Source organism: Zonotrichia leucophrys, chromosome 4, assembly GCF_028769735.1.
Source record: "Zonotrichia leucophrys gambelii isolate GWCS_2022_RI chromosome 4, RI_Zleu_2.0, whole genome shotgun sequence".
Taxonomy (NCBI): domain Eukaryota; kingdom Metazoa; phylum Chordata; class Aves; order Passeriformes; family Passerellidae; genus Zonotrichia; species Zonotrichia leucophrys.
In genome coordinates, this window is record NC_088173.1 from 55,032,499 (window position 1) to 55,160,847 (window position 128,349).

Consider the following 128,349-nt stretch of genomic DNA (forward strand, 5'->3'; position numbering starts at 1 on the left):
TCATTTTTCTGTCTTAGAGCAACCTGGGGATGTGCAGTGCTCACTCTCACAGCTTTCAGCAGAGCCCAGGCCAGGGCTCAGCATCATGTCAGTGATGTGGTCACATTGTAAAAAATGCTTGGTCTCAGGTTATTCTGTCTGTTTTCTACAGCAGCTGGAGAGAGGGGTAACATACAACACTTGGAGTTTACCTGCATAAACCACAGAAGCAATGAGTTACTTCTAGCTTCAATTAGCCGAGCATCTTCCCATTTTATACAAATGAAACAATAATGTTGTGGGGCCTTTCATCTCCATGAGCTTTCATGGTTTTCATTGTGAAACAGTTCTTGGGAAAACATGAAGCTTGAAAGTGGTTAATGAGGTTGCCCTGGTGCCATTAATTTAACAGAGAAGCACAGAGGATGACTGTCCATAGTTGCCACAGAAAAGATGCAAGATACTACCCAGCCTCTTTCATCTTCTGAGAAAACACCCTAAAATAGCTCTAAAATATGAAATGTGGAGAAAAATTAGGAGCAACTTGGTTATTCACACCTCTTCATCTGCAGTGCAATGTAACACCCAGAGAATTAACATTATATTTCTTCATTTTTACATAGTTATATTACTATCTCCATTGACTCTGCTGAATCCTCAGAGTACAAAGGATTGACAAATATTTAAGTATCCATTGTTTTTATAATGAAAACTACAGAATTATAGCTGTGTTTGTGAACAAACACAAGCCCAGGCTGCAGATCTATGTGATCAGCCATGATGTTAAACTTTTAGCACAATCCCTGGGACAATTTTAGTCTGTGCCAAAAAAACCCCTAATCTCCCAAATTGCATCTGAGGCAATGAACATTATCAACACAGAGCCTGGATTTGGCTTCCTGATACCAAGGGAATTCAACCATGAAGATGTGAGCAGTGTCACAACCCTTAACCATGGGGCCTGTTTTATTTATTGCTACAGATATAATCTAAGTGTGTCAAAGAAGAGGAACTGTATTTTCTGATACAGCTAAAGAAACCAAGAAGACTGATACTACCACATTCTTGCGCATGGCAGCTACAATTACACACCATTCCATAAAAATTTAGTCATGTAAAAATACTCTTTAATGTATCTTAATGCTATGCTGATGTTTTATTATTTTCATTGTTAAAATCTCATAATTATATCATTGTTTTTGATAAAAATATATGCTAGATGTTGCTTTAAGAGCTAAAAAAATTTGTCTTCTGACTTGCATCATCAATAGAATCTTGTCTAGTATGTTCATCATACTCATCAAAAATTGAAATGTGTTACATTTAAAAATGTTTGTAATTAGCAAATTCTTGCCCAAGCAGCATCCTACCTCAATGGAAATAAGAAGTCTGTGTAGATGTTCCAAAGGAGAACAAATCAGAGGATTCTGATATTCACATCACTTGTCATTTGGTATGGTGTAAAAGCTGCAGGTTTTTCCAATACCAAAGTGGAGAGGAAACAAAACTAAAGTTATAAATCAGCCAAGATTTAATAGCACTATAGAGAAATCAAAGCAGTTACAAGACACTATGTGTTTTACATGAATGTTAAAATTAATGTACGTTGCTTTTTAAAATAAAGAGTAACATCCAAGCATGCATTTCTATCTCCTTTGAAAAGATAAGTGTTCCATCTGCCAGTAGTCTCTGCCTACAAGGCTGGGTTTATCTTATTGTATATTTTCCATATCTAATGATCAACAGTGATCTCTGCCATGTGGAACTGCTTTGGCATTTGATAATTTTTATCTTATTTTCATTTAGCACTTTAACATATGATTCATAAAAAGCAAAATTAGGTTGCCAAAGTCTGTGTCTCAACCATCATTTTAGTTATGTCTGCTTTCCTGTTTTCTAATAGTACATATATATCATTGGAATTTAATACCAGTAATTGCCTGAGCATTTCCCTCTTCTTACCCTTCAACTCTTATGATGGTGAGAATTATGCTGCATTCTTCATTGCAGAAGGTGAGAGAAATCTGGCAGTAAGTTTCTGCAGTTATAATGCTGTTCAAACTGGAAGCACCAATGCGTGATGTGGATATGTGATAACATTTCTGAGAAGAAATATGATCAGAAAAATCATTATACAAGCTGTGGTTTCATTTAACCTTTTTAGTCCATGAACATGTTTGAAGTTTTCTTAGAGCAAATTTAATAATTTCAAACATCCTCAGACTTTCTGGCCACCACTGTCCTTTGCTGGCATGTGGATCTCTGAAACTTGAATAGCTGGAAGTAACTTACACAGTCTGTTCATGCTACCTTTGCTACTTACACTTTAATCCAGTATAAAGCAAATAAACTTTCATCTTCTAAGCGCTTAAGCTAATTACATTTAGACAGAATCTCAAGTACTGGAATCAGTTCTATATACAGCCATTAAAAAGACAAACATCATAAAATCCAGATGCAAGAAACATGGCAACTTAGTCTAACAAATTTTCTTTGGCGTGAAATATAAACAAAACTGTATCAGCCACTGTGGCCCTTTAGATCTTCAACTGTTAATCAGTGTTTTCAAATAAAAACTTCTTTTACTATGATGGTTATACACATGTACATTATTACTAAAATGTACTTTGATTCAAATACCAGTGGATGTTAGCCTAACTTGTAGAATCTTTGAAAGTATTTTTGAAGAATAGTAATCATGAGTTGTAGAATAAATTTCATTTTAATTTGATACTGTCTATTATTTTTCCCATTTAAAGATTTTCTGTAGTTTCATTTCTATGCCACAAATATTGGGGAATTACTGTTTTTTCAAAACCTACTACTAGAGTTCATAATTTTAAAGTCCTTTTCAAATCTATCCAAGTTTCAACACAAGTTAACCCTCCAAGCTTTGCAGTGTTTGATTGTTCTCTCACATTGCTAGCGTAAAACTGTTCCATCTTCAGTGCTCTGATGCCCAAGTTCACACCCAGTTCATATTGTTGCTCATCACCTTAAGTTCACAAGGCTGTTTTACATAAAAGTAAGCCCCAATTATTCTATGAAATTTATAAGATCTATAGTGTACCACTTGAGATAACTTGGGAGTTTTATGCCTTATTAATTAATAGAAACTTATTTACCACTGGGTTAATTTCATAGAAGGTACACTGTGAATGAGTGTGAAGTCCAGCTCCTTTTATGTTACAAAAGTAATTAAAAAAATTATCATCTGGCAACATCCTGAAGGCAGCCTATGAGCTGGTCTGCTTTGGAGTCATGAATCCTCAGTGCCTCTGAAGCAAAGGTGACAACTACAGCTCATCAGGGACCTCCTGTCATGTAATTTTCATCAATGCCAATCAAAATGAAAACTTCTCAGTGGGATATTTGCGCCAGTTCTAATGAAGGTGCGATTCTTGTCCACAATAAGGAGGAGAGTAACCCACATTAGTCAGTATCAGGGATATGAGAGAAAACAGTTCAGGATTTATATCTAGTAACTTTATTTTTTTTAAGCAGCTCCTATAAAAAGGCTGAGAAGATGCACCTCAAAAGAAGCAGATGGAGCCATTCATGTGGGATTCAGGAGCCTCAGGCAGGCACAGTTACAGCAGGACATGCTGAAACTGATCCTCCTCCTTTTTGGCTGGAAATTACTGCCCCAGAGCTCTGCTGGAGGAAAGAATCATGTTCCTTTTACTTCAGAAAGAGTTAAATTAAACTGTGAGTGTAGGTGTTTTGGTGTAGTTTGGCGCAGGCTAAGTGTGTTTTTGTTACTCTTCCCCCATCTTGCTGCTGGCAAAGAGAGATGAGATAACGCACAGTAGGTGTGGCTTGAGCTGGAGGAACCACCTCCACTGCCTCAGATTCCTGTCCTCTGCCTCTCACACAGTCCGTGATGAAGGCTTCTCCTAACACAGGTTTAGATCCTAACTACTGTTTGTCTCATTTTCTTCTGCTGTGAGATAGGAAATGTTGTTCCTTACGTCCCAGAAGCTGACAGTGAAAGGCTTGAAGAGCAGAAAGGTGAGATATTCCAGGATTCAATCCTTCCCATGGCTGCTGCACTGCAAAATGCTTAAAATTTGACTAAAAGCTGCCTAAGAAAAACTTCTAAGCATATTCCATTATTTGGGTACCAAACAGCAAACCAAATGACAAACCTAACTTGACCAATCCTCTTGGCTCAATAAATTTCTGAAGCTCATTAAAATAACTTTCAGTGTGACACATTTGTTTACACCTTTAAAAAAGGACTGATCAGGATTTGTCATTGTTGCTGTTGTTATGTTCCTGCTGGCATACCCTGAAACATGATCATTTCAAGGACAAAACGCTTTAAAAAGAGAACAATAATTCTTGTGCTTTGAAAGGAGCCAGTACTACACAGGTCACACTCCAACTTCTTCACAGGGGACTGCCAAATCTTTTTTAGTGCTTAGAGGCACTCCTTCCTTCACCTAAATAAGCAATAAACCAGCAATACAATGTTTATAACTCAGTTCTAACAACTCATGTTATTCCTTTTCCCCAGGAATGCTACAGCCCCTGAGCTTCCTCACAACCTTCCTGTGACATCAACTTCAGGCATTTTGCACAGGGAAATACTAAATATGCTTTATTTACACATTGCCTTGTTAGCACATCTCACACATTAGTATACATTAAATCAAAATATTTTAATTTTTGACTCTCCTTACGCTCTAATTAATACACTGTGCCTCCACAGAGGTTATACTTACAGGGAAGCTGTCCATATCATCCACATCAGAGCAAGCATGATTCATAAGGTTCTTCAGAAATATCACCTATATGTGTCTGAGGAAATTCCAATTTCAGTGGATTTGAGTAAGGATAATGCCTTACCTATATCAGAAATTAACTACATATATTTAAATTAATTACAATATTTAAACATTTATGTAGTTGCATTGGTGCAAACCTTTGCTAAAATCAGCTTATTTATCATAAATAATTAAGAGAACAGGTCTGATATTTCTCAGGTCAATGCAGACTGTTGCACAGTGAGGGTTAGAATTAGATGAAGTATGTAGGCCAGTCTCAGAGCAAGTTTTAATAACTGATGACACCATAGATCTCCAAATGCATGGGTAGTGGGTAGCACTGGATTACTTTCCACCAAAAGCCAGCATCAGTTGGATGAATAGTTTCCATGGTGTTCTCTTCCTGTGCAGATTATTTCTCACAGCCATTGGATTTCTAATTTACATATACATCTTAAAGCTAAATAAAAGTCATTTTTTGTTTCACACAGTGCTCATAAACTTACAGCTTGATTTCCCCCATGGGGAAAAGTGGTCTACAGGGAAAGATAAGGCCAGTGACCAGTGTGCAATCATTGTAGAATTAAGAATCTGATTTAATCTAAGTGTTTGATCATGTCTAAAGTACAATGAGCCAGTCAATGTTTTTATATAAAATGCTGTTGGAGCAGTATACAGACACTTAGAAGGTCTCTCCTAGCCATATATTTTATTTTGGGATCAATTTGATCTTAGCATACATTTACCATAATGCTTCAGTAGGGTTAAAATTCAGAGGCCTTTTTCTCCTCTGAAGTTGGATCCCTGATGCAGCAAGGTCACATCTCCTTTCTGGCTGCTGTGCAAGAGGGTCTGTCTGACACAGGGCATTCAAGGACATTTATAATGGATGTTCAGCCAGTGAAGGAGTACCAGGCTTGAGTTACTCAAGCTACAATTCCCATCAGGCAGCTGAAGGATTCCTAGGGCAGCATGCCAAGGCTGGGCACTTGGGCTTGTGTCTGTAAAAATGCCTCCGCTTTCATTTTCTTGGCTTTACTGACATTGCATTCCAAAGGAAGACCTATTTCTTCAGATGCCCACCCTAATAAATGTGTTACTTGAAAATACACTTTCCAATAAAAAGCTAAAGAGCAAAATCCTTAATATACTGTTGAGCCAGCCATGTGCTTTGCTTCTTTAACCAGAATGACAGGAAAAGTAACTGTCAGCATTTTCTTAGACACTCACACATTCAGCTTTTCCAAATGACATGGATATCCCATTGCAATATTTGAACTCTGTTAAGAACAGCAGTTTCTTCTAAGGATGGGGGTGAACTTTGGTAACTACTTTTCCTTTTCTTTGTTTTTTCCCCCAAAATACATAGTTTTAGTGAGGGTCCAGTGGGCCGTTAAGGACTGTCTTTATTTTGGCTTTCCTTTTGACTGAACCCTTTATAAGAGATGTTGTGTGGTTTCCCTTTAGAAGAAGAGGAGTTTTGTGAGTAGTTAAGGGCAAAAAATTGAATTTGTTAGTGGTGCATTCCACACTTTTATGATTAAGCCAATAGCACATGTCTATGTAACTGGTACATAACATGATACTAAATCAGCCTGCATAACTAAATTGCAACATACCATTGATTTTAGTCACTAATAAAACACATACATGTGTTTCAAGTGGTTTTAATTATCTGTTTATTATTAAAGCATGTTTGCTTTGCTGTGCTTCTATAAAGTTTTCATGTAAAAAATAATTTTTCTTCCAAATTTAAGCTCGACTGTAATACTTGATACATTTTTGGACCAGGCAAACAGTGTTAAATGGCCATTTACCAAACCATTGTTGTTTAACTTTGACCTCCTAAAGGTGGCACAGAAATCATGTCTGGGACTTGGTGTTCAGGGAAAGATAATTAAAGGTCTGATGGGTTGCATTGATAGGACTTTGTCATTAGCTGCACAGAAATAAAACACTTGAGCTGAGGGCAGAACAATCTGTAAACCTGACTAGCAAACTCACAGCTCTCTGCTCACAGTCAGATCCCTTCTCTCTCTGATCTGATAACTCCTGCCTCTGTTATTCCCTGTCTTCCACTCTTCATTTTGTTTCTATCCCTTCCCTGACAGCAGAACTCTAACTCACTCTCACTGCTCTTTCCTCTCTTCCTGATCTTGCACAGCACAGTGTGACTTGGGGATTTGGAAGCTTTCCTGTGTCGTAGATGTGTTTTCTCTCCCAGTTTTGCCATTTTCCTAAGTAACGCTGTTCAGAGCAAATCTGCTTAATTACAGCATTTTTTTCCACATCTCTGACTTACTCTTTAAGCTCCCCATCTTTCTGTATCCACTCATCTCTCCACTCAGGTGGCATCTCACTAAAATCTATGGAGAGGAAATCAGCAAAGGCTTCTGCTTTGTCTTGCTTTCACTTCTCCACAACTTTCCTTTACCTTTGAGGCAGAGATGCTGTAGCACTTCTCAGAGTTCTGCTTTCCACAGCAATCCCATCTTCCACAGCAATCCCATCTTCCACAGCAATCCCATTATCTTCCACTTCAGTTAAAGGAAAATGGAAAACAGAGACATCCATGTTACATTTTTTTATAGCTGTTCATCTCACTCTTCCATTTTATCCTTTACTCTTCTTGTGGCTTTTGGCACTTTCCCCTTTCAGTACAACCTCACTACACTTTATCCCAGTCACCTCCCTGCCCTTGTCTCTCTTGCCAGTGCCCTATTTACCTCCTGCTTTACAGGTTCACTGAATGAAAAATTGAGCTTCTCCCCTCTGGTTCCATCCAGGGCCAAATTCTAACAAAACATTGATTGACAAGGTCTTTTTAAACTTTTAGATTATGTATCCTTATCCTGCTTAGTATCTCTCCCTCAGTTTCCATTATTGGCTCACAGATATTAACAGAAATATAATGGTGCTCTCTGCAGCTTATACTCACTAATTCTGAAACAAGGATCTACATTCCTCTTCCAGCTTTGTTTGTTATGTTTGGGAGGAGCTATTGACAAACATTGACAGGATGTGGTTTCTTTACAGTCAGAATCCTTGCGCCTTGATCTCTGGGGATGATTAGGCAAATGCTAGATTACTGCCCTGCAGAGACCTTTATCACTACTTTTGATAAAATAATTTTATATTGCCTAGTTTCCCTGAACTCATTTGTCTGCATCTGTTCCTTTGTCTTATCCTTAGATGATTTTTGAGGCAGGACTGTGGGGTTTATCCAAACTTCACAGAACTCTTCCCACAGTGGAGTTTCAGTCCATGACTAAGGCACCAGTTGATTTTGTTAGTAACAGCCATACTTTAAAGGCTTAACTGAATTTCAGCTGTACCTAAAAGCACATAATTGTCAATAAACCAGCTCTTATTTTTATTGGAATTGTTTAAATTTAAGGCCTTTTTCAGTAATTTAGTCTTCTTTGTAATTAGCAATAGTGAGAAACATATGGTTACTCTTTTTGATCTGAGCAACTAACCATATTTTGAGATCTCATAGGTTACTCCCAGGGGACTGAGAAATTGATGGGGTAAGTATTCTTTGATGTTTATTTTTCTTTATTTCTGAAAAGGTTTATTTCTGAGAAATAAATTACATTTTTCTTGAAAATATCAGGATTTAAGCTGCTAGAAATTACGCATCTCCAAGTCAGTACCCAAGCAATAACACACTCTGTGGACTTTTCCTAAGGCATAAATGAGCATTAATTCTTTTTATGTATTCAGTTATTACTGAGCTTTCCCCCACTTCTGAATTTGAAGTCTCTTCTACATACACGTATTTCCATGCATGTTCCAAGCTAAGCAAAACTGCTTCACTATTTTATTTGGATTTCTGTTTTGAATCTGGAAACTCCTGCTTGCCTACATGGAGGGCTTGAATGACCTCTTACAAATATTATAAATAAGCAGCAAGTTCATCTCTATGAAAATAATGCATCAATTAAACTGAGGTTTCTTTCAATAATTACATGCAGATGCTTTTACGATGGATTTTTGCTTCATGGTCCGCAAAATCCCAACATATAATAAAACTGGGTTTGTATTTTGGCTTTGTAAATATCTGGAAAAACTGTTTCACTCAAAAACATAAAGGATTTTTCACAGATGACTGGAAATGCAATATTTACTTTGAGATATTGAGATATCTTCATTTTAAAGCTGTAAGAGAAATATTTTTTATGTAGTAAGAGAAGCAAAAGTAGTAGAAGTCTTTTGCTAGAACTCACTGAGCTCCATTTCAGAACCTGTTAGAAACCCAGCCAGAACCTTTGCATGTAGCTTTAGGCTTTGCTGCTTGTGTGCATTTGGAAGAATCATTTGTGGCTACATGGTTATGTCATGTGATTCTGTGGCGCTGTGAATAAAAGGCACGTCACAGAATTTATTATAAACTGTAAATAATGTAGTACAGCCCTTGCCAAACCATGTGTAAGAGCTCTGTTAGTTTTACTCACATATCCCATAATAGTAGTTTGCTGTCACTTTTTTATTAGCACATTTTAACTAAAAGCTATCTTGTAAAGTCTAATATATTGTGATATGCTAAAGAATGCATAATGTATTTCTGTCAGGAAGAATCCTTTTTAATTGCCTTAGTTATTCCTTTGTACTTTCAATTCTAAATTTGTTTGGATAATCTTCTGTACATACCCTGCATGCAATTACTGTCTCCCAGTAGCTGTGGGGTAAAAAAGCTGATTTGGTATTTGTATCAATATTTTGTGTAATTTCCTTGGGTCTTAGTTCACGTTAAAACACCATTTGCTTCATTAGTAATCCTACTGTAGCATTGTAATTTTGGCCTTTTTATTCATCTACAAGTTTTACACCTCTGCTAGATCTGACAAACAAGGGTCAGTTCTACCAATGCTGCATTCCTCTGGGTACAGGAACATACTGTGTTCCTGTATGTTAGGAACATAGGAACTGGCCTCACAGACCCAACAGACAGCAGTGTGCCCTGCCCTGCCTCAGGGACGGGCTCCTCCAAGCCTGCTCTAGTCAGAGAGCTGGTTTGTGTCAGTGCCACATGTGTCTCAGCAGTCACAAGGGAGTTTTGGGAGCAGGGCTCCCTAATGCAGTGGTGTGGCTCCCACTGGATTGTGCCCACCAAGCTCATGGCAGCTTGTCTAGGCAGAATCACAGCTAATATTTGTGGTTTATATTCTGTGTTCTTCACCTGACTGTGTTCAGATCACTGGGGCATTGTCTCCATCCAGCCTTACACAGGGGCAAATACAGAAAGTTGGGTGACACCTGCTATAGCTCTATATATGCATCCTCAAATTATATGTGCAAACTTCTGCAGGCCCATAAAAAAGTTCTTTTTCAGCCTTATTTATAGTATAACAAAGTAGTTGTTATGAACTGTAACCTTTCAACACTGATCTTGGTGAGTATGCAACAAAAAGATAAGGGTTTTGAGAAAAACAATTGCAATGATCTACCTATAATAATACCTAGTACTGTCCTTTTCATCAACTGATCTCAGAGCACTTCAGAAAGGAGATCAGTATCATTATCCCCATTTTACTCATTGGCTTCATTTTCTTACAGTGCATTGTGCTGATTTGCAAAATGTATACAAAACTCTTTATATCCATCTTTCAGACCCAATGTGAAGTGGGAGTCATACTCACTCTGGCATGAGAGGGTGCTTTTTGCCTTTCACATCCTCCAACCCCTACGCACACAGACCCTTCTATTTTTTCCTGACTGAGTGGTTTTGCAGAGCAGAGATCAAAAGGAAATTTATCAGTATCTGTCTCCCTTCAGACCACTGAAGCCAGACTTCTGACAACAGTGTAGCAGCCTTAAAGCTGAAAGAAGCATCAAGAACAGGGAAAGAAAAGAAAGTCCCATGGCTACACTGTCATTGTCAGATTATGGAGGAGGAAATTGCAGTGTGAGAGCACCACAGATGCTTTGAAGGTAAGGAGGCAGGGGATGGGGGACTCTGGACTCACTAGATTGTTGGTTTGTCCAACCTGAAAAACTCCAGACCCCCCAGTCCCCAAAGACTCCTCAGCCCTGAAGCTGAAACAGCATCCTTGTGCATTATACAGTTGTGGTTAAAGGTGATCTAAACTGCTTCAAACACATAAAATTCATCAGAAAGTACCAAGTGTGGCATTTAAACATAGTCCTTCCTTCATCTAGCTCCTAAAACTGGAGCAATAGGATTCAGAATTTCCTTTGCTAGAAAAACTCTTGTGTATAAATGCTGAAGGAAAAACTTAGTAGCCTGAACTTTTCAAGACTCCAAGGGATCCAGACTAGGGATTGTCTGAAGCTCCTTGCCTAAATACTTGGCCAAGACTGCTGGGGTGATATTAGACAGCACAGACTGTTCAGCTAAATCAGAGGAAAAGCCAGTGGCTCCTTTTATGTTAGATGTGCTCAGAACACCTTTAACAGTATCCTCTATCCACTGTATTCCAAGTGACTTCACTGAAGCACTGGGGAGTGTTCTGCTTCTGCATAGCTTGAAATAATCATGTTAGTTATGTGATTCACTGATGAAAGAGGAGCAGATAAATCCCTGAGCTCTGAACTTGGATAGCAGAAAGAAATGATGGATGAACCTTCTGCATTGGCAATTCAATTGGGTTCAGATAATGAATCAAATGTTTAGCTGCTTACCCAGACCGTATCCCCCCAAAACTCTCCAAACAGTTCTGTCTGACACTGGGATTTCATCCAGCTCCCTTTGAAATCAATTAGCAGACTCTCATGACTTCAGCTGGGAGGCCACCAGGCCCTGGGGCTCAAACAGGTTTGCTCTCGCGTGACTTACAGATTGTTTGGCACTGTGGTGAGATGGGGACAAGGTTGACAGAACACTAGTCAAAAGACAAATCTCCAGTCAGGGAGAAATGGGACAAGTGAAAATTCAAAGGACTTTAAAAATCCTCTAAGAAAACCTCTGGTGGCAAACCATTATCATGTATTTATTTTCTTTAGAAAATAGTTGATTCAGTTTGGCTTTGTGGAAAAAGAAAACCAAAACCAACACCAGACATTCTTATTTGGACTATTCTTGTTCACCCACATCAGTAAAATGCATTACATTTTATTGTCAATAGATAATTATTTGGAACCTGATGACTGAGAGATGCATTTTAGTAATGGGTAGGACCTGAAAGAACCTTCTCAAAAAATATTCAGAATTACATGTGAATTAAATAACAGGAGCATATCTAGCAAATTCTCCACTCACAGTCAGGCAAGAGTTTAGATGTTCCATATGGCAACTTGCACCAAACAAAGGGAACCTGGCCAAAGAGGTAAATTAATTGGGACACATTGTCTCAAAGTTTTGCACAGTGTCATTACTACCCAGAGATACTCAACAGGATGTGGTTGCATTTCATCTTCTTGGCATTTCAAAAATGTGTCTGAGCCTGCATTGCTGAACCCTTTTCAGATTTAAGAGCTGTCAGTCCCAATACTTTTGTGTGACAGTGTAAATAAGAGAAGGATAAATGTTTATAGGGAGGTTGTCAACACAGTATTCATGCATTTACAGGGGAAAAAATCTATACATTGCTAGGCACTAGCAACAGAATTGCTTTTTCAAGAAATAACACTGGGATTTAATTTTTTTTCTAAAGAAGATGTAAAACATTTCTAATTGAAATATAAAAAACTTTAAATCAACCATTTTCTCATTAAAAAATACCAGACTGATTTAAAAAAATGTCACTTTCTGATAAGAAGAAACTTTGTGGTAAGAAAATGAGCCAGTTCTATTAATAAATCCTTGTATCTTCATAACTATTTGACACATATTTCTAGACTCCATGGTTTTCCTTCCAAATTAACCTTCTTAATTTGAAGGGGAGAACACAGATGTGTTTTGTCTCTGTGCAGCAGTTGGGTCACAGTTGCAGATCCTTTTTATCAATCTCTTTGGCTGTAGACACCCAAAAAGGAGTTTGAAAGGCCTTAAAGAATTAAAGTTCCAGGTGTCAGTGTGCTGGTACCATTTTAGGCCACCTCTGTGAGAGCACTGAGCCCACAGGAGCAGCTGTAGGGACACCATCTACCCAATGTGGCCATGCACACTGACATGGAAAGACTCTAGTGTAAAAGGCTCTAATATAAAAAGGCTCCATAGAGCTGAGACAAACCAGACCATACACGCCCTAAAGTGCACATTTCTGACCCTAGTCTGCTGCCTCAGAATTGTTTCATGACCTTCTGTAGGGTGACTGTTGTCTGTGAAGATTTTGGGGAAGCTACAATTTAATGTATGCCTGTACAAGGAGCCCAAATGACAGAACTGAGACCAAAATGTTTTTCAATCCAATTTTCGTATTATTATCTTCCACTTGAGTTAAAGGAAAATGGAAAACAGAGACATCCATGTTACTTCTTTTTCTGGCTGGTTCATAGTCTGGTTCTCAGGAGCTCACAAAGGGTTAGCTGGGCTCACAGTACTGAAAGAGAATGTTCAAATGCAAAACATTTCCCTTTATAATGAGCAGAGGTTATGGCAATATTTCCATTCCTACTGTCTTTCAGAAACCAACTTCATGAAATGCAATTCGAGGCCTCAAACTGCTTGACATAGTCCTGATAGAGGTAAAAAAATAATCTGAAAAAAAAGCTGTTTTGCCTACTAGTTACTATTTCTGAAAGTTATCCCATATTTTTAATTTCCACTCAGTTGTGGATAATGTGAAAGCTCTTGCCTTGAGGAAAAAGACCTTATACTGGTTCTGATAAGCTGGCTTCACTGCAACCGATGCAGGAAAAAAATAAATCAGGACTTGAAGTATGTTTCTGTCTTCTCTGAAAGTAATTTAATACTGGTCTTATCTGTAGCAGGTTACCTCTGATGTCTGGGTCTGTTACTTGTGGTACAATGTACACAGTGCTGTAGAAGACGAAGCATGCTTGATGTGTCACATCAAAACCACAGGAATGCCAAAAGATTTCTTCCTTAGTCTATCTCTGTCTGAAGGAATTTGCCATGCATCCCAGCGCCCTGAGTGTGTCCATCCAACCATGGGCACTGTGAGGTGCAGGCTGGCAGATTCTGCATCACACTGGTGTCCAAAGGCTACTCCAGAAACATCTCCCAAAAGTGGGTACAAAGATTAAGTCCTTTCTTCAGGGAGCTAAACAGTGGGAACCTGAGGAAAAGGAATTCTAATTCACAGGAAAGGCTAACAGAGTTGTTTCCACTGTCAGTAACACAACAACACAAGGCAAAGATGGTAGTCTGTTTAGAACAGTTTATTATGAATGTCCAGATTCTACAGAAATTACCAAAAAATTCTTCATTCTCTTGTGGTATTTGTTACAACATAATGAAAGTCTCTTTAAAGTGCTTTTGGGCAACAGGTGCTTGTAGAAAACCCTTTTGTGTTGTGGGTAAACTCACAACAGAATGTGTTCTTCCACTGAAAGTATTAGAAAAAGTAGATTTAGAGACACATCACCCTAGAGGGGATCAGGTTATTTGGGAAGACTGTGTTGACATTGTTGTTTCAAGCCTGATGTCACCAATTCTAAGAAACATCTACTCTTTTTTTGTCTAATATGTATATATGAACAAACGACAGCGCAATTTTGCTAATGGAGGATACCTTCTGAACTTCTCACACGTGTATTTCAGAAGAAATTCAAATGTAGCATAGAAACTCTGTTCTTTAATTAATTAATTTGTTATAGAAAATGTTGTTTTGCAAGGCAGTAACTGGAGCCACTGGGACATTTCTTTGTGCTGAATGTCTCAAGTGATATAATTCCTAATAGTCAGGTCAAATCACACATTTGTAAGTTTAACTGTTCCCTGAAAATGCACCCATGACTGAATAGCAGTTAAATTGAACACTGGAGAAGGAAAACTGGATAGAAGAATGGCAAAATTATGTATTAGGCCCTTTTATTTACTCTCTTCAGCAGGCCAGATGCTAAAGTCCTAACTCAATCCTTACTATCCTAGCTAAGCAAAAATGTCATTAAAGTCAAAAAGTAATAATTAAATGATTAACTGACAAAGGAGGTAGATTTGGGGATGGAGGGAATAAATAGTAAAATTGATATTTTCACTATTGTGTGCATTAGAACTGCCACATTTTCAAGGACATGACAAAGCAGACCAAATTTTTGAAAACTGTAATCCACAAACGAAATGGCCTTTTCTCAGTTGGAAAAATTCCTTTTTTTTTTTTTCTCTTATTGTCTCCAGAACTCTCTTCTCTTTTCTTCTTTGGCATTCTTTACTTATTACTATATTCATCATGATTGTGGTGCATTTGAAGAAAGAGTATGTGTTGATAAACCTCCTCATTCATTATGGACTCAAAATACAATTACAACAATTACATATAATAGTGGCAATATATTTTTTAAAAGCCTTGCTGAGACAGCTTTGAGACAATAATGAACACCCGTGATTTAAATCACTTGTATCTGAGATTAGCTCTTTTGCCTTACTTATTTCCTAGAAATGTTATGAAAAGTATTTAAAACAGAATAGCACAGAGTAGTCATTAAAGTTTTGTGGCAAAACATGCAAAAAGAATACCTAAAAACAGAAATGACAGTCACTGACTGCATTGCTCTCATTTCTTAACAGCTTATTTCCCCATGCAGAATTGAGGCTCTTAGGAAGTGTTTTAGGAAGACATGAATTCTTTCTGTGCCAAAATAAGTGCCTGATCTTCAAGAATTCAGCACCACTTAACAGAAAATCCCTCCCCATAAACTCTAATCTGAGATCTGCTGTGTGCCAAGCACATTTGAAATGTAAGTCTCACTTACCTGGTAGGTAAACTTTCCTTCTTAGGTGGGTGCTGAGTTTAGCTGAAATGCTGGTTCACTGATATTCCAGTGATGAACTCTAGGAAAAAGAAAAAGTTACAAATGTCTGCTTCCTGTGGTTTAGACTACAGCATACTTTCAGGAAAAAATCCTGGTGTTTATCTCCTAAAAACACATTTAACTCTTACTTGAGCCAAAGAACTGTCTGGTGACTCCTTACTAATGTCCATCAATCAAGTATGTTTTCATCTTCCTTTATGTCAATTGACGGACATTTTTTCAGACAGATTTTTCTGCAGAGAAGGAGAATACAATCAGCATAGAGCCACAGTCTCTGCATTTCTGTGGGCCCATATTGCCTGACTCACTATATTTTTAGTGATCATCACCTCATATTTTTAGAAATTTTATAATTAGCACTTTACAATGCCTGGAGAAGTCTGAAACACTTGGATGACACCAAGCTATCACAATCTGGCAAAGTTTGCACATCCTTTACTCTGCCCAACCCAGTGTCATGGCAGAACGCATGTGCTCTAGGTATGTATTGATTTGTGTATCAATTTGTGTATTGATTTGTGTATTGATTTGTGTACAGTTACAATGACTGCAGTATATGCTGATGGGGAGGCTTTTTTCCATAGATAGGGAATTTTACTCCATAAGTGACACTCAGGTAGAATTAGCAACTTTCTCTCTCACCCATTCTTAACCTGTAATCACCAGATAATAAACTGCATCTTTCTTCCCCTCTCATTACATTTTTTCTTTTAAACCCTATTCTAAGTTGTTTAACTTTTGCATTGCACTGGAAGCTTTGCAGTATTAAGTTCTCCAGGTTATTTCAGAAGACAGATAACAAAATATTAGCTACAGCACCATTTAGCACTATAACTACACCTCTTATGAGACACAGCTCCTAAAGTATGGTAGGGGAAACTTTCAGAGGCAGAGCGGGTAAAGCAAGATAAAAGAACACAGTTGAACAGTAATGTTTAAATATTTTAGTCATGAAAAATACATTAACATGTAACAGGTGATTTATATTCCCATGTAATTCAAATGCATTGCACATGATGAGGAGGGCATTGGAGATCAGGTGGGGATCAGTAAGTATCTTGCAAGATTAGACTCATGTGATGTTTTCCTTAGAATTACTTTTTTACTCGCCACTAATCACATCTACTGCCTTTTCTTTTCTAGTCACTTTATTTGTTTCAAGGGGACTGATAAGGCCCTTAAGGCAGTCCCATAATGATACTAATTAATTAATAATTGGTAGCAGTTTGGGTGTGTTGAAGAGCTGACCTCAGATAATTCATGCATTGTGACATGATGTACTTGACAGTGCCAGCAGCAGAAACAGCAGGAGTGCCATCCTCCAGCTGCCAGAACTAATTATAAGCAGTTTGTCTTTTCCCTTAATGGCAGATTCTGTTTGTTTCACAACAGCCAATTTAAAAGTCACTTTTAATATCATCATCAACAAAAGAATACCTGGAAAAAAAGGTGTTCACTTTTGACCCAGAAACTGCAGAATGAGTTGGATTTCCATGGTCACTTTTGCTAATTCAAACACTGAACAGAAGCTAAAAAGCAGATGGAAAGTTTCTCACAGGAAAACATAAAAACTGCTCTTGCTTTTGCACAGTTGATGTGGCGCTGATGAGTTAATACAGCAACTTTAACAACATGAAGTCCCCTCCTGAAGCTCTTATATTATGTGATCAAGCTTATGACAAAGGACCATAGGCTACATTTTCCATGAAAAGTAATTCTGTGTAAGTCTCAGCAGGGATAAGGTGCTGAGAAAGTCATGTCTTATAGATCTATCCCAGTGTCAGCTGAAGGGAATTCACTGTTATGAATTCTCATCCTTCCTATTACTTTGTAGGCTCACACCATTAAAATCCTGCCTTAAAATTTCATCCTTCTTCTATAGTAAGGTGAAAAGGTTAATTCCCAAGGGACTAATCCTGTGAGGTGCTGGGCTCTCTCACTCCCACTGACTTCAAAGCTAAATATTTGCTTCACATGAAAGCCTCTTTAATTCCCCATTACTGTAAGGTATACTTGTATACAACAGTGGGAGCAGTTGTCATTATAAATCAGACAGTTTATCAGGGGAGCTATTCTCCAGGGCAGAGCAGATTCTAACACACCACGACATACTTTATTTGTTAGCCTTAGTTCCACAGGAATTTTATTCAGGCAGACACCTCAAGGCATGCATCTTTTCAAAGTGTTTAGGCAGGAAGCGAGATTCAAATTAGATACACTTACGATGCAAATGCATTATTATTTGACTCAAAACGACTGAGGCTGGGGGTTGTAAATCCTGCCATAAAGAGATCTTTCAATTATCTTCTGTTCAGTGAATCAGAGAAGAGGAACCCTTTCCCTGGCTTTTTCATGCAGAACAAATTTGACTCCCAAACAAATATCAATCACCATAATACTCTATATTTTAGCCTCTATAAAGACCTAACTCCTAGCTGTTTTATATGGGGTTTTCTTTTAAGATGGTATCAAACCAAAACCTTGTATCTTCAGTGTGACTGAATCTGAATCCAGTCTTTAATGGCTCCTCCCTTTGTAAGCTCAGCAAAACTCCAGAGGATGTGTGAAACCTGGAGCCAGATCTAGATCTGATTTAGGAATTTTTTCTTTCCTTTGGAATTTCATTTCTTCCTCAGTTCATCCCTGTCCTTTGTTCCAAAATTCCAAACTACAGATAAAGTATATTACTGCTTTCCCTGTAATATTTCCACAGTGTGACTTTTTCTGATGGCTCAGATTTCCCTTCACCTCCTCCTTATATTTGACTTTTCTAACTTTCAGCTGATTCTCCTTCTCTTCCTTTCCTGTCCCCATCTTTTAAACCTGCCTATTTAAAACATGGCTGTTATAGTCCCTACCTTACATGGAATCCATTTGTTAGTTTCTCTCTTTCACTGCACCACATTCTCACCTTATTCCCCTCAGAATACCTTAAACTTTTCCTTTTCCTTGCCTCTCTGTTTTTGTGTTATATTGATCAATCACTTCCTTCTGCTCCCCAGCAGCCAAATGTCACCTTTCCATCCTGGAGTTTTGCGGCACAAAACATTGGGAAAGTTTTACTTTTGCTTCTGCTTTGATCTTCTGAGGAGGCAAAAGAGCAGACAAGCACAACATCACTTTTCATAGATCTTTGAATACCGTGTGAACACCTGTGTCCACACACAGTGCCTTGGCTGGAGCTGTTTGCAGGCAGCATAAGGCTTCAATCAGTACAGTTCTATGCATGTATATCCACTCTTTAGATTGTCTGTAGGTAAATTCAGCTTTCTCATTGCACAGTGATAATTGCAGAAGTGGTGGTTTAAAGCTTGTGTATGACACAAACTAAAGGAAAGAAACAATTCCTCAGATACACAAAGCCATCCCAATAAAACTTTTTAAAAAGCCTATTTTTCTGACATGGAGAACCTGCAGGATCAAGTTTGAAGTTGCTCATATTTTCAAAAAAACCCCCATAGATTAATATTTAAATATCATTTGAGGACAAATTTATAACAAAACATATATTCCAGCAACAGTTTTTGCAAATACATATTGTATATATGTTAGAACAACATTCAAATACATCTTAGCAAAACCTGCTAGTGAAGCTCATATTCAGCAAAACTAAATATTTGTTTCTTTCATCTAGTTAAATATTTGGTTGTATTCTAACTACATATATATTGCCTCACAGAATATATGAATAATTAAAGTTTTCAATGTATTTTAAATGAGGCCATGCTTTCCCAAAGCGAGACTGTATGACTGCAGTGCCAGTGAAAAGTGCCAAAGAAATGTCTGCAGAGCCTGCAGTCTCCTGGGGGTTTCATCTCCAGGCGATTACTTGACATGACAATTGCAGAAGGCACAGGTCCTGTGCTTGGGGCACAGAGGCTGCGTCAGGAGGTCAGGCCTCCACTCCCCACCCTGCAGGACCTGCTGCTTCACCTCAGGCCACTCACCTGAGCTCTCTGGAGCTCAGTTTGCCCATCCATGAGGGGGGCTTCATCTTTCCTGCCTACTCCACAGGGCAGTTATAAGCTTATTTTGCTAATGTTCATGAAGTGCTTTGAAATATTTGACTCGAAAGCAAAGCATTTTTCCTACGGTGTTGTTTTTTTCCACTCAATTGCTACCACGTTTATAGTCATGGTACCAGCTCTCCAACGTCACTAATAAAACTGAGTCCCAGTGAGAGGAGTGGTTTCTACACTGTAACATTTTGGGATGTTTTTCTTTCTGTTTCCTCTTGTCCTCTCAGTTTAGGTGATGATTTGGGGGGGGGGGGACAGGCGTTGGTCCTTTCACTTTGCTTTTTTCCAGACTAAAGCCACAAAGACTCAAAAGCAAATAATAAACCTTTCTCTTAACCAAAAGGGAAAATAAAAGTTTGGACTGTGTACATTTCCAATTATTTTTAAATTAGCCTTCATGAGCAAGTAAGTGCAAGCACAGTGCCACAGCTTCAAAGATAATATCACTGCTTCTTGAGTTTATGCAGGCCTGCTTAGGTCTTTATCTGTGATCCCACTATCTAAACAAAAGCTTAGCTTTCTTTTTCTGTCCTTATCTTGTTCGTCAGTTGATTGTTTGCTAAGTATCTCAGCGAACAAGACTCGAATGAAACTGACTGTTGGTGTATAATTTGTTTGGATCAGATTAAATTGGAAAGAAGGTAAAAGTGAGAGAGAAAGTAGAACGCACTTACAAATGAGTAGTGAAGGTCAAAATGAATTACCAAACACCGTGCTCGAAGCTTTCTCTTCCTCTTGTCTGACTTTTCTGTGCACTTTGTGGAAAAGGGTAGCTATAACAGCATGTCCAAAGGAAATTCCTTAGATTATGTGAATTTGAAATGTCTCAGTATTGTAATAAGAAAATATCTTGTGAAGAATAGAATAATTTAGCACAATTAAAGTTAACATAGTTGGTTCCTTTGTCACACTATTGCCTGCTGACAATTCTTCTGCCTGCTATTACTTTCTGTTATGCTCTGCATTTCTCAGCTGATTAATTTTAATTGCTGTATCAGTGCAAGTCTTTCAAATTGATCCTAAATTTTTTGCAAGAAGACTCAGAAACGTGACTGGCATGTGATTTGGAAGTGAGACACTAACCACGTTAAAGTTCTTTGGATTTGTTCTCTTTTTGTATTGCAATAAAACCTGTTTGTGAGAGTTCAACTGTTTATTTCAGAAACAGCACTCTTACGACTTCATTTCAAGTAGATAAGATAATCACAGGATGCCTGGGGAATTAAAATCCTTGCAAGACATCATGACTTGCCAAAGGCACAGCAGGCCAACAGCGTCAGGGCCAGGATTCCAGAGATCTGTTGTGCTTCAGCAGAATCTGCAAGCTGCTAGAAATGCATCTTTCCACTTCTCACTCCCTCCTCAGCCCCTCTTTACTTCACTCTCATAAAAAATAAATGCTGAGGGGAAAACACAGTTATCTAGTCAATGCCCCTTCATCATCCTACAAGCTGGATAATTTTATAGTGGCACTCTTCTTCCATTCTCTCTGGCCTATTTCTTAATTATTACAGGCTTGTTGATTTAACACCAAAACCCAAGCCACACCACTCCTATGTAACCTTGCACTCCTGTGTAACATCTTTCAATGGTACATTTTTTTAAATGTAGGATTTATTCTTTTGTCTGGACTTGGACAATTTCAGTTTCCAGATGTTGATCCTTGTTAAATATTTGTCTGAGAGATTAAAATATCTCAGCTAAATTGATGATTTTGACTGGTCTTAAGCTTCTTTTAGATAAATGAAATAATTAGGATTTTTAGTCATTCACACATCTTTATAGCTGTTTTCTGTACTTCTACCTTGCCAGTATTCTCCTTTGGCAAAACAAGTATCCAAACTTAGTACAATATTCTCTTTCTGCAGCAGTTTCAGAAAGACCATGTACAGTTGCAATATTTTCCTTGTGTTTGCCTAATCCTCTGCTGATACATCTAGAGATTTTCCAGCCATACCATATTCAGCTCATTATTTACCATGATGACAAAAAGTAGATAACCTGTACATGCCTCTGTCCACACAGATTTGCTCGTCTCCCACTGCCACAAATTACAGAGGCTGCTTGAAACTTTGAACACCCCATTTAACTGAATCCCATCAAGTTACCTTCCCTCCCATGCCTGAACTCACAGCTCCCTATGTCCTATTCCTTTCCTTGCCTGGGCCTTCCCTGAACCCCACAAACTCCACAGATCATTTTTCTTCCCTGCTGTGAGCATGTCCAACAAGATGTGATCAGTGCTGTCTGTTGGGAAAATCATTTACATCAGAGGCAGCCCAAATGAGAAGCCCTGGCTGTCATTGCTATGTGTCCCCAAAGCCTTACTCTGTAGAAAGGAAAGGTCAATGGGAAGTTAACAGAAGACAAGAGGAAAGAAAAACTTGTAGCAGTGTTCTTTCAACAAGCTACTTCATTTATATGCTGTATATGCATATACCTTTTAAAATCTGCAGGGCTGTCATGTTTCCTTTTTTTGCCTATCTCATGGAGACATTATTAGGCTTACTTAGTCTGACATATCCTTTGTGGTTCTCAGCTGACAAAAAACCATAAAGCATTGCTTATGCATTGACAATTTATACAGTATTAAAACAGAAGTCCCCATAATCCCAGCGTGATGAAATCACAAGTAATATTACACAGCCTTCAGTCCAAAAATTGCCACCCTAAAAACTGAAAGGACCTACTCTGACATTTCCAACACCATGGTCATCTCTTTAGGACTTCAATACCAACCAGAGGGCTTGTTGCAGTAACTGAGCTCCCTCTTTGAGAAAGTTAAGAGTCAGTGGCTCTCTCCTTGACACCTCCAGGAGGAAAATCACAGAGTTTTCCTTTTCCAAAACAATATGGGTCAAACTTGAACATATATTGGATATTTTCTTCCTTGTTTACTGTGATCCTCATGCAGATTTCAAAATGATGCCAGAACATTGCATGGTGGGAGAGTGAATTCATGGAGAATAGTTTATTGTGTTGCAGCAGAGGACCAGTGAGTGAGACCTAGATTGCCTTGGTGGTAATGGACAGAAGTCTTGTTCTGACAGGTTTGTGCCACTGTGTAAACAGGAATGTTTATAACTGTGCTGGAAAAGTGAAGAGTTTGTTACTGGGACAACATGACACATGAATGCCAGACAGGGTGAAGTTTTGCCAATACAATTCTTCATGCAGCCCAGGCTCTGGCCCTTTTGTGCCAGTCTGACTTTCCGAGCAGTAGTTTGTTAATCTGATTTATGTCCCACCGCCCTGGCAGCACTTTTTATGAGCCCAGCCCAAGCTCCATTCCTAGCTCCAGCTCCATCCCCAGCTCCAGCTCCAGCTCCATCCCCAGCTCAGCCCCAGCTCCATCTCCATCTCCAGCCCCATCTCCATCTCCAGCCCCATCTCCATCCCCAGCTCCAGCCCCAGCTCCATCCCCAGCTCAGCCCCAGCTCCAGCTCCAGCCCTAGCTCCAGCCCCAGCTCCATTCCCAGCTCAGCCCCAGCCCCAAGCACCGGCCCCGGGAATCTGGAGATCCAAAACGGCAAAGCTTCCTCTGACCCCTAAACCGATCATTATTCACTTGAAAGGCAGGCTTGCACAAACAAATATTTTGTGTAGCTGTTATGATTATTGTCAGTATCTGTCCCCATTGTTCGGGCGCAGGAATTCCTTTGGTCTCATAAATACTGAGCCCGGCCCTCCCCTCCCCCCTTTAACTGTCAGATAATTACACAGTTGGCTTTAGAGTTTAACTTGTCAAAGGAGTTTCATTACTTTGTTCCTTTTGGGCAGCTTCCACTATTGTGCTTTCTGAACACTAAACAGAACCTATATTAACTGTCAGTTAATTACACACCGTTTTTCTTCAGTATTTACCAGTCAAAGGGGCAGGTAGGCTGCAATCCTATCATCTCAATCACTGTCTCTGCTCACAAAAGAATCAATAAAGATGAGTCACTTAGTGTCACCCAGTGTCTGATACTCAAAGCCACCCATTCCTAATTGCCTTTAGAGATGGATGATAATACAAACTTTGAAGTGATAATCAGCCTAATGAGTGGCCTTGCTGAGAGGGTAGATCATGTGTCAGAACAGTTTGCAGATGCTTACAGGCAAACAAAGCCAGCTTTCCTTTTAGACCTGAGAGGACCATGGCGAGTCTGGTACCCAGAGCCGCGCACAATGGCAGAGACTGGGGCGCAGCAGGACGCTGCAGCCTGCTGATCACAACTGACTCCATCCATCTTGCTCTTTGCCTTTAATCAGCGCAGTCAGAACAAGTCCTCCAGATCCCGGCGTGTTTATGCTGGATGTTTAGGCAAAAACTGTGTAAAAGATAAATTCTCTGATTCCGAGTCGTTGGATTTAAATAATAGCGATCGGACTTGATAGGTAATGGCCGGGGATCCCGGCTAAAACTACTGAGTAAATGTAATTAAATACAATCGGGTGCAGTCAGCCAGGCAGAGCCAGAGACCATAAAAGGCTCATTCAGACAGCAATGAAAACAAACAACGTCAGCAACAAAAACAAAACCAGTGTTTGGTTTGCTAATAAGAGCATGATCTGAGGCCTGATCTACAGCATTTTTTGCACCCAACAATTTGACCAAATCAATAATTTGTAAAAAGCCGGCAACAAACAAATAAACAAACAAAAAGACAAATTAAATTGCTATAATCCCTTAATCTGGATGCAGTAATGTTATCATAAAGACATTTTCTTTTTAAAATAGTTAAGCTGTCATAAATTCAGTCAAGTGTGAACAAATAGTCTATGACCATGTTTGTGCTAATATGACTGTCTCAATGTAAAAGGGTTGCGTTGATTTGACAATCCTTTGGGAATTTAGCTAAATTTTGACAAGAGCTGACCAATGACATTGCTTCAAAATCAATTCACAAAGACTGGGAATCTGCAGGATTACACCAATTTGACTTTTAAGTATAAAGGAAATATATGTGAAAACACATGTATGAATGAGTTAGCATGCTTAACGATTTGGATGTAACAACCTAAAATTCTTTTGGGGCAAATCTGTAGTCACTTGGGGAAAGATGATGAAAAAGCTGAACAAGTGCGTTCAAGATTTACACTGTTTTAATTAGAAGTTGTCAAGTTTTAATATTTTGTAGCCAACAATTTCACTAGTAAAACCTGTCATGCAAATAAGGAAGTAAAGCAAATGAGGAACAGAAATTTTCATAACAGTAAACCCACCTTTTGATACTAAGAGCAAGATAATTGCTGTCATTTCAAAAACTAGAGAACAAGGCATCTTTCAAATAAAACCAATCATATTTTTGTATTTTTTCTAGGTCTATATCTGCCTAGTGCCCTTTCTTCAAGTCTGTGAGGAAAGTGCAATCTTTTGGATCCGAAAGTACAGAAAAAACAGTCCCTTTATTTTGTGTAGTTTGTGTATGAATATAACACACGTGTCTGTGGAAAGACCTTAGAGTTTTCTGATTTGAAGTTTTGTTTTGAGACAGCATTCTCCAGTAAGTGATGTCTGGTAATACTTGCTGCACGCTGACATGAAAACCTATGTCTTTAAGCTCTCTGCTACAACTAATATCAGCAATTAGCCCAGCCTAACACTATTTGAAACTGAATGCACCTAAAGAATTTAATTTCTTTTACTAGAGAGCATGAGAAAGAAAATATTTCACCGAATTAGTAAGTGGGCTTTGAGGCATGTGTCCCTCAGCACTCACAAGCTGCCCATGATCACACAGGTTATTTAAGGTTCCTGAATTCACAAAGCTGGAAACACACATGAGTGCCTGCCAGTGCCCTGCTCTCACTCTTGCGGCAGTCAGACAAACCCAGCTCTGCTCAGCTCCCTCAGAGGCAGCTGGGAATAACACAAGAGTTTTCCATGCATTGAAGCTGCGGGCTCGTTCCCTACAGCCCGTTCATCTCTGCTCTCAAAGCACCCCAGAGAACCAGACTTCTCTAACAACGCTACATCAGAACTCTTGGGAAGTGGTTTTGAGCCGTGGGGGAACCTCATGTTCCTCCTCACCTGGTGAATCAGCTGGGAAAGACCACCCTGTCCACGCTTAAGTAATATCCCTCTCCAAGGAAAATTCTATTCCATCATTATATTTCTCCTACAGGAAATACTCTTTTAAAATTCTCTTAACTTACATATTTATACGATTCAAGTTAATTGTTAAGCAATAAAGTTGCTAAACATGTTTTATAAAATCACTGTATAATTCCATAGACATATGCATTGGACTACATGCACACCATATATGGTTTCATAGTAATTTAGTTCTACATAAATGCATTCACAAGCACAGAAGTCTAAAAATACTCATCAAGCACAAAATATTGCCATCATTACATATTTTATCACTTGTTATCACATTCAAAATCTCCATTTGATCTCTAAGGTGTGTTGGACTAAGGGAAAACTTACCTGTAGTCAGACCTATAGAACTGAAGCTGATAATTTGTGATTAGTTAATGGAAATGTGTTGACAAATGAATTACAGTTGCAAGTTTAGGCATGTATGTTGCAAGCAGTTATGAATTGGAAAGGAAAAGAAACAACGAGTTGAATAAATGGGTTTGGTGATGCATGATGGCTGATATCCACTCAATCTCAATTCAAAGTTTGGATTACAGGCAGAGATGTTAAAATTCACATGACATGATACACTGCAAAGTATATCTTTCTAAATATTCTTTTCTAACTATTCTTTTAAAACTTTTCTAACTTTTAGAAAAGTTTCTATTTTTTTAAAACAAAACAAATGGGACTTTTAATGTATCTTTGAAATCCACTCATTTGATACTAACCTTAGAATATGAATTTAGAGTTATTTAGAGTAATCATATTTGGGTTATAGCATCGCATAGTCATAAAGAAGAGGGTTTCACAGTCATAAAGAAGAGGGTTTTGATTCTCAGCTCCATACAGGTGACAAGCAAATAATCCATGTCTGAAAGATTTCTCTAGAGATAAAGCCCTAAGGAAAATAATTGCAGCCAAGATTTTCGGAAATTGTGTGTGTGTGTGAGCTAGATTTGAGAACCATAGAGGTGTCTGATTATCAGAGGATTTTTACCTTCACATGTTCTAAAAAATATCTCAGATTAGACACCCAGAAACAAGGGCAGCCACGATCAGCAGTCATTGCACAGGTATGGTTTCTCTTTCCTTCTATCACCCCTGCATGGGGTCACTGCTGGAAAAGGCAGTCCTGACCTCCGGGTGGCCTCTGGTTACGCACCCTCGCTGCATTAGATATGCTGGCACTCGTGAGCGAGCCAGTCCGATGGAAACATGAAGCTGCAGGAGGTGCAAGGCGATCCGCCCTGGCTCTGGGCAGCCCCGCAGCGGCGATGAGAGGCCGGGGCAGCGGGGCCGGCTCTGTCAGCGCCCCGGAGCCGCTGGAAGCGCTCCCCGCTCCTCCCGCCCTGGCCCCAGCCTGCCGGGGCTCTGCCAGCGAGCCGCCAAAGAAACAGAAGCAGCGCGATAAATAGTAACCTTTAATAAAATAGAGTCAGGGGAAACGTGGAAAAAAGAAACTACGTTTTTGTTTTAATCCTTTGATTTACATATTGTTATTTCCAGAGATTATGAATTTAAACTAGCATCTCCAAGGTCTTTTTCAAACAAGCAGCTCTAAGTGTTTCACAGATACCTACAAAATTCCATATATCTTTCTATAAGGCAGCAAAACATACGAGGAGCCAGTCACCTGTTAGTGGAAGGCAAGTACATTTTGAGGAAAATGCAGCAGGGGTAGTAAAATCTAGCACCACTATAAATAATGGAAACCACAGGATGAAATGAAGGTAGTTAAACAGCTACTGGAGATGAAATTTAGCCAAGACATGATGGTCTACAATCCTTTTCCCAGTCTCAATCCTGTTATAAACAGCCATGAAACTGGTAATGACGAAAAGGAATGGCACACTTCTTTTGTCTCATCTGAGATGTATCTCTGGAGTAAGAAGCTTGCTTTTAAAATTGTTTGCTTTGTATTTATTCCCTCTGAGCCAGTGTAAACTTTACCCATTATTTTAATTGGACCAGATTCTTAGCGTGTTACCAAATAAATTACCAAACCCACTTCCTACTTTTCTTGGAAATGTCTCCATACCCCATATTCATTCAGTTCAGCTCTTCCCTGAGCTGCAACTCTGTCCAACCTTACAAACTAGTAGGACAGGACAGAACTGTAACTCTGGAACTCTGCAACACATTTTGAACATTTTTATTGAACACATGCTGTATGGCAGTATGGCAGGATTTTGAGCAGATAAACTCTGCAGCAAAAATCATGCACAGAAAACCAAATGCAGCTTTTGCAAAGTATTTTCTTATTTTTTTAAAAAAAACTCTATATGATTGCTGTTATGCTAAAATGCAGCCTGATTCAGCACTGGGCTGTATTGCCTTCCCTCCCATTGACTTCAAAATGAATAAGCTCAGCCTGGGTATTTGAGAATTCATTGCTGTGAAGACATATTCTGGCAGGTCAACACAAGCATTATTCATAGGCCTCAATTCAGTCTGTCATCTGAAATGAAAGAGAGCCTTTCTTTAAAAAGCTAAAATCCATCTTTAATTTGTTATCCTAGTAACTGTATCAAAAACTGTTATAAAACAAATATTAAAAATGAGAGCAAGCTGATGAGCAATTGAAACACAGTAAAATAGATCTGGAAGTGCTACAGAGCCACCAAATCCTTGCTCCAGCTATTTCAGACAACCAGTTTATGTAACTTTTTTCATTAATATATCAAGATCTCTCTTAAAAACAGCTAGTTTTATTTCTTAATTCACTGCTATGGTACAGTTATTTGTAGTTCTTACAGTTTGAGTTACCGATTCATAGATTATATCCCAGAGTGGACCACTGTGATCATCAAATTTGACCTCCATAATTTGCAAGTTTGCCCTGAATTCATTTAGGAAGCCAGTGATTTTGCAACCAGGAGTCTATTAGGGAAAGGGCACAAAAGCCATGGTATCAGTGTTGACTGATGGGATTAATCAGCTCATGTTAACACACTGATTATCATATAGTAAAGGGAAATGTTTCAAAAGAATACTCCAGCCTGAAACATAAAGCAAAATCATTTGGACTTCCAGAGAGGTCATGGTTGAAATATCACAAAACTCTCTTTACTCAAAGCAGATGTTTATTAAGATTAATTTAGTGTGAAAAATGAACCAGAATGCATATAAAAGACAATGCCTCCTCAATTATGTAATAGGACACCTCCTCATTATATTGTGTTCACTGAAGATGATGGTATTTTCCTAGGGGATGTATAACTACAGTCTGCCAAAGTCCCTCTCCCTCATTTTAGATTAAATATCAGACTGCAGAGCATGAAGCCAAGCGAACAGAAACAAGAGAACTCAAATAAACATAATTTAAATGAAAAAAAGGCCTTTTAAGCATGTTTTCTGAGTAAATGTGTTCAAAATAGAAAGTCACAATGATGCCAGGATACAAATACAGAGAAAAATCACCAGAATTTAATATAAGCAAAAATACCTCTTTCCTACATTTGTTCATGTATTGAAATGAAATGCAATCTTTTAAGTCTGAACTTTTCACAGAACAACTTCTCTTTCTTGCCACCTTTTCTCTTTTTCTTTCCTGTCTCTTTCTGTGAGCTCCCTCCAGTGTTCTCAAGGAAGTATTGAATCATTTCATTTTGGTATATTATATTTTTATCACAGGAATCATCATTATACGAAAAATTATACTAATCTAATCTCCAAGGACGCTCAGTCTGGGCTAAAGGTCTGATCTAAACCCGGTTGTGAAAACAGGCACTGGAAGAATACGATTCCTCTCACCCACCACAGATGTCCCTTAGAATGAATGGCACATGTACCAAAAGGGCTGCTGGCTGTGGAGGTGACTAGAGAATGAGCTGAGACTGTGTACCAACTGTGAGATTGTTTAGAGTTAAAGAATATAAATTATTTCCTTATTTTCCTCTAGGGACTAACAAAAACAATTTCTCCTCTAAACAGCAGGTTCATCAGCTGGAAAAGACAAAATGACCAGGAAAACCAGGTCACTGACTCAGTCATCAACACGAAAAGACCCTGTCAGGTAAGGTACATTCCATATTGCAATAATAATGCCTTTGTATAAATCCAAGCTGAAAAGGGATATGATTACACTTTGGCAGAAGCCAGCCAGGGCACTGAATCCAGTATGCTGTGGACATGCCAGTCTGCTTGGAGCCAGCTCAGGATCTCTATACAGAGCTGTTATGCACTCTACAAACCTGCCAAAAATGCTCTAACACCTATTTACATCTAGTTCAACTCCTGCTTCCACCAAGATAAACAAAAATAGAGTCAAACATTTCATTTCTATGCCTCTTCCAGTGGCTTTGTGGATTACTAAACAAATGAGAATAAAATCATTCTCTGTAAGTCTTCTCTGCCTGGTTTAATTTTGCTGGTTTGTGTTTCAGTGTTTGTTCACTGACAGAATAAACCAGTCTGAGCTGAGGCTGTTGCAGAGCCTTCCTACACCTTCTTCACAAGCTATTTGTTCCCACCCCTTCCCTTGTACTACCCACAGCAGAGCTTTGGGCAACTGAACCATGGAAAGGGTCAGGGAGCTTTGTTGTAACAAAACCAGGGAAATATCTGGAGAACATACAGAAGCTTAAAGTTATAAGTAGTAGAACTAAGGATAACTTAATTCTGAGTACTGCAATGTCAATTAATTTGGTGCCTTTACTGGTGTAAAGTGGTGCTGTCTTCAGCTGCTGTAAAGGCGACTGTGACAAGCCACTCCTGCTAATCTGCATGATATCCAGCAGATAGTGAGCCATTGCCTAACCTCAGAAATGTTCAAATGGAGCCATGGAATCACTCCAGTCCTTTGTGGGTTTGGCAAAGACCTTGTAGGATTTCTAGTGACGTATGCTGGGCCTGACTCAAATCCCAGCACTGGAAATTTCTTTGATTTGGCTTATTGTTATTTCTGACCCTGTAAATGTGGGAAGCACTCAGGCATTAAGACATTGTTTCCCTGACATATCTTTTGGTCACTGCTGTTTACATCAATTGAAACAGAATTAAAATTCTAATTTAATTTTTCCTCTTTCAAAGCACATAAAATAACATCAATTCAATACCCATCCAACCATCATGTTGGATGGTTTGTTATGTACACATCAGGATTTGAGTTTCTTATGAGAAAATTGAAAAAAAAAAGGTCCAAAAAAAAAAAAAAGATTTCATAACATCCTTTCCTCTATCATTGTCTGTAAGTAACTTCAGAGAAGCTATCCTTTTTCTCCCCTGTTCTCCTTTACAATAATTCTTTAAATAGGTTCTTTCTACATTTTAATTTTTCTACCCTTTTTGCATTTTTGTTTTACCCATCCTTTGGTAAGGGCCACCCTACCATCACTTTTGCATGTTGTTAACAGGGAATCAATGGAAGATCACTTTTCTGCCAGTTGAACTGGTTTCTAGCAGCCAATATTTGTGGCCACAGACCACACAAATTGCAGTTAACATCCATTCTTTCCACAAAACTCTGTTTCAATTAAGTGATCATACTTCCCTTGTACAGGTTGTACTGTCTTCCAGCCCCACTTTTAAACACTGAAGAAAATTTCTCTGCACATCAACAAAGTTGTATTTACTTTGAGTGTAAGCCAGTAAGTATGCACACTACTGGCTTAAAAGTTCAAGCTGACATCAAATGGAGTTTCTCCCTTTCTGATTTGTCTTGGTTACAAATGTGCACTGCGAACAAATTGCCTTCCTCTTGATATTCTCTTCAGTTTGCAACACTGCCATCTAATAAAGAAAGTTACTGGGTTTATGCCAGAAAAAAAAAAATGGACCACATGTAGTTTTCTATTGCCTGGACCAAATTAGAACCTTTGTAACATTGGGAGGAAGTTCAGGAGCTTTTCCCCTTTTGTCTGTCTTTCACACCAAAGGAAATTACAATTTGAGGAGTTACCTGTCTCTGAGACAACCCCACCAGCCCCTCTTTAACAGGCACATTGATTGATTATCACAGGGAAACATGTACTCCTTTTCATTGGCAGATTTTCCTAAGACTGCCTATTAAGCAGGCAGGTATACCAAGACCTGATAATCAGTTTGCTGTCCTCACACTGAACACAAAACTGTTGTAGTTTGCAATGTCCTAATTTCTTCTCTTCCAGACATGCTCCTGCTGGGGCACAACACAGTGCACAGTGCATGTGGTCTCACCAATTTACCTGCATTGCTCCAGGTGGGTCTGTAGTGCTTTGTGAGTGATTTTGGAATTTTACTCCAACCTTAAAATCTTAAATTTCAAGGTGAGTGTTTTTAGCAATTACAGGAAGCTCCCGCATGTACTATTGAAACATATCTGCTCCAAAGTAAGCTCTAAGCTTTTAAAAGAAGGTGGCTGTGGAAGTGCAAATGCCTAGTGAGGAGATGCAGTTACTGTATACAGGAAGCTCGGATCAAGTTCACATGAAAGCACTGGGCACCAGTTCCTAGCAGCTGATTTTAAAGCAGTTGTAATCTCCAAAGCTATCTATCTCTACAGCAGAGGCCCTGGGTATTATATACCTAATGAGTCAGTCCATTTGAGCAACCTTCTTTCACATTAAAAAGGCACTTTAAGTTTTTCTTTTGCCAGATTAACTGTTCAGTCTATTTCTGACACATGAGATCAGCTTTATGGAATTTTAATACTCTGTTTCTCCTAAAATGTGTCTCTGTTTATTTCCTTGGGCTGGAATGGAAGTTTTAAGACTGTTGAGGTTCAAAATTGGTTGTGTAATATTACTATTACTGTTTCAGGGTGTTTTTCAGTAACTATTGGTCACATGCATAAAGCACAAATAAATAAGTAAAAGTAGAAATAAAGACATGATCTTGTTCCCAAAGAATTTCCAGCTAAGGTCCTGATCTAGTAAAAGAGTTATGTGTGTGCCTTGTGAGGTTCCACTGACCTCAGTGGAAGTATTCAAAGTAGTTTAATATGTGTATAAACCTTTGCAAAATTGGGAGGTAAAATATAGTATGTCTGTTAAAATTTACCCGGCTTTAATGAACTGTAGATTCCTTTTTTTGTCAAAACATCTACAGAGCATTCCAGTTATTTTAAAGAATCTAAATCTCATTAGAAAATAATGAAAAGTTCAAAATAAATGAAATAAAGTTCAAAATTTCAAAATAGCTTTCATATTTCTACAGTTTAAATGTAATAAAAACAGCACTCTAATAGAAAAACTCTGCAGATTCTTCTCCAATGGCCACTTCAATGAGAATACCTTAAGGGAGTATAAATCTTCGCTTCATTAAATATTGGAACAAACCATATAGTTGAATGTGCAAAAAACCACAGGTTAATGTTATCACCTACACTTTCAGCAGCATACTACCATGGGCCAAGATGTGCCCTTCTTATTCCTACTGAAAAAACCTGACCTGTGCAAGTGCCTGTGAAAGAATGTGCACATGGAATGAGTTAATAATTATGATAAGGATGGCAGAATCACAGCACATGAAAATTACCTTAACAGGTAGCATTGATGAACATGTCAGAAGTGTCTTCAAGAAGTTTAAGACTGAGGATGTCAGCATGATCAAGTAATTCCTGAAAGTTTATTAAATGTGACTGCTCAGGTTTTGGTAATGCAAGGAAAAGAAAATCCATCAATATTGGGAACATACCTGAAAGGATCTGATTTACTACGTGTGTGTTTCACATAGCTTTATTAAACACATCCTTTGCTGAAGTATCATTATACTGAATTTCTTAATCTTGAAAGAGAAAGCATTTGGCTCAGGGTTCAATCAAGTGCTGCTGGCATTCCTGGAATGACAACTTTAATCTCCTTCATTGTCCACTTATTTAATGCCTTAAATATATTCTCGTGGTAAATCCAGCACCGAGGACAGAGACTTAAACCAGTTTATTCCTTTAATTAGAAATATGTATCCATACCACAATAAAAACACAATTTAAAATAGAACAATAATAACAAAGTATGAATGAATGCTAATTACAATATGACTGTGAGGGAACCACTAATATGCAGCTAAGGCTGAATTGATGGGAACTGAACTGAAAGCAGAGCAGTAATCAACATGAGAAGAAAGCCTGATACCCTGGAGTAGATGGGAAAAATAGTTCTGGTTGATTAAGTTTCAGTCTGCTGGGGTGAGGTAGGATTTTGAAATTGTGTTCTTTGGAGACTGTGTCGGGGAATAAATGTGCTTCTGGTCAGTGAAAGGACAGTTAAAAACTACATGGTGTCTGCTGGATCCTGGAGCATTGGGTGGCACATATGTATGCATAAGAATATTTATATAAACACCACCACTAGTTATTTGGTCAAAAGCTTTCCCCACGGTGCCACGTAATCTCATGTAGCTAGGCCACTGTACAGAACATTATAATGAAGTTATAGCATCTATAACAAAGGTCATTTCACAAAGTTTATTCTGGAATCAGATTACAAACATTGTGCTACACCTTGCAGGTACTGATGTGACACTGTCCCAGTGCAGGATGGCAGCAGCCTGGGAGTACTGGGAATTCAGCTTTCTCTTCTGCAGAGGAAACCATCACTGCACACCCCAGGTGTAACAAGGCTGCTCTGCCTACACAGGGATAGGTGGTCATGGGACATACACAAAATCACAGAAACACAGAATATTCTGCGTTGGAAGGGACCCAGAAGGATCATCGAGTCCAACTCCTGGTCCTGCACAGGGTGCCCCAAGAGTCACAGCGTGTGCCCAAACTCTTCCTGATCTCTGTCAGGCTGTGGCTGTTTCCTTGGGGAGCCTGTGCCAGTATCCATCTCTGGGAGAAGAACATTTTCTAACACCCCACCTAAACCTCCCGACACAACCTCAGGCCATTGCCTCGGGTCCTGTCCCTGTCACCAGGGAGATCAGTGTCTGATCACACCGATGGCATTGCCTAGGGGAGTCTCATAGCAGCGCCTACCCCAGATCGCAGTGCAGATCGCGTTAATATGTATTAATCAGCTCTAATTAACCCGCCTTGCACCAGCACTGCTCGGCTACACCTGGCAGGACGCCCTGGAGGGGGATCGTTACACCGTACACGTTCTATTTTCTGTACAGTGCTGGTTACACGGCAGGCTGTGCCGGGACACGGCTCCGGTCCCTCCCGTCCCTCCCAGGGCCCTGCTGTCCCGGGCCTGGCGCGGCCGGAGCCGCTCCCGCGCCGCCGCGGCCTCCCCGCCCCTCAGCCGGAACGCGCCGCGCGGGGCCGCGTTGCGCGGGGAAGGGCGCGCGGCGGCACCGGCGGCCGCCATGGCGGTGGACATCACCCTGCTCTTCAAGGCCAGCGTGAAGACCGTGAAGACCCGCAACAAGGCGCTGGGGGTGGCGGTGGCGGGGGACAGCGCCAGGGACGAGCTGCTCAAGCGGGGCACCGCCCGCTCCAAAAGCGACTTCACCAGCAGGGCGCGGGAGGTGGTGAGTGCGGCCCCGGGGGGAGGGCGAGGGGCGGCCGGGGCCGCCGGCAGCGGCTCCTCCCGGGCGGGCAGCCCGGCCCTCTCCGCCGCCTCGGAGCGTCCGGCGCTCCCGGGGGAGAGCGAGCGGGCCCCGGAGTCGCCCGCAAAGAGCGGCGGGGCGGCACTTTCCCACACGGCTGTGGGCTGGGAGCGCGCCGTGAGAGCCGGGGCCCGGCGCGGCCGGGGCGGCTCCGAGCCCGCCTGTCGCCCGCGTTCCCCACGGCGCGGCCCCTCCTGCTGGGGCTGCGGCTGTGTCCGTGCGGATCCGCCGCCCCTGCGGCCGTGCCTGCGGGCTCAGCACGGCTGATTCCTGCTGCCGGCTGCCACGTAACACAGCTGCCATGGCACACGCGTTCGTCTGCGTTTGCAGCGCCGCTCCCTTTACTGCCTTTGGCGTGCTGGCTTCCGCTCTCACGCGGGGTGGCACCTAAGTGCCAGCCCTAGGAGATTACATGTACAAAGGTCGTCGGAAAGTTTTAAGACTTGCAAAGACAAACACTGAAAAGTTAAGGAGTAAAAGAGGTGAAAGTGATCGGCATTAACAGCAGTCCTCAGTCCATAGTCGTTCTGTAAAGACAATTTTGCTGCATATTCTTTTCCTCCATTCTGAGTCAAAGGCAGGGTTTGAATAACATGTCTTTGACAAAGCACTGGACTGCATGTTGAAAAACTAAGGAACTGTGAGGAGACAGACTTACAGAATGGGTTTGTAAGTTTGGGGCTAAATGAGAAATACGCAAGTGGTTTATAGTAGCAGAGGAAGCACAAGGAAATATGAGGTTTTTAGGTTCCATTCTAGACACTCTTATAGCCACAGATTTGTTTGTTCCCTCTGAACAAGCCTTTTGTCCCATTGCCACTATTGCCACTATTTTCTCTGTCTTCATTTTGATTCCTCCTGCTCAGTTTCCGTGTCTGTATTTCAAAGTATTTACAGTCTCAGACTAGGTTCATGCCAACCTCCTCTTCCCTTCTAGTCTTTGCTCCCCCTTACCTTCCTGCTACCAGGGCTTCTTTGCTTTTGCCTATTCCCAAGTTTGGTTTTGTTTTTTAAAGTTCTGTTCATACTCAAGCCTACCTTGACCTCCATCTTCTCCTTGCCCTGCTGTGGTCCTGTGCAGTGATAGCATGCTGTAGCCATGGCATTTTTTTTTTCTGCCCTGGTTCTTTGGCTCACCCCTGTTCACAGCTGCTGTTTCCTGATGATCCCAGTTTTTTCTCTGAACTCCTCACCCTTTCTGAGTTTCCTCAGTGCACTGTCCAGACAACAGAAAGAAGGACAAAGGCATGGAGAAGAATGTCTTGTTTAATTTGTAAGAGCATCAGGTGAAGTAAACAGCTAGTGCCAAGGGGGGTGAGCTGAACTGTCTGAGTGGGACAATGATTTAATTAATGGTGCTTATATAAACGTGACTTTGGAGAAGAAGCAAAAGTTGCTGTGTGAACACGAGGTGCCTGTTGACAGCTGGTCAGTGAGAAGGAGTAAGGTGGACTTGCTCTCTAAGTCCTGTACCTTTGTGATAGTGAGCCAACAGCCCACCATACCACAGAACATCATTTTAATGTGTGAATAAAACATTGAAACTGCAGCTAGAATTATTAAGATTTATAGTAAAATAAATGATGATTTTATGTGTTTGTTTCAGCCAAATACAGTTCAGTTTAATCATGTAGGTGATTACTCTCTAATAGTAAACACCCTGAATAAGCTACACTTAGTCACCACTTTCTTTATGCCTTACTTGGTTGCAGAATAGAATATTTCAGTTGGAAAGGACCTACAACCATCATCTGCTCCAACTGCCTGACCCCTTCAGGGCTGAGCAAAAGTTAAAGCAAGTAATTAAGGGAATTGTCCGAATGCTCCTTGAACACTGACAGGCTTGGGGCACCAGCCACCTCCCTGGGAAGCCTCTTCTGATATTTAACCACCTGCTCATTATAAAATGCTTCCTAATGTCCAGTCTAAGCTTCCCCTGGCACAGCTTTGAACCATTCCCAGTCATCCTGACCCTGGATACCAGAGGGAAGAGATTGGTACTTCCTTCTTCATGTCCTCTCCTCAGGCAAATGTAGAGCAATGAGGTTGCCACTCAGCCTTCTTTTCTCCAAACTAGAGAAGCCCAAAGTGCTTAGTGCAAGTTCTCCACCTGACATGCAAATGTGGAAGTAGTGAAATAATAGAGTCTGCATGAAGAACTCCTTTCACAAAGTCTTCTAAAGACTCATAAAGGAGTCTTTCATAAAGACTCCTTTCAACATTCTATTCTGTGTGGGCTTGCCCAGCATCTTGCAGGTGGAGCTGTGCTGATGCTGCTTGTGCTCCAAGCTCCAGGAGGAGCAGCCAGTTGCTCACAGCTGCAACACAGCTGGAATGTGGCACTGGGCAGGCACTCAGCTGTAGGATCAGAGATCTCTCTAGCCCATCCCACAGAGATTTTGTATTACATAATTTAGGTGTTTGAGCACTTTGCTGAACTGTATTGAGTGATATAACTATCATACATTGAATGTTCTCGTTCTCCTTTCTGCCCCTGAAGGACTGTGACTTTTGCTGTAGCATCCAAGGACTGTGGAAACTTCTTTGGGTTTTGACTTCTTTGTATACAGTCTCTAAGTGATGTTTGGGAGGGAAGATTGAAGGTGCTTAGTGTTTGGAGGAGAAGCTGTAACAAATTATAACCAGTAATTGTAACCAATAATCCTACAATATTGTAACCAGAATCCTACACAGCTTCTGTATTTATGTAGAGGTTCATTGTGCCTGGGAGATAAAGTTATAAATTCCTATTTTACATTCTGAAACTTAAGATGATTTTTTTAGGTGGATTGAGGGAGGCACAGAGAATGTAGAATATAAGAGTTTTGACTTGAATCAATATTGTGTAGGGAAGCTGGTTTAGAGATGTGTGCTCTTGGTGTTTTATGTAACTCACAAGTAAATATTTCAGTATTCTGTATTAGTTTATATTTTTTTGAAGCTGGCTATTTTATGCTCAGGTATACTGTGTTGCTGCAGTCTCTGGAGAGCTGATGAAGGTTTTTGTATTTGAGACTAAGTTCTTAACACAATGATGTTAGGAGTTCATCTATAACCATGGTAAAGTTAGTTGCAGAGACTGGTGTTGTTGGTGATGTTATTAAACTGTGATAAAATTGTTCAATTCATATAAATCAAAGATGGCTGTTATGGCTCTGAGCTGTTGAAAGGATTTACTTTGCCCTGGCATTGACCCATCACTGTTTATTTGGTTTGGGTTTTTTTTGGTCTGTCAGCTGCCATTGTACAACCATTGGGCTGTCTGATATGTAATGTGACTTATGTTTTTTTATGGTGAAAATTTTTGACACCTCTCAGTCTCTTCACCATCTGTATAATGTCTAGGACCACGTAAGAAATTACTGTTAAGGATCATCAGGATCCTGTAGCTACAGGAAAGCTACAGTTCCAGTGACAGGCTTTCCATTACTTGCAATGTATAGAAGGCTTAGAATTCATTATGTGTATGCTAGTGCTTTTGAGTGAATGAAAGCAAAACATTTTCTTTCTCTTAGACTTTATGGTGACATTTGAAATGCAGTATCCAGGGTTACTAAAGTTTGCATTTCTTCATAGGCTTATGTAGTTGTTTGATCCTGCCTGGATGCCAGGTACCCACCAGAACTGCTCTGTCACTGCCCTCCTCATCTGGGCAGGAGAGAGGAAATAGAATGAAAGGTTCATGGGTCGAGGTAAGGACAGGGAGTGATCTCTCAGCAACTGGGTCATGGGCAAGACCAACTTGAGTTGGGGAAAATGAGTTTAATTTATTACCAGTCAAATCAGAGGAGGATAATAAGAAACAAACCAAAATCTTAATACCAAAACCTTGCCACACAAATCCCATACATTTGTTTCTTGGTATGGTGTCAGGTTTGGGATTAAGCTAAGTGATTGAAGAATTTTAAAGATTTGAGCAGAAATATTTAAGTAAAAAAATGGGCTCACAGTAAGTGCTCAGTGACAAACATAAGCAGTTCAGAGCCCCAGTTTATGTGACACTGGTTCACAGCTTTACAATGCCTTCAGTCTGTTGTTTTGGATGTTTTAAAAGATTGTCAGTTTTGCAAAGTCTTTGGCATTTGAGCTGCTGTTTTAGGACAGTATTAGGAAATGTGACTCCTAAAGGCCTGCCCTTTTACTTTTTTATGGCACATGAGAGCAATTAGGAATATCCTCTGTCAAATATACTTCTTAGATGTTTGAAAATATAGAAGGAACAAGAACTTTTTATGATTGCTGACTGTTCAATTTGTGTTGGAGAAATGGAATCAAGGCTGATACAGCCAATAAACAGAAATAAATATAAATGAACGATCAAGCTGGATTTCATGGTGGATTTAATTGCAGTCTTGAATAAAATCTGTTTTACTTTGGGAAATCATCTTATTTCAGGTTTTGTGAAAAGCTAAAAACTGAAGAGTTGGAACACAAATTATTCAAAAACAATATCAGGCATATGTGAATAAATATCCTTGAGAATGGAAAATTTTAAAGGTTAAATGCTTCTAAATCTTTAAGTGCAAAATTTCAAAATGATCAAATATCCATGTTTGAAGCTGTTGAACACATAAGGATGCCAGATTCATGAGGCTTCAACATCTGTTATTTGTATAAGTTCTGTGTATGGATTCTGTAGGATGATTAACTGATTCTTCAAAAAAAGCATGGTACAATAGGCCAATACTCACACAAAAATTATGTTCAGCTGCTCTGTATAAATGTGTAATGAGGAGGAAAAATCCCCACATAAAACTTGTCTCCAAAACTAGTTCTTGTGAAAGCCAGAACAAATGACATTGAATATAAATTTTAAGCAAACCTTTTAATTTCAAGGCCTTGACTTCTGTAGTACATTGCTTTGGCTACACATAGGGCAGTGGTGACTTTATAATTTTATTTTATTTTATTTTTTATTTTTATATGTAAAACAGCTACTCATGTGTACCTGTGAAAGTCCAACTTATTTCATTGTTTGGAGTGCAGCCTATGGGATAGCTTACAATAGCAGTGCTATTAGAAGAAATAGAGTGCTGGTTTTTTGTCCTTGGTGCCAGATTTGAGATACTTCTGTACATTTTTGTACAGAGTGGTATTTAGAGCATTCTCCTAGGACAGAAGAAGGTAGGAGTGTTTGTGTATGAAGTTACAGTTTATTCATTGCCACTGTTACTGCATTAAATAAAGCCTAAAAAAGGCGTGGGGAATGCCCAAACCAGGAGCTGGTCCCCCAAACTGACTATAGAGACCACCTTGAATAGCATGATGTCATTGCTGACATAGGACAAATAAAAGGGAGTGTTTTTAAACATATGTACTTTCTGATCCCTTTCAGAGTGGTCAGGATTTTTGGAAGAGGCACCAAGAATAAAACTGAGCCACTGAAATGGTGTAATGTACTCAGTGCTAGTAAGGAAAGACAAGACACTCGCTGGAAAATATCTAGGTGTTTACAAATAGAAAGTTTGAAAAATATTAGTAGATCAAGTCTAGAGATCTAGATTTCAGAAGATTCCTTGTGCTTAATACAATTCTAATATGATAAGGAAAAAGTTGACTTGCAGACTGGGAGGTCCACAGGCTTTTCCACTGCCTACTGGTTTCAGATAGATCATAACTTCAGTGAGTGGCAGGTACCAATGTACTGATCCTGGGAGTATCACCATCCCTGTTCTAAAAATGAAAGGTATAGAAAAATAAAAAAGCCAAATATTAAATGTTTTATTGGCATATACTGTAATTATTATGATGCTGGTTCTGAGTCAAGTTCAGGTTGGTGACTCCAGAACAAGTCAGGTTATATATGAGCTTTTAAAAAAACTGGGGAATATCCAAAGTAATGAAATAGTCAGTTTGCTGTATTAACCTTTATGAGATGGGACATGTATTCTCCAGGTCTGAATCAGAACTGAAAGGGACTTAATCCTTAAAACTTCCATATCCAAGAGTAAATTTAGCATTGTGGGCTAACACAGGCAGAACACCAGAGACTGCATGGTCATGTAGTGATCTGCTTCTGTTGTAATTGGATAGCTGATACTTACCAGTGCTCTGAAGGAAATGGCCAAAAATGGCTGAAGTTGTGTGCTTTAATGGCTTTGGTTTTATACTCCAACTAAAAAATTATAACCTGATTTAATAAGGCTGTTTAATAAGATTTTTTTAAACTCTGCTGATTGCATAAGAATAACTCCCATGAGAGAATATTTGAATGCAGGGGAAATATATACTGTTTGTGGTGTAGCCAAATTAGAGTCTTTATTAGAAATGAATGACTGTGCCAAATTTTGGACAGTGAGTGATTTCAGTTCACTTGACTTTTAATGAGAGTTAAGTTCTATTAAATTGGGCCCATTGCTGAGGTCGTTAGGATTAATTCCTTCTTTTCTCATGAACAGTTAATGAACAGTTGCTCTTTCCCCCAAAGTTCACCGATGATGTTGCATTTTGTACTTATTTACATGCACATGGGTTTCCCTCCCCCATGTTGTAGGCAGAAAGTATAATTTGAAATTGTACTTTTTCAAATAGGGAGTTACAGCATACTGCTGCCTAATATCTCAGATTTATCTCTTCCCCTGTGCAAATTACAGTTAATGTTAGTCTTTTATTATGAGCATTTATTGGTTTTACTTCTCATTTCCTTCATCCTTGTTAGAGAAATTTAGTCTGAGAGACGGAAGGGAAAGACGATAATTTTAATTAGTAGATGAGAAACATATAAAAAGCTGGTAAAGGAAATAGCAAAATAAAGATTGGGAAAAAAAACCAACAAACTGGGAGAAGAACTAAATGCTGACCTTGTTCAGTACATTAGGACTAAATGCCAAATCACTAATGTTCCCCATGTGATGCTTCTGGTTGTAGCAAAAGTCACTTCAAAAACAGTGAGGAGGGTATTGGCTGGCCTTGGGGAAAAGTTCTGAACTCCTGCATTTTGGGAAATGTCTGTGCAAATGTCTCTCATTGTTTCCCCCTGCTTTGTTTGTTTGTTTTAAACTACATTCTCAACTCCATGGGAATTATTTTTTGAATTTAACAGAACAGCAGGATTGAAAGTTGGCTCGGGAAACAACTTTCCTTAGTTGCCTGTCAATTTTGTTTTGACTAACTGGACCTCATGTGGTGCTGAGGAGTCCAAAAGTATCTAACACTGCAGTTCCCATTTTGAGGATGTTGCCTTTGTCCTCACCTCACCTCTCCTCCTTCCAGGCTGCTTGTGGGAGGCTCTTTCCTGGCTTGGAGTTGGAGGAATTGTTGTATCCTGCAGCTGGTAACTATGAACTCTTTCCTGATTGTGGTGTTCTCTGAAGCTGACACCTTTTCCAAGCTCTTGCTTTTTCATCCTCCCACAAATAAGGATAACATTTGTGGAAGTGGAAGAAAGCTGAGGTTTATCATGGGTAGCCTCCTTCTTTTCTTAAACATAATTTACATTAGCATAACCTCTGCAGGAGAAAGATGGGCTAGGGGAAGGGTGGTGGGCCTTGAGGTGTCTGAAAAGCTGGAGAGATACAGTGGAAAAGAGAGACAACAGAAAGTGTGCAGGCATAGCTGGAAGAAAATGGAATGATCGAGGTTGTAAAAGGTACGGTCTAATACTAGAGGTAGAAATATGAGAGAAGAAGGAATATCAGGAAATTATGAGGTTGTGATATAGTTCATCTAAGGGAATGTAAGTGGGGAAGAGAGGAAGGGAAGAAGGGAGAAAAAAGCTGGAACTTAATGTTTTCAGGTTACTGAATTTACCCGATACATTTATACATTTTGCTGTTTTACTGAGTTCTTTATCAAAGACTTTGGAGCAAGAGCAGCTCATTATTTTGAGTACCTTGATGCACTGCCATTGCTACAAGCCTTGGGGTCTATATTTATTTATGTTGAAATATAGCCTCTTGTTTGGGACAGAAATGAACATAAAAATAAGCAAACACGAATATTGCTGTGATTTGTTAAGTGATGCCACTGTGAGGTTTATTTTTCCAGCTATTAATACTGAGGCCAAAATAAAGCTAATTTCCCTGGAAGTTGGTAACCTTAAGGTGTCTGATTATTCTCCTCCTCTTCTTTTTTGAAAATAGAACAATTTTGGTGGATAGCAACCCAGAGAAGGTCTTGGCTGTGACACTTCCAGCATCCTGCAGTTCTTTCTGTGCATGCTGCATCCTGCTTCTTCACTTAGGTAGAGATGATGTTCCTGGACACTGGAAAAGTAACTTCTTTTGTTATTTTCTGCTAAATCGAGTCTGGGCTCAGGAGTTTTCTCCTCTGTGACAATTATCAAACAGAATTTCTGAATCATCACATATGTTAATTGGTTTAAACTCTGAAGCATATTGAAATATTAATAAAATGAGGAGATATTTTTATTTAGGATGCAAATTATGCTTCACAAAAAAAGTTTAATCTCGGAGAACAGCTATTTCAAAACATAAAGGTGTTTGAACTTCTCACAAAAATTGGTTGCATATCATTGCTTTCAATGAGTAGTACTCACACTTGTGTGTTTGCTAATTGAGACTCATTTTGGTCATCAGGTTTAGCTATTGCTGTAATGCTGAGCTGATAGCTTGTGATTTTTTGGTAATGAGTTGATTAAGTTTTTGTGTGTTTCACCACAGATAAAAGGATACAATTTTTCAGTGAAAGGTTATGTAATTATATGCTCTGTCTTTGAAACTTCAGTCCATTGTACTTGAAAATATTTTTCAGACTGGCAAATATTAAAACCTGCCATGATAGCTTCAGCAGTGAGAGCAATTAAGGGGTGAAAATTGGAGGTATGAATAATTTCCAGTAATTCGAGGAAAATGTTCTTTAGTGTTAAAATATTACACTGTGGTATAATTGCATAGAATGTTAAATGATGCATACTTTTTTGAAAAGGCAAGTTTCCTGGCTTCAGGGTGGTTTGTCAAAACTTTTGGCAAAAAATTACATTTATAGTGATCAGATGTTTGTTGTCCCTTTTAACCCTTTCATTCTGACTCTGCCTTCTCTTTCAATGGAGGCTGGTGAGACCTGTAGAAAAGTGCATGTGCTGCATCGACTCAAATTTGCATCTATTCCATTTCTGCAGGTATTGTCCAGCATTTGAAAAGCAAACAAAATAAAAAACAGGTACAATTAAATGTAATCCAACTTTCTTTCCTCTTTGATTTTCCACTATTAATGGATTGCTTGTTATTTCACACCGGATTTTTTTTTTAATGGATTTTCAAACGGTTTTGAATATGGAAGTAATCTCACGAGTTCTAAATTGAATATTTCATTCTGTATAGAAATTTCTGTAGATGCAACTGACTGCTGTTTCCCACCTCTCCAAGTTTTCATCTGTGTAGGAAGAATGAAGTGGGTTTCAGCTGAATGTTGGTGGAGTTTCTGTGGGGATATCCATAAGCTCTCAAATGTTATGTTGATTAATGATGGAAAATAAGAGAAGGGGTCTTGGTTTTACTCCTAAATTTATTTGACCTCTAATATGAAGTATTATTCTAATATTCTAACTAGAATAACTATAATTTTAATAAGGTCATTCTGTACATTTTTAAATTTTTCTTATGGAAAAAAACCCTAAGGCCTCCACTGTTTAGTCAAGGTGAAAATAAAATATCACTTTATTTAGAAGACCAGAAATAATTTTGCTGCAGGACTTGTGGGGATTTCTAGAATAAAATACACACCTGAGGCATGTCAGATAGAAGAGGAGGTGTGAAGGGAGCCCCCCATGAGTGCCCTGGGGGCTCCTCCCTGGCTCTGTGGCAGCAGCCTCCAGAGAAGGGGAGAGTTGATTAAAGGGTAGGAAAACAGGAGTTTGTCAGTTATGGGTTGAAACCAAGGTGTTTGGTGTTTTGGGGAGGAAAACAGACTCTTGGAGTTCTGAGTTATAAAAGTCTTGTCTCATCTGCTGGTTTTCAGACTGATGGGTAAAATCTGGACATAATTGCATGATGGAATTTTTTTTCTTGACTATTTTCAGATTATTTGGATGTTTTAAAAAACAAATCTGAATTCCCAGGACTCCTGAGATTTCTCTCCCTTAAACATTTCTAACCTTCCTGCGAGTCTTTTTGTGTGAGCTCACTTTTCCCCCATCTCCAATTTAACAAGTTTTGTTTCCTGCTTTTACTCTGGTTCTTTCCTGGAAAAGAAGGAAAACATTGTGTGAGCTGTAGAAGAACGTTCTGCCCTTAGGACACTTTGTGTGTAACATACAGCATGTTATACATGGTATCTGCCTTTTTTTATGACTTGTTCTCCTATATTAAAATAAACACTGATAGCAAGCAGGCGTGAAAGGCAAACATGTAATGGTGGTGAAAACCATTTAATGATTAGTAGAGAAACTTATTTATTGAAAATAAAAACCATGTCTAATGGTGACTTCTTGAAACACTACCATGTTGTGGTATTTTCTTTGCTGTATGTCCTGTACAGTAGATATTATTTAAAATTGCTTGGGAACTGGAGCTTGCAATAGTGAGCTTGGAATGTCCTGCAGATAATTAAGTTGTGGTCAGGCCTTACAAAAATAAAAAGTTCTCGAACTATGATTTTATAAACATGCTACAATAACATTTCTTTATATTTAACAGTTTCTTATAGAAAGCTGATACTCTCACAAGGCATTGACTAAAGGTAAAACATCAAGAAAGAAAAAATATTAAATTAAAACTTCACTTAGGATGTTGACAGTTGGCTTGTAATATTAAACAGATGTGTGTGTTCTTGGGATATTCTTCTTTCAGAACCTTGTTGCATGCTAGTTTTCAAGTGACAGCTACAAATTTTTGATTAATTCAGAATTCTTCTTTCTTCAGTTATCTTTGTTATGCGTTATTTTCTTTGGGTCTATTCAGCTAGACAGTGTGGTGCAAGCTGCAGTTTCTGCTGTGATATTGAAGGGAAAGTGTTCCTTAGTGTAGACTTAAATTGAGGCATTCCTCATTCAACTGTATAGAAAAATTATTACATATATGCAAATGTGCATGTATGAAATACATCTGTGTATTTCTTGGGCATGATATTACCTTTGCATGTGTAAGGGTGGCATTTATTGGTTCTGGTTGGGGCTGTGGTAGGGCATAATTTGGTGGTTTTGGCTCTAGTAAATATTGCACATAGAAGCCAATACCAAAATAATGGAACTTAAGTTTTTATAAGATGTAAGTTTAATGAAACATAGGGGGGATGGTCACTTAAAGGGAAAGCGTATAGCGCTATTAAAATGGCAAAATGTTGTGTCCAGTTCTGATGTCAACCTTTTTCAGAAGTGTGGTAGTGGTGGGATGTTGCTTTGTTGGGTTTTGGGGTTTTCTATTGACAGAAAGAGCCACAAGAATGATTTAAAGTCTGAAAAATTACCTTCCGGTGAGAAATCCTTTAACCTTATTTTGTTACGATGCACGATCACAAGTCAAAAAAAAAGACTTATTTCTTCATGAATCCTTTAAACAGCAAAATAAGGTAAAGTGCTGCAAGTAGGATGCATTATTTGAGGTGTGATTCAGCTGATCCTTGATTTGGTAAATTCTGCATCACTTGAAATCTCTTGAGTCAAGTGCATGTATTTCAAAATACACATGGTACTCTACAAGTGATGCAGCAGTTAATGCACAGAGATGGCTCTGGAATTCCTTTTTACACATGGGATGTGCAGATCCTTATTGCTTCATACCAAAGCAAGCAATTGGATACTGCTTTTCCAGATCCCAGACTGCTGCTCCAGTGACCTGTGACTCTGATCAGTCTAACCTTGGGCTGTGCAAATGTATGAATGTTCTCTCTTCATTTTTAATAATAAATGAACTTAGGAGAAACAAATCATGCTAGAGTATTTCTAAAGTAAGATAGCTATATTTGACTTCACAGGATGCTGAATCTACCACACAAGTTTACTGTGAAGTAAGCAACCACATTTTAATGTTGGGTTTTTTTTTTTTTTAATTGTCAGGTTTCTTTTCCACAGATTTCAGGGGATGAGTAATGTACAAATATGGTTATTTATTTATTTATTTTTAGAACTGAAGGAATCAGTATGAAGTGATTATTGATTAAATAGTGCCACATCGCTGTAGTCTGCATACTGACTCCATTTAGTATATGTGAATAGGATATCTTTTTTTTTTAATGATTGTATAAAGACACAATTATACAACATAATGTGAGTTGAGACTAGCTTGTAAGAATACACTTTATTTTTCTTGATGATGTTGCTTTCAGTTCCCAAAATTTTTAGCTCATTGTGGAATCTGTTAAAGTATAAATGGGAAATACTTATGAGAGCTCAGATACAGTTTCTTACGGGTTTTAACATGATGTAAGAGACTGTACAGCAAATACTTATTACAGATAGTGAAAATGTGAAGGAGAAGAAAAAGGAAGAATATCAAAGAGCTTATTAGTTGGTCTAAAATGTGACCTGGTGTAACTTCTTATATTCTATTCATTTCTGATGTGTTGCAGCATACAGAACATGTGGTGCTATGGCCTGGCTATTTCACTTACTTGACCATTTCTTCACAATTTATTGTCTAAAAAATTACAGTAGTTTCAGAAATAGTATGTGGATTTCCACAATACACTTGAAATATGTACAGTTTTATTTTTTAGGGAAATAAGGCACGTGTATTTTTTGAAGGAAATATTGTTGCTTACAAGGAAGGAGAAGAAGGCTTTTCTATATTGCTCTTAAGATTGAGACTTAACTGTATTATGTACCTCATGCAAATTCTGTATATGAGTATTATTTCAATTTTAAAGAAATACATTCAAAACATCCATTAGATGGAAGAAGTTAATACAAATATTAATGGATTTTGCCTTTTGAGTGAAATTGCATGCTCATTTGAAGGACTACTTTTATTTGCTTATGACGTGGTTGCTACTGATGCTCTTACAATTAAAAAAAGAGCTACTACTGCAGAAACTCATAGTCTATTTGCAGGCATTTTATAGATTGAAATGTTTTGAACAAACTGATTTGTATCAATCAGTTCTTAAAATGCAGCAGAACAAGTTTCTTTTTTCGGTGAGACTTGTAAGTTGTGGTGGGAATTCTGTGCAGCCTGATGATGATGGACAGGATCTTCTGTCCGAGCAGGCACACAGATAATTCAGTTATTAGAATGTGTCTTTCTGCTGGGGCTTTGTGGTGGTTGGGTCTGCCTTCAGGTTTTGTCCCTCTTGTGGACGACTTTGAAATCATATGAATAAAACATTAATCATGGAAATTACATGAGATAACATGTTTGTTCATTAGCCCACTGAGAGACAAAGGATATTATGTTAACATAGCTCCAATTATCCTTATTGCCAGTGCTTGAATACCAAGGCTCTGGCAGAACAGCTCTGTAGATGTATGCCTGGATATAGATCCTACAAAGATAACTTGTTTGACTGAGGCTGTTGTCAGTGAGATATTGTTATTTTAAACACACATGTATGTTTTAACAAAAAATATTTTCTTGTTGGAATTTTATAAGGAAGAAGATTGTTGTAATACAAAGAAACTGAAACTCTTGAATAATAAGTTTGGAATTAAGTTTCCTAGCTCTTTTAAGACTATGAACTGAACTATTATGTTGCCTTCTGATTGCATGGTGTGTTTTCTGCTTTAAATTGCTATTACAGTAGCTCTGAGAGTCCCTAACTGAGAGCAGAGCTAGATTCTCTTTGCAGAGCATTTGAACTGTTAACTGAGCATTGAATGATGCAAGATGAAATCCTGGTTGTACTGGAACAGGCTGCAGAGTTATGGTTGATTTAATTGAAGAAAATACTGCAAAAAATTCTTAGCTGAGTGAAATTTCAATGCTTACATGTTGTTTGTTCCACATTTTATCTTGACTAAGAATGAGGATGAAGGCTCAAATAAGAGATTGTGGAAAAAGAAGTCTTCTCAAGTGTTTTTAAGTATTTTTTATCAAGACATATTTCTCTTGGTTTTTTTTTTTTTTTTTTTTTGCAATAAATGCACTTATTTAGTTGAGACTATTCAAATATTGTTCACTTTGGTCCTAAGAGAGCATTCCCCGAGTGGGGAGGCATTATGAGTAAGGACATTTCTAATTTGTGTCATTATTTGTATTTCCAAAGATATGCTGTATCCTAAATCAAAATAATTCTGAAAATATTTATTCATAACAGTTGTTGGGTAAAACTAGCAATTTTCTGAAAAAATGTAGTTTTGAAACTCTCTCTAAGTTGTAGCAATTAACCTACATGCACATTTATAATTCTAGAAAATGGACAGCATATTACATTCAAAGACTGGATCTGATAGACTCAAATTGCTTAAAACATCAGTTATTGAAGATGTCCCCCTGGGACTTTGAGAAACTATTTAACAGATGAAAGTACATTTTGAAAAGTCTGACCTTACAGGCAATCATAAAATGAATCAAAACAGTTCTTTCCTCCCCTGAAATGTACAGAGCCCATCTGTATCTAATCCAGTAATTATAGACTGAGTTCAATTACCTTTTCAAACTTGGAGCAGACTGGAGACTAGGCAGTGAACAAACATAGGGTTTTGTCTAGACCTCAATTGACCACAGTCTAAAACTTGAATTTATATCTAATTTTATTTTTAGTGTAGCTTGATAGTTTTTAAAGGATTTATTTTGCTACCTAGTTGCTAGATCATGAAAGTTTTTATTGTTGACTTAGTGTTTATGGTGACATTTTGTGTTCCAGTGAAGTTAATGAAATGGCACCAAGTCCCAAATGTTTACTGTATAAATAATTTTAAATTTTTAAAAAGTGGATTTAACAGCTCTTATGAGTCTTTAATATTGCCACAATCAAATTATGAAAGAATCTGAACAAAATTATGTAATTTAATGTCTGTACTCATATCCGTATATTTAATATTCAGATTGAAACACCCGCCTTTGATAGTTTTGGCTCTTTTAGAAATATGGACGCCAACTATGATATTACCAGTAGTTGACACAGATTAGAAACTGTGCTGAAACTAAATTTTTAACTATTTTTAAAAATTTATTTCAGTTACAGAAGGTATACTATCTGTTCAGCCGCAGGCAGTGTTAGAGAATACATACACAGCTACAAGTTGTAGCAGTTCATGTAAGTTATCAATTTGACCACCAAGGTGAAGCCTAGGCAACTTTTAATATTATCCCACAAGCAGAACAAGCCACATAATATATAATATAATATAATATAATATAATATAATATAATATAATATAATATAATATAATATAATATAATATAATATAATATAATATAATATAATATAATATAATATAATATAATATAATATAATATAATATAAATCTTCATGAGGGGAGTCTCGTGCTGCATTCACTGTCTGACCATATTTCCAACGTGGTGCTGTTACTCCACACAGGGCAGCTCTGAGCAGCCATTGTTCACACCAAAGCTGTGTAGTTCACAGAACCTAGTGCAGTGCACTGGGGTTGTTACAGGAGAACGTTTCCTATCTCTGGGGTAGCAGTGGAGGAGCAATGATTAAGGACAGAATAAATGCTTTATTTTTAACTTTTAATTGTGCAGTATGCGTTTGACAGAATGGCGTTTCTTGGCAAGTGAAGCCTATGATAATTAGTGCGTTTAGTTTAACTTGCTTATTCTTAATAATAATCAGTATTTGTAGCAGTTGCTGTAATTAGTTAAGAATGTGCCTCATGGTGACTTCCAAGTCAACACGTATTTGATGAATAAGGCACACTGTTCCAGTAAGTAGTAAATTTGACATGACAAGCTGGAGTCTTTTGATGTTTAATTGGCTTTCCTTGTAACACTTGAGGAAAAAAATGATCTAATGATTGTTGCATTGACCATAAAGCTGAAGCCCAAGAGATTGCATGTAATGTATTTTGTCTCCATATTTTGTAAGCATGGGAAAAGCTTTCTAATATATCTGTTTTGGCATGCTTTTTTGGGTGGGAGGTGTTTGGTTGGTTTGGTTTTTTAGTGTATAGTAGTTTTCTGGATGAATGATACTGTTATGAAGAGGTAATATGGAAATGTATAAAATTATAATAATAATCATAATCTTAAAGCAAAATTTGTAGTAGTGTATTATCAGGAAGTGTAGTAGTATATAACATTAGTCTGGTTTGTTGTTTTGGTTTTTTTCCCCTCTCAAAAAGGAAGGACTGTCATGCACTTAGAAGTCAGGAAATCCAATTTAAAATTTCAGTCCTTCATCAAAATCAGATTTACAAAAGCATGGGAAGTCCTTTATTTCTCTCTGCTTTAACTCCACATCAGGAGCCAAGAAGACCTTTCAGCTGTTGCTAATAGCAAATGTCATCATCTGCTTCACAATCATATTTGTATTAGTAGATTTATCATAGAAGATATGACCATAAACTGCTTCCACTAAGTCCCCTAGCACTCTCTTTTCTTCCTCTTTACTGTTATGACCATAAGAAATAAAATTCACCTAGAAATTCTATTTAAGTTTATGCTGCCACAGAATGTACCACCAGCCTGCAATGCAAAGTAGGGATAGTTGATGTAAGTTTCTGAATTTTTAATAATTCCATGTTACAGCTTCATAGGAAAAATCTGCTATGACCAGGACGCTATAGCCTGTAGCCTGCAGGTTACCTGAAATGAGAAGTCTAGATTTAGCACTGTGTTTATTCGGACCTGGATAATTTTAATTCTAAGGGGTAGTGACACTACTGACCCCAAATTCTAGGGCTACTAACAGTAGCTTAAGAATCATGCTGGCTGTAATAGACAGATTGTGTGTTACAGGAAAAAAGACTATTTCGTAGTCTCAAGATATTTCATGATCACATCAAGTGTTTTTCCCAAGTAATGGTTGGTTGGTTCAGTTGCATCTCTTTTCTCATTAGAAAAAGGACTTTGTTTTGTGACTGTTGCAAGAGACTGCTGTTGATTTTCAGTTGCGTTCTGAAGAGTGCCTGATAGATTTTGTGCTGTATGCATTGCATACATTATACTTGTAGTGTAAGATTAAAAACAGTATTAAAAAAAAATTGTGTTTTTAGTTTAATGGAAAGAAAAAAGTGAAAGCATTTGTCCTTTGTGCTTTGTGGCTATTTGTGTGTTGGCTGGTTTCAAACTGGATTGCCGGAGTCAGCTCCTGTAATTGTACAGGAGCCTTGGAGCAGGCGCCCCATGCCTGCAGAGAGCACACATCTCTTAGCTGCCTCTGTTCAAGGAAATGCATTGAATTTGCCTTGTGAGATCATTTTTAAATCTAAAGGGAATATTAACTTTATAGTAATCCCTGGGAAAAAAATGAGGTTCTTCAGGAGTCACCCTATTTTCTCCTGTTTCACTTATTTAAAAGAAGTAACTTTCTTTTGCCTTCATTTGTTCCTTCCAACTCTCACGTTTTTTGATGTGTGCTTTTCTTTCTGGTTCTGTGTATTTTATTTTGTTTGGTTTCTGTTGAAATCTCTCACAGTTTTAGTGTCATTGATTTCTTATTGTTGGTATTCTTAATTTGCACTCCATTTGATTCCTTTGTTATATTTATTTTTTTATTTTCTTGGCTGATTTTCTGTACATTACAGAATTAGTTGGCGCTTGTTTATGTAAGTGCTAAGAACCTGTTAACTACAAAAAGGATAATTTGGTTGCCCCTGAATACCTAGTCAGTTGTTTCACTTTCTGCAGTAGAAGGGAGGCTTTTTCCTCTTGTTGCTGTCTGATTTGTTGTGTAAGATGAAGGAATTCAGAGTGCCTTCCATGTGAAACTTGATCTTTATAAGTAATTTTTCTTTTTTTTTCTTACTGAAAAGAATTCAGTAATTTTTTTCCTGCATTGTCCAGCAATTGTTTTTTGGACTTTTTCCTTTTCTTGACTCCATTTGTGATGTTAATTAGTATTAATAATGGCTACTAATGAAGCAGTAAAAAGATGCTTGTAGTCATTAAAGTTATGCTTTTAAAAAACTTTTGAAAGTAGAAAGTCCTCAAATTATTTTAAATAAAAGAAAAAGTATGTTGTGTTAATTAAGCTACATAAGTCACAGTACATCTAATTTGATACAGTGCAATGAGATAGAACTAAACAAAGTTGTGTGAGTAAAACTTTCTACTTTGTCGTGGGTTTATTTTCCTTCACTTTATTTTTCTATCCGTACTCATTTTTGTCTCTTCCATGCTTATTGATGCTGTAGTCAGACAGACACTTGAGTTGCTTATGCAGGAACCACATTTGAATTGCTCTGTAGGGGACTGAAGAACATTCAGGACAAAAAAGAAGAAATATCTTCAAACTAGTTTAGATATCCTGACTTTAAGTGTACACTGCTGCTATACACTCCAATCAACAATATGCTTTTCCATTGGTATGACATTAGAGCTACAGGCATTTGAAATTGTTTTGTGTTTCTGTGGGGAAAATTGTAGTTTTGGAATGCTCTGGTTCTAATGCTGATGTGCCAAGGAGTGGAACGTGTTATTAAAACATGAGGTCAGGTTAACCCTCTCCTTGCCAGCACATATGTAGCATAAAGTGTTTTGTTTAGGCTATTTTGAACACTTTCAAGAACAATATTTTACATCCTAGGAGATTTGCTTTGGGAGTTTGTTTCTTTCTCCTTTAAGTGTGGAGTTTGGGTTTTTTTGCTTTTGTTTTGGTTTATTATCATAAATAAAGATCTTGATCTTCTAATACATGCTAGGCTCTCGTGTCTCTGATATCCGTCTTTCATTTGCACTGTAATTATATTTTCTGCTTTAGCTTGGGTGTACCTTACTTCTCATGTTTTTTCACTTGTTACTTCAAACCATACCCTTCTGCTTTTGTTTCTATTCCCCCTTCCATCTGCAATTCTTTCCTTCCTTCACTTCTCAGTGTTTCTCTTGTTTTTCCACACTTGTGCCGCAATGAGCTTTACCAGCTCCTGTTGCATTTATTCATACAGTCAGATATCTGCTTGACATTTACCACTTAATCTTGACCAATCTCTGTATGATAAATTCTCTTTCTAGTATGAAGTTTTCATGTTCTAATTGTGATTTATAGCTGTAACATTTTCATCTTAAAGTTGCTAGTGAGGTGGGTCTCATCAGGGTGGTACTTCATGTTTACCTTTCTCTCTTCCTAAGGTCACGCCAGTGCATGAGCAGACTACTGAAATACTGATGAAATGTATTTCAGTAATACTGACTCATCTGTAATGCAGAGCAGAGCTGTGGAGCAGTGGCATGACATTTGTTAAATCAGCTGCTCATAACCCAAATAGAAATGAAAATGTAGTATAATTTCTGTCCTTGACATGAGAGACCATTCACTAATTCATGTAAGAGCTGTGGAACATTGTGGCAAATTGCAGTAGTATTTTAGCCTAACCTTGAGTGAAAACTGTACACAAACCTATATCCATCTTACAAGAGATACTTCAGTTTCTCCCTATGCTTGTCTGCTGAAATACAAGTATTTTTTATCCAGTTGTTCTGTTATTTGTCCACACAATGTTGTAGCATTCAGCTACTGCAACCCAACCTGGGAAAGTAGTCCCTGTTTTAGTCTCTCTAATGGAGAGTTTCAAGTAAAATAAGAACTGAAATTCATTTTTCAGAGTAAGTATTTTAATAGATTTTTGTCTTCTGAAGCTCTTCTGATTCATCAGAGTTTACAGAGTAAGCACAATCTTTTTCATTGCGCTGGTGTTTTCTGTGATCTTATCTCCATGTACTTCAGAGCCAATGCAGCTCTCGCTGCAAAGTCCTTGTGAACAGGAATCTGTCAATAAATACATGTCAGTGTCTCTGCCACCATCTTGTTTCCTGAGATTGTCTCACAGCTGGCTGGGCACTTAGGAATTTCAGAATGGAGACCGTGTTCCTTTCCTGAGCAGCCATGGGGATAATGCTGTAGTTTACAGCCCTCTCTTCTTGGAGACCCTTTGGAGTTGACTTCTGGTTGGAGCCTCAGACTTAATGCAGCAGTATACAGTGGTGGTATGTCAGTACAGAGCCTATTTCACTTTATTTCAGCCAGCCCTTTTGTTTCCTTTTCTTTGGTTGTTTCTGTTTCTTTCCCTATTTATGCTCTGTGTGTTTTCTTTTCTGTGGATGTGTACTATCAAAAAACCACCTATTATGTGAAGTTATGGGTTCCTATGGATTTGAGACTGTCTAGAGATAGATAAAACACTTTCAGAAATTAGTAAGATGTTGCAGGGAGTGGTAGCCAGTTACAGGACACAGGTCAGTTAACTCAGAGACAGGAACAGATTGTTGTATTTTGAGGTGTCTTGCGTGATCTTGCAAACTTCACTTCAGTGAGTCTCTTTTGGCACTTGTATTCCAAGCCAGGCTTTTTTATGGCCACATGAGCCTTGGTTTGGCTGAGTCTCCTAAATCAGTCTCTCCTACAGACTGAGTTAAGAGAAGGAGACCAGAAGCTCATATCTCTTGAGGTTTTCAGAGTTTGTACTCTGGCTTATGAACAGTTACTAGAAACTTTTAAGCAGCTTAATTTTCTTTCTCTTGCTTTGGTAAAGTGTTTGTCATTGTATAATAGATGGAATAATTGAGTTCACAGTTTAGTTGTAAATAAGGCTGAACTTTATTCGTTTTTTCGTTACTTTCCTGATATGATTTGATTATTTCCTAATGATATAGTCAAGAAAGGCTTACGTGGTGACTTTCATACAGGTTATATAACCACCACAAGTGCCATAGAATAGTATACTGTAAAACATAAAGGAATTAGAGAAATTACTTGTTAAACTGTATTTTTTTTGATAAAGTTTCCTTCCACTTTTACTTCAGTATTTTTCACAACTTTACATGGCTATGACAGGTGTTCCCACAGGAAACTGTTTCAGTCTATTGTGATGTGAATTTTTTTCTAGATTTTGGGCTATGTTTTTTGTTTTGATTTTACATTGTAAAGTACATCAGTGTTTCCTCATGTGAGCTTCAAGTTCTTTTCCTTGCTTTTTGAAAATACAAAACATGCTGTTGCTCTTTTAACTCTTACTTAACTGACCTATAAATCCTGAATTAGTTTAACCTTGAATTTCTTTATGTAGCACAATTGTTGTTGAGGGTCAGCATGCTAGAATGTTTCAGGCAAACTTGTAAATACCTAGTCTATAGGAACCACTATTTCTGAACCTTTTTTTTAGCTATGCTGATATATGAAAAGCTTTCCATTTATGCATTTTTATTCTTCTCTGCTACTCCCAAACTTTTTATATGAGAAACTCATAAAAATTTTTGTGCTGTGTTCCTGTTGGCCTTGCAATGTCAAAGCAGTTTCTCATGATTGCTTTCATCATTGAAGATGTTTAATAGATTTATTTTAGCTTTTTAAATCTGAAAATCCTTAGCTTTTTTTTTTTTTTGTGATTGGCATTTATATCAAGTGAAATTAAAACTCAGATATCTGAATGCTTTGTTCAAATTGGTTAAATGAGTATGATTAAGTTGTAAGAAGTAGCCCATCAAGTAAAATCTTACAATTGCATACAAAGCTGTCTGTTGAATTAAAAAAACAGAAACCCAACTTTCATTTGCAATAGCACTGTTCTGATTTTCATTAAATAAATTATGTTTTACTCTATTTTGTTTAAACTCTAGATTAATTTCTATGGTTACAGCGGATATAAATCTCTTAGATTGCCTTTAAAAGGGATTGTTTATTCAAAACAGGACTGACAGTCTCTCCTCAAGAGAAGCTATTACTAAATTTTATTTTTCTAAGTTTAAATGCTTAAAAAATATTTGTAATGATACCCCAAAGGCATCATAAAAATGTAAAAATAATTATACTCTAAAATTACCAAAATTACAGGAAGTGGACATTTAAAAAATCTTTCTGAGATTCATGGCTGAGAAAAAGTGAGGCAGGAAAAGTGCCTTACTTCACAACTTGAAATCTTGTCAGGGATTTCACTTTCGGCGATTAAAAAGAAATGTTTGAATTGTCAGTATTACTCAGCTGTGAGAGAATAGCATTGATTTCCCTTTTAATTACAGCTAAAACTTTCTGCTCACAAATTCTGCAAGTGCTTTCTAGAGAGAAATTTTTATGTGACTATTTTTTTCAGGTAGAAATTATTTTCCCCATGGTGGGGGCATCTTTTTTATAGGCAAAACAGCTGGCAAATACCCATAGGCAGATGAAAGCCAGCATAAAAAGCATTTTGTGATGAGCAAATCCTGGGGTTCAGGGATACTTCTTTTGGACACTTTATGTGTTATCTTGGGGGTGTAATGGTAATTTGGTAGTTAATGGAAATATGGAAGGGCAATGTGCTCTAAATGAAGAGGTTCTTCTCTTGGACTTGATAAGATGTCTTTCTTCTGTGATGCTTTTATTCCCACTTGAGCTCTGATAAACTTCTAGCCCTTGCTGCAGAGTTGAGAATCCGTCATGGTTTGCCTTGATAACAATTTATAAGACACTCAGAAAGGGATAGGATGAAGGGAATTGGATAATACTTGGATTTCAGATTGACTGTTAGTATTCCTCTCTTTCCTCTCTGGTCCAAGAGTTGTTAAAAGGATGATCCTTTTTTTTTTTTTAAGGCTGTATTTTTACTCACCTCAGTTGACTGTTATAAGGACTAGAGGAGAAGAGTTGTTTTCCCCAGGGGTGGAGGAGTGGTATGGTTTTGTATGGTTCTATTTCCTAGGTGCTGTAACAAAGGAGTAGTGGCTTGCTCAGAAAAGGCAGTGAAGGAGAGCATTTGAAGTGGGGCAGAGGAGGAGATGTGTGTGCCTGATGGAGCAGCTCTGTCTGGGTTTCCTGAGGATGTGAATGCCTCTCTTAGTGCATCAGTCACTCTGCATCAGCCATGGAAGGACTTAAGGCTACCAGGGCCCAGGAAGTTCTGCCATGTAGGGCAGAGGATCCAGCTCTTAGGGTTTCCTGTTACACGAGAAAAGGGGACAGAAAGGGACCTTTGTATTAATTTTTATGCTGATACAATAAAGCACCTGGATTAAAATCTTAATGTGTACTGAATAGGCTTATTCCCAGTATATTTATTTATTGTTTTTGTGCCTGATCTATAAATGGTCTTTACATAAGGATTCATAAACATCTAATTTCTGACTGGGTGTTTTTCTTGGTGTTTGAGTGGGGGAGAAACTTATTTGGTACAAATGCTAGAGCAACCACTGAAGTAATGTTCAGTCTGTATAACAAATTAAGGTGTTGAAACATAGAAGTATTTTTGCACTAAGAACATTATTGTACAAATAATGAAAATCCAGGAAAATACTTGCCCCTCTGAATAATATTTGACAGGAGTTGTAGGATTTTGAGACAGAATAGGTGTTGTGTCGGTTCGTGCTCTGTATCACTATGGGTGTGTGAGTGTAAGTACACCGAAAATGCGGAGCTCTGATGGGAAGGGCCTGGCAGAGGGGCTGCGGAGCCTGAGCAGGCTCCGCTCTGGCCGCGGCTTCAGGTAACGCGGCCGCTGCGGCGGCTCGGCCTCAGCCCCGGGCTCGGCCCCACGTTCGGCACCAGCCCTGGGATCGGCCCCTGTCCCGGGCTCGGCCTCTGTCCTGGACTCAGCCCCGGCCCCTGTCCCGAGCTCGGCCCGGCACTGCATTCGGCACTGGCCCTGGGCTAGGCCCCTGCCCCGGGTTCGGCACCAGCCCTTGGCTCGGCCCCTGTCCCGGCTTCGGCCCCTGTCCCGAGCTCGGCCCCTGTCCCGGACATGGTCCCGGCCCCAGCCCCTGTCTTGGCCCCGGCCCCTGTCCCGAGCTCGGCCCTGTCCCCGGCTCAGCCCCTGCCCTGGGTTCAGCTCCCGCGGTGCCCTGCAGTGTATTACGGTGAAGCAGATTTCAGTCCCAAAGTAAAGCGCATGCACATGGAACTCTCTGAATTGCACTGCAAAAACCTTTCAGAAAGTGAAAAGATTTCATAATAATGGTCGGAAAGAGTAACCATTTATTACTGAGTATCTGTTAAATGAGACTGGACTTCTCTCTTTATATCATAGAACATCTTTCAGTCAAGAAAATGTGGTAATAAAATGAACTCAGACTGAGAACAAGAGACAAAGAAAATATCTCTTACAGAAAGACTCAAGCAACGTTGAATGCACTTACTGAAAGGTTGTAAATGGAGCATTTTCAACAGCAGTGGTAAAGGCCAATTATTGCAAATACGTATTTTGACTAATTTCCTTGTATCTCTCAACCAAAACATTCCCCACAATTGTGGTGGGATATGTATTTTAGTCAATGAGGTTTTGGATGATTGTGTAAAAATACAAGTTAAAGAAAGTTAAGATTGGAGTTTGACAATAAACAAGAAAAAGGGAAATCATAAGTTTTATTAAAATCAGATGTTGTGCTCTTTCTTTTTTTGTTGCTGCTGATAATAAATGAAAGCTAGTTACTAAAACCATTTAGCATGATGATACATTGTAGGAAGCCCACTGTTAATTTTTTTCAGGTTTTCATGTTCCTATTGACTGTCAGCAGACCATTTTCAGAATATCTAGATGTGCTTTCTATATGTGATGGTGTCAAACCAGTGTTCCACAAGAGCTAAGGAAACAGTGCCAAAATGAATGCAGACCTCTATCTTAAAGTGTGTGTGTGTTGAATTTCTCTGGTTTAGAGTTGAAATTCAGTATTTGTAAGTAATTACCCTAAAAAATAAGACTTTTTTTTTTCCCTTTCTGTTCACAAATGTCCAAAGCACAAAGCATTAAAAACAGTTTTAAGGATATACAATATGTTCATGGGTAATTTCCTTAAACAACAAAAATTTAAAAAAAAAATCAGTGACTTCAAAGTAATTTTTCTGTACAGGTGGAGTTTGCTGTCAATACCATACACATTTTTAAAATACTTATCAGCCTTATTCCCAGATAGCACTCCAGTGAAACCTTCATTCAGTGATAATACTGGGTATTGTGGTCCGTGAGGAACTGGAGTTTTTGAGCTCTTGGATCTCAGTTTTGTTTGACTCTTATTAGAAGAGTCTTGAACAACAGAAGTTAGCAGTTGTGTCACAGAATTGCAAGAAGAATTTTTTCTTGATATATTTGACTGAATCTTACACTAACTCTGGATTATTTTTATGAAAGGCATAGTAAGATGAAATATGAGACTTTTAGGCTGACAGTGAGTTATCGACTACCAAATCTACCATTGCAGGTAATTAACAATGAGTAAAAAATAAAAATAATGAAATGCAGATCTAAAGTGCACTTTAGAGGCAAAGTATTTAAATGTAAACTGACAGTAGTATAAATCAATGAGACATTTTTTGAACCACAGATAGTATATATAAAAATATGTTAAGCATGAACTAAAAAACCCCAAAATTTAAAAAAAAATATTCAGAGCCAACTGGGTTTTGTTTGTTTGTTTTAATGTACAAGACAGTGCTTTTTTCTTTTTTAGTTTTTCCTTTTTTGACGGTTTGATATTCAACAAAATGAAGTGTTTTCTACTCCAGACCAGGTGTCAGGAAATTGGCTTTGCTTCTTACTGCAAGTTTAAAGATTTCTTAATCGCTTTGTTAATGTGCACCAAATACTGCCCATGGTATTCTGCAGACAGGTTTTAACTTCCAGTATTCCACAATGACTAATGAAATCTCCTGCAATGATTCCTACAATTTTTGCTTTCCTTTTATATTAAAAATGTGTTGTTTTAAATTAGAAAAATACAAATAATATTAAACATATTAAAAAAATTTAAATTTTGTTCCATCTTTACCTTGAAGTTTCAAGTAGCCTCACTCTTCCTTTTCATGGCTTTTAATTCAATTAATTCAGTTTTGAATGTTCTTATCATATATGCTACACATTTTGTTAACATGACCCCCCCTTCTTGGTTAATTCCTTTGCTTCAAATGCAAGACTGCTAATAAAATGCAATAAGAAAAGTTTCTGTGCCCGTTGCTGTAACATGTATGCTGATGTAAAGCAGAAACTGAACAAAGTCACAATTTCCCTGAGATTAGAGGTAGCCAGGCTGGCTGTCTCCCCGCTTCCAGCTCCGGGCCACCCCCTCGCCGCAGTTTAGATATTATTTGCTCTTTTGGGTCTCAGATTACGAGAGCAATTGATCTGCGTGACCTATTTTAGAAACTTTCACGTTTGCTGGGGAAACCTAAACCAAATGTATCCCCTCCAGAGACAAAATCAGCTGCACCGCGGCCGCGCTGACGCGTGGAGGCAGCCGGGGAGCCCCGGCCTCAATCCTGGGGGCACAGCTCCACCGCATGGCGCGCTGCGAACCCGCACCAAGGCCTTAAGGAGCAACCTTCACACGGGTAAATGTCATTTCACTGGTTTTATCGCTGTTACAGCTACTTCACTGTACCAGCGAATTAGTTCATTTCCTCTTTTGAAGGTTCCAGTTCTGAAATGTTAAATCCAAATTACAGTACTTTAAAAGCAAAAATCTTGTCAGTTCTTAGCAGCATCCAGCAAGAGTCTGTGTTGATTCAAAGGACTGACAGTGTTTTAAATATAACCTAGGTAAAATATAACCAATGTGGAATCTAGCCTGTCCTGTGTTGGGTTTTAAAAATTCATCTATCTAGCCAAAGGTAGTTTGTACTGAAAAAGTTCTTTATAGGAGTAATTTCTGCATCAAAACATTTCTAACTAGTTTTCAACCGTAATAGTTTAGATAAGAGCTAAAGGTCTTATTTTAAAAAATTATTTAATATAAAGTTTGCTTCCATTTATAGTATCTATTCTGTTTGGGTTTTCACTCCAGATTTCTGAAAACACTTACCTTCATTACATGCACTAACCATGGAAAATTTCCTTTCCCTCTTTTTTTTTTTTTTTTTAATATGAATTAGACATTGGAAAAACAACTTTATGTTCTTACAGTAATTACTGTATCTCCTCCTAGTATTGAAACTATTTCTTTTGGTCAAAAACGTGCAGTTCCTGTTCATAAGCTGATGCCTTACTGAAATTAAGAATTTCTCTTGAAATAGGCAATGGGTTTGTTTGGCTTAACTATATGTTAGGAATTGAAAACAGGATAGGTGCCTAGATGCTAATATACTAATATTATACCAATCTTAAATTTTACACTTCTTGCCAAGGGGCTTGTAGAATATAGTCACCTTTTTATGAATCTGTAAATGGAATCTATTTAGGTAAGACATTGGAGATAATGTGTTTCAAACATATTGGAAAATTAAATGTAAAATTTTCTTCAAAGTTTTTTTCCCCCCCTGTTTTAAGGGATAAATAAGGGATAATATGGCACTATAGTCAGCAGTGCTTGTTAGTGCTGCTGAATCAACAGTAAATAACCACTCTCACAAGTTCTGCAAAAGCCTTTCAATTATATTTTGGTTTTAAGTAATTTTTAAAGTTTCTTTTAACAAAGTACATCTTTTAAAAAATTCAGAGTAGCAATACAGCGCGAAGTGTAACAGTCAATTTTATATGGTAGGAAATAGTTGGGCATTGTTGTGATGGAAGAGTAAATTTGATAAAACGCTATATTTGTTCAATGAAAATGACCATTCAGCATGCTTGAATTCTCTCTACAATATGTCACGGGAACCTACTCCAATCATTTTAATCGTAAACAATGCTGCTGCTTCTTGCAGTGAGTTAAACGCATGCAAATTGGAGCCTACTGTTTCATGAGTGATCAATTCTTTGTTGCAGTGGAAAGCAATGCCGTATGTATTGCTAAGAGACTGAAGGAAGCGTAGTCAGCGTCTTGTTCTAAAGCCTCTGTGTCTCATCAAGATGCTGCTTTGCAGGCAATGCTTTCCTGCTTATCTTTTTAAATAACTTAGCCTGCTCTGAAATCATTAGAAAAATCTCTAAACAGAGGAACATCTACCATTTCTAGTGCAGGCCCCAAGTATAAATAGAGCTATGCATGCCACCTGTGGTAGCAGATGGCAGCCATTCACAGCTTCCTTTTGTGTCAGACCTGCATTAGATGCAATAATTGCTTTTGTGCTTTAATAAGAGTTGTTTAAAAAATCTGTATTGGCAACAAAACACAGATATATATGTTAAAGAGATAGTTTACTGTGGAGATCAAGTGCAAACTGGAACCTAAAGTAACTTTTAAAAAGTTATGTTACGGGCTTTAATGTGAATTTATAATGTTTTTCACTTGCATGATGTTGATGCTTTTGTTTGTCACAGAGTGGCAAACTGCTGATGCTTCACTGTAGAGAGTCAATTGCGTTTTCATGATTAGAACTACAGTTTGGAGTTTTTAAATAACACCTGGAGTCCCCAGATTCAGTAACTGAGCTTAGGAGGTTATCATGTTGAATTTTTTAGGTTGTAATTAAATATACCTTATCCATTCATGGCAGATGCATCTTGTAGGAAGTTCCCTACTGGTGCTGTTTAGCTCCTGCCCTCCCTTGTGCTGGTCCAGGTATTTGTGGAGCTGAAATGAAAGAAACCAGTTCTTTCCAGAAGAGTAATTTAAAAAAAAAAAAGAAAAATAAGTAATTTCAGTGTTTTGGGGTGTGATATTGAGCCTCAAGGAGTATGAGTGGGAATGGGAAGAGAAGAGGGAGAGCCTGGAGTTTCCTAAGTAGTCTTCATTGTTAGAGGGAGCATAACCCACCATATTGTGGTAGTGCACAGAAGCTGTTGCTGTAATCATATAACTGGTGCTCCAGTATTGTGAGAAAAGGTATTTTATTCCCTGATTCCCTTAGAAATGTCAGTTATCTGGAAATTCAGCAGTGTTCTTCCCTGTAAGATACGTTTAGTATGTAGTGCAAGAGTGCTCCAACTATGAAAGTCTTTTCTCTAAGCCCTCCCGTCTCTGTGGGGATGCAGGGGAAGGAAGGAAATAATTTCTTTATTTCAGGGTTGAAGGTTTCAGGTTATTTCTCTGCTCCAGACTTTGGGAGAAAAAGGAAGTAAATTTCCAGATGCAAAGAATGAGAACGAGGCCCATACTCAGATGTGTTTGTGCTTCTTCAAATTGCTCTCATCTATCCTTTTGACACCTGTGTCAAGTGGTGGTGAAAATGTTTTGAAAACAGGCATGTAGAGCAAATTGGAAGTTGCAGTTATGATGGATGGGTAAATGGAGTGGAAGAATGGGTATGCTGAAATGCAGGTGGGATTTAAAACTCTACTAGATCTACTTGGAAGATTAATTAAAAGATACAAAAATTTATCCCAGAGCGAGTGGAAAGCAGGGTGAGAAACACTGCCCAAGAAAACTGTTGCAAGAAGGGAAGACTTTTTTTACAGAGAAAAAGTTAGTTTTGGCCAAGTTCACAATGCGTTGCTACTGGTATTAAAAGCCTCCTAAGGTTAAAATATTCTTCAGCTGGTTTAATGAAAAGAAAATTAGCAGAAAGCGTGGATTTGTCATGCAATTGGAGTATAAATGAGGAATGGTTTAGTCATGGACTCTAGGCTAAATTAATAACGAAAAAACCATAGACCAGTGGAGTAAAAGCAAGATACATACTGGGATCTAGAAAAATTAGTAGGAAAAAAAAGGTTTTTTCCAGCAGAAATAGTTACAAAGTAACCAACATCAGTGAATGCTTTTCTAGTCATTTGCATTGGAAATGGATGGATACAAACTGGAACAAATGCAGAGGGAAGCTGTGAGTTCTGCAACTTCAGAACTGTTCTGTGAGAAGGAAATAAAAGCTTGGGGGTTATTTGTCTGGGCTACAAAAGTTAGAGATAGATAGATAGATAGATAGATAGATAGATAGATAGATAGATAGATAGATAGATAGATAGATAGAATGAATTACTGACAGTAAAATCAAACACACATGCAGGGAAACAGAAATTTTAAGGGAAAGGACCATTCTGAAGCAAACAGGGATATATAGAAGTTGGTAATCAATAAACCTGGAAATTAGACAATAATTTGACAGTAAAAAAAGCAATAGGATTCTAATAAAGACAATCAGTTGTAATAGGGAGAAGCTTTATTCCCTTTTGGCTGAAGCTTGCTGCCTTTGTAAAGAGTGTATGGTGAGCCTCTGATAACACCATATATAATTGCAAGTTGATGACCCTGGAGATATCTTCAAGATTTCTCTTTGTATAATGTGGGATATTTTGTATCTACAAAAATTTGAGCACCATACAGAAAACCAATCCATTTTGTAAAATAAAATTAGCATTCCCTCCCTTTAATACTAGTGAGACCTTATTTTTAATTTAAAAGTTAATTTTGTTCATATGGTTATGACAAATTGAATTCAAAGCTGTGCTAGTAGTACATGGTAACAAAAGGAGAAAGAAATATCTGCAGTGCAGGATTGCAGAAGATGCTGTTAGAATTTGAGGGAAATGAAAACAAGAAGTCTCACTTCTGATGCAAATCTTGGGAACTAAGAGCTTAATGTGAGTATGGGCATAATGGTGTCATTCTAAATTCATGAAAATAGCTTTACAAATGAAGTAGAGGCAAAGTGGGGTCAGTGCAATTCAAACACATGATGACAATTTTAGCCTAAATAGAATGCTCTTTGTGACTAGATGAATTAATTACTGTAAGACAGTGCTCTTGCTTGTCATTCTGATTCTTTCTGCTTGTTAATCACTCCTAAATTGTAACTATTGCAGTAATATGAAGATTTATTGCTTACAAAATTTTGCTTTTCTGTATTCTAGTTTAGTGTTTTCTCATGTGTTAATGTAAATGTTTTGGAGCGTTTCTTATTTTACATTTGTTTTGTCCTCTGTAGTACTTTCTTTCTGCCTATTAAGTATGATTGTTCCACTGGAACACTGTACAACTGTTTTAGATGTTTTGCTTTCAAAGTCAAACTTGACTTATATATTGAGCAAATTTGATGACATACCAAGTCTGAGCTGAGAAAGAGATTACTGTACAAATAATAAGTTCAAGTGGTGATGAGAAGGAATCTGTAGAATGGTTTATTTTACTCTTTGTGCCTCATTTGTCTTGTAACAATTGCAGTATTTCCTTCTTGCTGTGTATAATGGTGCTAACACACTTTGGGAAACTTCTGAAGGTACTGACAGAACTCAGTTTGCTATGAATGGGATGAAATTTCCTGTGATAATCGCACAAAAACCTTGAGAATTGAAAACTAGGAAAATCCTTTCCCAATATGATGAATTATAGTAAAACTGAAACAGAGCAAATAATAATAATAGGGAAATGGAGGCTTATTTATTTGCACAAGGAAATACTTATGTTGAGTTGGACAAATTACTGTGGTCTTACAAAGTACAATTTTTCCTTGCACTTTTTTTCAAAGAGCTGCTTTTAAAGAAAAATATTTGGGGGAATTAATCTTCTATTTATCCAAACTACTCTGTGTTCTTTCTCCATGGTTTTTCTGTTTGTTTAATTGCAAAGATCATTTGCATGAAAATGGGATTTCAAGACTTGAACAGTTTCTGATACTTTTCCCCAGATACATGGAGTAAACTTTATTTATTGTAAACGAAAACAACTTTTGTTTTGTAAAATGCCTTGCTTGTAAAATGCTTTGTTTACACTGAATTATTAACTAACATTTGAGAATATATTTTTTAAAGTTGCCTTGGAAAATATATACTGCTAATGTATAGAATTCTCTTCCCTTTTCCCACCCTCCATCATGTCTTCTCATTTCTCTGGTGAATTAAGCTACACTTCTGGAGTTCCTCCATTCTCTAAAATAAGCAGCAGCTTATGCTACACCAAGTCTTTTAAATTAGACTGAAGTTTTCAAAAGTTGTTTCAGTTTTTTTTTTTTTTGTGGCTTTCCAAAAGATCTTTGTAAAGATTTCTTAAAAAAGAAAATAAATAAAAAGTTATCCAGAGTGAGGTGGAAATTCAGAAATGGAAATTAGATTGAGATGTATGATCTGGCAAAGCTTACGAATGATTATCAGGTAGTAGAGAAACCACTTTAGTTTGGGCACAAACTGGTCACTGTATTAGGGCAAAAGTAGAAGGGGAAGGTCAGTACCTTGCCATACAAGTTTTGATAGCTGGACTTGAACATGTATATCTGATCAGTAAAGAGCTGAAAATTTCTTGTGTGGTCTTCCAAAATGAATTTATTTCCAAACTGTACATTAAATTATGGAATCATTAAATTCTGGATTGAAAATTTAGATAATGTTTTATGTTACCATGTTTAATATTTTTAATGTTTAATATTGTAGTTACAATTACTTCATATAATTTATAGTTATATTTAGCTCATTTTCTTTGGAAAGAAGAAATGTATTTTTACTGCTGTTCTCCAAGCTAGACCTTTGTACAACAGATTTTTTTAGATTATTTTTATGTGTTGACTGCTTGGAAAATGTGAAAATTCTAGTATAAAAGAGTAAATTTTATTATTCTATTTAGTTGTAGAATAAGAAATTTATGAATTCATGTTTGAAGTGTGAATACTGAACTTCAAATATAAAATCATATGAAATTTATGATTTCTGTTCATTTAGATTTCTCATATTGGAAAGCTGAAAGATTTTCTTCTACAACACAGAAAGGATTATATTAATGCTTACAGGTAAGTTTGCACTGTGTTTAAATGGGTTAATCTAATATTTATTTATTTATTTATTTTAATGCTTATGAAGTGAACAGATTTAAAGCCTATAGGCATAATGACTAAAACCAAACCAGAGATTGGCTTGGTTATTAATTGGCTTGCTGTAAACCACTACAAGATGGAAGAATAGTGCTGTCACAAGAAAACAGGGCACCTGAATAAAGTGAGGCTCAGAATTTGAAGATGATTCAAAACTGCTGTATCTGTTTGCTTGTTGATACCTTTAAGAGTAGGATTTTTAGAAAATTAAAATACAAATTTCCAAGTTTGTAAGAAAAACATAGTATCTTTTGGACTGCAGGTACTAAGTCAAGTTATCATAAGATCTAAACGTTAGTGCAGCCTGTATTTTGGTTAACTGAGTACAAATCATTGTAGCATTTGAGAAATGTAACATTTGCTTTGTTGTGATACTTTGTTACATACAAACTGGGTGAATCAGCCCTGACTGTATTCCAGTTCAGACTAAAGCTGAGCTGTTGCTTCTATCAAAGTAGATAAAATGCAGCCTGAAATCACTGTGGGTTAAAAGCTTCCTAGATACCCAATAGAAGTGCTATCCAGACAGATATCCTTCCCCAGGGAAAGACAATAAGAATATATGAGCCATCTGCTGTTCCTTAGGCTCAGTCCATACAGGAGGAACAGTTTTTGTGAGAAACTCTAATCCTGAAAGGGTCTGTCACAGTAACAGCAATACTGCCTCATCAGTGGAGTCCAAGTGTGTTCTGAGTAAGTTATCAGAAGACTTCTGGCGCCCTTTTTTGTCTTCACAAGAGTTTAAAAGCTGTGTTTTGTTATTTTAAGAACAAAACAAAAAAGGAAGATGCCCTCTTTTATAAGAGACAGCCTGTGGGAACTGTTCAGTCAGTGCTGGTGAAAATGCTGCTCAGGGTGTGCACAGTTCTGTGTGTGAGGTGGGTCAGGGATGCTGTTCCAAGGAGCAAGCAGAAGTAGTGCTCAGCTCCATGTTATGACTGGCTCTCTGCTTTTCAGTGCCTGTAGGAATAGGGCATGAGCAACACTAGGTGGAGCCAGCAATTTAATACTGACAAAACTGAATGTGCATGCAGAGGTTGAGAAACTGCAAATAATTCCTGTAGTAGCAGTCAGTAGTGCTTAAATTTTGGATGTTATTTGTATTTTATTAACAATAGTGTGCATGAAATGGAAGTGGTTAGAGCAAAAATGTGTCCAGATTATTTTGATTTCCAGAAGTTTTTAATGTTCTTTTTGTAAACAAGTTGCAACAAGTTATGGTAATTCTCAATGTTTTCCACCTTCCTCTCCCCTCACCTAAGCCTTCATTAAGGAGAGGAAAGAAGTGTCATTTACTTTATTAAACCATAAAATAATCCTGGAGATCTCACCTGTGATTGCAGTTGATTCTGTTCTTAGTGGTCAAACTTAAATTGCTTATGTTTAGTTTGACATAAAAATGTCAAATTCCGTACTAGATTACTTGTGCTGTTCTACTTCATGGATACAAAGAGCATCATAGCATCCATGCTGTCAGCCTTGCAGTCTTAGCAAATGCCTCACTCAGTCAAGACAGCAATTTTAACAACTCTTCAATACTCAAGTAATGGGGACAGTGTGCTGAAATGTATGTAGGACATGTCAAATTTCATGAAAAAAATTACTACTCTGTATTTTGTCAGTCCTGCTGTTTGTTTTCCCAACTACACAACAATGTGTTGATGAAATTGAGCTTTTGAGTTACCAAGTTGTATTATTGTGTGCTTTTTAAAACTTCTTCATGATGTGTTAAAATCAGGTTCTTAATTGCTTTTTTGACCTTGCTTTTGAAGACTATGAATTCTTTAGTAATGGAGTTTTTATTTTTGGCAAACTTGAAATATCCTGCTACAGATGGTATGTCTTTAATTCATTTTTAGAGGAAAATTTTTAGCAATGATAAAGTCAGTTAGAAGAGTGGTTATTTGAAACCTGGCCTATTTTATCAAAATTTAACTACTTAACTGAAATACCTAAAGTGACTTAGTAATTGCTTATTCTTTTTCTTTCTTCTTGATTTGGCTATTACCTACAAAATATCCAAGTGGCAAAACACAAGAAATTCTTGATGTAGTGATCTAAGCTTGCTGGCTTACAGGCCACTGCACCTTTATCCTCTCCTGTTTATTAGAATTTATTTCCTTTCTCTTACATGTAGGGTTTTTGCCTTCTGTGATAAGGAATTTTTTGTCATTGTTTTAACCCCAGCTGGCAGCTCAGCCCTACAGAGCCACTCGCTCAGTGCCACCATAGTGGGACTGGAGAGAGAATCAGAAGAGTAAAAGTGAGAAAACTCAGGATTTGAGATAAAGGCAGTTTATTAGTGAAAGAAAAAGCCACTTACCCAAGCAAAGCAAAGCAAGGAATTTATTCACCATGGGCAGGCAGCTGTTCAGCCATCCCCAGGAAAGCAGGGCTCCATCACATGCAACAGTGACTTGGGAAGACAAATGCCATCACTCCCAGTGCCCCCTCTCCTTGCTCTTTTCTTTCCCCAGCTGTGTGTGCTGTGCATGAAGCATATGATCTGGAATATCCCTGTGGTCAGTTGGAGTCACCTGCCCAGGATGTGTCCCCTCCCAGTTCCTTGTGCACCCACAGCTCCTCACTGAGGGGTGGGAGGCAGAGCCTGAAAAGCCTTGGCTCTGTGTAAGCACTGCCCAGCAATAACAAAAACATCCCTGAGTTATCAGCACTGTTTGCATCACTAATCCAAAACACAAACCCTGTACTTGCTGCTGGGAAGAAAATTCACTCTATCCCAAGCAAAACCAGTGCACACATGTTGATCACTCTTCCTGGCAACGTGGAGGCAGGGACTCTTGAGTCCTGAAGTTGTTAACAAGATGTGGGCACTTTTTCATTTTTTCTTGTTAAGCAATAACTCCTTTCAGATGAGAATTTCAGATGAGGTCCCATTTCTAGTATATTGACTGCTATACATTCTGCATTGTTCCTCTCAGTCCATTTGCTACAGTGCTTTCCTATGCTGCTTTTTACACTGTGCTAGGAGAGATCCCATCTTCAGTCTTTGGTAACTTGACTGATGTCTCGTCTGTGAACAACTTAACTTATGCCTTTGCTTTTCATCATGAGCTCCTTCATGTTTTTGATCACTAAACCACCAAGACAATTCATATGTTTATGTTAAATGTACTTCAAGGAACTAGCTGTAGTGCCCTAACACCTGGAAATTTGAAATAATCCTCTTGGGTTCCTTCACAGCCTTCAGTTTCTCTGAAGGATCTTTCAAGGTTTAGGCAGTTTCAAGGACCAGTCATTATTCCTAGTGTTTTAATGAGACACTGGAAAGGAATTGAGAGAATTCTAGATTTTTTTTTTCCACAGAACACCTCATACTTACAAGAAAAATACTTGAGAGAAGAGCTTTCCATCTGGGATTATTAGACATCTAATTAATTGTGTTTTTCAACTGCAGAGGTACTTATGTAGTTGATCAGTGTAGTGTAGATAACTTCTGAATAGAAATGTCACTCTTTCCACCAGAAAGGCTGCATGGGTGGCTTTTGGTATCTCTTTATTACATGCTTCTGTAGTCCTTCTGTGCAGTTAAGTGTTTGAACATTTGTTAATTGCAAATAATGCACCTGGAAAAATTATTAACAAATTATCTTTCTGTCTTAAAAAATAATGTTAGTGACCAGTAATTATGCCTCCTGCCCTAGCATTTATCTGCCTTTAGGAGTTCTCTGTCTCAAGGTAATAAATCAGTTACATCATTTGCCACTTAGTAAAGAATCATTGAATGCTTACACAGTGTTTTGTGGAGAGTGTTTCCTTGTATTTAACAATAAAAGAAGTAACCATTAAAGGACTCTAAAAATAGTGTTTTACTGACTCCTGTACAATGCCAGGCTGCATTCTTTTCTTGACTTAGTCACATTTTTACAAGAAGTAAGGCTTCTTTTGTTGTATTGAAGTAGTAAAACATGTAGCTGGTCTGTAAATACTTTCTTTCTAGAGGAGTATATTTTTCTGTTCTCTGGGGTATTCTTTTCAAATTATTTATATATATATATATTTAAATTACATTAAATTCATATATCACATTTCAGAAATAGTAATTTTTCACAGTAGCACTCTGGAATATCCCAGCAATATTTTACAAAACTGTAGCTGCTAATTCAGGTATGCCTGTATTGCCTATTCTGGTAGCTGAGGCTTCCACACAGAATTAAAAAACCTATGTAAAAAATGTTGTGGAATGTTTTGTCATTTGAATCAAGGACCTTTTAGCTTGGATTTATGTCAAACAGCATTTGGATGGAAAAAGGCAGTAAATGAAAATGCATAAAACTTAATTAAGTAGGAAATCAAACCATTTAAAATATAGTAGATGCCCAAAGGGAAGAATGTGACTGCTGCATTTGCAGCTAAGGTTATCCATACTTGTCTGGGCACTTAGCACATGGCTAGCATTTCTGTATGGATTTGCTAGCTAATATCTGCAAGTGGTAAGTTGGGCAAATCTCTACTATTTTACAACTGATTTGTTTCTGCTTATTGCTTCTCTCTCTTTTGTTATACACTGTTGGAGGAAAATCAAATTTTTCTTCTTGATATGTTACCTTTGTTGGATTAGTAGGCAGAAGATATTTTATGTAGCAGCAGAATTCCTAATTCCAAAAGCTGATGTAACATCAGCTTTGCTTCCTTGTGCTTTGCCAGCAAAATAGAATCACAGAAATGTTAGGCTGGAAGTACTATAGCTGAAACATCCAAAAAAAGAATGACTAGTGTTTTGCTTGCTTCAAAATACTTCTTTCAGTGAAGATTTCATATTCTCATTCTGCTTTTTCCTGTTTCCATATCTATGTTATTAGAATAATGTGTCCCATTGTAATGATGACTTTTTATGCAAGAGTATGTTGTTGTGTTTGGTTTATGATCCAGTATGATCCCAGATGGCTTTTTAAAGAACTGTTCCCTAATCAGTTATTCCCCATTCTCTGTGGGTTCAGATAGTTGTTCTTGCTGTAGCAAATAGCTTCTGACCATTCCTTATTCAAATTCTTCCTGTCATTTCTCCAGGCAATATTGTTTTGAATTGAAGTCTTGACGTCTTTATACAGTTTTAATTTGCTTAACTTTATGCCTCTGAAAGTTTAGTAAGTATATATTCCGCTGAATTCTGCTGAATTGTTAATGAAAGTATTAAATAGCATCAGATTCAGGACAAAATCCTGTGAAACACAACTTAGTGTTTCCTTCTGTTTTGGTGTATAACCACCCCCAAGTTCAACTTTGCAGTTTCACATTCATATGGTGGTTATTTCTTCTAACTCATCTATTCTTCTAACTCATTTATTCATTGGTGAGAATGTTATGTGAGATAATAACAAGAGCCACGCCAAAATATAGCAGTGATTGCTTTTCATCCATCCATAAGACCTGTTACTGTCTGTACTATCCCAGCAGTAAATTATACTGCCTATGATGTACTACTGATACATCTTGGATGCTCTTAATCTTTTTGTTCTTTCCTAAGTGCTTAAATATTACTTATTAATTCCTGTGCTTTTCTAGACTGAGTGGTCTACAAGTCTTCTGCACTTCTTTTTTGTCCCTTTAACCCTATTTTCAAAGATAGTTGCTGACCTTTGTCTTTTTATCAATGTGTCATTTGCTTATTCTCTCCTAGTTCTTGGTAGTGAGGATCCATCTTGTCATTTGATGCATTTCCCATTTTGTTCCAGGGCTGGCTCTCCTGTCTCTGCACACTGTATGAATGTGCTCACACCCTGGGCTTGTTTGGAAGTTGGTTAGTTCGTTCCAGAGCACAGCTTTGTCACACAGATAGGATGGATATGCACTTCTACTACCAGGAGCCACTGCACCTTCAGGTACACTTGTGCTATGACCTGGTTCATGTAGCTTTCTCTCACACAGTTCACTCAGCAGCCTGTTCACTAATACACTATCTGACACTTGCTATTGCTGGTGATAATATCAGCAAAGAATTATGATCTTTTTAAAATGACAGAGGTATTAAATTTGGCCCAGATGCAGTAAGCTAAAAGAATTAGTAATTACAGCTTTCAAGTGATATTCATGATGAAAAGTTAGTGCCAAAAGAAACCCCAAAACAAAGCAATAAACACCTAGAATTAATTTATACTCTGCATAGAAGTTTATTTCTCTGTTGAGTAACAAGCCAGGGCCACATTCTTAAGTGTTTCTTATAGTAGTGTTGGCAGAGCAATCTCTTGTTATCACTGGCATCCCTTCCCAACTGAGTCTCATCCTGCACTTGATCTTTTTCTGAGTGTGTCCCTGCATGCTGTGTTCCCTTAGACCTGTCAATAGAAATCAGAACTAATTTGCACTTTGTATTCTGATCTTTCTGTTTGTGCTCAGCAAAGCTCAGTTGATCTCTCACTGAATTAATTGCCTACTCTTCCTTTTTATCAAGGACAGAATTGCAAATTATAATGTAATTTCTGTATGAAAACTACTAGTTCATCTGAATTCTTGTCTTTGCCTTTTTAAGTTTGCATTTTCTCTGCAATTTGACCTACTATTTTTTCTAGACTGGTGATATCTGCCTACTTGATGGTCACTGTCTTCACTGTACTCTTCATTCACTGTTAAAAATCACAAATAAAGTGAGTTGCCTTGTAGCCCAAGTTTCTTATGAATTTTTCTCATATTGGCAAGGCTGACAATCCAGAGGATCTTATTTTCCTCCTTTCTCCATTCATTTTCTGTGCATATCTTGCTAATTATTCTGATTGCTTCTAAAAAAACCTGATTTGCTTGGCTCTTCTTGATTTAGTAATGGAGCAGTCCACTGCTGAGATACTACCAGTGCACTTCTGAGCATGCATTTGAATCTCTGACCTACAAGACACAGCTGGATTTTTTTCTGCTCTGTTGGTTTTTGTTTGATGTTTTTCTGTGGTTTTGGTTTTCTTTGGCCTGTTTTATTTTAATGAGCGGTTCCTCTTCCGGTAGAGGATGGTGATTAAATGGATTTTCAGTATAATCTCTGTGTGCAGATTTACTGGGGAGTGCAGTGGGGACTTCAGTACCCTGTTATAGTACTAGTGGATGCCATATGTGTTCTGACATAATGGGATGTGATTGTATGACTCCAGCCTTGCCTTCCCAAGGAGGTTGTGTTTCAGGTATCCTTCTCTCTGAGTGCCTTGACCAGCTCATGTTCAAAAGCACTGGTACCAGACACTATGTAATCTGTAAGCAGTTATAAAAGGAAAAGTATTCTGTTTCTTGTTTACTGGATTAAGCTGCATTTTATTAGCTTTGAAGCTGTGAAACTACTATTTAAGAATTTAATCTGTCCTGTTTTTCTATCAGCAACTAGGGAAAGTAACTTGACAACTTCCCAAAGTTAAAAAGCTGTTGCAATTATCCTCAGTGTATCAATACACTAGCATTAGTTAAACTGTGAGTAAAAAATGAAGCTTGCCTGAGGCAAATTTTTTCTTATTTATTTCTAAGTCTGATTTACAGGAAAATTCTGGTTTGCAGGTTTTAATCTTTATTTTACCCTCTTATGTTAAAAAGTGCCTGGGAAGTGTGGAGCTCTTCAAACACTACAAAGCTGAGAGGAGTACAAGAAGCTAGACATATAAACACATTTACTTTATATCCTGTTCCATAGCAGACCAGCCAGAATTAATGATTGTAATCTGAAATAGAAGAGTAGAGTTTTTTATCAAGAAGCTGTCATACAGCTGTTACTCCATCCTTATTTCTCACCTAAGTCTGTGTGCCCTAAAATGCTCAAGTAACTCTCTAGGCTGAGCTCACTGAATGATATTATGAATTCTGCCATACTGGATGGTCTTAATGGTCCCTTTGTGTCTTGGTCTTTGTGGAAATGGATGGAGGAATGGATTTCCTAGCTTTACACATGCTTAGAATTATAAATGGAAACACTACTAAGGAATAAAGAATAATTTTATGACATTTAGAATAGTTTTAAACAGGGGAAGGGCAAAAAGCCCTGATATTTAGATGTCAAATACATGGCGGTTTTGGAAACAAACACATAAAATATAGAATATTACTTCTAATTAGTTTGTCTTACTGTTTACTTGCTAATATGAGCTTGTTTACTAGCTGACCAATAAGCAGATACTAATTTTCAGATGAACAATATGCTGATTTTTTATGTAAAACCAGTAATGTGGGATGGGAATGAGGAGATTGTGATATAATACTCAAAGAGTATTCTAGAGTATTATTATTTAGAGTATACCTAAAGCTTTGTGGAGGGGATCTAGAGCCATGCTTGCAGTACACTGATGATGGAGGAGGGAGCTGCTGGATTTGTATGGGATGAGCTGATGGGACAGGGTTGTGTGAACTGGTTGTGGGCTTTCCTGCTTTCCTGTGCCTGGGATTGCAGCAGACACAGGGGAGCTTTGCCATTACTGCAGTGAACTGTGTAAGAGATCTCTAAAGATATCAGGTTAAATATTGAAGATCTCTTTTTACTTGTGTTACTGTAGCAATGTAGTTGCATTACACATGAGGAAATTTTCACATATTAAAAATAATTTCAAATGCAGGTATGAGTTAAGGTTTTCTTTCCTTTTTTAAAGAGCAGGTATAATAGGCTGTGATCACTACATCACCAGGAAACACAAGATGAACTTTTTTTGCTGTACCACAGTTTTATCCTGTCACCTATGGCTATGGAAACACTGTTAAATATCTCCATACAATATGCTTTTCTGCTGGTTACCTACAGTGAGTTAATATTTTAAGGACGGGTCTCAATTTTTATTAATTTAGCAACAAAAATATATATTAATAGCATTAGAAAATACTAAATGCGTAATATATAATCTAAAATTGAAATAAACAATGGGAACAGGTTATAATAAATACTGCAATCAATTTGATATTACAGTTGTGCATCCAGTATTCTTTCTCTCATTTGAATTCACAATTTCATAGTAGAGCTACTTTTAAAATGAAGCACTGTATTTGGGATAATGAAAATTCCTTTTTTCTTTTTTTTGTGCTTCTTTCAGTATTTGAGCTATTCCTTTATCTGAATTGGTTTTGTGTTTTTAGGACACTTTATTGGAATAAGTACCAAGGGTGATGTTATATTTTCTAGCTGTATTTTCTCCTTGTCTGCTCTGTGTTTGGTTATGTACAAGACGATAGGAGATACTCTTTTTTCTACATACTTTACTAGTAAAAGTGTTCTTAAAAAAAGCCTCCCAACTTTATAGGAGTAGCATTTTGATCAGTGGTAGTTACTGTACTTATTATTTTTTTCTGTGAAAATCAGTGTTGCAGAAAAGTTCTCACAAAGATGGTGGGTCACAAGAAGGTGTAAGGTGTGTGCTTGTGGGTTTTATGTTGGGGATTTTTTAAGTGACAAGTTTTTCTTGTTTCTCAGCCATGTTATGTCTGAGTATGTGAGGATGACAGATACAGAGCGTGACCAGATAGATCAAGATGCCCAGGTGTTTATGAGGACGTGTGCTGATGCCATTCATCAGCTCAGAACAGAAGGTAAACTAAGCAGCTCTTACATGGGTTTTTTTAGCTCTTGATAAAGGCTGAGGTAATGCTGAATATTGGTACATAATGGTGAATCTTAAATGCTTTAGGAAAAAGATGGGGGAAGTCTCCTTGCCTTTTTATTTGAATTGGTGTAATCCCATTGGCTGATTAGTACTGTAATTCCATTTTCTTTACTGATAGTGGAAAAAGAAGCCACAGCATAGAATTTTGTTTATGTGTTCAAATACCAGTATTTGAACTTCAAACTTTGAGTAATAGCACAGAAACACTCAAGGTTAACAAGTATAAAAAAGGGTCTTAAATATTTGCTACTTGAGTAGTAATTCTGCACTTTGGCAGAGAGGCCTATACCAAAGCTAACTAGATTTGATGGTTGTCTTTTACTAGCTTGTCTACCTGTGAGGTATTACAGGTATAGTACTTCCAAGTTAGAGATAATTAACTTTAACAGAGTCCTGGTAGATTAAAAGTGTTTTTGACAACCTGAATATGGGAGTCATACCTTTACTACACTATCTTGTGAAAGTCGTAGAGAGAGAATTTCTGTGTTACTATTTTCAAGTTGACTTGCTGCATCTCTGTATTTTATTGATACACAAAAGATTTTAATCAGATTTAAAATGCCATCTAAACATAGTTGGAGCATTATTCAGAATCATTGAATGTCAGTCATGCATGGGAACTGCATAGTATAAAAATGAAAAATATCTATATATGTGAATTAAAAGGATTTGACACAATAAATCCCAAAAATTTCCACATAGTCTATACACCAGAAAATTCAAGTAAGTTAAATCTCTAGATTTATTCTGCTGTTCTTAGCTAGATGTCACTTATTCCTGTTTAGAGTTTATTTGACATAATAGAACTCTGTGGCATATATAAAAATATTATAGGACACTAGTTATTTTCATTTTTTGGTTTGTTGTAATGACTTGCTCTTTTAGAGAATCTATATTTAAATATAGCTATGTTTAAAAGAAATATTAATACATAACATATATAAAATGTGACTAGGCTTTTGAATATAACTTGCATATCAACTGAAAGTGCAAACTGTTGTGGAATTGTTGTAAAAAGTTTGTTTTATATTTTCTTTTCTATTTCAGCACACAAGGGTGTCCAGTCTGCTCAGGTGAAGGAGCACAGAACAGCTGTCTTGGACTTCATTGAAGATTACTTAAAAAGTACTTAGTATTTACTGAATAGTTACAAATGGATGATTTCATTTTCCAAGAATGGAATCTTGCTCTTTTAACCTGAAATTTTGTTTACTGCTGTCTTGAACAGGAGTGTGCAAGCTGTATTCTGAGCAAAGAGCCATCCGAGTTAAGCGAGTGATAGATAAGAAGAGACTGTGAGTAGTGTCAAAAAAGTTTATAGTTTAACTGTGCCTTTCACTTGTAGGACACTCAGCAAAACTATTGTTCATGTTTAGATGCTAAGGAGATTGTTTTAATGGAAGTTTGTGGTTGGATGAGCAACTTCTGCAGTCAACAGGTGCATTCTAGGGCTTTTTCCACTTCAGGCATGTGAAGTCAAGTCTGAAAGTGGCAAAGTGCCATTATAGTGTTGTAGTTCTCATTTAGGTAAAGGATAAAGGACCAAATAGAAAAATGTGGGTTAATAAATCTATTTGACTTCTACAAATTCACCAATTTTTTTCTACTTTTTTTAAAGGTCCTATCTTTCTGCTAAACAAGTATTTATTGACTGTGTTGTTAATAAATACTACTTGAGATGGCAGGTGTTCATGGCAAGCAGAAACATGATGAAAATAAAAAACTAGAATGTAACTTCTGAACTGAAACAAGAGCTTCCACTTCTTATAGTGGCACTTGTTAAGGCTGCTTATGTAGAGCTGAACATGTCTAGGAGACATTAAAGGTGATTGCTTGCTGCCTTTTTGGTCTGGTGGGATTTTTTTTCAGTCAAGTTTCAAACCCTGTACTTCTTCACTTTCTTTTTCTGCATACTCCCAGTTGTGAGAATGACAGGGAAAGTAAGGAGGTTTGCAGTTTATTCAGTACCTGAGAAACTTCCCATGTCTTCTCATTCTGCATTATTTGGATAATAACCTCAAGGTCCATTATCTATATTTTAATTTAAAAAAATGTGCACATAAATAAATTCTTGAGCATTTTTCCAACACTTGATGCTGGTTTATCAGTTTGGTGTAGTATCAGCTACAGTTACATTGAACCCAGAGAGATTTTTTTCAAAAGTTCATAAGTGTATTTTATTCAGAATGATTCAGCCTGATTAGGCACAATTAGATTCACTGAAATATATCATTGTGAGACATAAATGGTAGTACATGTGGAGGATCAGACCAAAACCAAGAAAACAAAATATCCCAAACTACTTCTGAAATTTGGTAAAAAGTAATGAGAGAAAAGTAAAGCGTTGGTGTTTTTGTAGCTCCCATAACTTTTCAGAAAAAAGCTATACAGAAACAATGTGATATTTTAATGTGTAAAAATTCAGAACCTTATCAGGATTCTTCATGTGAAAGAGCTTCAAAGAAAGAGAGCATTGTTCCTGCAGTCGAAGCAGTAGCTAATGAATATGAGCTCTTCTGTTAGTTAATACTCTTACATTACTCTTCCCATGTGAAATCCCAGGTTCAGGATTTCTCAGATGTATAAGCAGAGAAAAAACCTCAATTTGATGCATTATTTCAGTACCACTTAACTAAAGAGTAGTAAGGCATTAAGAATTAACCCATAAGATACATTCTTATTATTGGAGGGTCCCTCTATGTCTTTCTTTGTGGATGTAAGAACTAGAACACAGTTGTTGACCAGGTGGAGTCTGTATGCATTGCAGATGTGATGTAGTGGCTCAATTGTCATTTAAATTAAAATTCAATTCAAATAAATCACAGGGCATAGCCCAATCTTTATTATGACTTAAAGAAAACCAGTATAATTGATTTGTAACTTCCCTGAGGATTTCAGCAGGTGCTTTATGTGATAAGAACATGTACCTTGAAAGAACCAGGCATCTTTTATACAGTGCACCTCAGACACTTTGTTCATTTTAAATTGAAAGTTTCCTATATTCCTATACTGTGCACAATAAGAACAACAAACAATAAAGGAATATGTTTCTTTAGAAATAAATTAATCCTAATGCAGCTCTTCTTTCCTGCAGTTTAATCACTTTAAAATATGTGCGTATCAGACAATAGTGAAAAGTTTGCTATAGAAATATATTTCATCATGTTTCCTTCTATATTGATAACTATCCTAAGCTCTTCAACAAATTGCCTGAGTGTTATAATTTCCTTACAGAAGTTGCCTTTATGTATTCACTCACATATTTTGATTTAAAAGTTCTGCTGGTTAGGACTAGTTTCACAGAAAGAAAAGATGAGAAATATAAACACAAGCATTTCTTTCTGTAAAGTACTTGGTTGTGTTTTTCAATTCTAGTGTTCATTGGTCTTCAAGATTATATTTAATTTCAATTTTAAACTTCTTTTTCCATTAGAAGATTTTGTGAATTATGTATGGAATTATTCAAATCAAGCTGATATTTTTGTTACCTGGGGAATTGGTGTTTTAGTAGTACTAAAACTATCAGTTGAACTGCACAGATATGTAGATAAGTATTTTTTTTCTTATCATTAGGCAAATTTGAGAGGGAGGAGATTAGAGAAGAATTCTTCTTTGCAAAATTACCAAAAGCCTAATACTTGCAGAGATTTTATCACTAAATAAGGTTCCCTGCTACTGTTAAGTAGCAATCACTCACTGATGGCAATTGCATTATATTCTGGTTTTCACAGAATTTTCTAATTAAGGGTTAGAATTTAGGCACAGTGCAATGAAGGAACACAAAAAGCAGGACCTTCTGTTAGGCACAGGGGAGAATTGCAAATCATAATGAGATTAACTGCTGATTATATTTGAGAGGGTAGGAAGTGATAAAGGGTAGGGTGGAATTACCTGGCACAGCAGGATTCCACCCATTGGTTTTTGGTTCTTTATCTTCTTCAAAAGCATTACTAAACATTTAACTGATTGCTATTTAGCAGTAACAGAATTCATTGTAGACAACAATAAACCACAGAAATTTACTGGAAAAAGTACTTTACCACTAATTTCAACATTTTTTGATGCCACACTGAAACATACTTGACAAGTACTTAATATATAATCACTGAATAAGCTTCTTGTGTTTTGCATTGTCTTTGTATTAAAATTACCTAATAGGGACTAAGAAGTAGTATAAAAAGCTAATTCCATGGTATTTCCTTTATGACAATTGAAAATATAAAGTAAAATTGTCATTATTATTTGAAAAAAATAAAGAAGTAGTGCTTGGCCATTGCTGTTAAAATTTTTCATATGACCTAAATGTTGGCTAAAAAAATAATATTTATACACTGGATGTTTGAAAAGAAGTTTAATAAAGTATCAGTATTTTTATGCTGTAGCCTTCAATATTCTCAACTCTGAGCATGTGGTGCATTTTGTCCAGGAATAATATTCACACTTTCTTTGCCTTTGTAGCAATATTTCAGTGACAGTTGCTAAGTAGATTTTGTATCTCGACTGGAAAATCTTTAATGTGAAGTTCACAAGAGTTAAAGTGTTGAATTTAGTAATCTGTGTTTTTTCTCATTTTAGAGAAATACATCTGTATAGTATTAGTTAAATCATTGGCTCTTGTACTTCTAGGTCCAAACTTGAACCTGAGCAGGGCAACGTGTCCAAATCACCTCTTTCTGCTGAAAAATCTTCACAGAGTGCTTTAGAGGATTCTGAAGAAAAACCTTCTGCTGAGGAAAGCAAAGGTAGGAATAAAATGTAGTTACATTACTTTTTGTGGCAAGACCTGTCTGGTTGATAGTACTTCACTTTAGAAGGGCCAGTTGCTATGACTGGCAGGTTTTCCATTTTCATCTCGCTTGAGATGATCAAGCTTCTGTGGAGCATACTGTGAGACTGAGGAAGCAAAATCTTAAGCTTTTTGACATACCAGCTAAAGAAATCATATGCTCTGCTGAATTCTTCATCTTCTTAATGACCTCTTTATGTACTCTTTCCTTTTCATTTATTTTTATCAATATCTTCTGAAATTTGTCTAATTTTCCATATTTCTTTCACTGAATGCAAGGAATTAGCAAGTAGGTCAATGACTCTCTCAGAACATTCTTAGTTTTTAAGCACAGAGACCTTGAGTTGGAGACTCCTGCAGTAGGAACTCGAAGGTGGAACATGCTCACAGAGGAGGTTATTGGCTGGTCACATCCAGTAGTTTTGGGGCTTTCTTCTTGACAGCTTTGAGTTGCCCTGCTGGGAGAATTTCATTTCATCTTTCAGGGGCAGGAGATAGCCAGAAGTCCAAAACAGTATCTCTGACCTTGGGGTCATTTCAGATGGTGCAGGTCTTGATGGGATTTGTGAGCATTGGTTCTCATTCCTGGTTGGCTGCTTCTAGGCTGAGGGATAGAAGCCATTTCAATTCTCTTAGCCATTTCAGCCTGTCCTGGGATGTGGGTACTGGCAGAGCTTTGGAGCTAAGTGCCTTTTGGAGTACTATGCAGATAATTTCAGGTTTCATGCCTAGAGATCTTTCTGTGATTCTGAAATTGCTTTCCCTGGCTTGTGGTCTCCCACTCTTCGTCTAAAGGAGACCAAGGTACCCTGTGATTTACAGCAGGAATTTTTTTTCCTTCTAATTACATTACATTGTGATAATACTTTGTCAAGATAGAATAAATGCAGTGGTTGGCCATATTATTCTGATAAATAGTTGTTGTTTCTTTAGTGATTTTATTAAGAGTAAAGTTCTTCTGTTAGGTGACTCCAGGGCCGTACAGAGCATGGATTCATGTGAAGTGGGTGCTCCACTTCTGGATGAAGTCTCTAACACTGAATTACCTCACAATGTCTGAACAACTTCATTTTCTGATAATGGCTTTGCTTATCTTTCTAACCAGTTTGTACTTCTGCAGCCCTATCAGTGTGCCTTTTTCCCCCCTCTAACACTGAATTTATCATAAGAGGTACAGGTTTTGATTATGTGCCATTTCTAGTGCTTACCTTTTTATAGTGTGTCATAAGTGATGCAGCACACAGGCACACAGATGAGTTTCACCTTAACCTTTTATCAGTGTTCTGCAGCTGTGAGCTGGTGCCACTGGAGAAGCAGCAGCATAGTAGCATCCTCATTGCCCTGTGCTCTTTCCTTGTTACCACATGTCCCTGCATTCTCCCACCACATAGTGTCATTACAATTTTTAGCTCCAAAAATCTGTGCCACACCGTGGGAAATACTGTTCCTTGGTTGCCTTGGACACAGCAAACCACTGCAGCAAATAGAAATGCAGCTGTTTTATTGCATATTAATTTTGATTACTCCAGTTCTCACTTTCATGAGTTTTTGCTTTAATCTTTATGAGAAAGTAGGGGTCCTGCCACACAAGTGGTGCTGCTGCAGTACTTATGAGGAGTTGCTGAGTAGACTTTGAGAAAACTATGAGACTTGTATATCAAAATAAATCTGTCTGGAACAGTATGCAAATGCACACAGCCTGTGATTCCTCACATAAGGCTAAGTGCTGGTTGCTGCTGCTTATAGGAATCAGCCTTGTGACTTTGCTGGTAGGTGGCTGTCAAAGTGTGAAAATAACATGAACAAGATGACTAGGAAACAAGAAGCTCAGCTTAAATTTTACAGCCTTTGATTTATACTTTTTTTTTTAAGTAACTTTTCAAATTTTTAGGAAACCAGAGAAATGCTTGCATTTTAAAATCAGCTCTTTCATCTTCAAGATGTTGGTGGTTTAGAGAATGGTGATGATTTGTTTTTATGAATTAGCTATCAGCACCATGCCTGGGTCCCTTGGGTTAAATCTCATCTGTAAAGATACTTTTGAGAGCAGCTTGTGGTTCTGTCCTTAATTTGAACACAATTATGAACAGCTGAATGTGCTACTTAATGTGCTGAAGAACAACTTGGGTTTTGTCTGGTTTTTTGGCAGAAACCAAAGCAAAATGTGATTACCTTTGTTTTGTGGCAGAGCACCTGTTTATATTAGAATTATAGTGGACATGCCTCATGGTAGGAAAATAGTCTCTGTGGAGAGTGCTTTTATATAATGGCAGTATTTATTTGCATATTACAAATTTGACATTTAGTTCATGGAAATAAATGTAAATAATGAGTAGCTTTTGAACTGGTCCACAAGCTTAGCAGCTGTCTCCTTTCAGTGTGGAAAAAGGTTCAGAGTATTTGATCATTATTTTATATCTCTGTCACAAGTTAACTACTTCTCTTTCTGAAATAAAAATGTAGTTTGGCTTTTGCCAGCTGAATTGCAGAAAAGCATTAATGTCAGCTCCATGAAAGCTGCAGAAAGCCCAAAACATCCCACAGTGACAGGAGGAACCCTGGGGAGATACATGTGTCTTGCTTACCTCTTACCATAAGTATATTTACTTATTAGCCATCACATTGGATACAGGTGCTGTTTTTTTACAGTGCTGGCAGGGCCTGAAACTAATTGGTTCCTCTGGGTTTTCTCTTTTTTTTTTTTTCTCCATAAACTAATGATCTTATTTTGTTCGAATACAGTAAATAATTTATTGTAATTTCGATATAATGTAAATACATTGATTACCTAAACAAATAAGTTTTGTGATTCTGTGGAATAGATTTGAAATACTGATAATACCCCATGGAAAAAATACTTGGATGCTTTCTAAACAATCCTTAAAGAGATTCTTGCGTTTATACTTTGCTACTATAAGAAAGAGCTGATTTATTTTTTGGTTTGAGGTTGTGTTTAAAATAAATTTATTATATTCCTTACTGCATCCCCCATTTGTAACATTGTCATTGTTTATGCATCCTGGTTAGGTTGTTGGAAGGCAAAAAAAAGTTTATAAAGGAGACATAGACAGTACTCTTTTACAGTATTGATATTTTCAAGAGTTGCATAAATACTATCATGGAGAATAAAAAAGGAAAACTTCTCCTTTTATCTCTTTTCATATATGTGTTTATAAATAAGACCACTTCTTTCAGAGGCTTCCCAAGAGAAGGCTTCAGCCTCTGAATGATGATGCATTAGTGCTGCTTAAGCAATTCAAAAAAATATGTCTAGGAAGTTATAAGAAAACAAATTGAAATACACATAAATGCTTAAAAGATTGACTGAAATAAATAGGGAGCCTAAAATGTATGAAAAACTAAAACCTAAATCTTTCTGTGTTTTAATTTACAACCTGCATCTGATGCCTCAAAGCAGGTTGAGGGCTGATCCATTGTGGGGTGGTACATATCTCTCCTGGGTTTTGTAAGATTGTTATAGCCAGTGGGGAGAGGAGAGGCTCTCTCAAGGCTGCAGTCTTACAAGGTTTTTAAACACTGATGCTAGAACAGCTTCAGAAACAGTGGATTCTTGTAGCAGTTTCTTTTCTCTCTTCTAACTTCTTCCTCTATAACCAGAAGTATATAATTAAGCCTAAAATTAAATCTTCCAGAAGGGAATATCCCAGAAATAGCCCTTCAAGATCTTTTATGCCAGACTTAGACAAAGATTTATGCAGATGAATAGCTTTAATCAAAGGGAAAACACTACTGGAATGACTGAAGCAGCTTTGATGTGCTATGGTTAATTTGTGGGGTTGGAGCTGATTCCTGTTATATGCTGGAGGACCCCTTGCACAGCGTGGTGTGGGATTTGCACTGTAAGAGGAAGTTTAAAGAGCATGACAAAATCGAGTTCATCTGTGAGCTTTGCTCAGAACATCTTTGAGATTCTGTCTGTAGTTTCTGAAAGGAGGAGCTGCTGGTTCTGTCAAGTCTTACTGGAAGATAATACTTTGCATATAGGCTGTCATTTTGAAAATTGTGTGGTTTTATCTGTTAAAAGACAACTGCTACAGTATTTTGTGCCCTAAAAGCTCTTGTAGTGCATTATGTGTTATTTTACATCCCTCTCAGTCAGTATGTTAATGGACCTCCCTTTAGTTTACAAAATTAAACTTGCATGAAGACCTTTGGCCTTGTTTGGAAATTAAAGGTTGTTGGTGTAATTTTGTGCTGTAAATACAGGGTGAATCTCAGTAAGTGACAAAGGAGATACAACAATTTCATGATCAGTCTAACATGGATGAAAAATTATTTTTACTTTTCTACTCAGTGCCCTGTGCTATTCAGTGTCTCAAGTGCTTGGTGGTTCTTTTACAGACAGGAATCTGCCCGATGCCCAAAGTAACCTTGGATTATGGGGGGATAGCAGAGGTGAAGATGAGCTGTCACCAGAAGAAATACAAATGGTATGTTTATCCTGTGTCTAATTGTCCATTTTATTGTATTTTCTGTTGTATTCACATGGGGTAAAAAAAAGAAGTACAGATTCACCTAAATTAACTTTTAACATTTTATGCAGAATAATGCTGTAAAAAGATACACCTTTTGCTTGTGACTTCCTAGTTTTTCTGGTAGCAGCTAGTATTTAAAAATGCTACAAAATATTTACATGGAGACATGAAATTAATAAAAGCTATCTTTCAACAATCACAATTAAAATAGTTTTCTACCACTACAATCACAAGTTGCTTTGTTTAGTCTGTAAACAATAGAAGTCAAGGCAACATCAAAAGAAGCATTATGAAACTTCTGAAAGAATAAATTGTTTGCCCTTTTTCCTTGGATAGTTTCTAGAACACAAATAATTGTTCTGTTTAACTATTACTGTGAAGTTATACTTCATTTTATTTCTTTCTATTTTTTATTATCAAAATCAGATTGGTTTCCTAGAAAGAATAGCTACAAGATGTCTGTCACAACAGAATTTCATTAATTTTAACACTTCTGCATTTCTTTGCATGTTTATAGATTGATCCAATTCTGCTTACATTTGAATAAGAAATTTCTGACATAGGTATGATTGCTGACAGCCTGTCAGATTTTTTGATACTCCTAAAATTTATCATTTTGAGCATAGTTCAAAATTCTTAGAATACCTCTCTACATTACCACACACTGCCTTGGGTTTATATAAAGACAAAAGAACTGATTTCAATCAGTAACTGTGCAGCTATCAGAAGAGTGAGCTTTACAGGGCAAAGGGCTGCAGCAGTGTGACTTTGTGGAGCTTCCTTGGCAGTGATTGGAGGTGTTCCCAGACACAGTGCACATCATTCTTCCAGTCAGAGATGACTGAGTTGCACACAATTACGGTATGGCTTGTTAAAGAGAAAATGTTCTTCAAAGGCTGCTCTGGATGCTCTCATGTTGTTCTTGAGTGCCAGTTTGAAATCTAGAGGATTATTCCTGCTTTGTGTTTTCTTTTACAAGATAATTCTGCTCATATTATCATTCTCCTTTCTTTAGGCACAATACTTTTAGGCCCCTTGCTGTCAGCCTCCATGAAATGAGAGCTGGGCTCTGAGAGGGCCTTCTGACCGAAAACTAATGCAGGTTGTGTTTTGTAGAGAAATCTCCTCTCTGAAAGGGTTTTTCAGCTTTGGAACCAACTGCCCAGGGCAGTGGTGGAGTCATCATCCCTGGTGGTGTTTAAAAGACATGTAGACATGGCACTTAGGGACATGGTGTAGTGGTGGCCTTGGGTTGTTATCTTGATCTATAAGATCTTTTCTATCCTATATAATTCTATGAAGAGGATAGCTGCAATCTGTGAACTGCTGTGTTGGCTTTAAATTGGGATGGTTTGTGTCATATCATACTTAGCAAATCCTCAGTCATGGTTCCATGATCCTTCATGTAGATAAAATAATGAATTAAAGCCCTATCATTGCTAAAGCACCAATTCCTATCACTAGTTTACCCTCAGGAGAGAGCTTGATGTTGACCAAAATATTTACAGACCTACTGCATGATTTACACAATAAATTTCAGTTTATAACTCTGAATACAGGTATATTCATGTTTTTTACAGTTATTGTGAGCAGATGTCTTGTGATTGCATTGAGTGGAAAAAATCTCTGCTGTTTGGAGTCATGAAAATATCTACTTTTCTCTGACTTCATATTTTTTTTCGTTGGTTGGTTTTGTCTTAAATTCAGGGGCAGCACATCTAATGACTTCTCTCATGGAATAACTAAAAGGAGTGGTGATTATTTATTTTATGCCTTGGATTTTTTAGCCATATATTAAGCAGTTTGTCACTTTATGCCATACTTTGGTAACAGAATATTTCACTATCATAAAAGAGGCTACTCAATAAGCCATAAATCACTGAGCTATACTGATTGCTAGAGTTTGGTTTTATGTTCCCGTCATGTAAATCCCTTTGTGACGCACTGGTGTATGATGTGTACAGAGCTCAAACCCTTTGTTCAATTGCCTGTTTTAGCATATCTTAACAGCTGTCTGTGCAAGTGCTCCATCAGCCATGATTTCAAGTTGCAAAGATCATTTAGCAGTTTAAAAGGCAATCTGTGCCAGTGGAAGGTTTTAAATATCAAAGAGACTTTTAAAAGAATACTTTCTCAAGTGGATTTGTGCTATTTGTAAAGGATTAAAGTCATTCACTGTTTCTTTACTGAAAATTTGTCTTCTCAATTAGTTACCATCTGGTTTTTCAGGCAGTTAAATAGGGGATTTCTAATGTTGAATATTTGTACAGATATCCTTACAGAAGCCAGAAAAAACAATTGCAGCATGGTGGCCCCACTTAACTCAAGGACCAACTGGCAATCACAGCACTAAATCTTGTGGCTCTGTTTCATTGCCCTGTGCCTTGGCTTTGCTGTGAGGTGACTCCACCAGAACCAAACATAGAATAGTCATGAATGTAAAGCAGTGCAGTGATGAAGCACAGCATCTGCTGCTGTGAAGTAAATATAAAATAAATATATTTTAGGCTATTGTATTTTCAAAAATGCTCTGCTCTGTAGGTGGTGTCACTACATACAGCAGTGACAATGACACTTGAATGTGTTGCAATGCTGGTATTATTTCATTTGACAAAACCATTGGATCTTTAGAGTGGAAATCAATGGAACTGTGCAGTATGTTGCTCTCTGTTCCCCTTCCATTCATGGAGCTGGGCACCTTCCCTGAGACTGCTACCTACAGTGAAGGTGGCAGTGCCCAGTAACCTTCCTCTTAGACTCTGTGGGATCCTTTAGCCCAGGAGAGAAGGCTGTTCTTTACCAATAAGGTAGGCAGTGAGCCTCTTGTACAAAAAGAAATCTGGATGTTTAAAAAAATCTGGATGTTCAAAGAAATAAAAATTTTTTCTTCATTCTTTATGATAGAAATTGCCCATGTCAGAAGACTAAACCTTTCTCTGTGAGATACTGTTACCCTTCTTCAAACACATACCTGTCATTTCAGACTCACTTCTGGGAAGTTAAACCTATAAATTTCATGTGTCATTTCCTTCTCCCCTTTTTCCAGTTTGAGCAGGAGAACCAGAGACTTGTTGGTGAGATGAACAATCTCTTCGATGAAGTCAGGTACAGTTTTCTGTCCCTTGACAGACAGTGGCCTGTGCTGGTCCCATGCCCCAGTCAGCCCCCGTGTGCAGGGCATTGGCTGCAGGACACCTGCCTGCTCCTGGGACAAATCACCAGTGCCCAGGAAAGGAACCATGTGCTGTCCCACAGTGTAAAGAATGGCAGCACTGGTTACATATGGAAGGCATTCTTACATTCTCCCTTATCCACATTTTAAAGTACTACATTTTCCATTTCTGTCCTGTTGTCTGCTGGATATCCAGATGGCAGTAGGGGAGGTGCAGAGGCAGGCAGTGGTGCCATCACTCTCCCCAGCTGTGCAGAACACCCAAACAGCTACTCAAGCTAGAAACTGACTTTTGGGTATCAGTCCTAGGCCAGGTGAACTGCACACACCAGAGTAGCATATGAAAAGGGTGTCAAAGTCAACTGCTTAAATCCCAGCATGAATGGTATTATATGAAATGAAAGAAGGGAGACAAGTGAAATACCTGGCAGTGAAAGCTGCTCACTGAGCATTTCTGGGGGTGCCTTTCCCAGGGCTTCACTGGGGGCTGGTTGTCTTCCAACCAGGCACTGTGTTATTGCTGCCTCACAGACAACTGACAGAACAGTGACCTCCTGAGCAGCCACTTACTGGGCTGGAGGGTCTGAATCTGCAGCAGCAAGACATGTTTGCGCTAGTTTCTAATGGAGTGTTTCTGTTCTTTGCCAAGACAAATTGAAGGAAAAGTGGTGGAAATCTCCAGATTACAAGAGATATTCACTGAGAAAGTCTTGCAACAGGTTAGTATAATTTAATACTAGAGCAGCAAATACAACTTAAAGATTTTCTTGGGGGCATTTTGGTCTTGATTGCCAACTTGTGAATATAAAATTAACAAATCTTTAATACAAACGTGAAGGAAAATACTTTTGTTTTTCAAATTCAAAATCAAGATATTTACTGTTGTTACTTATTAGAATGTACCAGGAATGGAAAATGAGAGATGTGTGTTAGAATGATCCCTCTGCCTCAGAATTGATGTTCTGTTAAATGTGTTATGTAACAGCATCCTTTCTGGAAATGTTGGCACCTTTTCCAAAAGAGCTGGAAAAATCAGACAGGTTAGATTTGACTCTAGATAAATGGGAGATTTCCTGCTGGTCTTGGTAGTTTCCATTCAGGTTCATAAAATCACCGAAAAAGAAATTACAACTTTAATGTATTACTCTGTGCCTTTGCATCAATGAAACAAAGATGTTAGTAATACCAGATTTTATTTTACTTTTGAGTTCTGCTTGTTCCCCAAGTCCTTGGAAGTGTTGTTTTTTGGGGTTGTTTTTGGGTTTGTTTTTTTTTTTTTGTAACATTCATTACTATTTCTCAATTTTATTTCTTTTTTAAACAGGAGACTGATATTGACAATATCCATCAATTAGTTGTGGGTGCAACAGAGAATATAAAAGAAGGCAATGAAGACATAAGAGAGGTAATATCTTGAAGTTGTGTTTTAGACTCATTTCTCTTAACTTTCAGTTTTTTCCAGGTGTTGCTTTTAAACAGCACGTGTGAGCTCGCCCATGGCACTGGTGCAGTGGGTGTTGGGTGTCAGGACAGGGGCTTGGGAAAACTGTTCAAGGTAGCTGAGCTTCTCAATGGTTCACACTTGCTTAGCATGATCTGAATAGCTACACAGGACTGCAGAAATCTACTTGGCCTCAGCAGCTTTTAAACATGAAGGTCACCTGGCTTGCATTTAAGCACCTGTGAAGTTTTTTTAAAACAAAGAAGTGATGGGCAGAAATTGCAGACTACGACTCTAAGACAGTGTTGAAATGGTTGAAACAGAATGCTGAATGTTAGCAGAAGAGACTCTGAACACCTCTTGCATGCTCCTAGTAAACAAATCGCTTCCACTTTTACTAAGTAGAAGGAAAGGTTGTTTTATTTTGAGAACTGAGATTACAATAAAAATGGAGTTTCTAAATTAGGCTACTGAGTAATTGGCTCACTTCTTTCTCCCTCCTGAGAGCACACAGAAAAGGTATTTCAAGGGTGAGTTGTCCACTGCTCTGCTCTTCTGAAAAATGCACCAAACATGGCAAGAACTGAAGCTACATTTTATTTCACTTTTCACATTTTTAGGTAGAACTAAGTTTCCTAAACCATACTGAGAAACAGTTGTGAAAGGTGGTAATATAAACTGTTACTCACATTAGTGTTTGTATCATATTAAAAAAAATTCCTTATGTAAATCTAAAAATCTCAATCTAAAAAAATGAGACCAAAAACCAAGTCCCCTGCTGGTCAATTTTGGAAAGGAGTAGCCAAGAAAAATACTGGCTCTGAGACTGAAATAAGTGACTGTGTTACCTCCAGAGGTGTCAAGGATTTTGTATTTGTTTGTTGTTTGATTTTGTTGTTTTTTTCATTTGTTTCAAGTCGGATCTTTATTAGAAAGATGAAGGCCTGATTCCTTTTAATCAAGGAATTTCACTTCTGAAACTTAGAACTAACTTTGAAGCATGTACTTTGCAATATAGCTCCTGGAGTTTGATTTGTGCAATTTTAAGATTTTGAGTGTGACTTCAGTGTGATAAATCTAAAGAGGTACCAGCCAACCTGACTTGTATTCACCTGAAATTAAGGTCAAATTTTGTTCTTTCTCTTGTGGGAGGGAAGGGTGATGCCACAAACAGGCATTCTGAGTTGCCACTGTTGAAATTGTATTTACTGGTAATGGTAACAGGGATAACTTTCCCTCACAGGCCATCAAAAACAATGCTGGATTTAGAGTATGGATCCTCTTCTTCCTTGTGATGTGTTCATTCTCCTTGCTTTTCCTGGACTGGTATGATAATTAATTAAACATATATTGGCTCCATGCTCTGTTTGTAAATGTTCTGACATTTTTTTAGTGGAGCAGGGTATAACAGCATACCTATGTATTTTATGCATTTTCTCATACCTCTATGATGGAAATGTTTTCCAGTAAATAAATTGTGCACATATCCATTAGTACATTCATTTTAAATCCCTGTATCAAATATAAAACCACACTTATCCTCTGGAGAACACAAAAATCTTTGAAAGAGCTGTGAAGAAAGCTACAAGCTGGAGCAGACCTAACAGAAGAAAAAGCAACAGTACTGGTTTTGTCACAGCCACCCACCTGTGCTGTGGGAAGTCCAGCTCCCATCCCAGAGCAAGAGAAAACTGTTACTGTGCAGCAGCATCTACGCTGTCTCAGGCGTTTATTTCATCACACCACTTCAGTACACAGTGAGCACTTTGCACATAAATGACCTTTACTTCTAATCCTTTGAAACTACTTGTCTCAGAAATCAGCTTGATCTAATGGTACTAATAATGATAAGGAGTCAAGGAGAGAGCTTTACTTGTAAGTGAAAAGAGAGAATACAACACAAACAGATTGTGCAATGAAACAGATGTTCTGGGATGCTGGAATAAAGCCAACGGATAGACAATTCAACTCCTCAAAAGTACTAAAACCTGGGAGCAATCTGTTAACTAAAAAAAGTCTCAAAACCAAGTGTAGATAAGAGTCAATAAACTCCCTCCTGCTTAATCAGATGGAAAATGGTTTTGACTTCGAGAAGCATAAACAATCTGTTTCTCCTAGCTCATAAGGCTTACTAATTTTTATTGTTTATTGTTATGAGGAGAAAAAGAAGTTGTTTCTCATCAGTATTTACTTTTGCATTAAAGTTTTTATTGTCCTAAATTTAAGGGGAGGAGATGTATCGTGAATCATTTCTATTTAGAACAGTTTTGGGAAACAGACCTTTCCATCCTGTAAGATCTGAATGTCCTCTATAAGTATGCTGATATGAAATGTGTGTGTTTTCCCATCTCTCTTCTGAAATGTATATTTCTTTACATTTTATGCAACAGGTAGCATCTTTCTTATTCTTTACTATGCATAGAGTGAAAATGTCAAAAGTTACATGTGAATCAATTGCATTCAATAAAGCAGATACCTGTTAGAAAATGCAAACATGGTATGTTTTAAAGATCTTCACATAAGCTTAATATTTTTAATTGCAAAGAAAAATTTGGCACATAGCTTATTGCTTCTTAGGCATTCCACATACCATGATGACTTAATAAAAGCCTTTCACAGCTGCACTGCGTAATGCACATTTCCTATCAAATTTAGAGCACTGAGTCATAATGGTTATTTTTACTGTATTGGGATGACAGGCTTCTGCTGGAGAAAACCAGAAGTAGATCTGACCACATTTGTTCTACTACAAATCTTGAGAAACAGCTTTTACTGATGTTTTCCCCTTAAAAAAAAAGGAACTTTTGACATGTCCACTCTCCCTTGTCCCATTCAAGTTACATGAATAAAAAAGGCAACTTGCTTGCCCAGATGCTTCACACTTTTGTATATTAAATTAATAAGATGTCTTTTTATAATGTATATTTAAGATTTATAATAAAAATGAAAACATGATTTCACACAAAGAATAGGTAAGTTTGTAATTACAATGGAACTTTAACGTGCATCCACAATACTATGTTCTTCTACATCTTTTCCCCTCCCAAGCCATACACAAACAGTTCTACTCTTCACTCTCTTTCACATGGAGCTTTAACAGCCAGTTGTGGTATCTAACACGCTACTGTTTCACTTGTGATGCTCCATGTTTTAAAAAGTATCAAACTGCAAACCATACATAAACAGAAAGCTCTTTCTAACTAATAAAAAGGGAAAATGTGATGTAATACAGGAGAAAATTTAGACATATTACTCCTTCAGCTGTATCCAACAAATGACATAGTGGACTACATGTACTGTGAATAGGCTTTCTGCGTCTTCAGTATGATCAAAAGATGTCATTTCTCATTAGAACATCCTGAACTGTATATTTTTTACACTATCCTCAACACCCACCACTAAAACTGCCTGTGTTTTTCCATAAGTCTATCTAGTTTGTGTTTCAGTGCACATCCTTACCAAGATGCTAAAGCCACAGTGGAAATGCAGTTAAATCCTGCTGACAGCAATAAGAAAACATTGAGCATGCCTTGTTGCAGAGAACTTCATTATCACTTACAAAAACAGGAAAGGAAATGGAAGGAAAAATGCGACCTGACAGTTTCTTTCTCCATACAAGTCATTACATTATGCCCCGATGTCAGTGCTGACTATCGTTCCTGCTTGAGCCCAAACTAAACATTACTTACAGCTTTCAGCTAAACAAGAGATCACTCTAGTTATGGCTGGGGTGTTTCAGTTTGCAAAATGACAAAGAATTCAAAAACTTAATAAATTAAGTATCTGTTCAGACAACAGAACACATGATTTATCTAAGGTTCAAGCCCTGAAAATCCAGTGACAAAATCTATCAGTATCCAATAAACTGCAAGAACATATCTAACATTGGATTTTTTTTTTTAACATTGAAAATGGTGTCAAAGCTCTACAGCAATGCTGATATGCACCTGGGGTTATGCCCATGAATGTTCTGCAGCAAGTTTTTGTTTTCACTTTTTTCTTTTTTTTTTTTTTGCAAAGCAGTATCAGCAAACAGAAGCAGTTACACCATAAACATGAGTAACCTCTAAATTATCCATAATTATATTTAATGAAAAGTTCCTTAAAGTCCCTTAGTTACCTTCAAATGACATAGTTTTAATAATTAGCTTATCATACTAAGCTGATTTCTCAGCAGCTTCAGTCTCCTGTTCAGAGAGTTTCTCTTCTGACAGTACTGTCATCCAGGGGGACACGGAGCGCGTGATGGTTTGTTTGGCCAGGTTGTAGTGGTTTATGACCGTGTAAAATTTCCCTCGAGCACTGGAGTCTTGTTCAGAGTAGTAGTTTTCCAAGCCAGCTGGAATGCACTGATTATTCTGAAAAGAAAACCCATTGCTTAGGTTTCCGATACAGCCCCCCACACACATGAAGTAGATTAGGTTTTTTTACTCTTTTTCTTTTTAAGCCAAGAGTCATTCTCTGTGCACACTCTCTGTGAGTCAAGATGCAACATACATCAATTAACTACAGTATTGTCCTACAGTGTTCAAAATGTTCTTCCCTGCAGTCCTTAAATTACTCATGCATTTGCCAGGAAGACCAATCTGGGTTTATATATCAGAATAATTAACATACAAGAAATATGCTTGCTGAAAATCATTTTGAAAACATATTCAGTCTCCAGTTCCAGCCACATTTTGCTGTTTATTCCTGCCCACCAAATTCCAACTGTTTGGTTTACAATTACAGCTGTCTGTATTGCACTGTTAGATTAACTTCAGGCAATTTGCCCTGGTGTTTGCAGTCTGAGGGACAGAAATTAATACAGATATATTGCTGCCAATGTATGAACAGTTTTACAGCCCAGTAGCTCACACATTATAGGGAAAACTCTGTGGGTGGCCAAGCATATGTGGAAGTGTGTACACACATACAAAATACTTCACTCCTTATTGTCAGAAGATGTAGTTCAACAGCAGGCTTTTAAAAAGCTCTCTGGAGCTGTGAGACTAAATTATTTCATTTCCCAAGACTGTAGGAGCACTAAATAGAACCTGTTAGATGCTCAGAGCTTTGGAAAGTGAAATAGATAATTTAGAGAGTAAAATAAAAGTCAAATCCACTTTGCTGTCATCTTAAAAGCCAAAGTGAATGTGGCTGTGCAGTGCATTTGTTGCAGGGATCATCCAGGAACTCTTCCAGTCACAGTGCAGGAAGAGCCTACAGAGCAGCTCGTTGCACTGAAGAAAAAAGTTATTTAGGCATATACTGTGGCCCCCAGCTTCTGCCCCAGAAGGTCTTGGGGCCTCTCTGCAGGTCCTCTTGCCACACTGGCCAGTCCAGGCAGTCTTGCCTGATACTTTACTATGTCAGGGCAGTCACCTGAGCAATTGAATTGACTCTTGTAAGCCAGAAGTAGCTGCAGCTTGAGAAAAAATTCATTTAGTAATTTCTACTCTGGCTGTTTTGAAAGAAATAGGGTATTCAGTCCTCTTGATTCCAGCACCAGAGGACTAAAATTTATAATACTACAGCACAGCAGCTTTGAACTGCTGCTGTTCTCCCACTCAGCAAACAGAATTTTATATTGGGAATTTCTCAGCAGAAAAACACATGCAAAAATTCCATGGGTTTCAGGACCAGATTCTACCTCAGAAGTGTCCACATTTACTTCTGAGTTTACTTTTGTCCATGTCAAAAAAAAAAAAAAGGCATAAATAAGCACAAGTAACAACTCTTTCAAATGGTTTTAAATAATAAAGCAAAAGATGAGTGAAGACCCAGCAGACAGTCTTGACTTAATACAAATTTTGCCTCCTGAAAAGGAAAAAAGTCATCAAAAGGTATCAAAGAAGAAAGGAATACTTGTCAAAACAAGAGGCCCACAGGTAGTCTCAGAACCTGTCTGCGCCTGACAAATTCCATCTCGTGGCACATGTGATGGCTCAGAGATGCCTGGCTGCCACAGGACTGGCAGCCTCCCACAGGCAGCACCTCACTGGCTCAAACAGAAGCCTCAAAGCCTGGCAGACTCACAGGAGTGCCCAGATTTTCCACAGCCACCCTGGTTCCCTTTATCTGTAACCTTCTGTCAAGGTAGCAGCTGGGACAAGTCTCCCTTCTCAGTTTTGTTGAAGTAGACCACAAAACAGATGGGATTTACCCCTGGCTAAACAGCACCTGTGGCAGTTCAGCACTGTAACTCAACAGAGGCTTTCCTGTGCTCATAGTCAATGCTTGTGCCAGCTGCAAGACTGGGACCTAGATTTATAAAAACATAATCCAGGAATATGGAATAGAGCTATTTGAGATGCATATTCATACACATCAACCATGTCATCTTCTGGAAGTATTATCCATGTTTTATCTGGGATAACTGACACTACTTCTGATGTGATAAAATGACTAAGAAGCACATAGACACAGACATATGTGTAGTGATTATTTCACTTAGTCATGGGATGTAATCACAATTCTAAATATTTAAAGTGGGGAAAGGAACACAATCCATTGAACTAATGAAATCTGCCAAAGAAATTCAAGCAAATATAATTATTAGAGCTGAAGACAAGCCAAGATTAATGACAGTCTGAAAAAAGCTACAGAATCCTCTGTTGATTTCAGAAGCAATTTGCTTTGTAGTAGGCAAAAATGACTCAGTGATGTTTTTTGGTTTCTTTTTTTTGAGGGGGGGGTTGTAGTTACAAACATGCAAGACATCTGACAGAAGTGCCTTAAGAAACAGACATCAGTTTCCCTCCTGACTGCATTTTTGCTCCTGGGATTTCATGCTTCTAGAAGAGATGGAAAACAACCTCTCCTTTCACTCATTGCCCCATGCGTACTGCCTAAGGACAGCCCTTTGGATTAGTGCCCAGTCAAACCAAGCCATGCAGCACTCAGTGACTGAGTGATGGGAAGATGGGAACTGCTGCTGATTCTTACCCTGCCACTTTCAGCTATGTAGAACATTTATTTCCATCCTTTTTATTTGTTGCCATGGTTCCCAGGTGAGAGAAGAAGGAAGGCCATGAGGAGAAACTGGGATGCTCCAGAGTGACTTGCCAGTCTTTTTTCTTTTTTTCACAACCCTTCTATTTTGGAAATTACTTACAGGTTATGGCCTTTGATGCCAGAGAAAACCCTGGTTGCCAGTCTATATCTGGCTGAATTAAGATGATTCCTTTTGTTCCTTTGAACAAGACCCCAGTGGAATTCACTTATAAATAGTACCTTCTGTCACGTTAACTTTGCTGGGTCAATAATTCCCAATTTAACAGATGATGGTGTGGTCCTCAATGCACTGAAGTGACTTTGCTGAACTGCCCACAAGTCTGTGTGAATGCAGGTGCTTTGGCAACAAAAGCTAAAGGGTAACAGACACAGTACAGAACATACTGAAACCCTGGGGAAATTCTTCTGGATGTAAGTGCACTCAGGTTTTTGTGGTGAGTCTCACCAGGAGGTTCTGATGAGTGCTCCAGAGAAGCAGTCTGCACAGCAGCAGTACTGAGGCTGTCTCAGAGAGCTTCAGCAAGCACAGAAATGAGAGTGCTGTACAAAGGCAAATGAGCACCTTTTTAAGCACACCTTCATGCCCTGGAGGCGTAGTACAGCAGAGAGCTTTGGAACTGCTCCATGGATGAGAGCATCAAAGCAGAGAAGAGAGGCTGACTCAGAGCTGTGGTTAGCTCAGCCTTTATGCAGAGATTCCTGCAGCACCAGGCTTCCTGAGGCAGGCACACCTTTGCCCTTAACCAGGAAATCACATCAGCATCTAAAGCCTGGGAACATCCAGGCCGGGTAATCTTGTTGAGTCCACCTGAAACATGAAGCCAGTCCACAGAGACACTGGTCACAAGGTGACAGACTTCATGTGTCCTATGACATCTGTGCCAAGCTATGCCATCACATATCATGGACTCTCCCAAAAAAAAGACACAAATAACTACAAAGTCATCTTAACAGTGGTAGTTTTCAGGCTTTGTGTCATTTGCCAATATCCTTATTGCAGAATTCTTTCTTAAAAGAGGTACATGACCAAAGATGCTCTGTCTCCTAGCATTATGCCATCAAGCAGCTGGAAACAAAACACCAGCTCCAAGAAAATCAACAGGAGAGTAACCATGATGCAGCTCTGTGTATGTGCTGCACTTTATGAACAGAGCATGAGCTATGGGACATTCTGCCTAACTTCTGTCCCAAACACAGGACCACAAAGAGAGAAACACAACCAGACTCTGGTCACTGGGCAACTGAAATGTAGCTGAGAAAGTGTTCTTTCCTTAACTATTTGTGACACTGGCAAGAAAAGCCACAAGAAGCCAGAAAGCTGCAACTCAAAGGAGAGGACAGCTTGGTGTGAAAGGAGGCAGAAGCAGAAGGCTGTTGCTAGACTCACACAGGAACATGTCAGGATCACATCAAGACAGGCTTGAAAGGAACATAACAGTCCATATTCCAGACTGTTCAATGCCAAAAGAAAGCTTAGGGAAAAAAAAAAGGCCTACTGTCCCCTGAGACATGAACACAGAGGGGTTTCAGTGCCTGTCTGAGGCAACACAAAAAGCCAACAGCAGAACCAAAAGCTGGATGTCCTGAGTTACAGCCAAGTATTCTAACCACAGTATCTTTTGCCCTTGAACAAAGGGGAAGCAGTAACCAACTGAATGCTTGAACCTAAATTAATCCAGAAGGGCATCACTGTTTATAATTTTGAACTAGATTCTTGTAAGATATTTATGTGCTTGAAGTGACAGATAAAATCCTGAACAAAATTGTTGAGGCAGCCATCTCTTCTTGAATCCTTTTGAAGTTCATACTGGGCACCCTTTTGATTTATTACATGACAAAATATTATTAAAAAAACTAAAGGGAATAATGCCATTATCACTGCTACTTTTCCTACCTAATTACAGCCAAGTTCAACTCTGCTAAATTTACAACTGGGAAGTCAATGTTACTTTCCTGACTTTCAGTCCAGGTCACAGCAAAGGAGCCAGCACCACCATCTCACACAAATAAAGTGAGCCCAGCCTCCTTTTGGTTAGAACCACTACTTTTTACAATAAATGTGTTTTCCCTTTTTTGGCATCACTTTTGGCAGTAGGGCTCAGAGGTCACTGTTCTAGAACAAGAAGTTCTTAGTACAAAAATAACCCTGAAGTAACTCTACTACTCTTAATGAGAACATCACTCTACTTTTTCTTTGACACATATTCCAGATTTTTTTCTCCACATTTTATCATTTTCTCATTTCCTAAGACACCGTAATTTGGAGGAACGTGCATCATTAAACCATATGACCCATAAATGAGGGCTTTGTCCAGACAACTGCAGTTTGAGAGACACAAGTGTTTAGACTTTTGCTATATTTTCAATGTTTAAAGCATTAGCAAAATCACATTATTAATACTGTGCAATAGTACAACTTCAATTATAAATTACAAAGCAAAAGCACAGCAGGAAGCACACTAACCTATGTAAAGAAACACCAAATCTATGCAATACATCATGCCTTAATCAAGGTTATGCCTAAAACAACACAGAATATTCCATACTGTACTGTTTTTCTAGAATGGGTATGCAATTTACCTTGAAAACAAATCCTTCTGGACAGGTATGATCATACTTGTAAACCTTGTAGACTACCAGAAATACAACACACGTTAAGAATGCAAGGGCAAAAAGGACCAGCACGGTTACCTGTAAAGAAAAATAAAACACACTTATGTTAGTAATGCACTGCTTGTTCTATTGCTGCTGGTTACTGCAGGCAGCAGAAGCCAGCTCTGAATGCACTGTACAGTAAAATCAGGCAAAGGATAAAACCAGCTGCTTAATTATTGAGGGAGAACAGAGAAGCAGCACCTAAGTGCTTCCACCCTGCCCTTCTCAGAAGAAAGAGGATCATCTGGGCAGTACACATTGCCTGTGCACTGCAAGGCTTTTTTTTAGTGCATTTCTGTTCAAGGCACATGAGGCCAGGACACACCAAGGCAGCTTGTGTCTGCTGTTTTTTCAGTATGTGGATGATGTAAGTCTAAGTCTAGTTTATGTCAGCTGCTAAGCATGTTTGTTTTCCCTGTGCCTGTCCAGGAATGGAGTCAGGTGACAGTAAGTTAGCACAGGTGTCATCCAGAGGTGACTTGCAGGGCATGGACAAAGTCATGGCAGCCCTCTCTTGTAAGCATTAGAGGTCATTGCACCTGCTCTGAACTTAGGGGCAGCTACACCAGTAGTCTGCATTCTTGGTTGCTCAGTACTCCTTAATTTGTAGGTTGAAACAGTACTTGTTCATCACACAGAGCCTGTACAGGAGTAGCTGACTGCCAGATCCATGAGGAGACACCCCCTGTTGGACACTGGGCTGGCCTCCAGGAGTTTGTGGCACCTCTTCCCACAGGGCTCACAAAGAAGCCTTACACACAGCCTGGCATGGCTTTTCACCTTCAGTACCTCTCTGCCCCTGAGCTTGGGCTGCAGAGAAGTCCAAGACACACCTTAGGACAAAGCTGAAATCAGTGTCAGGATCAAGCTAACCTTTCCCAGGTACAAACTCTGAGCAGCTGGAGACCAGCAGCCTTCTGCTGTGTCACAAGACAGAATTACATCACCCACTGATGAGAGAAAGCACAACATTTTGTCTGGCAGTTGCAGTACAAAGCTCTCTAAATCAGATCCATTTTTGTGGAAGGTTTGAGTGAACAAACAGCATTCTTTACCTGGGAAAGTATCCCAGATGTGTGTTTTTATTATTCTAAAACTTCTACTGATAGACAAAATAGTAGGTCATGGAGACTACAGAGTAAGACTGATTGAGATTAATTTTCTTTTGGCAAGTTAGAAAGAAGCAGGCATGTGCTACAGCATAAGAAACAGTAATAAACAGAAACAAACAAGATTATATTATTCATTTTTTAAAACAAAGCATAATATGATCTAAATTTGAAGTAAGATGAGTAAACCAGCTATATACACCTTCTGAAAAATGAATTTAGACATATCAGGGTCAATTAATTGAAACAAGAATAATCTGGTATTTGAAAAAGCCAAATCAACAAAGAATTGTAGCTTTGCCTCTTGGTAAAAACAACCACCATACAGCCTCCTTTTGGTAAAGCTCTGAACTAACAGTTTGCAACATTGCAAGCTGTGTGTGGCAGTGGTGTTAGGACATTTCAGGACAACAATAAACTTAAGGGACTTGTCATCCTGTGAAAGCAAATCTCTTCATGGGCAGACAACAGCAAGTGCTGTATTTCTGTCTGAATCAAGGTTGAGTAGTGTGTGTTGCTGAAGCCAAGGATTTAATAAGGATTTTTGATAGAAAAAAAATAAGCAAAAAAAGGGAAGGCTGGAGTAGAGGCAAGGAGAACTGCAGATCAAAAAGTAATTTAGCAGCAGAAATGCAGATATTAATGTAACAATTGAAATGAGACATGGAACAACATGTTTAGTTTCTCAGCTGTCATTGGAGTACAAAAAGAAAAAAAATTTCTTAATTAACCTCTGAAAACATCACACTGACAACAATTTTCATATCTAATTAGCCTTTCTCCAAGTTCATTACTTATTTGCATACACAAAAATTAGCATGTATAGCTCACACTGTCTTGTCAACATTGTATGTTCTCCTTACATCTCCCATGCCTCCATTCCCTGCACGAATCCAAGAGACAAAGTACATTTTCACCTTCCTTTCTGGCCATTCTCTGTGGCCCAGTTTAATAACAACCAATGTAACACTCCTACACATCTCAGCTGTGGCCTAGCTCAGCCCTTCCAGCAGGTTTTTTATCAGGCTCCTGGCTCCACAGAGCCTTCAGCAAAGGCTGCTCCCTTCAGGAACACAGGCCTGTGACATGGGACACGGGCATCAGGCACAGCTGCTGTGGCACAGATCAGCTCAGCTCGTATTTGTCGCCACCACGGATAGGAGCTAAGAGTTTTAAATGTTTTGAGAAGTACTCTTGAAAAATATATTTGAAAATATATCTGAAAAATACTCTATAAAAGTATTTAAACTGTGTTTCCTGGCCCTTCTACTAACAGCCAGTAGTAGAATTGCAATATTATTTCCACACTGTAACCATTCAGTCATACAGATGAGGTCTCAGGAACATAGTGAGGCAACATACTAACAAGCTGCTTTGTAATTGAGACTAAATGTTAAGATAGTAGAAAAAACTGTATTTCCACAGTCATTGCAGGATCACTCTTCAAAGCTTCAAAACTGCTCTGAGAAGTCACTGCTTTTTAAAAAAAGATAAAAGCCCAGTGTTGAGTTGATTGCTGGAGCCAGGCAAGCTGCAGAGCCATGGCCTCGGGTGATTTGCTGAGACCCCGTTTCAGTGGCAGTGTGAGGCTGTGGGTTCCCACTGCTTCTACAGGTTCTTCCATTGCCACACAGTCAGCCATGGGAAAAGTTCTCAGGGGTCCTGCTTCAAAAATATCACAGAATTTTCTCTCTCACTTATTCTATTTCTTAATGTTACTAATTTTGGTATTAACATGTAAATTTTTACTCTCATTATCTCCAGTGATTTGCAATCACACTCCATTTGCAAATCCCTAATCAAGTAAGCTCTTGTCTCCTTCCTATTAGGAGAGAAGCTCCCTTCTCTTACCACCCTTCAGGATACAAGGAACTTCTATTTAAAGACAGTTGCAGATGAAAATGGCACAGATGGAATCTAGCAATGGATTTCTTTCCAGGGTGATTGCCATCACCTGTTAATCCAATCCACTTCTCCCTTTTAAATTGAAAATCCTTTTCTTTCTTCTAATAGACATTTCTCTTCATTCTCATAACCCACCCCACTGGCCCACAGGGACCACTTCTGAACCTGAGGCAGTCAGCTTCTCTCCCTAACACACTGCAACCCTACCTCTGTGCCTCACCTCCAGAGCCCTCTCTTCCCACATGCTTTTCAGAGATAAAAGCATGAAAAAAGAGAAGACAACAAGCAGCTCTTCAGACCACAAGCAACCCCAAAGCTGTCGTGGTATTGCTTTCTTCTATAGCAACTTTGCACCCTCACTATAAACTACAGTTATTTTCTCCTTCTTCCCAACACACTACTCACAACTTGCCCTCCTCCTCAGGCAGGAGCAGCTGCCATGCATGCACAAGCACCACTTCCCTTCCTCTGGAAGGAAAGCTTCAATCTCCTTTTTTGTGGGAGCCAGCTGGCAATGCAGGACCCCACACAGTACATTCACAAGCAAAACTCTTGTGAATTACTGTGATCATTCACTGCCATGGTACATCCTGCAGAACTCCAAGGTGACTGTCACACCTCAAGAGTGATGGGCTTTTAAAATACTTTTCTTGAAGTAACTATAAGATAGGACAAACAACCATTTCTTTTAACTAGAAATCCAAAGTGTGATTTTGCCTTCATCTTGAGTGTGACATTTAAAGTTAGTTTTAAGGGGATCTGGCAGCAAAACGAAGCAAACAGAGAAGATGACAAGATATTATGTATGTGGCAGATTTTTGAATAGATGGTAAGTGAAGAGCAGAAGAAGGACAACGTCTAGCCAGAAGCCATTAGAGTAATCAAAATGAGAGATGACTAATGAATGAACTAAGCATACCCAGAGCAAAAAACCTGTCTTCAGACTCTGTAAGCAGTTAGCTAACAAATGAAACTCACCATATCTGACAACTACACTATCATGTAAACAGCTTGTGATAAGGCCTTTACCATAAGATTGAGCAGATCTTCCCCGTCAGTCCATGCTACTTTGCCTCAAGACTACAAGACTATAGACTATAATGACTACAAACCATATTTTCTCTGCCTGGCAACTGCAGTCTCCTTCTTCCTCACTCCACTAATGTTTATTTGGACTCCCTTTTTAATCAAGCTGGAATACTACAGCAAAACTGTACCAATAATGCCAGCTCATCTTCACACCCTTTCCTGGTTGCATTTCAAGCATGCACAAGTCTACCCATTTTGCTCCTCTCAGCTCCATCCTTTTGCTGTTTATTTTATCCCACTGTCCCATTAAAGCCTGGGTACAATTAATTTCTCCCCTGCCTTCACTTCTACTTGTCTAATCCTTCCTCTTGCTCGAGATTCTTTCATTAAGCCACTCATACTGTGCTGTTCTGCACCACGCCTTCCTTCGTGCTTTTTCTTCTGTCAGCACCCAAAGCCATGTGGAAGCATTCCTCTTATTAGAAGAACTAACAGGTTATGCAATGATTTTCACTGCTCAGTCACTGGCTCTTGATCACATCTCCTCTCTGCTCCACATCTATGCATTATCTATTTCAATTGCAGAACACAACTTTCATTTCTGATAGGTTTGTGAAGTGTGAGGCACAGACTTGCTGCCAGCCCTGAACAAGAAGAGTGAAAACACACACAGCACCTTTCATGGGAAATGATTTAGAGCCAATTAATGCTTTGCTCACCAGTAAAGTGCAGAGGCCTTTGGGGTAAAATATAGCAACTCTGTACAACTACTTAGGACAGGAAATTAAGATTATTTCTATCCAATTTAAACTACAAGTGAATTTTAGGCAGACAGCCTGTAATTACAATAGATTGTGTCTGGCTACATCCCACAGACAAAAATTCGTAAAACATTGCATTGACTTTCTTGCTAATGGCCATGACCTCCATTTCACCTCTCTCCACTAAAATCCTGCATCTCCAGCTACACAATGCCCTCTACCAGCACATTAGAGAACACAAAAATCAGCTTTCCACTTATCACTGCTTCTGCAAAATTATGTCCTTGTTTGCTATTACCTCAGCCTGTCCCTGAAAGTTTAACTGAAAAACATGTCTGAAACAACACACTCAAGGATTAAGAAATGTTAAGACATTGAAAATGGCAATGTGAAAGAAAAAAGGAACATTTACATCTATACATGCAACATTTGACTCATATTCATTTACAGAGCAATGCAAATTACACAGAACACCCTGGTGCAGTGCCTTGTACTTGCTGTGGGAATGTACAGGATGATCTGTGACTCCAAAAGACAATCAGGTGCCTTGTTTCAGAAGAGTATTTCTAATATTACATGTCATGTTTAGCTCTATGACTGGTATCCATCCACTGAACTCAACTGCTTCACCACAACATTCCCATTAAAACTTTGAGCTCAAAGAGGATGATGGTTTGGGGGCAGATTGTACAGAAAAAGTAGTAGAAATCAAAACACTGTCCCTCTCAAACAGAAATGACAAAGAGGAGAGAACTGTCTTGGATGCTTACCTGGAGATAGCTGGGAGTAGCAGCAAAAAATGCAAAAAAGGCAGGCAGATTGATGAGGACAGGAAGAGAAAAGAAGCTACAGAACCAGAGCTTACTAACAGCGACAGTGCCAGACAACAGGAGCAGTCTGCAAGGGAATTGATTAATGAAACCTGAGGGACACACTGTTACACAAAAACAGGTTAACAAGGCACTGGCCTTGAGATCCTAGAGCTGCAGCTTAACTCAGCTGTTCATGGCAATGTTCCTGTCACCTTCTATCACACAGCACCATATATTATATTTCTTAACAGGGATCTGAGGAAGCAGTTCAAGAAACCCTGTAGCACCAAGATAAGAATCTTACTACCTTCTCATACAAACCCAGAAGATACTACTGCAGGCCAGGAAAAAGGATGCATAATGTTATTACAGCAGAGGAAAGGTTATTTAAGTGATGCATCTGGAGACATCCAAAGCATCATCTGTGTCACCTGTGTGACTGGTTCTGTTCCAGTAAATGGGTTTCTAATGGAGACTGTGGCAGAGGACACCTGACTTATAGCAGGGGAGCTGTGTTAAGCATCCACTCTACTTAAATCTTCCAGTTCTGACTACAAAATTCCTTTCAACCAAAAATTTAGCAGGAGGATTGTCAATGTCATATCAAAGAATATCAAACATTAAAAAAAGGAAAAGTGACAGTTGCCATGCAGTGCCTTTACTTGCATCAATTACTTTAAAATAATTGTTACACTGAAAGAACTACCTCCTTTATTTTTCTTATTTGAAGTAGTAATGAAAAAATGTAAAGCCTGCCAAACACTTATACTTGTGAGTAACTTTAATCCTGTGAGTAGTTCCACTGGAGAAACAGAACTACTAATGACACTAAGTACCTGTCACTCTTCCAACACTAAGTGACAGACACAGAATCTACTTAAGGAAGTGATACCTGTACAGGAATCAGTTGACATTTCCTGCTCTTAAAAGACTTTTAAAGTGGAAGCAAAGAGCTACTCATCACACAAAGTAATCACACAGCAGCAAAGAGAGAACTGTTTTCCTTGCTTCTGATTATTTTTGCAGCAATAATCACTGGCATTACTAAGAAGAGGTAGAAAATTGTTGAGGCAGAAACATGTTTGAAGGATGCCCCTTTTAAGACAGAAAAAAGCCCTGAACAGTTAGATATATGGTGCTTACATTTTTGCAGTCTTAAAGTGACCAGGTAAAACTGCAAGAACTGATCTTGAAGTTTCAATTCCTCTTCCATAACTTCATGCAGACATTTCATCAGCTGACTGCTACTTGATAGTACACAGTTTGCATGGTCTTAGCACAGAGATAAGCTTGAGGCTTTGCCTCTGCAGTTAGATGTATGTAGAGATGTCAAAGATAAAGTCAGAAGAACTGAACTGCCTTTGAACAGAAACCAAAGGCTGAAGGCATATCACAGCTTGGGTTGATTTAAGGGTTTGAAATTTATTATGAAAAATCAGTGTTTGTTTTCAAAATACCTCTAAATGTTCTTTAATGATGTTTTCTCAAAGACAGAAAAAAAAGTCGTGCTTTGCTACAACAGATTTTTTTAATTGTTGTGTTTGTACACAACTGCCAGCTGTAGCCCAATCAGTGGGTGCCACAGCAGACATCCCTCTACAAAATCCAACTGGGGGTTGTAAAAACACTGTTCTGTCAATGGGGGAGGCAAAGGTTTGGCCTTGGGTAACTCAGACCATCAATTTTCTTCTGCCCTAACATCCTCCTATGTCCTGGTTCACAAGGATCCTGTGTTACTCTGCAGAGTGGACAATTTACAAGAGAGAAAAATCTGCCTTGTTCAAAGCCACTTTCCAGATGTTTTCCAAAACCAACTCCCTACGTCAGCCTACACTGTTCAAAGAACAAAAGCAAGACATCTGTTTCTCAATGGGAAAAAATCTTAAGTGAAAAAATCACACCTTCCTTGGTGTGGTTAGAGCCATAAAAGTAAATTAAGACAACAGAGTTCTCAGAATCGGGAAATCTTCACATTCTTTTGAGACATTCTGATCTGAATTCAGAATGTGGCTTCATAGAGGAAAATTATACTTGCAGTTTTCTTTGAAAACATCCTCAGCTCTGTTATAACTGTGGTAATGTGAATTGAATGCAGAAAAATACATTTTATAATTGATTATTCACCAGGTGCTAAAACACCAAATTATCTACGTGACATATGCAATGCTGGAGTGACTTCATTTGTTATAATGTGTAACTTCTCAAGAAGAACAGCTTTGGACAATCTGCACTGCTGAATCCCAAAAATGAAGTCTGCTTTGTCATTATTTAAGGAGTACATCCTAGAATACACATGTGAATTATTTGTAAATATGACTGACTCACTTGCTTATTTTTAGCACAACACTTGGGCTGTGTCTTGTGGCAAGCTTGTGCATTGGTGATGTACCATACTGAAGTCATTAAAATGGCATCTGAAAGTTTTTTCATGAACACAAGCCAAAGTCAATATCTCACCAGTTAAATAATGCATTTCATAATTACAACAAATATTTAATTTTCAAACAAATATCTTTTTGCTCTCTCAGAATCAACAGCAGAAGTTAACATGATGGTTCACAATTAATAAGGACCCAGGAGAAAACCTCACACAATCAGTACTTTTCATCTACATATTTATGGAATGTTATCAACTATTCATGTAATATTTATTACTGGGAGTGGTGAATATGACAGTCATCCCCGCTGAAGATCTAGTCAGTTTTCTTTAAAATGTTGCAAGCAGCATAATTACATTTTAAGATTGTTATATAGAGATTAAGGGACATTTTTAGGACCTGAATGTTCTGCATGAACATGGTTTTCAATTAACTGAACAAAAATTTTCCTAACTGATCAATCCCCATACTCTTCTCTGGAAACCTAGACTTACAGCCACAATGTGAATCACCCTGCAATTCCCAAGAGACAGCAAATCCTACAGAAACCTCTCTCTGATGCAGCAGTTACCTAGCAGCAAAACCTAGCAACCCTCTAGTATGAGATTAATCCCAGAGCGATCATCATAAAGTAACATCTAAAGGATATTTTATTGAAGTATGCCATCCAAAGGTATATAAAAATGCAATGCAAAAATCCTCAGGCTTTTAGCTGTTCAGCTACACAAATTAGAAAAGACTACCCAACAGCACAACAAGCTATTTATTTGTTTTCAGCAAGGTCTCATTTGCTCAGCTTTCCCAACAAAGACAGAGAACCCCCCCAGGTTTACAAAAGGATGCACAAGCCTTTTAAATGTGCCTAAGATATTCAAAACCTTTCCTTAGCTACCGTTTAATGTTCCAGCAATTAAATCCCTTGGGCCTACTCCTAAACCATAAGTGCAAAGTTCTTCAGGTGTAGGCTCTGCTCAGCTGCTTGGAACCAAAGTCCTATCAGGGCATTCAAACTAAAAACTGCTTCTCTTTTCTCTTCTAGACACAGTAAGCATTTTCCAGTCACCTTAGTGTGACCAGGACACACACAAAGACAGCCTGACATAAGCTCTCCTTGTTCTGAGCTGTCTATTTGCATTTACCCTACCCTCCTCACCTGAGAGGAAGGGGATTGCTCTCAAGGACTGGAACCATGGTGACAGGAGGATAAAGAGAGAATGTAGCATTTTCCCTGAGGAATGGCATGTCCTTGCCCCAAACCAAGGAAGAGGAAAAGCTGGAACTAGGATTCTTATCTCCTTGGTAAAACCCTACCACACCCCATCACATCTCTTCTTGGGTGTGTGGGGCTCCCCACACAGCTTCACTGCATGGCTGGAGACCACCAGGTGAATGGCACTTAAAACATTTGTCGCAGCAACACTCTGCAAAGTTCCTTTCCAAATATAGTCTAATCCCTCCTTGAGCCTTCACTTTGTTTGTTTAGCATGCTCTGATTCCACTGAGAGCTGCATATACACTTCTGAAGGTCAGCTTGGGCCTGGGCAGCTTTTAGAGCACAGCTCTGGCACAACAGTACCAAAATCTCTGCGTGTGCCCTAAAAGTCCTGTCATGCAGAGAGAGTTTAGAAATGTGCAGTAGAAAGGGAATTCACACCTTTACTGAAACTCTCTATTTTCCCCTCATACTAAATATTAGGCTTTCCAAAGGTATTTGCACTTGTGAACTGCAGAGTGTGGATGCCTACTGCTTAAAAATGTTTTGTATCCTTGGGTAAGATGCCAAATTAGAAGCACTGGAAACCTGCAGTCTTATTGTTAAAAGGACAGGGGAGCACGAGCTGAAGTGCCAACCTTCCTGCTTTGCTTTAATTACCCAGAACAAGAAAAACTATCTTCTAGTGGGAAGGGAGAAAGGATATTCAAGCCTTGCATCAGATAAGTCCTCAGGTTCCCTATGGGACTGATGAAGGAAGTAGTAAGGGTGAGGACACAATCTGAGTCAGATTCTTTCTGAACTGCCATGTGACAGTAACAGGCATCACCAAACCATAAGATTAAATGGGACCAGGAAAACTGATAGGAAAGAGCTCTGATATATATCCCTGGGTTGCCAAATCATATATTTAACTATAAAAAATACATAATGGACAATGACAGTGCTTTTAAGAGAATGGTTTGGCAACAGTGATAAATAAAAAGCCAAAAAAAAAAAAGAAATGTTCTGGTGGTTCTTGTCCTTCAACACAAACAGGAGCTTTACCCATGCCATGAGCACTCCCCTGTGCAGCCCACACACACCCTGGCAAGGCAGATTCTGGAGCCCACACACTGACAGAAATGCCTTTGGAATTCATCTGCCAGTGAGGGATTACAAGCAATAAAGCTGCAGGATTTGATTTTGTTTCTAATTGTTCAATTTTGAACTATTATAACATTGAATTAATTTTTCTCATGTCCAGCTATATCCACAACAGGCACTCTGTTATAGCCAGTTCTGACTACAACCAGCAATTGATTTTAAGCACTTCTGCAAACACAACTGAGACATTAACATCTTCACATAGCACTGCTTACCTTAAACCTTTCTGAAACCCCTTCAGTGATGCTGATTGTGAATTCAGCTATTTTAGGAGTACGGAACTTTCCCTTCTTGCGGTCAGGTTCATATTCTGTTTTTGTTTTGACCACAACCTTTAAGAAAAAGAATCAATCACAAAACTGTCAACTAAAGCTGACCACAAAAACCTTAATTATTCTTTAACTCTTCTTTTATCTGCTACAAGCACATCTAGCACCATATCTTTCCCCTCCCCACTTTGTGTAATTCTTCTTTGAAAGTGCAAAATTATTTATTCCTTTTTCCAGTATATCAATCATCAACTAACTTACCTCTCAAAGTGGTTTTGATGGACCTACAGCAAGACTTGTTATGCAACAGTTTCACAAAGGTTCCATTTTTTCATCTGTGGTGATACTGTGCTCTTATACTAGGCAAGGATAGGTTAAATCCAAATCATGGACCTTCCCACTTTGGATAGTTTGGAAGTAGCTACCTTCATTTGCTTCAGGAAATTCCATTAATGGGATTTCAAACTGGACACCAACAGAAGATTATTGAAGACTACCCATAAAAATCTTACAGATGACAATGCCATGTTCTTTGATGGCAGGATTTTGAGGTTAAACAAAAGTGAAATAACCCATGTAGTCTAGTTGCCATTCACCATGTGATAGACTATGGCCCTTGGCATTCTTATTTTTAACATCTAATTTCTGAATTATCAGCTGCAAGCAGCAAGATGCACACGAACCCTCGTTAATGAGATTTCTTCAAACACCCAAGGCTCTTCAGTTTATTCCTTGCTATGAACTACTGCCCCAAGCTACACAATTTAGCACCTTAGCCCTATTCCCAAAATACTCACTACATCAGTTGTATCTCTAGTGTTCTCCTAGGCATTCTAATCATACAAAATTTTCACATACCTAACCTATTTGCCTCATTTTTGTCTTCTGCATTTTTCAGGAACTTTTCCCAAGTATTATTCTCAAACTAGGGTACAGTTTATTGTAGTGATGGTGCTATTACAATTTGCTCCATTTCCTCTGTTTTTCCAAGGAATAAGTATCTACTCTTTTAGATTTTTGAAAATCAAATTCTATCTTTAGCACAGCCCACAGTACTAATAGCAAACACATTAATCACAGAAAGGCCTGGCTTGAAAGAGATCTTGAAGATTATCTTGTTCCAACTCCACACCCCGAGGTAGGGACCTCTTCCACTAGACCAGGCTGCTCAGAGCTCCGTCCAGCCTGGCCTTGAACACCTGCAGGGATGGGGCATTCCCAGCCTCTGTGGGCCCTATGCCAGGGTCTCTGCACTCTCACACTAAACCTTCTCTCTGTTTAAAGCCATCCCCTTGTCCTGTCACTACAGCCCCTTGTAAACAGTCTCTCTCCATCCTTCTGAAATTAGGATGGTGACACTTCAGGTAGTCAGACACTGAAATGACAAACCTTGGGCTCCCTTCTTCCCACTGCCCTGAGTGATAACTGGAATGTGTAACTGTACCTGGACTCAGTACTAAAAGTTTATTAGAAACTTTCACAGTATTACACATACTTGTTCAGGACATAAGTTTAAAACCAACTTACCTATTTTCAGTTATAATTAGTAAGATAGTAGTTATCACCTATTTAACTTTATAGCTGCCCCACAGATCATGGAAGTTAACCACCTGATGATTTCTGGAATGCTTTTTAACATCTTAGTTCCCTTCCTCCCCCCTTTATGTTACATAATCTCAGGCAACTCAAATCACATTCAGCTGACACTGAATGTACAGTTCTAACTGCTTGGTTATGTAATGTCTTCTTTTGTTTAACATATCTAAATATGAATTTAAATCACTTCATCCCTTTAATTTAGAAACTGTCAAAATCATCAAATCCTTAGCACTGTAGTCTCTACTGTTCAAGAAGTTATACTTCACTGCCATGCTGGAGCCTTGCAAGTGGATAATAACCATAGACATATGAAGAACGTACTTCTATTCATTATACATGAGGGTCTGCATACTTCAGAATTTGATCTGTGTGTCAATCTTTTCTTAATACAGCTTCTTTTTTTCATGTCAGTTGCTCTGCTCCTGCCTTTGAGTCTCTAACAACCAGTAAAGAGACACTGACATGACTAACCAGTTACAGAAGGACACCAGCAGGACCAATAAATTTTATTTTCCCCCTCTATGTTTGCCAAAGGAAAAGAAAGCTAATATACAATTGGACAGTGGCAAGTAGAAGAGCCAATCAAATATCCCTTTATTTAAGTTTCTAGCTTAGCTGGACATTTGCTTTCATTCAAGGCAAATGCCAAACAGGTGGGAGGAGTTCTGCCCATTCTAGTAGGAGCAAACGGGCTGGCACAGAGCCCCTGGGCTCACAACAGAGGCTCTGCTCAGGTTAAAGCCATTACTATGCAGATCCCTCATTCTGCTTAGCAGTGCAGGAACAGAACAAATCCCTTTGGTCACTGGTCCCTGGTAATCGGTTCTATCCAGTCACCAGTTGGCAGATGTATCAGACACGGTAAGACTTAGCTTGTTCTAAAGCCTTAGGGTGTGATTTTGTCCTCAGTTACAAGATTTACACCCATGTAACTGAGGGCATAAAATGGACCCTCAGGCTCCTGAACAGCTGTTATGGCTTATTGCATTTATGCCTGCCAACTGGTCACCACACACAACACAGAATGCTGTTGATAGCAATTAAAATGGAGGTCACACATTTATTTGTATTGCCTACAAGCAGCACACTACCAAGGAAAATTTTACAAGCTAAAACTCTTTACCCTAACTTCAGATTATGTGCATTTTTTTTGAAGTTTGAGGAATGTATAGCTATCAGTTTATCTACAAGTAGAATGCAGCTTGTGGAAGACATAAGGCAAAAAATAAAAACTGTATGAAGACCACAAAGCTTTTTATTAGCAGATGCACGTGGGAAATTACAAGTAAGAATCTTATTAAAACAGGATACTGAAAACCCTGAAAAAATCCTACTCCTTTGTGCCTCATGTGTAGTAGCACTTACTGAATTCTTTATTGTGAGGACAATAAACATATTTACAGGCTATCACCTTTCTAAATCTTTAAAATTAAATCCCTAATAATCAAGACATTTAATGAGCAATGCAGGAAGTACACTTCCCCTCTTGCATGTAAGCAGCTCACTGGACTGCCCCCTTCCAGCTACAGAGGATATCTGAATCACCTATTTGGAGGATTTTTTGAACAAAATAAATTGCCAAGGAGAAAACTCAGTGGCCTGTTCTCATCTCATTATTTCAGCTTGTCTGGGGTTAGCATTAGTTTCTCACTGAAGCACAGAAGGAAAATGGAAGTGCTCTCTGTTGCTAGTATGCCCAAGCCCATCTTACAGAGAAATAAGGCAGGGCTCTATTCCCCATCAGGGAGGCATTTTCTAGACAGAGAAAATCCGTATTATCCACAGAGAACACACAGGAGACCTTCCAGATGCAAGAGAGAAAAATACAGAATAGGAAGGGTTATGACAATACAGTATAGAGAAGCTTGCATTTGTATAGTATATGTTTCATATAGCAGCACTAAAATCTCGACATGCCCATTGCTAACATTTCACACTGATTTTTAATGCAAATCACCATTAGTGGATTTTCATGAGCTTAGCTGTTGGGGTTTTTCCCTAGAGGTAACTAGCATGCCTTGAAACACCCCATATTTCTTGTCGTTCCTAAGCTGCTCTCTACCCATGACCTATTCTTTTGTTGTTTGCCAGAGATTTGGGTGTGATTCTCCAGGGTGGAAACTAAAGCCTACTGTACCTTATCAGGAGGTGGGAACTGGAGCTGATTGACATCCAGGGGTGTGATCAGGGGGATGGTGTCAAATCCATCCTCCAAAAGGGGCTGCTTTGTGCTCTTCTCGCTGAAATTATTCCCCAGTTTCACCATTCTTCCAGGATAGAGGGATTTTTCTGCTGGCACACACAGGCACACACGCAAAGAAATGCAAAATATCAGAAACCAGACCTTTTCCCAGCCCTCGGGCGACCCGAAATACCTTCTGGAAAAAAAAAAATTAAAATAAAAAAAATCCGCGTTGCTCGCTATGACTCGGTTAGCCACTGGCGTTCTGGGAAGTACGAACGACGACCAGACCATCTACTATGAAAATTAACAAAACCCCATGGCACCACGCACACAAAGCAGCACCCAAACCCCCGACGCGCCAGCGCGGTGCGAGCGATGCCGCCGGCACGGCCCGGTGCGGCACCGCCCGCAGCCCGCGGAGGGCTCGGAGCCGCATCCCCATCGCCATCCCCAGCGCTGCCCTCGCCCCATCCCCGGCACTCACCGCCGGCTGCCGGCCCTGGCTCGGGGCGCAGCGATGGCGGAGCGGGGGGCGAGGCGCGGCCGCAGCGCCGGGGCCGTGACGCAGCCGCCGCCTGGCTGAGGCAGCTTCGGAGCAGCAGCGGCAGCAGCGGCAGCACAAAGGGGCCCGCGGGGACGAGCGGGCGGCGGCTCCCCCAGCCGGCGATGGCGCAGCGGCAGCAGGTGGAAGGGGCGGCGCGTCCCGCCCGGCCCCCCTCGGCCGCCCCTCCCCGGGCGGGGCCGCGCCGGGCCCTGCGCTAGCGGGGCTGGGAACCGGGAGCCACCGCCCTGCCCCGCTCGGTGCTGCTGGGGCCCGGCACGGAGAGCTCCGGCCGGGGCAGTGGCGGTGGCTGGGGCGCGGAAGCTGCGCTACATGAGGCGGCGGCGGCGAGGGACCCCGGCCGCTGAGGGGGGCGAACTGCGCACCCTCCGGCCGTTCCTGAGGGGAAGGGGAAGGTGTGCGGTCAGCACGGGGGAGCCCGGCCGTGCCCGCTGTGCCAGGCGGGCCATGCCAGCCCTGGGACCGGCGCTCGCGTCACTCCCGGGCAAAGGCGCTGCAGAGCCTGGCAGCCGGGAGACAGAGGACATCTTACAGGCTTCGGGCGGAAAAAAACCCAGTGATTCGTATTCACTGCGCTGTCTCTTGTAACCCGAGGCAGCCAGCATGCTCCTCTTGCCATCTTGCCGGTACATTGCTGCCCAGCCGGCGCAGGGAAAGCGCTGTGGGCGATGCAACAAGTGCCTGGGATGGTAGGCAGCTCGGAGAAAGAGGCAGACAGATGCTCAGCCCCGAGCCAGTTTCGTGCTTCAAAACCAGCCAACCTCTTCTCGCAGATGCCAGCATGAGCAGCCTCTCTGCGTGGTTTGTTTCAGTCGCTCAATGCAACACGCATCCCGTTTTCCCGAGATCAATGGTCTGTAATGCTAAAGGCCCTTTCTGGCTGTGGCACAAAGCAAGTCGTGTCTCCAGCTATGGATCATCTTGTCTATCTCATTTATTTCTCCCATCAGTGTTCTGTCCTGACTAAATAAAGTGTAAAATAAGCTTGTCTTACCTGAGCAACGTTTCATAAATCATGCTTGCGTGTGTTAAGTAGAAGAAGAGGGGTTTCATTTTATATAGAAAATTGCACCTGTGAGTGGAAATGAAGGGGTTTCTCAGAAAACAAGAACCACTTGAATTTTATTTAATTTGGTCAAAGCCCTTGTCTTACAAGTGTTCTTGAACAGAACAGATTAATAACCCACAGAAGGATGAGTGTAATCCATTCATTTGTATGTGAAGCAAAGTCATTCAGAACCCAAATCACATCAAAAGTCCAAGTGATGATCAGAAGTGTATTTGACAGTATACTACAGGGAGCCCAAATAACACAGCAAATGGTTTAACAAATTGACTGACTAGGTTCTTTCATCTCTAGCTTTTGTGATTTTATATTTGAGCCCTATTGGGTGAAGATTGTCAAAAGCTTAGGGCAATTGTGTATTAAGCGTGTGCCTGAGGAAGTATCAGTATTGGATTAAGATGAATGGATTTAAATTCCCCAGTTGCTGGTGAGGTTTTTTTTTTTTTCATTATGTGAGCATGTGCACAGGTTATTATGTTTTAATATGTTTTAATGTCTGTTGTAGAGAAAAGGAGAAATTTGGATAGCCTGTTTAGAGAGTGAGTTATTCTCTTTGCCACTGTGCATTTCTTTAATGGTATCTGCTTTTGGTCTTACCTGGTTTTCTAGTCTTTCAGAAAAAAATCTTTTTGTTAAGCAGCTGAACACAACACTTGTCAGTAGTTACACTCAGTGGCTTACATCATTTTCATTTTAATTGCATGTCACCCCATGTACTGTGACATTAAAAAAGAAAAGCTCTGTGTTTTTGTATACAGGTACATGCACATACAGATACCTGTGACTAATGTGTCTTTATTTGCCAGCTGTGTAAAATGAGCTGTTAAAAGGCTTTAATTTCTGATATCAAATTGTCACCTCTAGCTTGCTACTGATGGTTTTAGAAGAAAAAATGAAGTAACTTAGTTATAAAAGCTTCCTAGTCAGAAGTTGCTGCCTTAACAAGGCAAAAAGGTGTATATTAGCATAGACATTATTTAAAAATAAATTGATTTGTCAAAACTAGCATACTTCTTTTCTCCAGGGCTCCTGCTGTAGGTCATTTTGCTGTGGTTATTCAGGGGGTTTTAAATTTGGGGAAGAAACTGTCCTCTATCTTCTACAAAGTAACTCAGGTTCCAGGTGCTTAACAAATTGCCCACATCCTTGCTCAGCCACTGAAGTGTCATGGCCAGCAATCCTTATCTCGTGTTAGTTATCTCTGAGGAAACATTGCAACTCCTTGCGAGTATGTGGGCAACAGGAAAAGCAGCCCACTCACAGAATTGATGACCTGGGAGCTACTCTCATTGGGTCAGATTGTACCCTGATTTACTGACTCTGAAACCTTAATGGTCTCAGTGAGGTTAGAATTCCTCCTTGTGCCGTCAGCCTGACTATGAAAGCTGAAAATTTGCACTTTGCCATCAAGCAGGTGTAGCACTTCCCAATGAAGTAACTACCAGAGGAAATAGAAAAAAGGAAGTAGTGTGGAGCTTGTGTTTGCTGGCACTTGGTCTAGGAAAGGATATAGAAGTCTTTTTTCAAATAAGAATAGGCCCATGTCTCACAAAAGCTGGAGAAAGCACAATTGCAGGGACAGCCTACATTTTCACCACTTACCAAGCCCTCATTTTGAAGCACAAACATGAAGAACAAAGTCACACAGTCTCCACATATGGCAATCAAGGAAACGTTGTAAACTGCTACGTTCCAGAGGGCTGGACTTCTAATTCATCATGGGCAAAGCATCTAGAAATTACAGGATTTTTTCCCTGCAGAATAGTTTTTCTAAAAATGAGGCCAAAATTGTGACAATTAATCTATTATTTGTGATTTGATGATGCTTTATTCGGGTTGGCCACATGACTTTTTCTTTGTGGGTTGTAGTTTACTGACACAATCGATTGAAATGGCTGTTCTGGAGCCATCACAATTTGTTGTGTGAGTGCAGCTGAAAACACTTCAACGTGCCATGTGTCACGCTTTGTCAAGCTAACAGTTGATGTTTCCAAATCAGGATTAGGAACAGTGCTGATGCAGTGAAATGCTGCAATTGCTTGTGCAACATAAGCATTCATGAAAGGGAACAAACTCTGCTGAAGGAGAGCAGCAATACCTATTGGTGTTTGTCGGGTGCCCCAGCAGCTTTTTTCCCCCTAAAGCATCCAGCCCCTTTGGTATCTGAGCTACTTACAAATACCAAAGAAGAAGAGCATTCCCACCTATCCATTTTAGGAAGCTAATAAACTTCAGAAATTATATTGAACTTTTGGGCAGTGATAGGGAAACTTGGATGAAGTGATGTACCAAAGGAGGTGCAGGAAATGCAGCCAGGTAGAGGCAGCTGCATGGCTGCCAGCACATGATGCAGCCAGGAGTTCACCTCAGCAGGCAGGGCTCAGGTTATACAGCCTCTGTAGTCCCTCCCTCTGCCCAGCAAATCTGCACTGGGAGAGCAGGGAACCTAAAACTTAACTTTTTCTTTAGGATTTTATTCTTGGATTTCTATATGTGAGAGGCTTATGTGTGAACAGCTCTAGAATTGTGGCATTCATACTGAAATGGGTAATGGATAAATGAATAGTGAACCTGTGCATGAACAGAAATTATACCTTTGTGACAGAAAATAGCAGTATGAAAAATAGTGGTTTTCACTTACTGTCAGATTTGTAGAACTGTCAGATGAAAATGAAAGTAGGCATGTCTATTATTTCCAAAATTACTGAAAAGGATGGGTTTGAATTCTTCTTTGGGGAAAACTGAGAAATGGTCACTCGAAAGCTGTGAAATTCTTTAAAACACGGAACCATTTTCCAAGTCTGGCATCCCTAGGTTAATCATACTAAATTCATACACACTTATCTAAATAAGATTTTTCAGAAAGAGTGTAGTCCACACATTGGAATAATGCTGAGACAAAACAAGTTCTAAGCACTCAGATTCTCAAGAGCAGTATTTCTCAAATGGTGACAAAACCATCAGGGATACACCCACATAAAATACAGGGCAGTAAAAGGCAGAAGGATTGCTCTGGGAATCAGAGCCCTGAGCTTGCAGGTGCAGCAGAAGGATAAATTGTGCTGCAAGGCAGATTATGTCCTGTGCCTCCTCACACCATCTGCAGGCCTGCAGGTTCATCTCCTGGTGAGGAGAAGTGCCAAAATGCAGCAGGGGGATGACAGCTCTGGGTCTGGGGAGGAAGGGAGGGGAGAATCAGCACAGGGAGATGCTTTGTTCTCCAGGCCTCCTGATATTCCCAAATATCAGCCCCACCACCTGGCCAAGCTGGGGCACAGAAGTGACAGTCCTGTGATGAGGAGGCAAAGCTCTGTCTGGCACAGGGATCTGGGGAGACAGCAGTGATGGGATACACTTAAACACAAGGAAGCACAGCTTTAGGGGTAAAGTCAGGTTGATCTTATACTGATCTCTTCCCAGGTTAATCCTGCTGATGATTTAAACAGTCATTTAAATGGCTAAAGTTACCTGATTTAGAGAGGCAAAAGAATGTTTTGGCTATTATACAAATGGATTTCAAACAGCATCTAAGTAACACAAGGTCATGTAGTTCAAAACAATCCTCTATTAATTTAGAGTATTACATGAATTTAAAGGATAAGATCAATTCCAACAGAAGCAGGACTTAACCACTAAACCATTTATTTTTTAAAAAAAAAAGGTCCATAAACAAACCTTTCACCAGGAATGCTAGAATGTGATCCTAAACTTCTCTTTGGCCTTGAACCACTTCAAATTAATTGGTTTGCAGCCAAAGGAGGTGCATAATATAACATCACAATTTATATTTAGGAAACCTCATTAGAAATGAAAAAGTTATGTAACTCCTCAGAGAAAGCAAAAGAAATATAGGACAAATTATACTCAAACACTGCAGTTAAATTATTTTAACAGCAGGGTAGCTTTTAAAAAAAAACCTGTTAGGACAAAATCCTACATAGCATGAGGAAAAAAGCTCTTATATCTTACTGTAATTAGAAACTCATCAGGTTAATGGGACAATTTTTCAAAAACTGCCATTTAAGTTTTTGCACATGGCATTGATTTTGCTTTATTTCAGCTTGCAAATAGAACTTGGCCAGAGGGGGGAAAAAAAAAGCAATCAGACATTTTCTAATGTACATGTAAATTCAAAGCTCTGTATCTTTTGTGTCTGTGCTCTTTCATTCAATTTGTACTTGTGATGGAGTTCTTGGATCTCACTATCACTTCAATATTCACTGACTGGAATTGCTCAAAGCACCAAGGGATTTTGTGGTATCTCAGTCTGTAGCAGGGAATCTAACAGGCTTCAAGGGAAAAAAGCCAGCTCATCAAGATTCACTCTTTATTTGGGCACTTAAAAGCTGAGGCATAGGAAATTAAAGATCACTTTTGATAATTAAGGTCAGCATTTTAAAAAGACGTTTGATATTTAAAGATATGATTAGAAGAAATGCTGGAAAGAATGGAAGGGGGTGTAGGATTATGGGAAAAGTTGTCCAAATGACAAATGACTGAGAAACCTAAATCTGTAGTCAATTCTGTTACTGACTATGGCAGGTTATGGGGATTCCTAAATATGCTTATTTACACAGATATCTAAATGTCAAAAGACAAAAGAAGGGGATGTACAGAACATCTGCTCGCTCCAGATGACTAACAAGTGAAAAATAAGAGGGAGTCTGCAAAGCAACTCATGAATGAGCCAGCCACCTTTACTGAAAGGATGAATTATTCCTTTTAGAAAGTAATGAATTATTAGAATTAGGTGCCTAGAATGCAGCAGCTGTCCACTGATGTATATTTTTTTTAGAAGGCTTTCAATATGGTATACTGAAAAACAAATCTGCAAACAGAGATGTTAATAACAAACAAGGTACAGTGCTTACTATTATATTCATATTTTTCAGGGTGGGTAGAGCAAGGTAATTATGGGAATGGAATAATGGTATAGGACAGTACAGAATAGAGTACAGAATAGCTGGAATGGACCTAAACTGATCTTCTAGTTTAACTGCCTGACCTATTCAGGGCTGAGCAAAAGTTAAAGCAAGTTATTAAGGGCAGTGTCCAAATGCCTCTTAAACACTGACTAGTTTGGGGCATCAACCATCTCCCTTGTGGTGTTTGACCACACTCTTGGCAGGGAAATGCCTCCTAATGTCCAGCTGGAAGCTCTCCTGGTGCACCTTTGAACTATTCCCATGTGAAATAAAGTAACTCAATGAATGAAGCAGAACTGTGTAGCTAATTAACTAATATCAGAAGGGTACTCTTGGATTAAAAATGTACTGCTATTTACATATAATATCCTTAGGTTTATATTCTAAATGGAAAGGGTTTTACACTTGCCTGTTATTAAGAACTGTAAAAGTGAAAAGCTGTGATGTGCAGTGCAGCTTATTTGCTCAGCATATCACACTCATCTGTAAGATTAGAGCTTTAAAACAGCAGAGTTTTTCCTATCCTGGTAACCCATTTTGCATTCCTTTAAACTGACAATCCATGCAACAGGAGATACTTTGAAAAACAACAAGAAAAGGATGTAGCAAGCAATTTCAGTAGTTACTTCAAAGAAATTGTATTAACCCTGCAGGATCTGGTTGCCACAGGAATAATTCTTTCCCTGCTGGCTGAAAAGAATTAAACCCAAGACCAACTACATCCAGACAGCACAGATGTTGACTACCACAGGATTACTGGTACTTCACAGCAAGAGATCTAAGAACTTAAACCCCCTTATTTGTATTCTGTAAAATACACAGCATTGTCACTGCTGTACTTGAATTACTTATGTTACTTTAGGAAACTGCTGCTGAGGGCATTAAGCAACCTACATGCTAAGAAATCTAAATCCAGTACTTACAAATTTTAAATCAATCAAATCTCTGGGCATGATGCATATTTGAAAAAGAATTAGTTGAAATGAAACCACTGTGAAAAATAGAAAATAAGAATGACAAATGAGGAATAGTTCCAGAAAGACAGGGAAATAGTTCCAGAAAGACAGAATTCCCGCTAAATATTAAAGTACATCAGCTGAAGAAATCTACCAAACACATTCAACAATTCAACACTCCCCCTAAATTGGGTTCTTGTATCAGTGACTTCAATCAGAGATGGCAGTAAAGACATCCAGTTGCCTTCTGTGGAAACAAGGGAAGAGAGATCTCCTTGAATGCTCCACTAAGGGCTGTGGAGAGCAAATGTTGTTTTAGTTTCCCTGAGGAGAATATGGGCAATTGTACCAAGCAGCTTCCAAAAAAATTTTACATCTTCAAAGCACTGGACAAAGATGAACTAACAATTCTCTATTCCATTTGTCATTACAGACAAAGATGAATTCCAAAAGAAAAGCAGATCAGGCCTTAGACTTGAGAGAGAAAAGGACAATTCTTCAAGAGTGTTGGGATGGCCAAGCTAGCTAATAGTAGTAGTTTAGTGAGAATCTCCTGGTCATAATTCCCACAGAAAAGTCCAAAGTGGTATATTTTAATACACTCCCAGCTGCCTAACTGCATTTTGCTTGGCTGAACTTAACCCAACTGGCTCATACCAGCAAAAGAATTTGCAGATAGTGATAGGATCATAAAGCAACAGCTCAATGGACATAGAGAGCAGCAGGTAGATATTTTTTTGTTTCCCAGTAGTCTGCTCTTGTTTTCATCTGTCTCCAGTTATCATATGTAAATGCTGACTCCTAGAAAATCAAAAAGGAGTGTAAGGAAATATTTGGCAGTGACAAGGAAGAATCTATCACTTCTCCTAAGGAGGCCATCAGCCATTCAAGGGCTATCCTGTCTGTTCTGCCAGTCTAGTCCTACTGGGCAGCTCGGGATATTAGACAACATTCTAGAAGGAGCAGCAGCAAGGACTGGGTGCCTTCTTCCCACTGCAAGGGAAGAACTTTTAATCCATACAGACATTTTTCTTAAACTAGATCACATTGAGCTTCAGTAAGTCTAAGTCTCCAATATTTTCTTGTGGGGAAAACTTGTGATCTTAATGCATAGAGGCTTTTAATTACTTTCTTAAGACATTTTTCTGGAGGATCAGCATATTAACTCATGGAATTTCACTGAAATTTAAGCCTGTTCAAAACATTATTTCTGCTTAGGCCACAGTTATGTGAGTTTGAGACATGGTTTAGTTTTTAAAAAAGTTTTTAGTTTTAAAAAAAAATACCCCAAAGAGTGTCATACAGAGTGCAACACACAATGGCAGTTCCATTTCTGTAGAGGCATTTCATCCTCATCAAGCTTATTCTTCTTCTCTTTTAGGAAAAAATTACATTTCTGTATGTCAAGCATAAATAGTGACTCCAGATAACAGTCACTACAAATAGAGAGCAAATATGGACCCTACATTCATTCAGTAGCGTAACTGGCCCAACATGCATTGTATACACACACTCTAAAGAAAACCAGTGACCAGCTCTGCTGGAAAGTCAAAGCCAACTTTTAGAGACATTTTTACATATTTCCATGGTTATAGGTAGGTACAGAAGGGTGTATTTTTGAGACACCTCAGTGCTTTCCCAAGTCTAACAAAGAGCCTGAATATCCTTTACATCCAATGTACATAACTCAGTTAGATTACTTAAATAAAACCCAGTTGATGAGAAAAATACTGTTACCAAAATATTTAAAATATTTGGAAAGTAATTGTTTTCTTGAAAATAATTGGCTCAAGTTGTTCTAGAAGGGTTTTATGTATTACAAAACTGCCAGCTAATAGAGTAATTGACAATTCTGGTAGAGCTGGGTACTTACACTATGATAAAACAAAACAGTGGTTATCAAAACTTGTGGTTATCAGCTGCTGTGCGCTCATGAAACTTGTGAAAATTTTTACCCTGTGAAAGCACAGTGCTTTCAAAGAGTAATAATGTGCAAATAAACACAGTGACATTTACTCAAGATTTCCTTGGAAAAATTCAGCTGAGCAGAGCTGAAAGTGTAACAGCAGTCAAATCCCTGTTGGAGCAAGAGGGGAGGGCACATCCTGTATCACTTTTGGGACTCTGCTGTGGCACAGGTACCAGCAACAGGGCAGTTCCAGTTACAGCCAGCACCCACCACAAGTGCTACAGCAATGAAATGTAGCTGGGCTGTCAAGCTATGGCATTGACAAAGTCATTCTGGTTGACTCACAACACCTTACAGATTCCTTTTCTGCTTCCAGATGTGTAAATAGATTTAAAACTAATGATAGTGTTTGATCTGTATCTGTTACCAAGTTGTACAGCCAAAATCACAAAGCCAAATATTGAAACACCACATCAAGACATCCTTGGAAATTACATGTAGGGAACATGTATTTTTCACTTTACTATTAGAGTTTAGTTTTTGTAAATTTTAAAAGATATTTTCTGCTTACTCTTACAGGAAATACTTTCAGATATCATTATTATTATTATTATCCTATTCTCCTCTCGTTTTGAAGAAGACATTGCTGAACAATTTCAGTTTTGCATTTCCCACTCATACTCTAGTTATTCTGAACACAGACTTCTCACTGTTTTTGCTTTGTCTGGCTTCTGCGATCCCTGCCCTTTCAGCCTGAACACATGCAGCTGTGCAGTATTTTTATATCCTTGCCAGAAGCAGAAGCCAAAACACTTTTCTATAGGGGGATTTAGTGGGGAGTGACTTCCTGAGTTGGCAGGTGGGCATCCTACAGTGGAAGAATGGCAGAGGTGGCTACCAGTGAGATCAAAATAGAGCTGTGTTGTTGTGCTGAGCACTTTCACTTCATGTGAAGGAAATGGCTAAGGGTTTGTGTAAAGCATAGTATCAGGAAATGTAAGAGGTCCAGAGAGCCCACGGAGCTCTGCCAGGGGGTCAGTGTTTCCCAAGGGATCCCTGCAGGAGTGCCAGGGAGCAGGGCTCACCTTGTGTGGCGACCTGCAGAGAGAGAAACAGCTGGGAAGGGCTCAGGGGTAGGGCGGGAGCACACAAAGCACAGAGACAAAACCCATCCCAGAACTAACGGTGTTTAAATAAAACCCATCCCAGAACCAACGGTGTTCAGATAAAACCCATCCCGGAACTGATGATGTTTGTGTCACCCATCCCAGGACTGACCGTGTTTGTGTCACACGCCCCAGAACTGACGGTGTTTGTGTCACCCATCCCAGGACTGACCGTGTTTGTGTCACACGCCTCAGAACTGACGGTGTTTGTGTCACCCATCCCAGGACTGACCGTGTTTGTGTCACAAACACAAAACCATGAGACCGAGGCACAGCCGCGCTCTGCTGTCGCCGGCAGTGCAATCTCCAGCTCTGCTCAGCAGGAACGCCCAAGGGCAAGAAATGATGTCGTCGCAGTTTATTAAAGATGCGGATAACAAAGCAGTTAACACATTATCGCTTCCTAACAAAGCGGAAGGAGGTTTATCCCTGCTGATAACGCTGAGCCCGATTGCCGCGGATGGGCGGGAGGCTGCCGGGCGCAGCTGAGCCCAGCCCAGCCCAGCCCAGCTCAGCCCAGCCCAGCTCAGCTCAGCCCAGCCCAGCTCAGCTCAGCCCGGCCCACCCCGGCTCAGCCCGGCCCACCCCGGCTCAGCCCGGCTCGGCCCGGCTCGGCCCAGCCCAGCTCGGCCCGGCCCAGCCCAGCCCAGCCCGGCCCGTTCATCTCCCGGGCTTTCACTGCCCCCCGGCGGGCAGAGGCGCTGCAGCCGCCGGCCGGAGCGATGCATCAGGTGCGCTGATCTGGGGATCCGCGGGATAAAATCAGCCCAGCAACACTCACGGAGATGTTTTGAAATGCTTTTTGTCTTCTGATTTCTAGGCGCTTAAAGTGTGTTGGGCTTTCCTTACAATGACCAGGGCTACCCCCTTTCAAAGGTGGTTTTATTTAATCCTATTTTCAAAGGGAAGGGTTTTTGAGAACAGCAAATAGCACAAATCATATAATTAAGCTTCTGAATAGTGGTGATATGATTACTGGTGGCTGAAAAAGTTTCCTCGTTTAAAACAAAGCTTTCCAGTGATAAAGCTTTGATGATTCCACTACAGCCAGGCTTGTCAGAAAGATGAAATGATATACCCAGGACAGTCAGAGTGCTCAGTGCTCATCCATATCACAGTCCACATATGACAGCACTCCCTATCAAAAGTACTTTAGATAGTTTCCAGACTTCAAGTGTTATTTAGTGTTTTGTCACAGAAGGGTTCTTCTAAGCACTTAAAAATACAAAGGGATGTGACATCAAAGCACCAAGAAAGTTCCAACGCAAACATGAAGTGGAAGTACGTGGCTCCTAGTTTGTACAACACTTTCACTAGGACTTCAGACAAAAGCATCCTTTAGGGTGACTGCTTCTAGTCTTTGAAAAAGTAAACATAACTTGGTCCTGGGTATTTAAAAGCCACATTTTATTTGAAAAAAATGAAGTCCTTTCCAGCCGGGCATAGTCAGGATTCCTGTTTTGCCCATGCGTCAATGTAATAATTTGGAGCTGGAGCTCAAAAACTTGTATTCCCGACAAATATTAAAGTTACCAGAAGAGTCACTTACTAGCCAGTGGCATAAGAACAAGATGTTTTCCCTCTTTGACTTATTACTGGGTGGTTCCAAAGGCCTTCCAGGCACTTAGCAAATATCCTTGGTGCCCTAAGGCCCCAGTGGGCATCCTTCTGCCAAAGAATAGATGAGAAAAACAGAGAAACTTTTAAGATCAAAACCCTTCTTGGTCAATGTAATTTTTCTGGTAGCTCTGAAACTCACGATTATACGGGAAATAATTTATCAGCTTCATGATTATGTTCTTCATTTCAGGCTGTAAAGTAGCTGCTCTGAAGCAAACATGGCATAATCTAATCTACTTTACTGAAACAGCAGCTGAACTAAGCTTTGACAGTCATTTCCTTTTTGTCTGCTCAATTCCTAAACCAAAGTGAAGTTTGAGCTTGAGAGGGTGCAGAATACAATGGGTGAAACCAAAGGCAACATTTATATGAATCTTAATGAAGTTGAATTCTCAAGCTTTCGGCAACTTCAAGTCATCTGCAAGTCAGACAATATCTGCATTACATGAGAACTTGATGTAACATCACAATACTCTCACAAGTACAAAAGGTTGTGTTTTCCAGTACCTGATTCCCCTGTGACCCAGCTTTTAAAGTCATGATTATGAAAGGTTTGGGCAAGTGAAGAAAGTGTATGGAAAAACAGTGCAAATTGTTTGCTTAGCAGCATTTGCTTTTAGAGCACGTCCAGAAGTGTTAAAAATATGCTTCAGATGACAGGAGTGATTCATGACTAGACAGCTGCTGAGAGAGACATCACTGACAGGAGAGAGAGGGGGAGAGCATGGGAGAGAGAGGGAGAGAGATTTGGCATGCAAATTACTTGGAGAAAAAGAAATTAAATACTATTTCTTCAGAGCTTTAGAAATTAGGAATTATTTTAATGACTTTTGAATTGAAGTTGCATTTCCTGGAGCTGTTGGAATTTCAGTGCCCCTCAGATCTGCCCCACAGGCCACAGCTGTTATCCAGCTGATTCCATGACTGCCTGTCATCACTTTCTGG

At 38.7% G+C, this 128,349-nt stretch overlaps 2 protein-coding genes and 1 long non-coding RNA gene across 4 annotated transcripts; 1 reads left to right on the forward strand and 2 right to left on the reverse strand.

The window, feature by feature from the left end:
* Positions 1 to 15,527: 15,527 nt before the first annotated feature.
* On the reverse strand, positions 15,528 to 16,514 carry LOC135447054 (uncharacterized). The gene is made up of 3 exons (XR_010439989.1): positions 16,428 to 16,514; positions 15,716 to 15,820; positions 15,528 to 15,606 (listed from the first exon to the last, which is right to left on the reverse strand). It is a non-coding gene; the product is annotated as an uncharacterized LOC135447054 (long non-coding RNA).
* An 18,304-nt stretch (positions 16,515 to 34,818) lies between these two features.
* Positions 34,819 to 94,103, forward strand: STX18 (syntaxin 18). Its single transcript, XM_064711782.1, has 11 exons — positions 34,819 to 35,075; positions 67,528 to 67,595; positions 77,059 to 77,174; positions 78,296 to 78,373; positions 78,477 to 78,543; positions 81,875 to 81,990; positions 86,397 to 86,485; positions 89,577 to 89,635; positions 90,352 to 90,421; positions 91,027 to 91,107; positions 92,387 to 94,103. Exons 1-11 carry the CDS (start codon positions 34,911 to 34,913, stop codon positions 92,480 to 92,482), a joined length of 1,005 nt encoding a protein of 334 aa, XP_064567852.1. The 5' UTR covers positions 34,819 to 34,910; the 3' UTR covers positions 92,483 to 94,103.
* NSG1 (neuronal vesicle trafficking associated 1) lies at positions 91,718 to 115,903 on the reverse strand. 2 transcript variants are annotated; one of them, XM_064711784.1, is made up of 5 exons: positions 115,685 to 115,903; positions 115,153 to 115,307; positions 111,363 to 111,479; positions 100,720 to 100,830; positions 91,718 to 95,501 (listed from the first exon to the last, which is right to left on the reverse strand). In XM_064711784.1, the coding sequence occupies exons 2-5, from the start codon at positions 115,279 to 115,281 to the stop codon at positions 95,301 to 95,303; spliced, it is 558 nt and encodes a 185-aa protein (XP_064567854.1). In that variant the 5' UTR covers positions 115,282 to 115,307; positions 115,685 to 115,903; the 3' UTR covers positions 91,718 to 95,300. The 2 variants fall into 2 exon arrangements, with proteins under 2 accessions (XP_064567854.1, XP_064567853.1); XM_064711783.1 differs by having other exon boundaries at positions 115,153 to 115,304; positions 115,685 to 115,901.
* Positions 115,904 to 128,349: the final 12,446 nt, after the last annotated feature.

What these genes read in the sequence shown, in the direction of transcription:
- STX18 (XM_064711782.1), top strand. Translation starts at nt 34,911, where the DNA reads ATGGCGGTGGACATCACCCTGCTCTTCAAGGCCAGCGTGAAGACCGTG. An exon ending in GATTATATTAATGCTTACAG is followed by an intron (nt 67,596 to 77,058) that starts GTAAGTTTGCAC and finishes CTTGTTTCTCAG; the next exon opens with CCATGTTATGTCTGAGTATG. An exon ending in CTGAGAAAGTCTTGCAACAG is followed by an intron (nt 90,422 to 91,026) that starts GTTAGTATAATT and finishes TTTTTTAAACAG; the next exon opens with GAGACTGATATTGACAATAT.
- NSG1 (XM_064711784.1), bottom strand. Translation starts at nt 115,281, where the DNA reads ATGGTGAAACTGGGGAATAATTTCAGCGAGAAGAGCACAAAGCAGCCC. An exon ending in AGTTCCCACCTCCTGATAAG is followed by an intron (nt 111,480 to 115,152) that starts GTACAGTAGGCT and finishes TTTTTCTTAAAG; the next exon opens with GTTGTGGTCAAAACAAAAAC. An exon ending in GGGTTTCAGAAAGGTTTAAG is followed by an intron (nt 100,831 to 111,362) that starts GTAAGCAGTGCT and finishes TTTTCTTTACAG; the next exon opens with GTAACCGTGCTGGTCCTTTT.